Source organism: Saccopteryx bilineata, chromosome 6 (genome assembly GCF_036850765.1).
Source record: "Saccopteryx bilineata isolate mSacBil1 chromosome 6, mSacBil1_pri_phased_curated, whole genome shotgun sequence".
Classification (NCBI taxonomy): Eukaryota; Metazoa; Chordata; class Mammalia; order Chiroptera; family Emballonuridae; genus Saccopteryx; species Saccopteryx bilineata.
The window spans coordinates 38,631,326-38,753,846 of NC_089495.1; the positions used below are offsets into that span (position 1 = coordinate 38,631,326).

Genomic DNA, 122,521 nt, shown 5'->3' on the forward strand with positions numbered 1-122,521 from the left:
CATTTGGAAAATTCCTGCAGTTTGGACAATATTATATGACTGTTCCTTGGAAATAGCGACTTCTGCCTAAAATTAACTTTCTAAGTGGAAAAACTCAAGTGTGTAGTTTGTCGTTGGCGTGGATTTCTTTAGTCATGGTCTAATGCAGACCAAACTGGAAATACCCCAATAAGTCTATTTGTTCCCCCTCAAATGCTTGAGTTAATGAGGTCTTTTAGTGGTGTCACTGCCAATGTAGGTGACAGCGCACCCTGACCACAACTGGGTCCTCCTTGCTTCAGTAGAAGCCTCAGGAGAGACTTCAGTAACGGAGGAGGGAAGGACAACGGGCATCAGCCCTGGTAGTATGTGAGGTTGTGAGTGGAACTGAAGGTTTTTGGCTGCCGGTGCCACATGCTCACAGCCAGTCAGCCCCATCCCTGTCCTGCTTCTGCCCTGGGTCCCAGGGTCCATGCCAGGTCCTCACTGTTCCACATGGGGCAACCTTCCCGGATGCCACAGTCACCCGCCTCCCTGGATGAAGTTAGGCTCATGTGTAGAAGTGCACCGGCAGGCTTGTCTGTGCACCTGGTGGACACTTGCATTAGAATCTCAAAGAAGTCCACACCTCTGAAATGCTCAAAAAAAATAGGCATCCATTTATTTATTTTTGTTTTTTTAAAACAAGGACAGCAACAGAAAAAAAGTTATTCTCGATGCAAAATACGCTGCTCCTGCTGAATGAGGATGAAGTTACAGGAAGCGAACTGTAACCCTCTTTCAGCTGAAAGAAGGGAGCGGAGGGAAGGAGGAAGGCACGGGGGGGGGGGGGGGGCCGCATGCGCATGCGCGTCACACACACACACACACACACACACGCACACACACACGCACACACACACGCACACACGCACACACACACGCACTATCTCGCCTGGCTTTCTGGATGACCAAATGAGGCGGGGATCCCATTCCATGTTACAACGAAGGAACCAAGGCCCAGGGAGGTTTGGAAACCTGCTCAAGAAAGTGAGAGAACCAGGATTAGAGCCCAGGGACATCTGATTACAAAATGTCCCAAGATAGCATTGTAACTTTTTAGAAAGTGCTTTTGCTTGTAGGCAGAGAGGTAAAGAGCAAGAACTTCTAAAGCAAAGGCGGTCCAAAAGAGCCACCGAGAATGTGGAAAGGGAAAACCTACACAGAACTCTCCACCCACATCACCTGCAGTTTGGGCGCCGACATCATTTCCCAGGGAGGGTCAGTTTCTGGACTGTGAACCACAGGAACAGGACTGGCGCCCCTCTGTGGTCCTTTGTACCTTTAATGCGGCACTGAGTTCTAGGCTCAGGTCATGACAAACACATAGAAACCAGTCTTCACAGTGGTCCCGCTGGTCACCATGAAGTCGGGCAATTACAAGACCATTCTTTTCTTCTCTTTTCTTTTTTCTTTTCTTTTCTTTTTGTATTTTTCTGAAGTGAGCATGCACCTGACCAGGATCCAGCCAGCATGCCCACCAGGGGACGATGCTTGGCCCCTCTGGTGCATTACTCTGCTGCAATCGGAGCCTAGCACCTGAGGTGGAGGCCATGGAGCCATCCTCAGTGCCTGGGCCAACTTTGCTCCAGTGGAGCCTTGGCTGAGAGACGGAAAGAGATAGATAGAGAGGAAGGAGAGGGGGAAGGGTGGAGAAGCAAATGGGCGCTTCTCCTGTGTGCCCTGGCCGGGAATTGAACCTAGGACTTCCACACGCCGGGCCCACGATCTACTGCTGAGCCAACCGGCCAGGGCCAAGTCCATTCTTATTCTAAGAGGTTGCTCTGCACTTTAGGGAATCTTCACTGTCCCTAGCCCTTGCCCACTAATACCAGTAGTGCCAGCCAACACTGAGACTACCACAGATACCCAAAACATCCCCTAGAAAGCAGAAGCACCTGTGGTAAGAACCACAGAAATCAAGTATTAGTAACAGAGATAAAAAGAAAGAGGAGATTCAGAATGGGTTTTAGAGAAACTGCTTACAAGTTGTGTGAAGTTAAGAAAGTCATAATTTCTCCTTCTGAGCCTCAATTTATCTGCAAAATGAGGGTTCAGAATCATCTCTTTTCCTTACACACACACACACACACACACACACACACATATATATATGCAATAATTAAAAATACTAATGTTATCCTACAGGGGCACCTAACTACTGCATGTGCAGGTTATAATGATTTTGCTTCTCTATGGAAAGGAAGACTGTACAATTCCTTGCACGCCAATCATTTGTTGGTGTATATTTACAAGTTCTGCAGATGCAAATCCCAAGTCCCACTTCTGTCTATAGGACACCTGGCAGGTGAAGGTATTAACAAATGTTCCATTAAGGATGAATGATGATGTTACTATTTCAGTGTCCATACTGAAGGGGAAAGCCCATTTTAGAATGCACCTTAAAAACCCTGAGAAGCTTCCATTCTGAATCACACTGATGAAGTGGAAGAGGCTCGGGACCTGTTTTCAGTCCTGGCAAATCCCTTACTGCTTTTAAATCTTCTTCTCTCAGTTCCAGGTACCCTAAACAAAAAAACTAGGGATAACTATTACTTTGCTAATAAGACTTGCCTCTTATTAGAGGTAGAGGGAATGAAATGAAATAATGCATGCAAAAATTCACTTCGAAGTTCAATTAGATTTTAAATTCACAGCAGCAGTCTACAAACATTGTTGATCTCACATCCTTATAAGTGAAAACATTTGAGCAAACCGTCCTAATGCATCAATAATAATTAAAAGTTATATATAAATACTATTATGTAAACATATTACTTATGTTATAAAACATACACAACAATTAAAATGCTTAAAAATAAGTTAAAGATTAAACAAATCATGCTCTAAAGCAGGGGTCAGGAACCTACTATGGCTCACGAGCCAGATGCGGCCCTTTTGATGGCTGCATCTGGCTTGCAGACAAATCTTTAATAATCAAAAATAATAACATTAAAAATATAAAACATTCTCATGTATTACAATCCATTCATTTCCTACCGCTCATGTTCATAGTTGCGGGTGGCTGGAGCCAATCACAGCTATCCTCCAGGACAACACCAAATTTTTATTGGATAATGCATAACGTACATGGGTCGTTGTATGGCTCTCACGGAATTACATTTTAAAATATGTAGTGTTCATGGCTCTCTCAGCCAAAAAGTTTCCTGACCCCTGCTCTAAAGTAATTTTGTGTTATTTTATTTATTTATTATACAGAAACCTTTAGGAGCTCACAAAAAATAGTACTGTTATCTATAAGTATATATATTTTCAGTGGAGAGTGATATAATTGGACACACCTTCACTAGTTTTGATTTTCTTAGTTTAACATTTTCTGAGACAGCATTTGAAGGTCTGATTCTTAGTTGTTGACTTTGATACTTGCACTTAACAGTCATAACTTGTAAAAAGCACTCCTCAGAGAAGCACAAATCTAAATAGTAATGAGTAATTGACTTACTAAATCATGTCTCTCATTTTTCAATTTTATCCACCAATTATGCAAACATGTTTTGTAGAAACTCAGCTAGAAAATTTTTGTGTTCCTTGATGTCAATTAGTTGTTCTTGCAAATTAATCATAAAGCATTACCTGTTAATATTTTTTAGCAAACAAAATTATAACCCACCATTTTTGAGAAGATTGTTAAATAAGACAAAAATGATGTCTCTATTTTCAAAAATATGCAGACAGGAGTAATTTTGTCGATGACACATTATTTTGGGCAACAATAATAGTTTTAGCCCACCTGTTTTCAAAAGGTTCTCTCAAGTGTCTTTCAAAAAACTGTCACTTTCTTACTTACTATTTTAAAAATTACCTTTATCTTGAAGGTATAAATTAACAGTTTTTATTATTTTAAAAATATCTGCTGCCCTGGCCGGTTGGCTCGGTGGTAGAATGTCGGCCTGGTGTGCAGAAGACCCGGGTTCGATTCCCAGCCAGGGCACACAGGAGAAGCGCCCATCTGCTTCTCCACCCCTCCCGCTCTCCTTCCTCTCTGTCTCTCTCTTCCCCTCCCACAGCCAAGGCTCCATTGGAGTAAGGATGGCCTGGGCGCTGGGGATGGCTCCATGGCCTCTGCCTCAGGCGCTAGAGTGGCTCTGGTCACAACAGAGCGACGCCCCAGGATGGGCAGAGCATCGCCCCCTGGTGGACGGGCCGGGTGGATCCCGGTCGGGTGCATGTGGGAGTCTGTCTGACTGCCCCCCCCCCCCCCCCCGTTTCCAGCTTCAGAAAAATAAAAAATAAAAAATCTGCTAAGGAACACCTTTCTGACAATCATTTATTTTCCCAGTGATAGATAGATCACAGATTTTGAACAGCTAATTTTGGGGGGTTTTTTGTAAAAAAAAAAAATAGTATGGTATAACTCATCTTTAAGTTCAACACTCTTTTCATTACCTTGTTATGATTTAACCACAATAATTGTATGAAGTACAAAATATTCTCATGGTCACTTCTCACCTCATTAAAAAGTACTATAAATATTTTCCTATATTTTTATTTCTTCTTTTTTTTTTGGTGACAGAGTCACAGAGAGAAACAAAGAGAGGGACAGACAGGGACAGACAGACAAGAAGGGAGAGAGATGAGAAGCATCAATTTTTCATTGTGGCTCCTTAATCTCCTTAGTTGGTCATTGATTGCTTTCTCATATGTGCCTTGACGGGGGGGGGGGGGCTATAGCAGAGTGAATGACCCATAGATCAAGCCAGAGACCTTGAGCTCAAGCCAGCAACCTTGGGCTCAAATTGGTGAGCCTTGCTCCAACCAGATGAGCCTGCGCTCAACCGGCGACCTCTGGGTTTCAAACTTGAGTCGTCTGCATCCCAGTCTGATGCTCTATCCACTACGCCACTGCCTGGTCAGGCTCCTATATTTCTATTTCTAAATCAAATAACTGCATTGGTGACACCTGTAGCATCAGAACAACTTCAGACTATGAGAGCGTGACTGTATAACTCGCTGATTCAGATACAATGGTACAATGACTGAGTTTCATATGTGTTGTCATAACTCCAACCTCACCCCAGATCCCTTCCTTTCCTATTCCAGATTGGTTACAGTTTTTCCATTAAAAAGTTGTATTTTCATAAATAAGCCATTTACTGTTAAAAATATAGGTTCTATGGCACATCGTTTTTTAGATACACTGGGGAAAGTCAATCTTTTTTAAATTTAATTTTTGAAACAAAATACAGCACTTATCTAGAGTCAATACACATTGGGTACATATGCACCCTAATTAGAAACAAGATATTTGGTTCTGGCCGATCAGCCCAGTGTTTGGAAGCCCCAGGTTTGATTCCCGGCCAAGGCACACAGGAGAAGCACCCATCTGCTTCTCCACCCTTCCCCCTCTCCTTCCTCTCTATCTCTTTCTTCCCCTCCTGCAGCCAAGGCTCCATTGGAGCAAAGTTGGCCCAGGCACTGAGGATGACTCCATGGCCTCCACCTCAGGTGTTAGAATGGCTCCGGCTGCAACGGAGCTATGCCCCAGATGGGCAGAGCATCCCCCATGGTGGGCATGCCGGGTGAATCCCAGTCAGGCACATGTGAGACTCTGTCTCTCTGCCTCTGCACTTCTAACTTCGGAAAAACCAAACCCCCCCCCCCAAAAAAAAAGAAAGAAAGAAACAAGATATTTGCAGAGTCTCAGTGTCTCCCCACAAGATACTTTATAATGACAAAAGGAACAACAGTAATTTTATAGGAGAAACCTGGCTGACAAACCCTTAACCAGGAGATCAAGGTTAACATCAGCAGCAGTGAGACATACCAATCTCATGTGATCCTGAGATGAGGGGCGAGAAGGACCCAACATTGCTTGTGTGGCATTCCTGTCAAAGATGTACAACTTCAGTCCACTCCAGAGAAAATATTGGACAAACCCAAAGGGAGAGACGTCCTAAAATATAACTGGCCACTGGTCTTCGAAAGTGTCAGGTCATGAAAGACAAAGAAAGACTAAGGAACAGTCCCGAATTGGAGAAGTCTGAGGGGACACTACAACTATGCTGCGCACAAAAATTAGGGGATATTTTAAAATGAACATGAAGCTATAAAATAGTCCCTAAATTTTGTGAGTCTAATGGATTCTGACAGAATCCTTATAGGAAAAGGCCACCAGTGGGAAAACGAGGAATATGAATACGGTCTCAGACTGGTGATTAGTAGGTGTCAGCGTTAATTTCCAGGTTTCAATCATGGTATGGGGCTTGTGTACGTGTTAACATTAGGGGGAATTAGATGAAGGGTATACAGGAACTCTCTGCACTAGTTTTGCAATTTTTCTGTAAATCTAAAATTATTTTAAAATATAAAGCTTACAAAGAGACATCTATACTTTTATCCAACTGTGTAGCAAGTTTCCCACACTGTGTAATGTGTTCTAACCTATTTCCTTTCGTCTTTAGCAACGTTTTCCAACAGTATTTTATGACAAAGGAATGTATAGTTTGCCACCCTATTATTTTCTTTGAACCACAGTTGGAAGAGCTTCCTCAATAGTTTGACTAAAATTGCTGCTAAGTTCAAAAACTCAAAAGAGGTTTCTGGAAATGTATCAAACATTTAGTGAAATTTCATAATGTACTGTATTTAGAATCTTAAAAGTAGAAAAATTGTGTCTTCATTTTCAAGTGTCGAATTCTTAAGTATCTTGTTTGTCTCATCGATTCACACCCACTATAAGGAGCTAATATTTCAGAACAGGACAGACACTTAGAAGAGGGTTACTACCCTTACTGATTGTAAATGTAAATCCATGGTTGAAACAATCTTGATCGTTTTGAATTTTATGACCTTGTTAGACTTGAGTAGGCTGTTGATTTTCCTGTAGGCTGGCCAGGAGAAGCTTGTATTGTACGTAGAAGTGACCTCCGCCATCTTGTTGTTTGCTTCAGTTTGCTTCATCAACATGATTGTCAGTCTGCGCTTCTGTGCAGGATTCTTTTTAAGTCTGTTCCACTCTGCAAGGATTAGCTTTCCTTAAAATGAGGTAATTCAAAAATCCAGTAAAGCAGACACACCTAGGCTATTTATAAGCTTCTGAACAAATGCCACTTAGGTGTCATTGTCAACCCTCTGGGAACTTCTAGCCAAGACACCTTTACATTTATGTGACAGTGGTCACCCAAAAGCCTAACTAATCTAGGGCCCTAGTGACACTCTGAATATTAAATGCTGGTTAAAGTTTACTAATTTTTTTTTTAGATAAAAATAAATATCAACAGAAGTCTAGAATATTTTCTCCTCACTCTCCAAAGCTGCATTGTCTAATAGAGTAGTCTTAGTCATACATGGCTCTTTAAGTAAAACTGTAAATTAACTGAAACTAAATTAATTATTTGAAAGTAAATAAAATTAAATTTTTGTTATGCATTTCCATTAGCCACATGGCAAGTGCCCAATAGACAGGGGTTACCATATCGCACAGAGCAGACATAGAACATTTTCTTCCTCATGGCAAATTCCACTGGACAGTAGACTGTACCGTGGGCTGCCCTTTGAAGCTCTCTGCTTTAGAGTAGTGCTAAAGATCTACTGGGCATGAGCCCTGGCATGAACTAAAGGTCTTCTGGCAAGAGCCCCTGAGCTGTCAGTGCAAACTGTGTCTGTAGTCCAGAGTTGGGAAGGCACTCCCTCTCAACCACCCGTCCATTGGGAGTGTTCTCATCATTATTTGGCTCTCTCCCAGCAGCTGGAGAAATCGGGGAGACCCTGTGACGCCTCTGAGAACTCTGCCAAGTTCAAGGGTCTAAGCTTCCTCGTGATGCCAGCTGGGGATCAGCGTGCCCTTAGCAGCATCTGAAAAAAACCATCGTCTACCTGGGTCCAATTCCCTATAAATCAAAGGCAAAATAATCGCTCAACCTGTCAAAAGAGAGCAAGTATTATTATTTGTCCTGTGGTTTTTTTTTTATGGGACAGCTTATTAAGATGTCAAAGAAATCCAATTCTGGATCAAACTCTTTAGGCGGGGTAACTGAGTCCATGTGATGGAAGGAAGGCAGTGTGAGGCCAGCACAAGTTGAAGGTGGGGGTGAGGATGTGAAACGAGGGTGTATCTGAGAGAAGGGAAAGAGGGCTGCAAGGACGGAGAGCAAGAAGGGACAGACAAGGTGATGCACGGCCTTTACAACTTACTGGACTTTACAACTTAGCCAAGAGAAGGTTTTTCAGGTGATCAAAAGTACTAAGTTGGCATAAGGTAACCTATATTTCCAGCATAAATTAGTGCTTGCCTGGGTGATGAGGTAAATGCCACCATCCAAAGGTGGGAAAATTATATCAGTGGGAACTGAGGAAGCAATTAATCACCCAGCAGCCCAACCCTAAACTTAATGGGAAAAAAAGTACTTCTCTGAAGAAATGTCTCACTCTGAAGAGAGGACTCTTCGGAGGCAGTCATTATGTGTCCAGCTGCAATGGCGAGGAGAAGGGAAACATTAATGAAATATAGTTCAGTAGGAAAAAAATCTTTCCTGCCCATTTTTTCACAAGGCAATGCCAGAGAAGGTGATGAAGTTGGAATTCTTTTCATTTGATTTTGCCTTGTGGATCTGAGCCTGGAGGAGAAAGAAATACGGGAGGTTTGAGCTGCTGGTGAATGTTGGAAGATGGATAGCTGATTTCTGTAACAGGAAACAACATCTGTTTTTACTCAGGGACCACATAATATTTTTCAAAGTCTGGCTGAGCAATTGGGTTCTCTTTTACTGGCAAACCCAGCACGGTACCTTATAAATCTGAAGCTAACACCTTTCCCTTAACTTGTTCCTTCTGCTGACACATCGGAAAACAGAAAAGCTTATATTCTTCCCTCTGTGCGTGGTCCTATATTCCTTCACACGAGATGGGGTTTCCAGCAGCTCAGGGGAGGGGAGCCTGATGCTGCCTGCAGCCCATCCCCTGGTCTCCTCAGACTTTCCCAGACCCACCCCCTCCCTCACGGAGCTGGGGGTGCACCCTTCTGTCTTCCTGACGCACATTTCCCTTCCTTGGTCAACACCGTGATGCCCAAGCTGAAAGAGGTCTCTGTCCACCAGGAAAAGAAAACTAACTTACTCTTTTAATACAGAGGTCTGCAGGCATACAGCACAGTAAAAAAAAAAAAAAAGTGCACTAATCTTAAGTGTACAACTTGGTGATTTTCCTGTGTTTAAACACCAGGTCAAGATCCAGAACATTCTCAGAACCAGGAATATCTCTCACCCTCCGAATCCAATACCCACTCTACTCCAGGGCAACCATGATTCTAATTTCAATAAACATTGATTCTTCCCATGACCCAGGTACTCACTATGGGACAATTAAATCCTCAGGTGGAGCTCATAGTAACCAAATTCATAAGTCAGATATATAAAATAGTGATTCCAATTTATTAATTTGCAGCAATGTTTCCAGGTCCTCATTCCCAGCTGGCAAAGCCTCTCCCTTCCTAGCAGGATAAGACATATTCAGAGTCAAATTCATTGTTAACATTTGTTGCAATGATTCTTCTTGTTGTAAGTCCATATCAGCAATTCCTTAACAATACAATAAACCCAACACTAACATGAAAAAGACTAACAATATCAAGTGTTGACAAGGATGTGGAGCAATTGGAACTCTGGTGAAGTGTAAGTTAGTAAAATGTCTTTGGGAAGGTGCATTGCACTATCTATAAAACTAGACAAATATCTACCCTAGGACAAGCATATCTGTTTCTAGGTTTATACCTAACAGATAGGCATACATGTGTTCACCAAGACTTATGCTAGAATTTTCACAATAGCTTTGTAACAGCCAAAAATTGGACATTACCCAAAGACACTTCTATGGAGAATAAATCACTATAATGAAATACCATTCATCAATGAAGCAGAAAGATAATAGTGACACATCTAATAAATGGCAGAGGCAAGATTTGAACCAGGTGTGATGGGGCCAGAACCTTGTTCTTAAACTTTAGACTCTCTTACCTCTCAACACAATGTTATATATAGTCACAGTACTTTCATATATTGCTCATGGGAGTATAAATTTGAAGAGCCATTTGGGAAGTGAGTTTGCAGTCTGTAATAAAATGTAAGTGCATTTGTCATAAAGTCTAGCAATTAGTCCATTGAGATACACTCTAACAAACACTAACAGCTGACACAAAAAATGTGTCTAACCACGTTGTAATAGAAAAAAGAATAAACTGTCCCATATTCATTAGATGAAATGTTATTATATCCATTAAGACAATAAACTTTATCTTTATGCATTTATTCAAAATATAAATAGGTCTCATGTTCAATCTGCATGATCTACTCAAAAACATGAATAAATTCTAAAGATATGTGATTAACAGAGTAAAAATTCAACCCACAGAATGGGAGACAATATTTGCTAATCATATTTCTGACAAGGGATTAATATCCAGAATGCTTAGAAAACTCGGGAAAACATACAAATAAAATGACTAAAACTTGAGCAAAGGACTCGAATAGACACACTTCTCAAAGAAGATATACAATTAGCCAATAAGCAATAAAAAGATGCTCAATATCACTAATTAATTATGGAAATAGAAATTAGAGCTATAATGATATAGCACTTCACAAGCATAAGATGACTACCTTTTTATTTTCTGGCTTACAATCTATTTAAAAATTTGAAAACTATTTATTTGGAAATAATTTCAAATTTACAGAAAAGATACAAGAACAATAATATTACAAAGAGTCCTTATACTTTTTACCCAGATGTGCTTGTTTTTAACATTTTACCTCATTTGCTGGTACTGTCTCCCTGCTTTGAACCATTAATGAAAACGTGCATGCAACATCATGCTTTTATCTCAAATACTTCAATGTGCATTTCCTACGAATAAGACTCTTCCATTAGCAAACATAGTACAGTTATCAGCTTGAGTACATTTAACATCAATGAAGTGCTTTTATCAAAACTTGCATCCGCCTGACCTGTGGTGGCGCAGTGGATAAAGCGTCGACCTGGAAATGCTGAGGTCACCAGTTCGAAACCCTGGGCTTGCCTGGTCAAGGCACATATGGGAGTTGATGCTTCCAGCTCCTCCCCCCTTCTCTCTCTCTCTCTCTCCTCTCTCTCTCTCTCTCTCTCTCTCTCTGTCTCTCCCTCTCCTCTCTAAAATGAATAAATAAAAAAAATTAAAAAAAAAAACTTGCATCCACCTGACCAGGTGGCGGCGCAGTGGATAGAGCGTCGAACTGGGATGCAGAGGACCCAGGTTCGAGACCCTGAGGTCGCCAGCTTGAGTGCAGGCTCATCTGGTTTAAGCAAAAGCTCACCAGCTTGGACTCAAGGTCGCTGGCTCGAGCAAGGGGTTACTCGGTCTGCTGAAGGCTTGTGGTCAATGCACATATGAGAAAGCAATCAATGAACAACTAAGGTGTTGCAATGCGCAACGAAAAACTAATGATTGATGCTTCTCAACTCTCCGTTCCTGTCTGTCCCTATCTCTCTCTCTGACTCTCTCTCTCTAAAAAAAATTAAAAAACCCCAAAAAACTTGCATCCATATTTTAGTTTTTTCAATAAATTCAAAATGTTCTCTATAAAAAAAGTCGACTCCTTCAGTACAGAATCTACTATAAGGTCATATAGTTGTCATGATTCTTTAGTTTCCTTTCAACTGAAACATTTTTGCAGCCATCTTTTGTCTTTTATGACACTGACATGATATACAAAAAAAAAATGTTTTAATTGAGGGGAGGGGAGATAGTGAGACAGACTCCTGCATGTGTCCCAACTGGGATCCACCCGGCAACACTGTGTGGAGCAGACGCTCAGACCAGCCAAGCTATCCTCAGTGCCCAGGGCCTAGCTGGAATCATTCAAGCCACTGGCTACGAGAGGGGAAGAGCAAGAGAAGGGAGAGAAGGGAGAGAGGGAAGGGGAGAGAAGCAGTTGATCACTTCTCCTGTGTGCCCTGACCCCTGACCGGGAATTGGTTCTAAGACGTCCTCCACCGGGCCAACATTCTATCCATTGAGCCAACCAGCCAGGGCTTATATTTCTATTTTTAATTTATTGTGTTGACATGGTTTCAAGTGTCCTTCTAAATACAACATCCTCTACACCCTGCACTGTGCCCCCCCATATTCAATGCCAAGTTTCTTTCCATCCCTACTTCCCATCTTTGCCCCCCCCCCCCACTCACCCCTTTCCCTCTGGCTCTTGCCACCCTGATCCATATCTGTGTTTTATGTATATGTGATTTCGGTTAATCCTTTCACCTTTGATCCCATCTCTTCTTTCCCCTTCCCTCTGACAGCTGTCCATCTGTTCCCTGTGAACCTGACTCTGTTTCTATTTTGTTCCTCAGTTTATTGTGTTCATTAGATTCCACATATGAGTGAAATCATATAGTATTTGTCTTTCACTTGTTTGTATCTTCCTTGATTTCTTTTTCCAATGTCATATAATTTTCTGAGTACAAGTCTTTTACCTCCTTGGTTACCTGCTTGGTTACTCCTAAGTACCTTATTTTTTGTTGTTGTTGCAATAGTGAATGGGATTGTTTCCTTACTTTCTCTGACAGTGCATTATTGGTGTATGAAAATGCCACTGATTTTTAAGTACTAATTTTATATCCTGCCACCTTGCCAAATTCATTTATCAAGTCTAGTAGTTTATCAGCAAAGACTTTAGGGTTTTCTATCTACAGCAGCATGTCGTCAACAAATAATGACAGTTTTGCTTCTTTTTCCCCAATTTGGATATCTTTTATTTCTTCTTCTTGTCTGATTGCTGTCGCTAGGACTTCCAGACCTATGTTGAACAAGAGTGGTGAAAGGGGACACTCCTGTCTTGTTCCTGATCTTGAATGGACTGCATTTAATTTTTGCCCATTGAGTATGATGTTGGCTGTTGGTTTGTCATACGTGGCCTTTATTATGTTGAGGTATGTTTTCTGTATTCCTACTTTGCTGAGAGTTTTGATCATAAATGGGTGCTGGATTTTATCAAACGTTTTTTCTGCATCTCTTGATATAATCATATGATTTTTATCCTTCTTTTATGTGATGAATCACATTTCCTGATTTACAAATATTGTACCAGCCTTGCCTCCCCAGAATAAATCCCATTTAATCATGATGTATGATCTTTTTGATGTATTGCTAGATCCGGTTTGCTAATATTTTGTTGAGAATTTTAGCATGTATGTTCATCAGAGATACTGGCTTATAGTTTTCTTTCTTTGCAGTGTCTTTACCTGGTTTTGGAATGAGGATAATGCTTGCCTCTTAAAAGGAGCTTGGAAGTCTTTCTTTCTCTTGAATTTTTTGAAATAGCTGCTTGAGGAGGATAGATATTATTTCTTCTTTGAATGTTTGGTAAAATTAACCTGTAAAGCCATCCAGTTCAGCACTTCTGTTTGCTGGGAATTTTTTTATAACAGTTCCAATTTTATTTATTGTAATAGATCTCTTTAGGTTTTCTGGTTCTTCCAGATTGAGTTTTGGAAGATTGTATGTTTCTAGGAATTTATCCATTTCACCTAGAGGTTGTCCAATTTTTTGGCATATAGATCTTTATAGTATTTTCTTACAATCTTTTGTATTTCTGTGGTGTCAGTTGTTACTTTTTCACTTTTATTTCTAATTTTATTTATTTGAGTCCTCTCACTTTTTTTCTTGATAAATCTAGTTAAATGTTTGTCAATCTTGTTTACCTTTTCAAAGAACCAGCTCTTGGTTTCATTGATCTTTTGTATTATTTTTTTAGCCTCTATGTCATTTATTTCCACTCTGATTTTTATTATTTCCTTCCTTCTACTTCCTCTAGGCTTTATTTGTTATTCTTTTTCTAGTTCTTTTTTTTTTTAATTTCTCATCATTATTTGTGTATCTGCAACAGACTTTTGTATATTGACTTTGTATCCTGCAACTTCGCTGAATTTGTTAGTTCTAACAGTGTGTAGCTGGAGTCTTTAGAACTTACTATATATATTTTTTTATTATTCATTTTAGAGAGGAGAAGGAGAGACAGAGAGAGAGAGAAGAGAGACAGAGAGAGAGAGAAGGGGGGGAGGAGCTGGAAGCATCAACTCCCATATGTGCCTTGACCAGGCAAGCCCAGGGTTTCAAACCGGCGACCTCAGCATTTCCAGGTCGACGCTTTATCCACTGCGCCACCATGGGTCAGGCCTTTTTCTAGTTCTTTTAGGTACAGGGTTAAGTTGTTTATTTGAGCTTTTTCTTGCTTCTTAAGGTATGTCTGTAATTCTTTGAACTTCCCTCTCAGGACTGCTTTTGCTGTGGCCCATAGATTCTAAGTTGTTGTATGTTCATTTTCATTTGTTTCAAGGAAATTTTTTATGTCTTCCTTGATCTCATTGTTAACCCATTCATTATTTAATAACATGCTATTTAGCCTCCAAGTGTTTGAAAGTTTTTTTTAGTTTTTCTATTGTAATTGATTTCTAGTTTCAAGCCATTGTGGTTAAAGATGCTTGATATGATTTCAATCTTTTTAAATTTATTGAGACTTGTTTTGTGTCCTAATGTGTGGTCTATTCTAGAGAATGGACCATGTGCACTTGAAAAGAATGTATAGTCTGCTGCTTTGGAGTAAAAGGTCTGAAGATATCAATTAAATCCAGTTGATCTAGTGTGTCATTTAAGGTTGCTGTTTCTTTCTTGATTCTCTGCAGGCTTCCCCAAACTATGGCCCTGCGGGCCACATGCGGCCCCCTGAGGCCATTTATCCGCCCCCCACCACCACCACCACACTTCCAGAAGGGGCACCTCTTTCATTGGTGGTCAGTGAGAGGAGCACTGTATGTGGCGGCCCTCCAATGGTCTGAGGGACAGTGAACTGGTCCCCTGTGTAAAAAGTTTGGGGACCCCTGCTCTAGGGGATCTAGCTATTGTTGTCAGTGGGATGTTAAAATCCCTTACTGTTACTGTATTGCTGTCGATTTTTCCCTTTCTGTCCATCAAAATCTGCTTTATATATTTAGGTGCTCCTATTTGGGGTGAATAAATATTTACAATGGTTATATCCTCTTGTTAGATTACTATCATTATGTAGTGACCTTCTTTGTCCCTTATTATAGCCTTTTTTAAAAGACTATTTTGTCAGCCTGACCTGTGGTAGTACAGTGGATAAAGCATTGACTTGGAATGTTTGCGGTCACCAGTTCCAAAGCTGGGCTCGCCTGGTCAAGGCACATATGAGAAGCAACTACCATGAGTTGAGGCTTCCCACCCCTGCCATCTTCTCTCTCTCTCTCCCCTTCTCTCTAAAATCAATAAATTAAATCTTAAAAAATAAAGACTATTTTGTCAGATATAACTATTGGTATGCTACCTTTTTTTTTTTCATTTATCTTTGCATGGAATACTTTTTTTTAATCCCTTCACTTTCAGTCTATGTGTATCTTTTGTTGTGAGGTAGGTCTCCTGTAGACAAAATATATATGGGTTATGTATTCTTAGCCTTTCAGCTACCCTATGTCTTTTGATTGGAGCATTTAATCCATTTACATTTAAGGTTATTGATATGTACTTATAAATTGTCATTTTATTTTTTAAACTTATAATCTTCTTTCGCTTGATTTATTTTTTCCTTTGCTCTTCTGATAGCTGGCCCTCCATTTATTTTTTTAATTTTATTTATTTTTTAGTGAGAGAGACAGAGATAAAGACAGAAACAGACAGGGACAGACAGACAGGAGGGGAGAGAGATGAGAAGCACCGAGTCTCGGTTGCAGCACCTTAGTTGTTCACTGATTGCTTTCTCATATGTGCCTTGTGGGGCTGGGGGGCTCCAACTTGCTCAAGCCAGTGACCTGGGCTTAAGACAGCAATCTTGGACTTAAAGACAGCAACATTTTCGGCTTAAGCCAATGACTATGGGGTCATGAATATGATCTCACCTTGAGCCAGCAACCCCACGCTCAAGCTGGTAAGCCTGAGCTCAAGCCGGATGAGCCTGCACTCAAGCTGGTGATCTCAGGGTTCAAACCTGGGTCCTCCATGTCCCAGTCCAACGCTCTATCCACTGCACCACCGCCTGATCATACTAACAGATTTTTTTTTTAATTGTGGTGAAATACACATAACGCTTACCATCTTAACCATTTTAAGTGTACAGTTCAGTGGTATTAAATACATTCATAGTTTTATGCAACCATCACCATCATCCCATCTCCATTACTTTTATCTTGTAAAACTATAACTCTGATCTCATTAAACAGTAACTCCCAATTCTCTCCTCCCCAGCCCCCATCAAACATGGTTTTACTTTCTGTTTCTATGAATTTGACTACCATAAATACCTCATATGAGTGGAATCATGCTGTAGTTTCCTTTTTGAGACTGGCTTATTTCACTTAGGATAATGTCCTCAATATCCATTCATGTTGTAGCATGTGTCAGAAACTCTTTTTTTTCTGGGTGCATGAGAGACAGAGAGAGAGAGAGACAGAGACAGAGACAGAGACAGAGAGAGGGACAGACAGATAAGAAGTGAGAGAGATGAGAAGCATCAACTCATAGTTGGGGCTCCAGCTGAGCCAGTGGCTCCTTCCTCAAGTCAGCAACCTTGGGCGCAAGCCAGCAACCATGGGGTCATGTCTATGATCCCACACTCAAGCCGGTGACCCCATGCTCAAACTGGTGAGCCCACACTCAAGCTGGATGAGCCCACGCCAAGCTGGCAACCTCGGGGTTTCAAACCCGGGTCCTCTGAGTCCTAGGCTTATGCTCTATCCACTGTGCCACCACTTGGTCAGGTGAAACTCTTTCTTTTTAAAGGCTGAATAATATCCTATGGAATCCATTTATTTATAGTTGGACAGTTAGGTTGCTTCCACTTTTTAGCTATTGTGAATACTGTTGCTATAAACATGGGTGTACACATACCTCTTCAAGACCTGCTTTCAATTCTTTAGAGCATATAGGCATAAGTGGAATTGCTGGCTCATATGGTAATTCTATTTTTAATATTTTCAGGATCCACCATACTGTATTCCACAGGGGATGTACCATTTTACATTAGTACCAACAGTGCACAAGTACTTCAATTTCCACCAATACTTATTATTTATGTTTTTTTTAATAGTAGTAATTTTGTGCTTGCTTCAGTAGCACAAATACTAAAATTGGAACAATACAGAGAGGATTAGCATGGCCCTTGTGGAAAGATGACATGCAAATTCATGAAGTGTTCCATATATTTAAAGGGCTGGCTAGCCTAACCAGGAAGTAATGCAATAGATTGAGTGTTGGCCTGGGATGTGGAGGACCCAAAGTCACCAGCTTGAGCATGGGCTCATCTGGTTTGAGCAAGGCTCACCAGTTTGAGCCCAAGGTTTTGGCTTGAGCAAGGGGTTACTCGGTCTACTGTAGCCCCCAGTCAAGGCACCATGTGAGGAAGCAATCAATGAACAACTAAGGTGCCACAACAAAGAATTAATAATGCTTCTTCTCATCTCTCTCCCTTCCTGTCTGTCTGTCCCTACCTGTCCCTTTCTCTGTCTCTGTCACAAAAGAAAAAAAAAATCTGTTAAAAAAAGAAAATATAACAAAATGTTTTTATGACCAGAGGGTAAGGAAAGATAATTTGTCCATTTGTTAATCAAGTTGTTTGTCGTGGTGTTGAGAAATATAAGTTCTTTATATATTTTGGAAATTAACTCCCTACTAGAATTATCATTGGCAAACATGTTCTCCCATTCAGAGAGTTCCCTTTTTATTATGTTGATGGTTTCTTTGCTGTGCAAAAGCTTTTTAGTTTGATGAAGCCCCATTTGTTTATTTTTTTCTTTTGTTTTTATTGCCCAGGGAGATATATTGACAAAAACATTGTTACAAGAAATGTCTGAAATTTTACTGCCTATGTTTTCCCCTACAATTTTTATGATTTTACAACTTATGTTTAAATCTTTTTTTCCCCTGAGAGAGAGAGAGAGAGAGAGATGAGAAGAATCAACTCATAATTGTAGCACTTTAGTTGTTCATTGGTTGCTTCTCATATGTGCCTTGACCGGGAGCTCCAGCCAAACCAGTGACCCCTTGCTCAAGCCAGCAACTTTGGGCTTCAAGCCAGAAACCATAGGATCATGTCAATGATCCCACTCTCAAGCCAGGAACCCTGTGCTCAAGCTGGTGAGCCCGTGCTCAAGCCGGATAAACCCATGCTTAAGCTGGCAATCTCAGGGTTTTGAACTTGGAACCTCAGCATCCCAGGTCGATGCTCTATCTACTGTGCCACCACCTGGTCAGGCTTTACATTTAAATCTTTAATGCATTTTGAGTTTATTCTTGTGTATGGTGTAAGTTAGTGGTCTAGTTTCATCTTCTCGCATATATCTGTCTAATTTTCCCAACACCATTTATTGAAGTGACTATCTTTACCCATTGCATGTTCTGCCTCCTTTGTCAAATACTAATTTACCACAAAGGTGTGGGTTTATTTCTGTACTCTATTTTGTTCCATTGATCTGTATGCCTGTTCTTGTGCCAGTACCATGCTGTTTTGGTAACTATGGCTTTGTAGTATAGTTTGACATTAGGTAGTGATCCAACTTTGTCATATTTTCTCAAGATTGCTGAACCTATTCAGGGTCTTCTGTGGTTCCATATATATTTTTGAAATATTTCTTCTATAGCTGTGAGATATGCCATTGGTATTTTAATAAGAATTGGATTGAATCTATAGATTGCTTTGGGTAGTATGGACATTTTAATTATGTTAATTTTTCCTATCCATGAACACAGTATAGGCTTCCATATATTTGTAACTTTCTCAATTTTTTTTCCAGTATCTTATAATTTTTTGAGTACAGGTTGATGGTTGTACAACATTATAAATATATCTAATACCACTGAATTGTATACTTAAAATGATTAAGATAGTAAATGTTAGCCCTGGCCAGTTTGCTCAGTGGTAGAGCATCAGCTCGGTGTGTGGAAGTCTTGGGTTTGATTCCCAGTCAGGGCACATAGGAGAAGAGACCATCTGCTTCTTCACCCCTCCACCTTCTCACTCTCTCTCTCTTTTTTTTTTTTTTTTTATTATTTTTAATGGGGTGATATTGGTAAATCAGGGTACATATGTTCAGAGAAAACATCTCTAGGTTATTTTGACATTTGATTATGCTGCATTCCCATCGCCCAAAGTCCAATTGTCTTCTGTCACCTTCTAACTGATTTTCTTTGTGCCCCTCCCCTCCCCCAACCCACGCCCTCTCCCCCCCCACACCCTGTAACCTCCACACTCTTGTCCATGTCTCTGAGTCTCATTTTTATGTCCCACCTATGTATGGAATCATATAGTTCTTAGTTTTTTCTGATTTACTTATTTTGCTCAGTATAATATTATCAAGGTCCATCCATGTATTGTAAATTATCTGATGTTCTCTCTCTCTCTCTCTCTCTCTTTCCCCGACCCCTCCCACAGCCATGGTTTGAGAAATTTGGCCCCGGGCACTGAGGATGGTTCCATGGCCTCACCTCAGGTGCTGAAATGGCTCAGTTGCCAAGTAATGCAGCAGTAGTGCCAGATGGGCAGAGCATCGCCCTGTGGGGAGATTGCCAGGTGGATCCCGGTCACGCCCATGTGGGAATCTGTCTCTGCCTCTCACCTCTCCCTTGAAAAAATAAAAAGATGGTAAATGTTATATTATGTGTATTTTACAATAAAAGAACTATTAAAAAAAAAGAATCCTGGCCCAGTAGTTCAGCTGGTTAAAGCACTGTCCCCACATGCCAAGGTTGTGGGTTCGATTTCTGGTCAGAATACATACAAGAATCAACCAATGAATATGTAAGTAAATGGAACAAAAATCTGTATTTCTCTCTCTCTCTCTTAATAATTTTAAAATTAAAAATAAAGAAAAAATTTAAGAAAATACAGTAAAATGTCTTTATGACCAGAGAGTAGGAAAAGATACTTTAAGCAGGACACACACACACACAAAAAAAACACTATCATGAAAGAAGATGCATTTATTAAACTATATTTTAATTAAGAGCTTCTGTTCATAATAAGAAACCTATGAGAGCTAAAAGCCAAGCCACAGAGTGGGAGAAGATATTGAACTGACAAAGAAATTGAATTTTAATGATAGAAAGAACTCCCATAGAGAGGAATGTATCAGTGTTGTTTTCCTGGTAGTGACAAATGTATGACAACATGTTAACAATAGGAGAAATGAGTATGGGCTCTGTGGAAATTCTCTGAATAGTTTTCTTTGAAGCTTTTATATACGGTAGTCTCTCCCTTATCTGCAGTGGCTTTAGTTACCCACGGTCAACTGCAGTCCAAAAACATTAAATTTTCTAACCAGCGACATTGTCTGTTCCTGACATCCAACTGTGAACATCACTGCGGCTCAATGAGCCATCATCCTTCTGACATATTGTCAGAAGATCAGTGGTAACCTAGCACTATGTCACAATGCCTTCTTCATTGCCCTCACTTCATCTCATCATGTAGGCATTGGATCATCTCACATCATCACAGCAAGAAAGATGAGTCTAATACAATATTTTCAGAGTGAGACCATATTCATATAACTTTGAATACAGTTTGTTGTTATAGCTGTCCTAATTTATTTTAGTTATCGTTGTCAGTCTCTAACAGTGCCTACTTTATAAATTACATTTTTTTATAAGTATGTATGTGTAAGAAAAAACATAGTATATGTAGGATTTGGGAGGTCTTGGACTATACTAGATCAAGAGCTATTCAAAAATAAGAAGTTTATTTTTAAAATCAGTTAGTGAGAATCCACATGTATATAATTAGCTGTTATCTTTGGGTTTAAATTAAGGATGTATTTTCTCTATCCATCTTCTCCAGTGTTGTGTAGATCATGTGTTAAATGAAATTTCATGGAAATATATTCATCTTCTCACATTTAAGAATCATCATGAATGTATGAATTTAAAGAAGGGATTTTCGCCCTGGCCGGTTGGCTCAGCGGTAGAGCGTCGGCCTAGCGTGCGGAGGACCCGGGTTTGATTCCCGGCCAGGGCACACAGGAGAAGCACCCATTTGCTTCTCCACCCCTCTGCCGCGCTTTCCTCTCTGTCTCTCTCTTCCCCTCCCGCAGCCAAGGCTCCATTGGAGCAAAGATGGCCCGGGCGCTGGGGATGGCTCTGTGGCCTCTGCCTCAGGCGCTAGAGTGGCTCTGGTCGCAACATGGCGACGCCCAGGATGGGCAGAGCATCGCCCCCTGGTGGGCGTGCCGGGTGGATCCCGGTCGGGCGCATGCGGGAGTCTGTCAGACTGTCTCTCCCTGTTTCCAGCTTCAGAAAAATGAAAAAAAAAAAATAATAATAAAAATAAAAAAAAAATAAAGAAGGGATTTTCCACATGTTTATATAACGAGGCCATCTCTTTTGCTCTCACTCTAGTGAACTTTTATTTTGAAACTTGGGGGGTGGGGGAAAGAAACATTTATATCAGGATTATGGAGAATTTAACAGCAGAAGAAGGATTTCAAAAATTGAAAGGGATTCAAAAGTCTAGTTAATAAGAAAACATTCAAATTATGAGCATGGATTAAGAGAGATTTATAGCCAATTGAAGGCTTTACTCACTTAAATAATATTAATTTTTTCCCAAAGTGTGACTGTGAGAGAGAGCTCCATCTGCCAGAGTCTCTTTCTGTAAAACTCAGGCAAGGAATTCGGGTACGTTTTTCACATAGACCATCTTGTACAGATGCTCAAATTGTTGCAGCTCCCAATATTTTAATCCTTCAGAAGCCTATTTGGGTCTTCGGTCAGGAAAAAAAATATGAATAAGGCTTTATATAGGGTCTTAATTACCTTTATCACATGATAATTTCTTGATGGTATTGATCAGTCATAAAAACTCGGTCACAGTCCTCTGGGGATCATATGAAGACTGACCTGCCTTCTGTGTAAGAAGGACTTCCGTTTGTCCAGTGCTCAATGTTTGGGCTTAGTAAGTGTAGTCACTGACCCTGAGCAGCCTTTGAGAAAGGGGCACCCTCCCCAGCGGCTTTCAGAATGAAAAAACTGGACCGTAGTTTCCATATAGGGCTGAACACGGGAAAACGTAGCTAAGGTCAGAATATTCTTTTCGTTGTTACTTAATATTCCTCACCCAAGAAGGAAGACCTTAGTTAATTCATACTATGTGCAGTCAGATGAGTGAAGAAGCGAAAAATTTTGACTGACTTTTATTGCTATTGAAAAGTGTTTTACAAATGGACAAATCTTTTAGTAATAGAACAATGGGCGAGGAGCCTTCTTCGGGCTAATTTCATGTCTGTTCATTTCCCAAGGTGGTGGCTGCAAATTTGAACCTGAACTTGCTCCAGTGGTTCCCAAACTGTGCACTGAGGGACTCTGGGAGAATCACAATCCCCCAGTGCTCTTCAGGGTACTTTATATTTCCTACAATGCAGAGCAACGTTCCCAGGAATTACTAGCTTGAAAGAGTTCACAATTTCAACGTTAGCTTGCAGATGTGTGCCTTTTTAGATGACATCATGTCTTTGTGGAGCAGGGTTTTCTTCAGCTGCCCTGATAAAATGCAAGAACCAGTCAGGTGGGTACCAGACTTCTCAAGATGATCACTTCATGAGTTTTATAAATGGCTAAACATGATGTCGTACACCCAAAACTATATAATATTGTATGACAACTATAATTAAAGAATTAAAGCAATATTTTAATAAAATGAAAAATGAAAAGCAAGAACCAGGCAAAAATCAACATACAACAGGGTGCTGTTTCACCAACAGGAAACGAGGGTGCTGTATTCTATGACACTGCAGACTGAGAAGTTGCGCTGTGACCAACCACTAGGTGTGCTGATGCCTTAGCAAGAAACAGTGGTTATTTAAGGATGACCTGAAATATTATATTTTATTTCAATTTATGTGTATTATTTTTTCAAATGGCTTACCTAGTCGTGAGGCTACAAGTACTTATTAAGTTGTTTAGATGCTACTACTAAATAAACAGAGTTGTTAGGTATTTCTTTTGACCAAGAAGCTCCATGAAAAGTTTCCAGAACACTAAAAGGGTGCCCTGAATAAGAAAGTTTGGGAGCCTCTGGAGCAGACTAACATTGTCCTCAGATTAATAAAGTAGCTGGAAACAAAGCCAGAGAGTGCAAAATATTTGTTCATATATTTTTTAATTCTTCCTATTATTTTGCCCAAGTTGAATTGTTCATTAAGCTTTAGCTCTTTATTATCCCAAACCCAAATATGCACTTTAAAATCTTATTAAAGAAAAACATCTTTTAAAAATAGAGATCATTCTTCCAGTGAATAAAGCATAATACTTTGAATCAGATTTAAGATTTCTGTTCCCTAGTCGTCTCTTAACTAACTGGCAGCTTTAAGCAGTTACTTAACTGAAAATCCTTTTTGCTGCAGACTGAGTACATTTTAAAAAAATAAATAAAATTGCCTGACCAGGCGGTGGCGCAGTGAATAGAGCGTCCGACTGGGATGCAGAGGACCCAGGTTCGAGATCCCGAGGTCGCCAGCTTGAGTGCAAGCTCATCTGGTTTGAGCAAAAGCCCACCAGCTTGAGCCCAAGGTTGCTGGCTCCAGCAAGGGGTTACTCAGTCTGCTGAAGGCCTGCGGTCAAGGCACATATGAGAAAGCAATCAATAAACAACTAAGGTGTTGCAACGCACAATGAAAAACTAATGATTGATGCTTCTCATCTCTCTCCGTTCCTGTCTGTCTGTCCCTGTCTATCACTCTCTGTCTCTGTAATAAATAAATAAATAAATAAATAAATAAATAAAATTAAGAGCTCTCTGAGAAGTCAGAAGCAGCAGAAAGTTAACACTTATAAGAATGATTATAAAAGAAAAGCAAACAAAAACTGGAAAAAAAAACAATTAATGACACCTCAATTTAGTGACAACTCAATTAATGAATTTCCTGGGGAAAATCTATGTGTCAACATTGTCTCTGATTAAACTACAAGGACCAGAAAACACCTCATGAATCATGTCTGATGGTGGAGGTCTGTATTTCATTACAGTTCAAGGACACACAGTGATTGAATCAACCAAGCTCCCTCTCACATGCCCTCCAAGTGTTCGTGCACAGCCTCCTCTTCACAGGTCCCCCTCCCCCAGCCTGCCCCAAACTCAACATTACAACACTCAAGCCTCTGAATTCTTCTACTTTCTAGACTCCACCAGCACTTAGGATCCCTGACTGATCGCTTTTTTTCCACTCTCCGGCTGCTCTGTGGTTCCGGTTCCTCACTGGAAAATAGGGGTAATAATAATCTCTACCTCATAGCATTGCTGTAATATTAAATTCACAAATACACATAAAGCATTCACAATAGCACTTATGGCCCTCATTAAAGGTTGGTTATTATTATTATTAGAATAAATATCCATTATGGACCTTCAAGAAAGCAGAATATCCCCAAGGTCATGAGCTAAACCCATAGCAGAGAGATTCAGAGTCTGTTCCCATTGCCTTCTCTCAAAAATCTATTGGTCAAAGATACATGACGGCAGGCCTCTAACTATATGGACATAGATTAGAATGTCTGGAAGCATTACTTCGGTCTTATTCTGGATATCCAGACAGTTTTTGCCTTGGTTACTAGTTTCACTAATAGCTCACACAAATAGCTATAGATGTTATCGCAAACCACAACGTAAATTTTCCTCTCTCTGAATTATATATGCGAGGTCAACACTGTGATGACCATTGTAGGAAGGCCAAGTAAACACAGTGCAGCTCATGACTGGACAACTGAACAATTTAGAGGAAACAAACTGGGCAATTTGTTCTCTCCAAAATCCCCATAGGTAGGGATGTCTGCATGGAAACAAGGGACCCAAGATTGCCTGATCTTAAAGTGCAAAAGGGCACAAGCATCTGCAAATCCATCTCCCGTGAATCCTCCCGTGTGTCCACAACTAAGAGCACAGGGGAAATGAGCACCCTTATCAGTGGGCACCCACCCCCTTCCTAGCAGATTTGAGGCCAACATATCCACCATGAACACTTCTTATTTTCTACTACCTTGGAGTTAGGCAAACCATGTTTATGAATCTTCACAGGACTGCCTTTATCTAAACCTCTCCCTTCTCGCAAGGATCTCTCACTACTCAGCACAGCTTTCTGCTTAGCTCTACTACTGGCAATAAAGCTCAGAGAGTTACTTTACAACCAGAATACCAATATATTCTCCCAAAGGTCTCACCACTGAAGTCCCTAACTACTCCTCACACCTTTGTCCTTTATTGGCTATCATTAATTACCTACCTTTCTTGCTCTTATTCACAGCCCCTGAACCTCTTAAAACCCTCAAGTGCAAACTATGTTATCTAAGATTCCCAACTCCCTATGGTATGGGCTGCTTGTACCCCTGATCCAGGCCGACTCTGGGAATGCTCAAAGTAGAAATAGACCCTTCCATGCCACTGCCAAGATTTCTGCAATGTTCTCTTATAGGACTAGAAACTCCCCAAGGTCACAACCTATAATCCAAGGACTCCTCAACAAGGTGTGGTGAGCGATGCACTCAGGGATGGGAGAGCTAGCTAACTGGGCTTTGAGGGAGAGGCCAGCTGAGTGGTGCAGAAGACAGCCAACTTCGATGTGTGCGAGAGAATCACCCGGAGCGTAAACGAAAGAACAGAGTCAGGTGTGGATTGGAGAGCTGATTCAGGCCAGAGGGAGAGAGCCAGCCTGGTGTGGGTGGCTACGGTGGATAAAGGAGCCCATTCAGGAGTGGGCACAGAGCTGAGAGACTCAAGTCAAGTGTGGACAAGAGCCAACTCAGGTGAGGGTGAGTGAACGAACTACTATTTGTGTGAGGATCCGACCTGCGACAGCATGAGGTAGCCAACTCAGTGTGGGTGACAGCCCACTCCACTGTGGGGGAGAGAGCCCTCCCTTTCCCACTGTGTCCTAGAGAGACCGTTTCAGAGTGGCAGGGGAAGGCTGATACTGGGATTATGTAAAAAAAAAGGGACTAATTTTTAGTATCTCTTTTTCACCAGAAATGGGAACACAACTAGCTGGTGTTCGGATGTCTAGTTCCCTGTCACTCACTGGTTTGACTGCGGTGTTACGGGCACCGTGTGGGTGTTGACAAGGCCTCAGTGGCCAGTGGCTGGAATGAGCTGTGGTGTTCCAACCCAGGGCTTTCTCCCTGCCTCTCAGCTCTCATGTGAGAATATGAGAGCAGCAAAGAGGCCAACTGAGTAACCCCACTCTTCCTGAAGAGAGGGTTATTAATACATAAGCATCAAACATAACCGGGCCATTGTGCTAAGTCCAGCAGTCATGAAATTTTCCCGCGGAGCTGACCTTTGGAAAGTGTCAAGATATAACTATGCATGAAATGTCTGCCTCTGGTTTCCAGGGGTACATGACCATTCATTTTCCCGTCGTTGTGCTCATTATACTTGCTGGCACCAGGGGACCAGGCAGAGTGCTCCCGGTGACTGCTTTTCCATCTGGAAGTTTGGACAGCTGCTAACCTCAGACCTGATGGTCTTAACAGGAAAGGGCTTTGTTTCCAAATTCAAAACCATTGAGTTCCAATCCTGTCAAAGTCAAATGTTTCATTAAAATTTCTATTAACCTTCTCCCATAAGAGTAACTGTAAATTGATTCTTAACCCATTTTGAAAGGTTGAAACAATCAATATTCTATCCAAGGACTCGTGCATGTTACAGGCCTCCCACGCTGGAGAACGGGAGCAAGCCTGCCCTTCAGAAACAGCGAGATGGCGACTGGGGGTGGGGCGGGGGGCGTGGCCAGAGTTCTGGCCTATAAGAGTCAAAAAGACTTGATCTCTATCACTTCCAGGAAAGTCTCTCACTTACAAAATTTACTAAAGAAACTTGTTCAGATCTCTTCACCTCAAGGTTCCTACAGACTCACTGATGAACTTAACAAAAGATTCAGAAAATAAACACATAACATTGTTTCTCTCATTTATAAAAGCAACGTGCTATTATTTAGTAGGAAACTAAAAATAGAAAATGACAAAGTAGGTTTTTGCTTTTTAAACATACAATATAGTTGTTGTGTTTTTAAATTATTAAGAGGGAGAGAACCAGCAAATATACTTTTTAAAATACTCCTAACATCCACAACAGAAATAGCAACACACAAATGGAAATGAAAACTAATGACAACCCTATCTGCCAGTACGATGTCACAAAACTTCATGTAGAATTCTCTGAGAGCAATAACTGCGAAAATCTGAACAGCAGCTTGAAGTAAAATTACTTTTGGATAAAAATATGGCTACCTATCTTTGCATTATTTCAGAGACAAAATACACTAAAAGGCAAAAGCAGCTCAAACTGATGGACAAAGCTGATCTTAAAGGCTATGTATTCAAAATCACATTTGCTCACTGAGATAATCCTCAACTAGATTTATTCTGTTGAGGTTTTCTTTGTGGACTAATAAATAACATGATCAAATTTTGTGACTCTTCTGTAGACACTAGAAGAGGTGTATTTTGTTTCAAGGTGCAAAGTTTGACATATAAAGACTAGACTTCTTCATTAATTATGCTAATCAGGATTGCCACATCCTAATTCACTTTTCTGTCCATTTGTTCCCAATAATAAAATAAAAGATGCATTTAAAATTCCTGTTGTAGTGGCCCTGGCCGGTTGGCTCAGCGGTAGAGCGTTGGCCTGGCGTGTGGAGGACCCGGGTTCGATTCCCAGCCAGGGCACACAGGAGAAGCGCCCATTTGCTTCTCCACCCCTCCGCCGCGCTTTCCTCTCTGTCTCTCTCTTCCCCTCCCGCAGCCAAGGCTCCATTGGAGCAAAGATGGCCCGGGCGCTGGGGATGCCTCTGTGGCCTCTGCCTCAGGCGCTAGAGTGGCTCTGGTCGCAACATGGTGATGCCCAGGATGGGCAGAGCATCGCCCCCTGGTGGGCAGAGCCTCGCCCCATGGTGGGCGTGCCGGGTGGATCCCAGTCGGGCGCATGCAGAAGTCTGTCTGACTGTCTCTCCCTGTTTCCAGCTTCAGAAAAATGAAAAAAAAAAAAAAATAATGCAATAAATACATAAAATAATGTAGTATTGGATTAGGACCCAAACTATAAAACAAATGATTACATGTTGATATTGAGACTTGTAGTCTTTTCTCTGCACATAGGCATTGCCATTGCACACAGACATGCAAACACCACAGATTCATTTAAGTACATCAGGAATAGTACACAATGTATTACATGTGCTTTTTTTTTTCATTTAGGAATATATTTAGAGATCTTTCCTTGTCAGTAAACAAATATCTCCCACATTCTTTTTTGTTGTTGTGACTGTGTATTATTTCAGGGTATAGACACTTATGTTGCATTAAATCTTTTGCTATTGCAAATATGCTATTGGCATAGCCATTCAAAATGCCATTCAATTTGCCATTCAAAATGCAATTCAAATTCAAATAGCCATTACACAGTTATTGCCATGTGTATATCCATAGGATAAATCCCTGGAGGTAGAACTGCTGGGTCATATTTCATTTGAAAATTTGTGGTGACGATTTTTTTTATAGCTACTTGTCCCTATTTTAGCGTGAAAAATATCTTCTCAAATTTCCCTGAGAATGCTAATTAGAACTTGCACAGATTCTCTGCCATATTCATTCCCTTCACGGAGGCCATGAACTCCAATAATTCATCTCACACATTGAGTTGTTTTTCATTGTAGGATAACTTCTATATATGAAAGTTAAAATTTATTTTCATGTTTCTTCACTCATTTAAATAGGTCTTCAGGCGAACAGATAGACACATAAACTAAAAATTCCATCTTGGAATAAAAATGTTTACATATTGCTTTGTTGTTGTTTTTTTAGTTCTAGACTAGGTATACATCTTCATTTCATTAAGTGTTCTCCAGCCTGACCAGGCGGTGGCACAATGAATAGAGCGTCAGACTGGATATGGAGGACCCAGGTTCGAGACCCTGAGGTCACCGGCTTGAGAGTGGGTTCATCCGGTTTGAGCAAAGCTCACCAACTTGGACCCAAGGTCACTGGCTTGAGCAAGGGGTTACTCAGTCTGCTGTAGCCCCACGGACAAGGCACATATGAGAAAGCAATCAATGAACAACTAAGGTGTCGCAATGAAAAACTAATGATTGATGCTTTTCATCTCTCTTCGTGTCTGTCTGTCTGTCCCCATCTATCCCTCTCTCTGACTCTATCTCCGTAAAAACAAAACAAAAAAACATTAAGCATTCTCCAAATAGAAATTCTCAATGCCTATACAGTATTCCCATTATCCAACTAAGCATAAATTTTTAGTTTTTCTATAATTAAGTATTTAGCTTGTTTCTAATTTTTATTTAAAATATTCATAAATAGTAACATAAATTATAACTAAAACTGAATGTATGTCTTTATATGTAAATCTTTCCAGACATCTCTGATTATTTCCTTAAGAAAATTTTTGTGAGTGAGGTTATGGGACAATCAGTAAGTACACCTTCAAGGTTTGAAAGACAACCACGACTCTCACTCTCTACTAAATTATATTCACTTACCACTCCCCCATCAGGGCAGGGTGCTTTCAGGAAGTAATGGAAGTTTCTCTGAGCTTGTTAAAATAGCATTCTATCAAAGGATTTAGCTAACTAAATCCAAAATAGGATTCTAAATAAGGTTTAGCTAACTATGTATCTAATAGACCCTGAGCTGCTTGAAACCCAAAAGCTAAAGAAGCTAATGCGATGACATTTAAAAGCCAATGAAAGGTCATATCCTCTCCCCATATTCAAAGATATCTCTTCCCTGATTTAGAAATCCATTGCATTTAAATAAGCCTTTTGGGCAAAAAAAAAAAAAAAAAAAAAAATCAGAAAGGAAGACCATAAGGAAAAGATATCAAGAATGATAAGTTTTGCCTGACCTGGGGTGGCGCAGTGGATCAAGCAAGCATCGACCTGGAATGCTGAGGTCACCGGTTCAAAACCCTGGGCATGCTCAGTCAAGGCACATATGGGAGTTGATGCTTCCTGCTCCTCCCCCTTCTCTTTCTTTCTTTTTTTTTTTTTTTTTTCTTTTTTTGTACTTCTTCCGAAGCTGGAAACTGGGAGAGACAGACAGACTCCCGCATGCGCTCGACCGGGATCCACCCAGCACGCCCACCAGGGGCGACGCTCCGCCCACCAGGGGTGATGCTCCGCCCCTCCAGGGCGTCGCCCTGCCGCGACCAGAGCCACTCCAGCGCCTGGGGCAGAGGCCAAGGAGCCATCCCCAGTGCCCGGTCCATCTCCGCTCCAATGGAGCCCCGGCCACGGGAGGGGAAGAGAGAGACAGAGAGGAAAGAGGGTGGGGGTGGAGAAGCAAATGGGCGCTTCTCCTATGTGCCCTGGCTGGGAATCGAACCCGGGTCCCCCGCAGGCCAGGCGGACGCTCCACCACTGAGCCAACCGACCAGGGCCTCCCCCCTTCTCTTTCTCTCTCTCTCTCTCTCTCTTCTCTAAAATGAATGAATAAATAAAAAATAAAAGATACATTTAAAAAAAAAAAAGAATGATAAGTTTTTCTGAAGACAATGATTGCTGGGAGGACAGGGAGGGGCGGTGGGTGCACTGGTGCCATTCAGAGAGGGAAGATTTGGGTGGATGCCACCCCGGTGACTGTGAACATGTAATTCCCTGTTCTGGGAGCCTGGGAGACTTCAGAGAGAGTAAGAAAGTGGGAGCCTTTCATTAAACTGCCGAGGGCCAGGGGCCACCCAAGCAACCCAGCACTCGAATATGACAAAGAGGCTGGGGAAAGGAGTCTACTTTGACGCAGAACAACTTGAGATGATAAGTGTTATAACATACAGAGTGCCTTTGTTCACATTTTTTTCATTTGGTTTTCACAATAACCCATTCGATTAAGCATGACAGGAGGTATTATTCTTTTTCCCTGTCTTCAGATTGAACACCAAGTCTTCCGTAAGGAAACCAGCTAAAAAGTAGAGAAGATCCGTCTTTTTAGGTGATTTCAGACACCACATTGCAATTTTTTGCAGAAGGGTGCCTGCAGGAAAAACTCCTACCTAAGTGGCCTGATGGAGGCCTCACAGCCTGGCTAGTTATAGCGCCTGCTGAGCCAGCTGTTCCTGCCGCTGGAGCCCCACTGTCGGACGCCTCATTCGTGCCTAAGGGCTGCACGTCTGTGGTTAGGTCATGACAAACATTTACTGCAATTATTGAAAACTGCACCAGCTTCACTAAAGGAGGACCTAGCAAACTGGTAAGAGGAGAGGAGAGAGATTCCAAGGCATGCTGATCCCCCTGTAGATGTCTGCAAGAAGTAGGGGTGGAGCAGGGGACCCGTAGGGGTCACTTAGAGTTTGCCAAGTCTGTGTGGGGTGCCTTGGGTGGCCACATGTTCTTCGCAAATAAAACTTGGCAACATTCCAACTATGTTGGAAAGAACAAAAAACTTATTTAGGAATGACCTGTGTTAAAAAGGTGCCTGGACTACAGCGCTAAATTTTCTTATTTGACACAAATTTCAAACCATAAATTATCAAAGGCCCAAGATTCCAAGATGCCTTTTTCTATGACACAACAAGGTGAGGAGCTGAGCAGATGTCTTGGTTATAAGAATACTTAGCCTGAATAGGCGGTGGTGCAGTGGATAGAGCGTTGGACTGAGATGTACAGGACCCAGGTTCGAGACCCCGAGGTCGCCAGCTTGAGTGTAGGCTCATCTGGTTTGAGCAAGGCTCACCAGCTTGAATCCAAGGTCACTGACTTGAGCAAGGGATCACTCGGTCTGCTGTAGCCCCCTGGTCAAGGCACATATGAGATCAATGATCAACTAAGGTGTCACAACCAAAAAACTAATGATTGATGCTTCTCATCTCTCTCCATTCCTGTCTGTCTGTCCCTATCTATCCCTCTCTCTGACTCTCTCTCTCTATCTCTATAAAAAATAAATAAATAAAATAAACTTACCAAAAAAAACCCCCAAAACAAAAGGAGTTCTATTAACCCATTTCAGAACTTCAAAAGACACTTTATCATAACCACAATCACACTATAAATAAAATGAGAAACTTAGATTACAAACACTATAGTATATACTGGAAAGGGTCATAAAATTAATTTTGAATTATGGCATAAGTACGCATAATAAAGAAATCAAACTTAAAATTAAACTTATAAAATGCTGTAGTGCATTTCTCATTGAATTGGCAAAAAAGAATAAAACTGGGCTTTAAAATTGTTTAAATTTTGTTTTTTTGAAGTAGAGTGGCATTTTAAAACCTCTGGGTCCAAGAAACCATGGTGTAGGTATTTATTAGGATTTCACATGAGCAGGTGGTTAGGCAAATCAGAGGAAGGTCTCGCTTCTAAGGTCTGATAGTCGGGAAAGACCTTGGTTTCCACGGCCAGTTGGAGTCCACTTCCGTCTGCGCTTCTATAATATGATTTGAGGGAGGAGTTGCCAATTCACACTTTTCCTCAAAATATCTCCCTCACCACCCGCCAGGAACCTCCGGCTTCCCAAAGCATCTCAGAAGTTCTTGGCATTGGAAAACAAATCAGAAAGACAGCAAGACTCTTATCACTGAACAAAACATTAGCGAGATAAGACTGTGTTTATGATTCAGATTTTCTTCTCTTTAAGTCTTAAAAGTAAGCAGAACTAACAGCAGATTAAGAAATAGGGGCAGCTGTCCGGTAGAATATTCTTTAAAACCAGAAGCATTTTTGCTCAAGAAAAGCATGAAATAAACCAGTGTTCTCTGAACTGTCTCCATTGTTCATCCCATCAGCAAATGATGTTTGAACATGCGCCTCTAATCTGTGCATATTTATACATTACGCACATGAAATGGACTCATATATATTATAAAACATAAAAGTTAGTACTCTTAAAAGGAGAACACACAAATAAATTATAAGTAGTCTCATATTTTCTTTCTGCACCCTTAATGTATAATCTGAGGTAGTTTCTGGGGGTCACATTGCACTTTGGAGTCTACCGAAATACTAGAGGAGTTATGAAAAATATCTGCAGCCCGGATTCAATTCAGAATAAGAAATGCAAATTGAATAAAGAGGATGGATACATAAAAACAGAAGAAAGGAATATGTTCAGGATATTTTGGTTGTGTTTTCCCTTGGTTTGTATTGTTTTATCCCTCACATTTCTAAATAGAGACCATGGCACTTTGAGCTTGCATTTAGTTAAAATGTTAAATTGCAATTTAGTTCTCATAAGAAGAGATCTGCCGCAAGGAACAAATTAAAATCCTATAGAATATTTAAAAGAAAAGGAGGAAAGGGAATTGAGGCCAGTGGCACTTAAACATGTCTTAGTTATCGAGGATGAATAAGGAGAGGAAAAGGCACGGTCATCTGGTTAAGTGTCACCTTGGAAGGGTCAGGGTACATCGTCCTGAAGAATAGTCAAGAAAAATTGCGAGTCCTTGGTGGAGGCATTAAAATCTGAGCACACATGAGCAGTAAGAAGCCTTGTCCATGACAGGAGGGCAGCCTGGGACACTGAACGGGGAGGCTGGGCCAGATACTGCTTTCTGCCCCCCCACACACACACACACCCAGCCTCCATGGCCTGACACCCTTGATCTGCTAAAACCTACTCCCTTCCAGTCCCAACTCAGCAGCCTCTTCTCCGGTAAACCTTCCTGTCTGCTCTGAACTGCAATGGCTCGCTTTCTCCTCTGTGCTGCTGCTGTGCCCAAAATGTACTTCTATTGTTTATTTTTTACTGAATTCCAATTACTAACATTGGTCTCTAACTGGGACAACACTGAGGTAGGAATATGCCTTCTTTGTAATCGGTGTTTACCACAGTGTATATAATACTTCCTAAAAGCTGATTGAAGAGGTAACTGCTGAAATAGGAAGAAGTGGATCACTGAGATAATCTAATAATCATGGCGAATGTCAGTACCAATGAAGGAATGTGAAATATCATTGTAAAGTAGCAGAAATTGTAAATTTTTGTGTGTGAGAAAGAGAAACAGAAGAGAGAGAGGTGCAGATAGGGACAGACAGACAGGAAGGGAGAGAGATGAGAAGCATAAACTTATAGTTGCGGCACTTTAGCTGTTGATTGATTGCTTTCTCATATGTGCCTTGACTGGGGGGTACCAGCTGAGTCAGTGGCCCCTTGCTCAAGCCAGTGACTTCTGGCTCAAGCCAGCAGCCTTGGGCTCAAGCCAGTGATCTTGGGCTTCAAGCTAGTGACCTTTGGGCTCAAGCCAGTGACCATGAAGTCATGTCTAGGATTCTATGCTCAAGGCAGCGACTCTGAGGCCCTCGCTCAAGTCAGCAATCTTGGGGTTTCGAATCTCAGTACTCAGTGTACCAGGCCAACGCTCTAACCACTGCACCACCTCCTGGTCAGGCAGAAATAGCAAAATTTTTATGCTGAGAATATTTTTCCTAAATCTTTGCAATCTGAGTCCTATAATTGTGCAATTTGCCTACAACGCAAAATGCTGTCCTATTGGATTGAATCCCAAGTGATTCAAATTAAAGTAGAATCAGTCAACTTACCAATTAATTTGACTAAAACAGAAAGTTCGTGTGGATAACCAGCTTTACAAGGAACTCTCTAATCCATACTGTGATGTTTAATTATAGCCTTCAGAGTTTTCAGAAAGGAAATTGCCTTGGTCGTACCTAGATTTTCAAACCAATTACTTGAACTTGAAATGATTGTTTTTGGCATTCATTCAAATAATATTTCCTGTGCATACACTAATGTGTGCCAGGTCCCAGGATGTAAAAATAAATCAACTGTGGTACCTGGTGTCTAGGAACTCAATGTTTCATGGGCAGAAAGGAGTCGATAAAAGACATCTATTTCCAGTAATATGGCAGGCTAGATATCCTGAACCACCCTCAAATGAAAATGATTAATATGTTAAAAAAGTATTTTTTTAAATGCATTGCTGACATGGCATGAAGTTTAAAAAAAAAAAATCCACAGAGGCCAAAACCTAAGTGGAAACAGAAATTCTTGTTAGTACCAACAGTGTCTTTCTCCCCTTAAGCCAAACCCTGCAGCTTTGGACTTCTTCCTCGGGGTGCCGCGTGGGGCCCAAGGTGCAGAGTGGGTGGGGAGGAGTCAGAGCCCGGGCAGAGTTTCCCAGGCCTTCTCAGGCCACACAAAGACTGGGGAACACTGCGTGGAGGTTCTGGCCCAGAGCCTGCCCTAGTTGGAAAGTCCAACGTAGTCCATTCTCATAAAGCTAGAATGAAAAATAAATTTGCCATGCACAACAGGACAGCAAAGAAAACTATCTTTCTCACTCTTGGACCTGTACGAAGGAGGGGAATTTAAAAACATAGCCAGCTTTTGTGTGTGTTTGTGGTGTGAATTTATACTAGTTGTTGGGGTTTTGAAAAACCCCAAGGTAGGATTTTAATTTATCTTGTTTTCCAGGTTGTTAGTAAGTTTGGGGAAGAAGAATAAAATCCCCAGTGGAGGACCTGTCCTTCAGCAGAGGCACAGGAATTCCTATGGGCAAAATTCTAAAGGGGTTAGTTGTTTCACAGTAAAGAGAAGTAAACAAACAAACAAACAAAAGAAACAAGGTACTACAACTGAGAATGACAGCAACATAAAATCCTAGAAGACTTCAGGTATTAAAACTATCACACAAAGATTCTAGAATAAATATGTTCGAATAAAAAGCGTTATCTCAGAGACATAAAAATACTAAAATATTATCAAATCAAATATAGAAGTACACTAAGAGTATTGTGTCTATGAAGAGTTTGTTCCAACAATGCTAAGATTGTTGAAAATTAGAAAACTTGCTAAATTTTTAAAAAGAAGATCCACAGGTCTGACCTGGGGTGGTGCAGTGGATAAAACGTTGACCTGGAATGCCGAGGTTGCCGGTTCAAAACCCTGCACTTGTCTGGTCAGGCCACATGTGGGAGTTGATGTTTCCTACTCCCTTTCTCTCTCTTTCTCACTCTTTCTCTCTCTCTCTCTCTCTTTCTCTCTCTCTCTCTCCCCCTCCCTCTCTCCTCTCTAAAATGAATGAATGAATGAATAAATAAATAAATAAATAAAGGTGGCAATCAAGAAAAACAGTATTAAAAAAAAATTTTCTAAAAAAAAGATCCACATGTCCTGGCCAGGGCACATACCGAAACAGATATTCCTTCCCTCTCTCTCTCTCTCTCTCTTCCTCTCTCTATTCCCCTCCCCCCCAGAGACAGAGAGTCAGAGAGAGGGATAGACAGGGACGGAGAGATGAGAAGCATCAATCATTAGCTTTTCGTTGCACATTGCGACACCTTAGTTGTTCATTGATTGCTTTCTCATATGTGCCTTGACCACGGGCCTTCAGCAGACTGAGTAACCCCCTGCTTGAGCCAGCGACCTTGGGTCCAAGCTGGTGAGCTTTTGCTCAAACCAGATGAGCCCACGCTCAAGCTGGCAACCTCAGGGTCTCGAACCTGGGTCCTCGGCATCCCAGTCCGACGCTCTATCCACTGTGCCACCGCCTGGTCAGGCTCTTCCTCTTTCTAAAATCAATAAAATAAATAGGAAAAAAATGAGATCCACATGTAGCTGCTCCAACCCCCAATCTTCTTAGTCAGAAAAAACAGCTGACTAAATTCAACAATAACTTCTAGAAATACCAGAAATCGCAGGAGGAACTTTCCTATACCTGACAAACACTTACTGGAAATTTCTGTCAACATTAGAATAATGTAAAATACGTAAAGCATTTCCACAGAATCAGAACAAGACTCTAATGAGGAAAGGTACAGACAGGTCCTAAGTGGGAATGCCTACCATCGGCCATGGAAATGCTCTAGACACTGGTCATTCTATAGTGATGATACACTACTTCATAAATCTCAGTCAACTGACAAAGTTCTAGAAACAATGAGAAATTTCAGCAGGCAAGGTAGCCAGATTAAGAACTGACATACAACAATTAGGTGTTCTTTTACATGCAAATAATACCCAATAAAGCAAAATCATGATAAGATTGGTTCCTGTATGGTAGCAACTAAAATATAAAATATCAATAAGAAATATGAAGAAATCTATAAAACTTCACCAAAAGATATAATAGATACCATGAGTAAATGGAAACACATATACCATACACCTGCATGAGAAGATTCAAATAGCAAGTAGATAGGTATTCTTCAAATAGAGGAGTGTTTGGTATAGGACAAAATTATTTGCAGTAGTTAATTAATCTTAATGTTAAATAATCTTAATGTATTGACCTGGAAAGATCTCCAGGGCAACATGTTACACAAGAAAACAATGAACTAGTTTTCCTGTGATATAGTTATCCTATTAATATATCAATACATAGGATATAATCTCATTTATGTGAGAAGCAAGGCAAAATAGCGTTTCTGTATAGGTATTGTTCTGGTTATTTACTGCTATGTAACAAACCCCAATATTAATTTGCTAGGATTCTGTGACTTGGGTAGGCTGGGTGGGGACAGCTCGTCTCTTCTCACTTGGCAGTCACCAAGGGTTGGAATCATCTATAATCTCACTCACTCACACATATGGTGGTTGGCAGTGGCTACAAGTTGGGACTCAGCTGAAGACATAGCAGGAACACCTGCAAGGCCTTCACAAGTGGCTGTGTCCCAAGGGTGAACATCTGTGGAAAGGAGGGATCAGTCAGTCAGAAGCTGGGTTGCCTTACCCATTCTTTCCTTGGAAGTCACGGCGGCATGTCTGTTGCACACTCCTCGTGAGGGCAGGTGGGTAGACTCAACCGGAGGCCAGGAGAGGAGATATCAGGCCTTGTCTGATAGGAGGAGTGAAACTTCTGGTTTTAAAACCACCATAGGCGAGCTCTGGCCAGATAGCTCGGTTGGTGGAGCATCGTCACCATACACATAGTTTACCAGTTTGATCCCCAGTCAGGGTGCATACAGAAACAGAATTTTTTCTTTTTTTTATTTTAGTGAGGAGAGAGAGACAGAGAAGGGGAGAGGAGCAGGGAGCATCAACTCCCATATGTGCCCTGACCAGGTAAGCCCAGGGTTTTGAACCAGCGATCTCAGCATTCCAGGTTGATGCACCAGGTTATCCACTGCACCACCACAGGTCAGGCAGGAAACAATTTTTTTTAAAAGATCTGTAATACAGATATTCATCAACTGTTGCTAGCTGTTATCTTGGTGAAGTTAGCAGCATTGGGTAGTGGAGGTGATGGTTGATTTGGTCAGTATATAAACTCAAGTTGAACTAGTTTAAGAACAAAAGAATTTATCAACTCACTAATTGGTTGGTTCCAGGGGTTTATGTTGCTTCACGTATTCAGACAATATCATCAGGCAATTCTATTTCTCTCCATTTTTTATGTTGGACTTTCTCCACGCGGTAGATAAGGCAACCCCCATTAACCCAATCTTCAGATCCTCACTGGTTGGCAGCTCCAATGGAAAGAGGAAAAGTCTATAGAGATATTCACCTGAAACCTATGTACTCTTATTGATCAATGTCACCCCATTAAATTTAATTTCTAACAGAATAAGAAAAAAAAAAAAGAAAGAGAAAAATTGTGCTGGTAGCTTCAGAAAAGAAAGTTCCAGGAAAGACTCTGTAGTGATGGACTTAGGGTATCTGCCCATTCGTATACTCAGCTCTGTGGCCAGCAGCACACGCCTTTTGATTGGGCAACCTGAGTCACCTGCCTCCCTCTTCAGCACCTGCCAACTGTTCTTACTCTGATTTCCTTTGCTTCAGCATATGAGTAACTTCCTCTTAAGTATGTATTTAAAACTTTTAAAGTATTTAAAGTTTTAAATACTTTCCCCCTCCTACATATTTCATCCAGCATTTTTAGTGTTTGGGAGCTATCTCAATCCGCCACACTGATCAGAAGTTCTTCGTGGCTTTCACAGATTGGTATGTCCTTTCAGTGGTATCTTTTTTATTTTATTGTCCACATCTTTATTTCTAGGATTGGCCTAATGTTTTTTCTGCACTCAAGGAATGTTGGCCTGACGCCGTCAACTGTCTTTTGAGTCCAAGTTGCCCCATTACAGATGGGGGGAAACAATGCTCGTGGTGGAACGATCTTTTATCCAATGTACACTCCAGAGTTACAACTTTACCAGGAGGCCAGACATGGCATTCACTAGCTTCTTTCCTATACCAGATATTTAGAAATATATAAATCAAATTGTCATAAGAGCCATCCTACAATGTATTCTTATAGGAATAAGAGGAGGTAAAATTAATAAATTCCTCCATGTCCTTAGCTTCCTCAGTAATTACAGTGAATCTGCCACTTTGAGTCTTTGCTCATATGATCAAATTTGCTCTTCTACAGTATATTTAGTTGTCAAATATTTTTTAAAAATTAGTTTGCTCTGCAAACTCAGCGGTAGGATTATAACTTCATCTAAGATTTTCACCACCTGTTAGAACTTAATAAAAGATAATATTGTGCTTACTTTACATTGAACTTTCAGATCATTTTTTTTAAAATATAGAGTAATATGAATAAACCACACAGACTGTGTCCTGATTGTCCTCATACATTCTATTCTCCCCCTTCCCTTCGGCAACTCAATCCAGTTTTCACTTTTGTTAACATCTTCGGTCTAGAAATAAGGTTTCAAAGTTTGCAAAGTGAAATCCTGTTATTTGCTTTCCGCATTGAATGATGAGCTGTGAAAGTTCATCCTTATATATATATTAGTACCTTCAATTAACTGATATTTTATGGCAGAACTTTGTATCCAGAATGTATTTCTCTATATTAGTCAACTTTAAATTTATCGTGTTTATGGAGCAGATCAGTGATGCAAAAAATCAAAAATATTCTGAAAATTATGTATATTGACCATGAAATAATTAAAATCTTCACCACCACCTATTTTTTAGTTATCTTAAAATACCAAAGTTAATTTCCATTCCCTAAGCACATCCCAAGTGATGGGGAAAGAATGAAGCCAGATCTAATCTGGTTGCTGTGGTGGCAGTATAACTATCCATTTTAAACATGGCATCTATCAGGGCAAGGATTTTAAAAACAGAAAGATTTACGCTAAACATAGTACCTGACTGTCCAGACCAGACTTGTAGTAACTCAGTGTCTAGCATGCCATCTGCCCCCTTGGCTGCAGTTGATGCCAAGTGGGACTGTTTCCACCTGGGCCATACTGTTTCCCAAGTCACATCTGTGTGACAGAGAGGAAACCATGCTGTCTGTTCTCATTGCTGCTCTGGTTCTGGACTTTCTCTTATCTTTTCCATCTGTGCTTAAAGCATAGTCAGTTAATTACTGTTATTTGCAACCAAAATTGATGCTTAGATATAACAATAGAAGAAATGTAAATATTTATCAAGCAATTTCTCATGCAAAATAAGTTTGGGAGACAGCACACCATTCCTAAGCATCTCTGTAAATGGATAAATTGTTAATAAACCCTATGAACAATGATCTTTTATAAAATTTTATATTTTATAATAGAATACATTGAATATATTGATCAAAATCTAACCAAATTCTCAAATAGTAGTCATTTAAAAATACCATTTCTAAAGTCTTATGCATTTATCCTAAATATACAGTGTGTCTGTAAAGTCACGGTGCACTTTTGACCGGTCACAGGAAAGCAACAAAAGACGATAGAAATGTGAAATCTGCACCAAATAAAAGGAAAACTCTCCCAGTTTCATACCTATTCAGTGCAGTTTGATGTGGGCTCACGCACAGATTTTTTAGGGCTCCTTAGGTAGCTATCCTGTATAGCCTCTACAGACTCGTCACTGACTGATGGCCTACCAGAACTGGGTTTCTCCACCAAACTGCCGGTTTCCTTCAACTGCTTATCCCACTGAGTAATGTTATTCCTATGTGGTGGCGCTTCATTATAAATGCGCTGATTGGTCATGGATTCGAATTTAGAGAGCCACAGAACACACTTAACTTTCCTCTGTACCGTCCACATCTCCACTGGCATGGCTGTGGGCTGCTCCGCTGTATACACAGTGTTAACGTCATCATCTGCGCATGCGCACATGCTGCCACATCATCCTACAGAAACTGGGAGGGTTTTCCTTTTATTTGGTGCAGATTTAACATTTCTATGGTCTTTTGTTGCTTTCCTGTGATCGGTCAAAAGTGCACCATGACTACAGACACACTGTATTTTATTCACACAAATTAATTTGAAATTTAATTCTTAGGTATAATTACAGAACATTTAGAAGTCAGAAAACAGTCATATTTTTCTAGGTCAGTTCTTAGATTATTTTACTCAACACATTTATTGATGGCCTATGGCTTTCCATGAAGAGCGACTCTGCCTAACGCCTGCACAAGTGAGTCCGGACCACATGTAAAACTGCAGCGTGACAGGTGCGGCCCTGGAGCTATAGCACTTGAACGTGGGATAGGAGCCCTGCCAGTAACTGCGGAGTGACTTCATCATTCTGGCCTCAGCTTCCTTACCTCCACATGTAAGGGACTGAACTAATTTTCCTTCTACTTAAATTCAATCTAGGAGGTAAGTAAAAAATTTAATAGAGTTTGCTGCTGCAATCAAACCAACTTCTTACTTCTGTGTTCTACAAAGAGAAACAATCATTTATAGAAAAGCAACTGCAATTTACTCCTCATACAGGCAAAAGAGGAAGGGACCACTTTAAGTTTGGCCTTGACTCTAGCTGTAAAGAGCCTCAATTTCATTTTTCAGAATACACCTGTTAACAAGAATAATAAACAATTGACCAGAAATATTACTAACATCATTATTTGTTTGATGGCTAGCATTAATACAGCACTGTCACACATTAGCTAGATTGGTACCCCTGTGATACACGTTATCACTGGCCTCGGTACCACAGGTCTTTCATTCAGGTAAAAAGTCCAGCAATGAAGACAAAGCTGATCGCCCCAGGCTGCTACTCCAGGTCTACTCTCCACGTTTCTTTTACCTTCTTCAGTTTTTGTCATAAATTGAGGTAATTCCCTACCACACAGGGCGGTAAGGACATAGACACTTCGCTCTGTTCCTGGTGTCAATTAACATGGGACAACAGTGCCAGGTCCTGACCATTAAGCAGGTTTCCTGGTGTACGACGGTGGTAAGAAGGTACAAGGTTTGCCTGACCAGGTGGTGGCACAATGGATAGAGCATCAACCTGGAATGCAGGGGACCCAGATTTGAGACCCTGAGGTTGCCGGCTTGAGCGTGGGCTAATCTGGCTTGAGCACGGGGTCACATGCTTGAGCATGGGATCATAAACATGATCCCATGATCTCTGGCTTCAGACCAAGGTCACTGGCTTGAAGCCCAAGGCTGCTGGCTTGAGAAAGGGGTAACTGGCTTGGCTGGAGGACCCAGTCAAGGCACATACGGGAAAGCAATCAATGAACAACTAAGGTGACGCATAAAAGAATTGATGCTTCTCATCTCTCTCCCTTCCTGTCTGTCCCTCTGTCTCTCTCGCTAAAAAGAAAAGAGGATACAGGGTTTGCAGACAGTACGGGATGGGTATCCTTGTGTGAATCAGGTCCCTTCACCTGCATCTTAGCATCCTCACCAGAAACACTAATATCTTCATGGCAGGGTCGTTTTAAATAGTTAACCTAAAGTATACAAAGAACCTAGCACAGAAGTAGCACATGGCAGACAATTAATGATGGCTAACACTTCTCTATACTAGCAATGCTGAAAGACTTCAAGTTGACTTAAACAAAAGCATTTTCTTGTTTAATCAAAAATGTGTGGTTTCACAAAGCATTGAATGGTGCACATAAAGATTTAACCTGTTACTGTTTGCAGTAACTTCTTTTTAAAGCAGAAGTTTGAAATGAGAAAGTATCAACCCCATCTCTATGAAGAAAATCAGGTAAAAAAAAAGTTTTGAGGCAAGAGAAGTGACCTAATGTTTTTCTTTATTCCAGTTAAAGAAATTTGTTGTCATCCTTTTTGGGGAGAGGGGACACAGCACACTGATGTCTGGATTGTGGGGAAAACAAATGAATAGTTAACATAAATATTCTAAACCAAAGCCCCTCATAAAAAATCTCGAGAGGCTAACTTGATTCAGGACACACCTCTGGCTCAAGTCCTTTCTGGGCCCTCCATAAGAGCATGAGAGAGGGTGATGAGAATATGAGTGCCTAAAGTAGTAATTAACTAGCAATTTCTCCAGATAAAACAAACCTCATAAGTTTACCTCCCAGATCACCTAAAACCACCTGGACCCCCAAATTAAAGAGGAATGGATTTCAAGCTAAAACCTAGAGGGAGACAGACAATATCCTAAAATCCTGTTCTATACATGCCAGTTATTACAAAGATTCAATAAATTACTTTAGCTGAACTCCTGCAAAAGCAGTCCTTTTTTTTTTTTTTTTTTTTTTTGCAAAAGCAGTCTTTACAAGGGCATAGACAGCCTGACCTATGGTGGTGCAGTGAATAAAATGTCAACATGGAATGATGAGGTCGCCCTGGGCTTGCCCTGTCAAGGCACATACAGAAAGCAACTAATATGAATTGATGCTTCCCACTGTTCCTCACTCTTTCTCTCTCTCCCTCTCTTTGTCTCCTCCCTCTAAAAATCAGTCAATCAAAAAAAAAACCTAAAAAAAGAAGTGCATAAACAAAAAGTTAATAACTAATAAAAAGGTTTAAGATCTTAATACATTTTACCTGGAACACTCTATGATGACACAAGAGGATATTTCAAGTAAACTCCCAGTCTAAGATAAATATAGAAATAATAAAATGGTTTTTACATTGGTAAATGCCTTTTAGAACTTGTAACCACTCATAACTGAGGTCACAGAAGCTGCGTTTCTGTGCGTGGCTCGTGGGTCCTGCCACCGCAGTCAGTATTCCTTCTCAGGACCTGGAGTACAGTCTCCTCTGTCCCCTGCCCCACGAATGACAGTCATGGCTACTCAATACACACTAGTTACTTGAATGAACCAAATTTCCTCAGTCCAGTTTAAAATAAAGTATTTCATACTAATGGATTTTACATTCTATATGAACTGTAATAACTTGGCTATTAAATATAAGAAACTGATGGTTGCAAAATGGGTGAAGGTCACAAGGCAGGTACAAACTTCCAGTTATACAGGTCACGGGGGTGTAATGTACAGCATGGTGACTAATACTGTGCAGTATTGCATACCTGAAAGTTGCTAAGAGAGTAAATCTTTAAAGTCCTCCTTTCTATTGGATCTAATCATAAACTGAATCTTGAACACTAAGTATTTAGGTATGATTTTTTTTTTTTACTGCCCAAAGGAATTAAAAGTGATTTGAAAGACTGCCAAACCTAACAAAAATCTGCCTCTGTAATGTTCCACATTTTTCAAAGAAAAAAATGCCCTAACCATAGAAACTTCATTAAAGGGAGGGGGGAAATATCCAGCATTTAATTAACATCATCCCAATGTCATTCACTTAACCTCATCTATTTCTCAGAACCATCCAAAATGAAATAGGTGTTTTAAAAGTGAAAAACCGTGGATCAAAAGTTCAGCAAGCTTATTGAACGATCAAACCCATAAAGTACAAAGATGCATTCAAATACAGCAAGTTTTGGCCTCTGTGCTTCTCTCTCTACACTACAGCTGTCAACACCAAAACTGAGTAAATCCTGTATGAAGAAATCTGCTATTAGCAACTGTGTTCTATTTAATCTTCACTTCTACAACTTAATATTCATTGTTAGCTCTAATAAAAGCTAAAGACTAGTAAATAGAATCTTATATAAGCAGAGATTCTTTTAAACTAGTTTTAATGTCATTGAATTATTATCAAGTATTTCAGTTAAACTTATTCCACATAGTAAACTTTGTTACCCTGGCTAAGTAGCTCAGTTGGTTAGAGCACTGACCTGATAAATACTAAGGTTGTGGATTCCAACCTGTCAGGACACACACAAGAAACAACCAATGGCCAGACCAGGTGGTGGGACACAGGACCAGATTCAAAATCCTAAGGTCACCGGCTTGAGCATGGGCTTACCAGCTTGAGTTTGAGTGCAGGACCGCTGGCTTGAGGTGGGGTCACTGGCTTGAGCCCAAAGGTCGCTGGCTTGAACAAGGGGTCACTGGCTCAGCTGGAGCCCCTCCAGTCAAGGCACATATGAGAAAGCAATCAGTGAACATTTAAGGTGTTGCAACTGTGACGCTTCTCATCTCTCTCCCTTCCTATCTGTCCCTCCCTCTCTCTAAAAAAAAAAGAAAAAACCAATGAATTCATAAATAAGTGGATCAACAAAGTGATGTTTCTGTCTCGCTTGTTCTCATTTCTTCTAAATATCAATAAAAAGTTTTTAAAACTTTTTGTTTATTGTTTGTCTTGGTAAATCTTATCAAATTCTAACAGTCAAGATTCTTCAATGTTTTCGGAGGTTTGATGGAAAAGTAAATGTTTATTTGCAGGTGTTGATATGCAAATATTCACATTTTAATGTATGATCAAATAGAATTTACATTTCTCTACCAAATAGCCTCCTATAATGGAAATTCACTGTAAAACAGAGATTTAAGTTTGGCACAAATAAAGTTCTCAATTATTACTTATCAAATGAAGCAAACAATTGAAAAACAACTTACTGTTTTACTTACAATAAATGCCTCATACATACTTAGGTGCTACATACAGTGGGTAACTCAACTCTGTTTTACATCCTCTGTGAAGCTGCCACAAGAAAGAGAAACTCATTCTCTGCAATATATGGTTAAAGTAAACCATGTATCACTTAGAAATAGATATTCCTTTGAGTCTTTCAATATGCGGGCAGTTAAGGACACAGATTATCATGCAAGTAGTTAAGTCTAAATCAGGTCAGCAAACTTACGGCCAGAAAATAAATAATTTCAGCTTTGTGGGTCATATGGTCTCTCTGTCGCAAACACTCAACTCTGCCATTGTACAAGAACAGCCACAGACAATAAGTAAGTGAATGAGAATGGCTGTGTGCCAATACAACTTTATTTATGGACACTAAAGTTTGAATTTCATATAATTTTCATGTGTCACAAAATAGGATTCCTCTTTTAATTTTGTTTTTTTAACCATTTAACAATGCAAAGATTACTCTTGGCTTACAGGCCATACAAAAACAGGTGGAGGGCTAGATTTGGCCTTCGGCAATAATTTTCCAACTCCTGGTCTAAATATATATTGTTTTGACATTTATTTGTTGGCAATTCGGTAACTTCTACTTCATTAAGTGAGAACAATAATACAAAATTTTGCTTAAGGCTTTGTCTAAACTGCTGGTGTACAAATTTTTAAGACAAAAACTTTAAAATCACTTATGTCAAAATTAAATATACTGTTAGAGGAACTGGCTAAATTAATTTTTTTCTTTTATTTCTAGATGTCACCTCTATACAACTTTCATGCACACAGCAGGAAAACACACCTTGGTTTCACAATGGCATTTGGCTGCACTTCTGATTATAATACAGAAAGTGCAAGTTCACTTGGAAATGTACATTTATACCACCTTATATAAATTAAAATATACTACACTAGGATGTGTGACAGCAAAAGCATGATGTGAATCCATGATTAGACCACTTCTGTTTGATTCAATAAAAAACATACCCAATCATTTAAAAAATGGCCATTTGGGGAACAGGACAGTATATAAAATGTTTGTCATGTAAAATTTAACCATCTACCTTTTAAAAAAATTATCTTCAAACTTTAAACCTTTTTATTGAATTGTTATATGGATACACATTATTATAGTAAGATTTAGTAACTTGTCTAAATTTTAAAAATTTGTTCATGAAATATTACTATTATTAAAATAAAACAGTAGGCTAAATGAATCTTTTCTTTCCACATTTAATGTGTTAGGCTGCTTCCAAGTCAACTCCCCAGCCAAAACAATAATAATAATAATAATAATTAAAAAAATCAGTCTGAGACTCACTTGAGTGTTTAATTCAAACCTATATTTTTAGTTTCTAAAATGTTGATCCACAGACCACTTTCTTGTTACACATGTGTACCAATGAGAACAAAAGGCAAGAGAATCACTGCCATCCCTACAAAAGAAATGGCTTCTTTTCTAACATTCTTTAAAAATATACACTGTACAGTCCTTGTGCCTCACCAAAGGCGGTGACGTAATAAATACACTGGCTTAGTTCTTCGCGCGGTTCAGCAAGGTCCACCAACTACCTGTTATAAGCCCTTTCCTTTTTGGATTTCTCCAGGGCTTTGTCCATAGTTTTCTCGTTCTCCCCTCGACATTTGGGACAGTACCACTTGCCCTTTGGTTTATGATTCAGTCCTACACAGGAGAAGTGGAACCACTCAATGGGGCACTCGTCATTGTCACAGCCGATCATTTCTCCATAGGAGACCTGGTTGCACAGACAGTACGTGGGTTCGTTCGGGTCGATGGGCAGGTCTGCAGGGGATGCTTCCCTCTCTGCTTTGGCCTTGGAGCGTTTCTTCTTCTTGGAGGCCTTTGCTTTCTTCTCCTTAGGTGTTCCTGAGGTGATGTCATCATGGTCGTGATTATTAGCTGCATTCTCCCGATTCTCATTGTTGCGCTGTCGCCGAGATCTCTTGTTATTGGGCTTTTCTGCCTGTGTGATTGTCTCATTCTTGGACTTATCCTGGCCAGCTTTGCCACTGTGGCCAGTGGTGTCATTGACCTCTTGGTGTGCCTCAAAGAGTTCCACGTGACTGTCCACCTGCCTGGTCCGGTTCTCCACCAGCTCTACCATCTGACTGACAATCTGGATCTTCTCATCGCCCAGCTCCTGGCTCCGAATCAGGGCTCTCTGAATGCAATTCAACAGTCTCCTCTTCAGGGTGCTGTCCGTCTCCCGTTTAAACTTCTCATAATACTCATCTAGTTCCTTCAGGATTTCTACAAAGGAAAAAATAAGCATTACACCCATGTTACAAACACTACCAAGCCTTTTAATTAATTCTCTAGTGCATGAAAAAATAATCGCAAAGGACAAATGATCAACGCAAGACTTCCTGGTATGAAAAATATTATTACTTGTATGCCCTCCTACTACACTTTATCTTTTCTGTTGAAAATATCCCTGGCACTAAATACAAATGCCAACACAGTTCTCATTTAGCAAAGTGCCACTCAAAGCTCCCCAAGGGATTCTGTGTGCATTCAGAAGCATAAGTAACAAATACTCCTAGGATAGGCAGTAAGGGAAAAAGTTCAAATTTAGGTGAAGTGCTGGGGCCCAAACTTTCATTTTCAATAAAATGAATGATTATATCCTGTATTACCACTGTTTTTATTCACATATTTTTCTAATAATTTAAAGACTTTTATTCTTTCTGCCTTATTTATTTATTTTTAAGTGAGAGGAGGGGAGATAGTGAGATAGACTCCTGCATGTGCCCCGACCGAGATCCACCAGGCAACCTCTTGGACCAATGCTCTGATCAGCCAAGTATTTTTTAGCACCTAAGGCTGAAGCACTTGGACCAATCCAGCCACCCTCAGGGCCAGGACACACACTCAAACCAATGAGCCACTTGCTGCAGGAGGGAAAGAGGAAGAGAAGTAGATGGCCACTTCTGTGTGCCCTGACCAGAAATTGAACCCAGGACGTCCATTCACTGGCCTGACTCTATCCACTAAGCCAACTGGCCAGGGCCTATTCTTTTTATTTTAATGTGCTAATGTCTAGAACACCATATGAAATTATAGAATGTATATAAATATTACTTATGACCCAGAGCCTCAATTTATTAGTCACATCATTTTCACCTAAGCATGTTATTCTTCTGTATTACTGACAAGAAAGATTTGTTACAATAAGCCAGATAATCTAGTCTTGTTTTAAAACAAAGGTGGCAGATTTTGCTTTTGCATTTACTGCTTAAAACAACATATTTATATCTATAGATTGTGAAACATTATAAAAAGTAAATTAAAAAAACTCTCAATACTAAATTTAAGCCTTCTTACAGGTAGAAGACAGTGTATGTGAATTTAAAATATAATTAGGCAATTTCTCAAGAAATAAAAGCTGTTAAAAAATATGACTGAAATAAGGAAAGTTAACGCTCTTGCCAAAAGCCCAAATACACAGGTAGAAATTTCCAGTTATTTTCCCCAAATAGTGCTGCTAAATAGTATCAGACCTTTCTCCTGAAAACCTCTTGCATTCTCTCAAAATAAGGCAGTTCTACTTTCCAACTAGGCAGTATGTGGGGGGATATGGGGAGAAAAATGTATAAAACGTGGCTACCACCCATATTTTACCTCCAAATAGTTATAAGGCATAAACCTAAAACTAGAGTGAACATACGAACTTAGGCTAACAATGAAGCTTAGTCAAATGGTATTATTTTTCAGGCTATATTTTAGGGGAACAATGTAGACAGTCTCCCACCAAAAAGAACAAATACCATAGTCTTACAGTCTCCTAGAGTAATTAATTCAAAAAATAAACAGCTGTTCTCAACCCAAGTTCTATTTCATAGATGTTAAAATGAGTTTCTACCATTTATTTTTAAATGAATTGCACATTGCAAAACTATCATTTGGTTTAACAAGTAACCAAATTTCTAGAGTTTTAGTATTTCATAGAAAAGAGAACAATTCTACCATATGGCTAATTTAAAATTTAATAAATACAACTTCTTTTCTATTACAAGCAAGCTTATATATCCATGTGAATCCTCACTTGTGGGAAAGAAACAAACATCACAAAATTAGCAAGTAACAATTCTGTTACCTTCCCAACGGTATTTATTTCTTGGACGCCCAAGCCAAGTACTTTATTAACAAAACCAGGTAAATTCAAACATCTGTAAACAAACACCAGTGCTAACCAGGGAGGCATCTTGCCAGGACACCTGTTTCTTCAGTCAGCTGAAACTGCTGCTTACCCTTTCTTCTAAAAATGCTTGCTCCACAGCAACATTAAAGTAGGAAAGCAATGGTACGATGAAAAAATAAAGGATTAAATAAAGTTGCAGCAAAAATTTGATGTTTCCAATTATCAGAAATGTATTTTTGACTTGCAACATACGGCAGTTCTTTAAAAACAAAAGCTTAATTTTTCAGAACTGTGCTGCATGTATCAACATTTATAGCAAGCCCCAAACAAAGAAGTTATGACTATTATCATATGAATGATTGGGTTTTACAGCTCACTCAACATCACTGACTTCAGTATGTACCGAGTGGGGGTGGAATTCATTTTCCCCGCAAGAGCCAAATAACTACCGCGGCATGTATTAATTGAACAGCGAAAACAGGTTTCTTCACAATAATAAAAGAAAGTAATTACAAGGGCTATACTGATGGGGATGTTGGAAAATTTTAAAGATACACTTTTTTTTTGTCATGTAGGAAAGTGCCACGAATTCTACAAAGACTGTGCAACCTTCAAATACTCCGGAACTTCAAACATTCTACTGCCCAAGCCATCCCGGGTACCGACCAACGAGAAGAGCCTCCGGCCACGGGTCACTCACGTTTCCCCCACTCCTCGAGGCCACTGGACTGTCTCGCGGGTCACGGGGGCCAGAGCCGGACGCCTGAACCGAGTTCTCCGTAGAGCCAGCGATACAGCTAACAAGCCTCGCCCCCCCCCCTCCCTTTCCTGGGGCGCTGCCATTGCTCCACGGCCGGAAGTGGCCGGGCTCAAGGCCCTGAGGATTGGGGCGGAGCAGGTGGGCCGGCCAATGGGAGGGGGATGGACAGAGGCGAGGCGCCGCGCCCCGGGAACCGCCGCCTATGGGGGTCGCCGGGCGGGAGGGCGGAGGCCAGGCGGAGATCCAATCACAGAGCGGGGCAGGGGAACATGGTCCACCCTGCAGCATCAATAGCCAATCCAAGTCCGGAAGCCGGGCGACCCAAAGACATTCAAATCAACTCGACCTCCTCCCTCCTCCCCGCCCCTCTACGAAAGAGAAAAAAAGAAGGCCGCGGAAACACAGACCCGTGCCAGTCACAGCGCAAAGCCCGCCCTCATCCGGCCCAGCAGCCAATGGCTCAGCAGCGGACTGATAAGGACATTCCATGGGGACGCCACAGCCAATCAGAAGAAAGCCGAAGCGGGACTTTCGCAATATGCTAATAAGCCTCTTATAAATGTCGCTGCGAAACCGAGTCTCGGGTAGAGCGCGCAGGGGCGCCTCGCCGACTAGCGTTTTCTGTGTTTCGCGGCAAGCAGTGGCTTTCCGCCTCCCCCCACTCTTCCGTTTCCCTGCTGCGCAGCCTTGTAAACATTAGTAAACTCCAAGTGACGACCTACGTTCCAAAGAGAGCCCCCAAAGCTGTGCCTGACCTAACAAGAAAGTTTCCCCAACAGCCAACAATTCCCAGCGGACATGAACCCTCCGCCTCTCTCGCACTTTGGGCGGCCGGGACTGCAGACAACGACCCACAGGTCCTCTCCCCTGCCTGTTCCTCTCCAAGCCCATGGTCTCTGCACGCGCCCCCCGAGTATAGCACAGAAAGGCGACTTCCTCGCCTCATCCTCCCCTCCCCTTTCCACCGTACGCACGGAATAAAGCCCTGGCAATCCGCAAACTACACCCGGCCGCGTCGCCCCCTACTCGGTGTCTAGAGCCGCTGGAGGGCCGGGGCACTCAGCGGGGACGACCGGGGCTACACCACACATAGAACCGACCCTGCACTTTATATAACACTCTGATTCGGGACTGGGTGGAGGTGGCTCCAGGGATGGCGAGCAAGGCCGGGAGACCCCTCGTCCGCAACGCCCTCTCAGCAGCTCTGTCCCTGCACCCCTCAGCCCTAGCGAACGCGGCACATCCCTCCTTCCGCGCCGTAGCCTGAGCCCCTGAGCCCCCTCCCCCGCAGCACCCCGCCTCGTCACTTCACTACAAAGAGCGCTTTGCTCGCGCAGCCTGGCATTGAAACCTCTCGTTTCTCCTTCCTCCTCCGTGTCCCGGCTTCGCGCACAAGGACCTTGGCGAATCAAAGACACTCCAGACCTTTTGTTCCTGCTGGGCCAGGGTGGCCTCTGCGGGCCCACTGCTCCCCAGGAAGGGAACAGGACGGCCCGCGGCCCCACAGAGAGCCGTGACCCGCGGGGATGGAGTGGCCGCCCCCGCCCATCCATCCCGCTGTACCTTGGTATTTCGCGTCGATCTCCCGCATCAGCGAGACGTTTCTCTGCAGGTCGAAAGGCAGAGACTCGATGGAGTCCAGGTAGTCCTCCACATAGTTCACCAGGTGGATCTGCTCCCCGTTGGCAGGGCTCAACATGGTTCACCGAGGTCCCCGGCGACTCGGCGCGGCTTTCCGCTTCCTCCAGCCCCCGCCCCCTCGGAGCCCAGCCCTGCAAAATGCAAACCTCCCGCCCGCCGGCGTCCCCCCTCCTGCCGGCCCCGCGCCGCTACATCTGCGAGCCGCGCCGCCTGGGCCCGGGGACCCGGAGCGGGCGGGCCGGGCCAGCGCTCGGCGGCCTCGGGCGCGGGGCGGGCACGGGCAGGCGTGCGGGCGCGCACCCCGGCGCAGGGGCCGGGGCCGGGCCGAGCGAGCGCGGGAAGGGGCGCGCGCTGCCCGCCGCGCCGCACTTGTCCAACGTGGAAAACCCAAATACCAGTTTCAAACACTTGGGAAACATTCGGCCCCCCGTACAGCGCATGCGCTCCGCCACCCCCCACAACCCCCTCCCCGCGGGCCCCGCCCCCGCCGCATTCACGCCCCTCACCGGCCGGCCGCGGGGGGGTGTGGCTTTGTCTGTCACTTTTGCCGGGGCGGGGGTAACGGGGATGGCGGGGGTAGTGGGGACAGTGGGGGGGTAGTCTGAGGCCAGGCGCAAACTTTACTATGAGTTTCGTACTTGGAGGCAGAGCCTGTCCAACGCCGCTGCATGCCCGCCGGGGTACACGGGATGGCAGCAAGAAGACCTGGCCAAGACCCAGACGGAATGGACCCTGCCACGGTACCGCCGCCTCGAGATCATCGCACGGCCAGGTAGCCCAGCCCCTCTTCCCACGCAGCCCCTCAATCTCTAATGCCCACAGCGCAGCGGGAGTATAAGTACGCCTCGGAACTGACTGGCAACCTCTGGAGCCAGTCCACAGCAGCCTTCATGTCAGTGGCCCAATCAACATAAAGAGAGGGCGGGATAATGTCGGATAACTCCTTCAGGGCTCTTAACTACTTACAGTACTCGAAACCCGCGTCCTGCGGAGGGGTAGAAAACAGAGGGCGGGCGGAGCAGGGCGGAAGTGGTGGTTCATGCGCACTTGTATGGCCAGGGCGGTCGCCGGTTCGCGAGGGACACCTTCCATTCCGCGGCCGGACCACCACTCCCAGCAATCTCGGCGGCTCTCGCACTTGCGCGGTCCTCACCGCCCTCCCTTTGTGTCGCCGGCCGGAGCCCAGAGCCGAGTGGTTTAGACAAAGGGGCCTGCGCTTCCAGGCCGGACCCCCACAGAGGGCGGGCGACCCCGGCGACCCCGACCCCTTTCCGTTTGTGCTCTGGAATCTGCTCTCAAACTCCGTTCTCTTACTTCGAAAGATCACCTAAACCTGGGAGGGCCTGGCGTCCTGTCGCCGCAATCCTGGGGTGTCTCCCTGTACTATCTCGGCCCTTCCCCCACTAGCGGCTCCTGTTCCCAGCCCTAACTCCCAGATTTGGGGCTTTCTTTAAAACCCCAGCACAGACAATCCCGTTGCCTGGACAACGGGCCGGCGCGCAGGTCCGCCCTTTGCATCAGAGATCCCGCCTTGTGGGCGTGGCCACCCTCCACCTTTGTCCGCCGGCCTCCGGCCTGCGCTGCAGCGTGTCCTGCCTGGTGGCGATCGCCCAGCTCGGTTGCCTTCCATTCCCATCGGTTCTCCTGTGCTGTCTCCCTGTTTTGTCATCCCCAAGGTGGGCATGTTGTCTTGTCGTTGTCTCTCAAGCCTTGTAAATGAGCTTGACCCCCCCCCTCCCTCCGCCTCGTGACGTCTCTACCAATTCCGTTCCTGGACAGTGCATGGTTTTTCCTCCCCTTTTATTAATACGGTTTCACCCTTAACTCCGGGTCTGTTCTATTGCTCCACGCTGCACTATGTACACATAAATTAATTACATTGCAGTTAAAACGGGGGCACGTTCTAGCATTGAGATTTGGGGTGTTAGCGACCAAACAATGTTGTGACAAGACCTTTGGGAAATTTTTTTTTAATTACTATATGCAATCCAGTAATATTTCGGGCCAATACAATTTTAAAAAATAGATTACTATCCACAATGTTGCTCTTTCCAGCAATCCGTAAGACATCTTGTCATATGGATGTTGGTACAACAAATGAAACTAAATTGAGCTGTTTTGTCCTTCATAATGGATTGTTCACATCAGAACGTTACCACGGTGACAAACGACGAATAATATTTACACTTTGAACTAAATGGGTTTGTTCTTCACTTCTTCTTACGCTTCCATATCCAACCCCCACATCAGGAGGATGTTCACGGTGGTATTTGGGAAAAGGGTTATTTTACTCACAGATTCACACGTTTCCAGTCTTGGCCCAGTTAAAAGCACATCATGGTAAAAGTTTCATTTCATACAACAAAATTTATTGGCCACTGGTCTGCACAAAGGACTAATACGATGACATGTGGAAATGGAGATGTTACATGGAATAAGGAAAGAGTGCAAAAGTTGAATAAGAAAAACTATACATTTTTCTCTAAGAGCATATAAGCAGTTTTAAAGTACAATAGCAAGAAAGAGATAGGTTCTTTTAATGCTTGCGTACATTGGCTCTTGAATGAGTAGTGGTTATCTGAACTTAAGAATAAAGGTTAGCTTAAGCTGTGGTGGTGCAGTGGATAAAGCATCGACCTGGAATGCTGAGGTTGCAGATCCCAGGTTTGAAACCCTGGGCTTGGCCCCTCAAAGTCACATGAGAAACAACTACTCTGAGTTGATGCTTCCCTCTCCTCCTGTCCCTTTCTCTCTCTCTCAAATCAATAAATAAAATCTTTTAAAGAAAAAAAAAGCTTGGAAATCATTTACCGCCTGATCAGGCGGTGGCGCAGTGGAGATGCGGAGGACCCAGGTTTGAGACCCCGAGGTCCCCAGTTTGAGTGCGGGCTCATCTAATTTGAGCAAAGGCTCGCCAGCTTGTACCCAAGGTCGCTTTCTAGAGCAAGGGGTTACTCGGTCTGCTAAAGGCCCACGGTCAAGGCACATATGAAAAAGCAATCAATGAACTAAGGTGTCGCAATGAAAAACTGATGATTGATGCTTCTCATCTCTCTCTGTTCCTGTCTATCCCTCTAACCGACTCTCTCTCTGTGTAAAAGAAAAAAAAAAATCTTAAAAAAAAAAAAAAAAAGGAAATCATTTACCCCTTCCAATGATAGTCAAGGTGGTGTCTGGACAAGGTCATCTTTTCTAAAAATCACAATACTATCTGAAGAACAATTCCTCTAATGTTTCATGGATTTTACAGACACTTAAAACACAAAGACATCTTATTCATTCAACAAGAAATATTTAATGAGTGCCTGCCATGTTCTAGCTACTGTTCTATGCCCTGGGGGTCCAGTAGCAAATAAGGCGTTTACATTCTATAAGACATTTAATTTACCCCTTGGGGTAAGAAGTCAGAAAATATTTTACTTATTAGCTTTACAAAATTCTTAAAATATATACCAATGACTTCACAGTTTCCCAAACAAGGTTAGAAGACCAATAGCTAAAACAATGAACTGTGATCTTGCATTTGAAATATACCATTAAAGAAAAGGTTTAATTTTGAAGCTACATTGGCCCTGGCTGGTTGGCTCAGCGGTAGAGCGTCGGCCTAGCGTGCGGAGGACTCGGGTTCGATTCCCGGCCAGGGCACATAGGAGAAGCGCCCATTTGCTTCTCCACCCCTCCGCCGCGCCTTCCTCTCTGTCTCTCCCTTCCTCTCTGTCTCTCCCTTCCCCTCCCGCAGCCAAGGCTCCATTGGAGCAAGGATGGCCCGGGCGCTGGGGATGGCTCTGTGGCCTCTGCCCCAGGCGCTAGAGTGGCTCTGGTTGCAACATGGCGACGCCCAGGATGGGCAGAGCCTCGCCCCATGGTGGGCGTGCCGGGTGGATCCCGGTCGGGCGCATGCGGGAGTGTCTGTCTCTCCCTGTTTCCAGCTTCAGAAAAATGCAAATAAATAAATAAATAAAATAATTTTGAAGCTACATTAAGGAATCTTGGTAGTTTCAGTTTTGCTCTTTGAAGTGTGTTGCAAAAATGGATATTAAATCTTTTTTTTTCTAAAATTACATTTCTAGTTTAACTGGATGCTCAAACATAAGGGATTAAAAGAGATGAATATATTTTATACAACTGTTTGTTTTGAGCTTAAAAAAGAAAACATTAACTTCAAATTTGAAATGCCCTAATCAATGCCTTATCTCTTCTTTGGATTTACAAGATTTTGCCTGGAAAGAAAATGTAATACTGAGAACTACATGTTTTGTTGTTGTCATTAAGGACTAAGAAATGGCACTCATGATATATTTTTTATAATTTCTATTTATTGATTTTAGAGAGAGGAAAGGAGAGAAAGAGACAGGAACATCATGTAACCTGACCGGGGTTCAAACCAGCAACCTCTACACTTCAGGATGATGCTCTAACCAACGGAGCTAACTGTCTGGGATGCTCACGATATTTTGGAATCATTCATTTTAACACACTCCCTTGTTCTGACCTAGATGGGGGTGGGGTCACTTCAAATTAACAAGATTCTTTTTTTGGCATATAATCTTCCCAGTCACTTTTACTTACCTCAATATTCAACCTGCAAAAGGAATCATATTTTTAACAATTATTAAATAATGGGTTAATGTTTGTCATTGTTTTTATGATTCCCAAGACTTAAGAAAAGGTAGAATTGCTGCGAGTCACGGGCTGAATATATTACACGACCAGTTTTCTGAAGACAGAAGATACCATTGTTAATTTAAAAGTCATGATTTCTATAGTCAATTCAAACATGGCAGCTATCCTTGTTTGTGTGCAGAATCTGGTCTTCAATGTTATTAAATGTTTTCAAAACTTCTAGCTTTTTCTTTGAATTCTGTGTTCTCACAGACTGTAGTCAAGCCTTATTTTTCAGTCAAGCCTTTTGTTCATTTTCTTATTTTACTGGCACAGCTAATAATTCTATTAAAGCTTCCTCTATCAGCTATTTTACCACCTAAATTTCCTCCCACCTGCACAACAGGTGGATTTCATAAGAGATTAATTCAGCAGCTCTTTTTTGAATTTAGTGCTGGGTACAGCACGAGATTTAAAGGAATTTACAACCTAAAGTACTCCGGGAGAGAAATATGCACATTGTACTAGAAAGGAGACAATTATAAAATAACATCAAGATAAGTATGCAGGCAGTGAGGAAAGGATAATTAATACCTGTACTCCGGTAGAACTTTGAGTAGTGCGGAACAGGTTCTAACATTTTAGTTGTTATGCACAGAACAGAGTTTACGCCACAGTGCAGCTTGGAACGGCACTGCAGAGCTGGACAAGGATCTCAAAAATAAAAAATGTTTTAAGTGTTCTAGGAACAGACTGTTTTGTCTCTACTCATTTCCCTTTCTATAGACCAAAACAAACCGAAAAAAAAAACAAAACTGAGGAACATCTCTGCTCTTTTAAGGACCACAAAAGCAAAGTTTTTTTGTGGGTTTTTAAAAAACACTTCCAAGATAGCAATAGGAGCACGTTTGTCGAGATAATTTTAAAGTAACTTCCAAGTGAATCTGCTTTTATAAAGTACCACTGAAACCGCAATTCAGAATGCTTTTGGTCTTAAGAAACTAGATGTCTTTTAACCTTAAAATGAATACCAAACAGACATTTCCTACCGCGTGTACTTGATGAATGGGTGCTTTCCTAGCTTTGGCCTTTCGTCCGGAGACTGAGAAAGAGGGTGTGTGTTGGGATACAAACATGCTCTGGGTGCGTGCGTCTGCCGAGGTGCAAACGTGTGCGTGTTGGGGTGCAACGTGCTTCGCGAGCACGTGAGGAATCAGCGGCAGGTACTCGCCCGGTGAACTCCGGCGCCCAGAGATCTTCCGGCCCCGGCCGGGGTTCATACAACTTCACCACCCGGGAGGGAGAGAATACCTCTTTCCGCGACCTGGTGTTTCGACACCCTTCCCCTGCTAGGACTCAGGCCCTGCCCCTCCCCCCGCGTCGCGGCGGACGCCGACAGGCCAGAAGAAGGCGGAGCCGCCGTTACCTTACTGTTGTTTCAGGGTGGGCGGGACCGGACCAAGTCCTCTTCCGGGATGGGCGCGACTGTGACAGATCCTTTTCCGGAGTGGGCGGGAGCGGGGCGGGTTCTATTCCGGTGTGGGGGATGACGGTGTCCGAATCCTCTCGGGGTAGGCGGGGCCTGGCTGCAAGTTTTCCTGGTAGGGCGGGGGCCTTGCTAGGAGGTCCCTCCCGGTGTGGGCGGGGTTGGGCGGGGCCCCCTTTAAGTGGGCGTGGCGAGTTTCCCAGGGCACTTGGAGTTTACTGTACTTGCTCGCCAGGCTTGAAGGCCTGTCATGCAGCGGGCGTTCGGGGCCTCTCCGCTCCTCCCCGCCACACTGGGTCTAGGGACCCGGCGGGCGGTGTCGGGGGCGCGCGGGCAGGGCTGGCTGCAGCCTGCAGGCCATGATACGGGCGTCAAGGTGTATAACAGCCTCACACGGAGGAAGGACCCCTTAATAGTAGCTAGCGCGGACGCCGCTTCCTGGTAGCTCCTGGGGATTGTGGGGAGCGGGGTGCTGAGAGAGGTGGGATGGGAAGGATTGTGGACTGAGCGTTTTGTGTGAAAAGCGGGGTTGGGTTCTCAGGTGGAAGTCATTTAGTAATAAAATACATGGGAGGCATCAATGAGAAAGCACGGGTACATTCCCAGTGAATTGACAGGTTTCGTTGTGAATTTAGCGAACCAAGTAATAGATTCCTGGCTGTACATTCCCAAAAGTGATTACTTTAAAAAAAAGAGAGAGAGATATTTATATGATAATCTTAACTGAAAAAGTGGTTTCTTTTGTTGCAAATATGTTTCACATGATGGATTTTAACTTTGTTCCTAGGTATAGCTGTGGACCAACTGTCTATGATCATGCACACCTTGGCCATGCTTGGTGAGTGTCCTAGATGTTAATTTTCATTTATTTTGGAAGGAAAAGCCGTTTTCACGTGTTTTTTTTTCATTTCTCAAGTGCTACTTAAGAATACTGAATAATTACTATATTCCAGGTATTGTGGGAAGCACACACTGTAGTCTCATTTGGTTCTTGTAACAGTTCTAAACACACCAATTTCACAAGTGAGGCAACTTAGGAGGCAAAGAGGATAACAACTTTGAAAGTCTTGCTGGTGAGATAGAACCCATTCCTTAAGTATATTCATTCAATTCAAGATGTCCCTTGGAGGTAGAAAACCTAAGTACTACAAGATTTCTGAAAAAGTTGGGAGATCTTGGGGGCAGGGATGGTCAGGCCTGGCTCCACTGCTCTTAAGGTAAAGTTCAGAATCCTAAGGACATCTCTGTGATCCACAGGTCTGTCCCTACTTATTCTCCAGGCTCATGTCCCCCCACTTTCCTTCTGAGGTAACCACACCAGCCTCTATTTTTTTTTAATTTTATTTATTTATTTTTTACAGAGACAGAGAGTGAGTCAGAGAGAGGAATAGACAGGGACAGATAGACAAGAACGGAGAGAGATGAGAAGCATCAATCATTAGTTTTTCATTGCGTGTTGCAACACCTTAGTTGTTCATTGATTGCTTTCTCACATGTGCCCTTACCGCGGGCCTTCAGCAGACCGAGCAACCCCTTGCTGGAGCCAGGGGCCTTGGATCCAAGCTGGTGGGTCTTGCTCATACCAGATGAGCACCCGCACTCAAGCTGGAGACCTCGGGGTCTCGAACCTGGGTCCTTCCGCATCCCAGTCCGAGGCTTTATCCACTGCACCACCGCCTGGTTAGGCACCAGCCTCTATTTTTAAAAGGTATACTTAACAGGCACTTGCTCTCAGGTACTGTTCCAAATGCTTTACAAACACCAGCCAATGTAATTTTCCAAACAGCACCAGGTGGCAGTGCTATTATTTCTTTTTAATTTTATTGAATTTATTGGACTAACATCAGTTAATAAAATTATGTAGGTTTCAGGTGTACAGTTCTAGAATACATCATCTGTATATTGCATTGTGTGTTCACTCAAAGTCAAGCCTTCTTCTTCACCGTATATTTGAACCCCTTTACTCTTTCCTGTCTCCCCCCCACCCTCCCCCTCTGGTAACCACCTTACTGTTGTCTGTGTTTATGAGTTTTTCTTTGTCTTGTTTATTCATTTATTACTTTCAGTTTTCTATCCCACATATAAATGAAATTATATGGTTCTTGACTTTTTATTTGACTTATTTTGCTTAGCATGATATTTTCTTTCTGTTTATTTAATTATTTATTTTGAGAGAGAGAGAGAGAGAGAGAGAGAGAAACAGATAGGAAGGGAGAGAGATAAGCATCAACTTTTATTTTTGGCACATAATTGTTCATTGATTGCTTCTCATACATGCCTTGATCAGGGGGCTCCAGCCGAGTTAGTGACCCCTTGTTCAAGCCAGCAACCTTGGGCTTCAAGCCAGAAACTATAGGATCATGTCTATGATCCCATGCTCAAGCCAGCCACCCTGCACTCAAGCTGGTGACCCTGCACTCAAGCCAGATGAGCCTGCACTCAAGCTGGTGACCTCAGGGTTGTGAACCTGGGACCTCAGCATCCTAGATTGACACTCTATCCACTGTCACCATTGGTCAGGCTGTTTCATGTTTTGGTCACTGTGAATAATACTGCAGTGAATGTAGAGGTACATATATCTATATGAATAAATGTTCAAAAATTTCAGGTAAATACCCAGCAGAGGGATTGCTGGATCAAATCAGTAACTCTATTCTTAATATTTTTAAGAACTTCGATACTGTTTTCCAAAATGGCTATACCAAGTTATATTCCTGCTAGCAGTATATATGCAGATTTGTTTTTCTCCACAGCCTTTCCAACATTTATCAATACTTGCTTTGCTGATAATAGTTATTCTAACAGTTGTGAGGTGGTATTCCATTGTGATTTTGATTTGCATTTTCTAATAGCTAGTGAAGATGATCACTGTTCGCCATTTTTATGTCAGCTTGGGAGAAGTGTCTTTCCAGGTCCTCTGCCCATTTTTTGATTGGATTGTTTGTTTTTTGTTATTGAATTATATGAGTTCTTTATATATTTTGGATATTAATCCCTTATCTGAAATGTTGTTTGCAAATATCTTCTTCCATTTGGTTGGTTGCCTTTTTGTTTTGCTGATGGTTCCTTTGGCTGTGCAGAAGCTTTTTAGTTTGATATACTTCCATTAACTTCTTTTTGCTTTTGCTTCCTTTGCCTTTGAGGTTCAATTCATAAAAATCTTCTCTAAGTTCAAAGTTCATAAGTTTGGTACCAGCATTTTTATCTATACATTTTTTGTCTCAAGTCTTATATTTGGGTCTTTGATTCATTTTGAGTTAATTTTTATGTATGGTGACAAATGCCAGTCAAATTACATTCTTTTGCATATGGCTTTACAATTTTCCCAGCACCATTTATTGAAGAGGCTGTCTTTTCTCCATTGTATGTTTTCAGCTTCTTTGTCAAAAATTACTTGCTTGTATATGTGAGTTTATTTCTGAGCTCTGAATTCTGTTCCATTGGTCTGTGTGTCTATTCTTCGTGGCAGTGCTATTATTATTTCCAAATTACAAATAGGGGTATTGCAATGCATAGTGCTGAAAGAACCAGCCTCAGATCCCACAGTGAGGAAGTGATGAACTAGGCAGATGGGCTGAGTTCACATCTGTGGCCCCTCTACTGTGCAGTCTCATGCAGTTCATGTGGAATGGTCCCTGGTAGAGCAGCCCACCTGTAGTATCTTATAGCCCTTGAGCTCCTCTGGGCCAAGTATGTGACTTCCCATTTGTTTTCATTGTTTTAGGTGCCTGTTAACTTTTTCTCTTAAATCTCATGTCTTCTGAAGTCTTTTTCTACTCAAGATGAATGAAGAGTGTAGTGATGATAATGGTAATAATAGCTCATGTTTGTTGCTGTTCATGCTGCACTAAGATTATGTATAATATCCCTATGGGATAGTGGAATCTTGCCAAATTTATAATAAGCAGCCTGAGGCTTCAAAAGGTTAAATATCTTGGCAAGAGTTTCGGAGATAGTTTCGTCACTAGAATAGAGGGCTTTGGCCTCAGCTGTGTTTGGGCTGAGTGAATGAGGGAGGTTCAAAGGATATAATTATGAGATTTGTTTTCAAGGGAAAATGATTTTATGAACTCAAATTTAGAGAGGCCACATGGATGACAGACGTGTACATGAGATTAGCTGACCTTAAATTTTAATGTTGCTTTTATGGGAAACAAGATTTTTGAGATTTTAAATGGATCTTAATGGATTTTAAAACAGTTCTTCTCTTTTACAAGTCTGAGTTTTCCCAGTGTTGTCTACCAATGAACTGATGTTTTAATTTTTATAACACTGTACACATTTCTTAGGAGTAATCTTATACAGCTTTAAAAGGATTATATTTGTTTTTATCTGTAGCTGGTATTTCTATTTTGTCATAGTGAAACACTATAGTTATTAGAGAACATGAAGAAGGGTAAATGCTCAGTATTTTAACTACCTAGTGAATGTATTAGGAGTAAAGTTTTATACAATTAAATAGATATAAACTCAGTTGAGCAATAGCTCTAAAATTAAAAATACTGCCTTGCTGGATAGCTAAGTTGGTTGTAGTGTTGTTCCAATGTGCCAAGTTTGCGGGTTTGATGCAGGAATCAACCAATGAGTGCGGATGAATAGAACAACAAGTTGATGTTTCTCTCTCTCTCCCTCCTTCCCTCTGTCCCTCCCTCCCTCCTTTCCTTCCTCCCTTCCTTCCTTCCTCCATTCCCCCATTCCTCTCTTCCCCTCTCTCTAAAATCAATAAATATTTAAAATTTTTAAATTAAAAATGCTAACATGTATCCTGAAATTGAGGCAGTACCTGTGTTGATTTCTTGTGAAGACCAGTGTGGACCAGTGAGTAAAAGTCTGTTCCCTATTCTAGGTGCACTTGAACTATCTATTGATATCCCACACTTGAAGTTAGGCGGCAGCATATTAAAATGCACTGCACTCTTTTTTAAAGATCACAGTGATGACTCAATGTATTAAAGACAGCCTAACTTCTTTTTTTCTTTCAGCTCATATGTTAGATTTGATATAATTCGAAGGATCCTAACCAGGGTTTTTGGATGCAACATCATCATGGTGATGGGAATTACAGATGTGGATGATAAGATAATTAAAAGGGCCAATGAAGTAAGTGTTGAAGATTACATTGATTGATAACTTGATTGATGAGTGTTCTGACCTCTCTGTGACAGTTTTTCTTATTGTGTTTCACAAGTACTTTTCCCATCTTACTGTCACACGTGGTCCGGTGAGTGTGCTGTCAGGTAATCAGAGGGATCTTGTCCTGGTAAAGGAAGTTCAGGTCTATTTAATTTTGGTCCCTGAAGCCCTTAATGAACTGCCTCATTTTGTGGGGCCTCCTAACTTCAATCTGTAATCTGTCCCCTGGTCCCTCAGCCTCCAAGGTAAATCTCTTACGCTCTTCAGATGGAAGTCAAAAGGCTACTTTTAGGCTAGGAAAATTTTGTTCACATGAGGTTTAATTTTCCTCATTTGTTAAGTGAACAGGGCACTTCTCTTATACCTCACGTGACATTTAAAGGAAGTTTTAGCCTGACCTGTGGTGGCGCAGTGGATAAAGCATCAACCTGGAACACTGAGGTCGCTGGTTCCAAACCCTGGGCTTGCCTGGTCAAGGCACATACGGGAAGGAACTACTATGAGTTGATGCTTCCAGCTCTGCCCCCCTTCTCTTTCTCTCACCTATCTCTAAAAATCAATAAATAAAATATTTTTTTAAAAAAGGAAGTTTTAGGTGGGGGAATTCTAATGAAGGGTCAATTAATAGTTACATGAATAGTCATAATTTTGAAAGCCTACTTTCAAAGTTTCACCTTTTCTGCTTTTTATCATTAGCAACTTTAACAGTTATTTCTAAAAAGCTATAAATAATTGTGAAATTATCTAATTTGCAGAAAAAACTATGTTGAAGACGTCATTCCTGCAATTTTACAAAATGCATATATTATTTTTAGAAAACCAGTTTATGCTTTGTTTTGTTTTACAGTCTGTTTTTTTTATACTTAATAAGTTTTGAGTGTTCATGTTTATAAATATTCTTGAACATTTTAAAATAGCCTTATAACATTCTATCACATGGACATATGATAATTTACCATCTTTGTTTTGGACTCTCAGGTTACTTCCATATTCTGCTGTTTTCTGCCAAATTTATTTTGTAGATACCACGTCTTTCAGTTTTCTACTGATTGGCTTTTTCAGAAACTAGATAGCATTTTGCCATGGGTGGCTGTTCAGCTGTTCTCTTACGTCTCCTCTCATTGGTGATGTGTGGTGTTTCTAGCTGTTACAAAACAGTGCTGCAATGAATATATTTTTTGTTTCTTTAATTTTTTTTCAAGAGAGAGACAGATAGATAGGGACAGACAGACAGGAAGGGAGAGAGATGAGAAGCATCAACTCATAGTTGCAGCACCTTAGTTGTTCACTGATTGCTTTCTCATATGTGCCATGACTGGGAGGCTCCAGCCAAGCCAGTGACCTCTTGCTCAAGCCAGCGACCATGGGCTTTAAGCCAGCGACTTTTGGGCTCAAGCCAACGACCATGGGGTCATGTCTAGGATCCAACACTCAAGCCAGCAACCTTGGGGATTCAAACCTGGGTCCTCAGCATCCCACGTCGATGTTCTATTTACTGTGACACCTCCTGGTAAGGCCCTTAAATATTTTTTCCAAGTGGAATCACTAGATTAAAGGAGAAGGAGTTTATTTGATAAGTTTTGTCATTCTTCTAAAACTTGGATTATTATTCTGTTTTATAGTTAAAGCAGTAAAAACAGACTTTATTCAGGAACTATTGCATTAGGGATTGTAAATTAAATTAATTTTAGACTGTAATAAAGAATAAAAAAGCATTTAATTAAACAAAAAAGAGCTGTAGCCCAGGAAACACAGATTCAAATAGCAACCTAAATTGTGTTCTATTGAGACACAGGGGAGGCCATCTTTTATAGTGAAAGTTCCTACCTAAGTACTCAATTAGGTCCATTTTATGTAAACGAGGTACCGAAATTGTGCAGTTCTTATTGGATGGGGTAGGTGCCAATCTGTTGGTAGAAATATGAACTAGGGCTTGCCTGTATGCTGTAGTGCAGGAAGCTGAGAGTTCAGTCTGAGGTTCTTCCTGGTATACAGAGTATGTGTTTGGCCCTTGTCAGCAAATGGACATTAGACTTCTATCATTCATACAATATGGGTTCTTGGTTAACCATGGGGAGTCAATCTCAGCAGATAAAGTCCTTCTCAGAGTTCACATCAAGTGAATCTTTCTTCTAAGGGTCCACAGGGTAGAGTCCTCAGTGTAGTAATGAGTTCAATTCTTTTTTTTTTTTTACTATCTTAACCATTTTTTAATTGATTTTAATTTATTATGTTGCATCCCCCCTCCCCTGTATTCCCCTCAACATCTCCCTTGCCCCCTCCCCATAGTGCCCTCCCCCCTTCCCTTCAGGTTTATTCCATCCTCTCATCCCCTTTCCCTCTGTCCTGTTTTCCTCTGGTCCCTTTGATCTCTCCTCTGTCTCAATTTTATTCCTCAGTTCACATTGTTCATTGGATTCCTCAAATGAGTGAGGTCATATGATATTTTTCTTTCTCTGCCTGGCTTATTTCATTTAACATAATAGTTTCCAGGTCCATCCATGTTGTCGCAAAAGGTAAGATTTCCGTCTTTTCGTGGCCCCATAGTATTCCATAGTATATATGTACCACCGCTTTTTAATCCACTCGTCCACTGGTGGACACTTGGGCTGTTTCCAGATCTTCGCTATTGTAAACAATGCTGCCATAAACATGGGGGTGCATTTCTCCTTTTGAAACAGTGCTATGGTGTTCTTTTTTTTACAGAGACAGAGAGTGAGTCAGAGAGAGGGATAGACAGGGACAGACAGACAGGAATGGAGAGAGACAAGAAGCATCAGTCATTAGTTTTTCATTGCACGTTGCAGCACCTTAGTTGTTCATTGATTGCCTTCTCAAACGTACCTTGACCGCAGGCCTTCAGCAGACCAAGTAACCCCTTGCCGGAGCCAGCGATCTTGGGTTCAAGCTGGGGGGCTTTTTGCTCAAAGCAGATGAGCCCGTGCTCAAGCTGGTGACCTTGGGGTCTCGAATCCTGGGTCTTCTGCATCCCAGTCTGAAGCTCTATCCACTGCGCCATTGCCTGGTCAGGCTGCTATGGTGTTCTTGGGGTATATTCCTAAAAGTGGGATAGCTGGGTCAAAAGGCAATTTGATTTTTAATTTTTTGAGGAATCTCCATACTGTTTTCCACAGTGGCTGCACCAGTCTGCATTCCCACCAGCAGTGCAGGAGGGTTCTCTTTTCTCCACATCCTCGCCAGCACTTTTCTGTGTTATTTTGTTGATGAGCGCCATTCTGACTGGTGTGAGATGATATCTCATTGTGGTTTTAATTAGCATTACTCTAATGATTAGTGATGTTGAGCATTTTTTCATATGCCTGTTGGCCATCTGTATGTCCTCTTTGGAGAAGTGTCTATTCACTTCTTTTGCTCATTTTTGGATTAGATTGTTTATCTTCCTGGTGTTGAGTTTTACAAGTTCTTTGTAAATTTTGGTTACTAATCCCTTATCAGACGTGTTGTCAAATATGTTCTCCCATTGTGTGGTTTGTCTTTTTATTCTGTTCTTATTGTCTTTAGCTGTGCAAAACCTTTTTAGTTTGATATAGTCCCATTTGTTTATTCTGTCTTTTATTTCACTTGCCATAGAGATAAATCAGCAAATATATTGCATATTGCTGCAAGAGATGTCGGAGAGCTTACTGCTTATGTTTTCTTCTAAGATGCTTATGGTTTCACAGCTTACATTTAAGCCTTTTATCCATCTTGAGTTTTTTGTGTTTTTGTTGTTGTTTTTTTGTTTTGTTTTCTTTACAGAGACAGAGAGAGAGTCAGAGAGAGGGATAGACAGGGACAGACAGGAACAGAGAGATGAGAAGCATTAATTATTAGTTTTTCGTTTTGCATTGCAACACCTTAGTTGTTCATTGATTGCTTTCTCATATGTGCCTTGACTGCGGGCCTTCAGCAGACCAAGTAATCCCTTGCTCGAGCCAGCGACCTTGGGTCCAAACTGTTGAGCTTTTGCTTAAACCAGATGAGCCCGCGCTCAAGCTGGCAACCTCGGGCTCTTGAACCTGGGTCCTCGGCATCCCAGTGTGATGCTCTATTCACTGCGCCATCGCCTGGTCAGGCTTGTGTTTATTTTTGTGAATGGTATAAGTTGGTCTAATTTCATTTTTTTGCAGGTAGCTGTCCAATTTTTCAACACCATTTGTTGAAGAGGCTGTCTTTACTCCATTGTATGCTCTTACTTCCTTTGTCAAATATCAGTTGTCCATACAGGTGTGAGTTTATTTCTGGGTTCTTTGTTCTGTTTCATTGATCTATAGCCTGTTCTTATGCCAGTACCAAGCTGTTTTGAGTACAATGGCCCTGTAGTATAACTTGATATCAGGAAGTGTGATGCCTTCCACTTTATTCTTCCTTTTCAAGATTGCTGGGGCTATTCATGTTCTTTTTTGGTTCCATATAAATTTTTGGAATATGTGTTCTATATCTTTGAAGTATGTCATTGGTATTTTAATTGGTATTGCATTGAATTTATAAATTGCTTTGGGTGATATAGACATTTTAATGATGTTTATTCTTCCTAACCATGAGCACGGTATATGCTTCCACTTGTTTGTATCTTCTTTGATTTCTTTTATCAATGTTTTATAATTTTCCGAGTACGAGTCTTTAATATTCTTGGTTAAATTTACTCCTAGGTACTTTATTTTTTGGTGGCAATAGTGAAGGGGATTGTTTCCTTAATTTCTCTTTCTGACATTTTATTTTTGGTATATAAAAATGCCTTTTGATTTCTGAGTATTAATTTCATATCCTGCCACCTTGCTGAATTCATTTATCAGGTCCAGTAGTTTTTTGACTGAGACTTTAGGGTTTTCTATATACAATATCATATCATCTGCAAATAATGATAGTTTTACTTCTTCTTTTCCAATTTGGATGCCTTTTATTTCTTCTTGTCTGATTGCTGTGGCTAAGACTTCCAGGATTATGTTGAATAAGAGTTATGAAAGGGGGCCCTGGCCGGTTGGCTCAGTGGTAGAGCATCGGCCTGGTGTGCAGGAGTCCTGGGTTCGATTCCCGGCCAGGGCACACAGGAGAGGCACCCATTTGCTTCTCCACCCCTCCCCCTCTCCTTCCACTCTGTCTCTCTCTTCCCCTCCTGCAGCGAGGCTCCATTGGAGCAAAGATGGCCCGGTCGCTGGGGATGGCTCTGTGGCCTCTGCCTCAGGCGCTAGAATGGCTCTGGATGCAACAGAGCGACGCCCCAGAGGAGCAAAACATTGCCCCCTGGTGGGCATGCCGGGTGGTTCCTGCCCGGTCAGGCGCATGCGGGAGTCTGTCTGACTGCCTCCCCTTTCCAGCTTCGGAAAAATGAAAAAAAAAAAAAAAAAAGGAGTTATGAAAGGGGGCACCCCTGCCTTGTTCCTGATCTTAAGGGGATTGCTTTTAATTTTTGCCCATTGAGTATGATGTTGGCTGTGGGTTTGTCATAGATGGCCTTTATCATGTTGAGGTATGTTCCCTGTATTCCACTTTGCTGAGAGTTTTAATCATGAATGGGTGCTGGATTTTATCAAATGCTTTTTCTGCATCTATTGAAATTATCATGTGTTTTTTCTTCTTCCTTTTGTTTATGTGATGAATCACATTGATTGATTTGCGAATATTGTATCAGCCTTGCCTCCCCAGAATAAATCCCACTTGATCATGGTATATGATTTTTTTCATATATTGCTGGATCTGGTTTGCTAATATTTTGTTGAGGATTTTAGCATCTAAATTCATCAGGGGTATTGGCCTATAATTTTCTTTCTTTGTGTTGTCTTTGCTTGGTTTTGGAATCAGAATTATACTCACCTCATAAAAGGAGCTTGGAAGTCTTCCTTCCTCTTGAATTTTTTGAAATAGCTTGAGAAGGATGGGAGTTAGTTCTTCTTTGAATATTTGGTAGAATTCACTTGTAAAGCCATCTGGCCCTGGGCTTTTTTGTTTGTTGGGAGTTTTTTGATAACTGTTTCAATCTCATTTGTTGTAATTGGTCTGTTTAGGTTTTCTGATTCTTCCTGATTGATTTTTAAAAGATTATGTTTTAAGAAATTTGTCCATTTCATCTAGGTTGTCTAATTTTTTAGCATGCAGTTCTTCATAGTATTTTCTTACAATCTTTTGTATTTCTGTTGTGTCAGTTGTTATTTCTCCACTCTCATTTCTAATTTTAAATATTTGAGTCCTCTCTCTTATTTTTATTTTTATTTATTTATTTTTTGGTGAGTCTAGCTAAAAGTTCATCGATCTTGTTTACCTTGTCAAAGAACCAGTTCCTGGTTTTATTGCTCCTCTGTATTGTTTCTTTAGCCTCTATGTCATTTATTTCTGCTCTGATCTTATTATTTCCTTCCTTCTATTACCTCTGGGATTTACTTGCTGTTCTTTTTCTAGTTCTTTTAGATGCAGGGTTAAATTGTTTATGTGAGCTTTTTCTAGCTTCTTAAGGTATGCTTGTAATGCTATGAACTTCCCTCTCAGTACTGCTTTTGCTGTGTCCCATAAATTTTGAGTTGTATGCTTATTATCATTCGTTTCCAGGAATTTTTTTATTTCTTCTTTGATCTCATTGTTAACCCAATTGTTATTTAATAACATGCTATTTAGTTTCCAAGTGTTTGAGTATTTTTCAGTTTTTCTGTTGTGGTTGATTTCTAGTTTCATGGCACTGTGATCAGAGAAAATGCTTGATATGATTTCAATCTTCTTAAATTTGTTGAGACCCCTTTTGTGCCCTAACATGTGATCTATCCTAGAGAATGTACCATGAGCACTTGAAAAGAATGTATATTCTGCTGCTTTAGGGTGAAAGATTCTGAAGATATCTATTAAATCGAGTTGATCTAGTATGTCCTTTAAGTCTGCTGTTTCTTTGTTATTTTTCTTTCTTGAGGATCTATCTAGTGATGTTAGTGGGGTATTGAAATCTCCTACTATTATAGTATTGCTGTTGATCTTGCCCTTTATATCCATCAAAGTCTGCTTTATATATTTAGGTGCTCCTATATAGGTGCATAGATATTTATAATGGTTATATCTTCCTGTTGGATTGCTCCCTTTATCATTATGTAGTGACCTTCTTTATCTCTTACTATAGCCTTTGTTTTAAGGTCCATTTCGTCTGATATAAGTATTGCTACCCCAGCTTTTTTTTCATTTGCATTTGCATGAAATATTTTTTTCCATCCTTTTACCTTCAGTCTGTGTGCATCTTTTGTTTTGAGGTGTGTCTCTTGTAAACAGCATATGTATGGGTCCTGTTTTCTTATCCACGTAGCTACCCTATGTCTTTTGATTGGATCATTTATCCCATTTACATTTAAGGTTATTATTGATATGTAGTTTCTTTTTTTTTTTTTTTAAGATTTTATTTATTCATTATAGAGAGGGGAGAGAGAGAAAGAGAGAGAGAAGGGGGGAGGAGCAGGAAGCATCAACTCCCATATGTGCCTTGACCAGGCAAGCCCAGGGTTTTGAACCGGCAACCTCAGCATTTCCAGGTTGATGCTTTATTCACTGTGCCACCACAGGTCAGGCTGTAGTTGTTTCTTGGCATTTTATTCTTTAAAACTGTATTCCTCTTTTGCTATATTCTTTTTCCCCTTTAATCTGTTTATAACAGGCCCCTTAACATTTCATGCAGCATTGATTTGGTTGTAATGAATTCCTTGAGTTTTTTTTTTTTTTTTTTTTTGTCTGGAAAGCTTTTTATTTCTCCTTCAATTTTAAACGATAGCCTTGCTGGATAAAGTAGTCTTGGTTGTAGGCTCTTGTTCTGCATTACTTTGAATATTTCTTGCCATTCCCTTCTGGTCTCAAGTGTTTCTGTTGAGAAGTTGAATGTCATCCTTATGGGGGCTCCTTTGTAGGTGATAGCCTTTTTTTCTCTAGCAGCTTTTAACATTTTCTCTTTATCTCTTAGCTTTGGTATTTTAATTATGATGTGTCTTGATGTAGATTTCTTTGGGTTTCTCTTTAATGGAATTCTCTGTGCTTTTTGAACTTGTGTGACTTTTTTCTTTAATTTAGGGAAGTTTTCAGCTATGATTTGATTGAACAAAGTCTCTATCCCTTGTTCTTTTCTTCTTCAGGAACCCCTATGATGCGGATGTTATTTCTCTTCATGTTGTCACAGAGCTCTCTTAGAGTTTCCTCAGACTTTTTGAATCTGTTTTCTTTTTGCTGCTCTGCTTCCGTGCCTTCATTTTTCTTGTCCTCTAACCTGCTGATTCGATCCTCAGCTTCATCATCTTGCTTTTAATTTCTTCCATTATGGTCTTCATTTCTGATATTGTATTTGTCATTTCTGACTGATTCTTTTTTATTATTTCAATGTCCTTTTTTATACTTGTTATCTCTTTATTTAGGTATTCATTATATCCATCTATTGTTGTTCTAAGATCTTTGAGCATCCTAACAATCATTATTTTAAACTCTGCATCCTGTAATTTGATTATATCTGACTCATTCAAGTCCTTTTATTAGGGATTTCTGTTGATTCATTTGGGTTGCATTTCTCTGCCTTCCCATTCTGTCTGTGTATAAGAAGTGTGTGGCCACTGGAGTCTAATGGATATGGCCTCTGTGTTCTCTAGGTGTGGTCTGTCTGCAGGCCCACCACCCCCTCTGCCACTGCCTTGGGTGTTTGAGTATGGGCATTGCCAGCGCTGGCTGGCTGTGGCAGTCGCTGTGGTTTCCACCTGTCCTCCACGGGACAGGCTGAGTTCATGTGCTTGGTCTACAGTGTGTCCGTAAAGTCATGGTGCACTTTTGACGGATCACAGGAAAGCAACAAAAGACGATAGAAATGTGAAATCTGCACCAAATAAAAGGAAAACCCTCCCAGTTTCTGTAGGATGATGTGGCAGCATGTGCACATGCACAGATGATGACGTAACACCGTGTAGACAGCAGAGCAGCCCACGGCCATGCCAGTCGAGATGTGTACAGTACAGAGGAAAGTTCAGTGTGTTCTGTGGCTCGCTAAATTCGAATCCATGACCAAAGTGCAGCGTGAATATTGGCGTGTTTATAATGAAGCACCACCATGTAGGAATAACAATACTCGGTGGGATAAGCAGTTGAAGGAAACCAGCAGTTTGGTGGAGAAACCCGGTTCTGGTAGGCCATCAGTCAGTGACAAGTCTGTAGAGGCTATACGGGATAGCTACCTAAGGAGCCCTAAAAAATCTGTGCGTGAACCCACATCAAACTCTATTGAATAGGTATGAAACTGGGAGAGTTTTCCTTTTATTTGGTGCAGATTTCACATTTCTAACATCTTTTGTTGCTTTCCTGTGACCAGTCAAAAGTGCACCACGACTTTACGGACACACATTATAAACCTCGGCTGGCCTTGGCCTTTAACCTGTCCTCATGGGTGGGGCTGCATGCCACGCTGGGCCGCAAGCCTGGAAACCACAGGTGGGGCTGCACACCTATGCTCAGTCATGGGTCTCTGCTGGTTCCCTGGCTTTCGCTCTGCCCCTGTGGGCGGAGCTGCACTATCGCAGGTGGGGCTGCACACCTATGCTCAGTCATGGGTCTCCGCTGGTTCCCTGGCTTTCGCTCCGCCCCTATGGGCGGAGCTGCACTATCGCAGGCGGGGCTGCACACCTATGCTCAGTCATGTGTCTCCGCTCCTGTGGGCGGAGCTGCACTATGGCGCTGGCTGCACGCCCCAGCTCCGGGCTAGGTAGGGCTGGGTGCCCGTGCTCAGCCGCAGTTCTCTACATTTCCCTGGCTTTGGCCTTTCCCCTGTGGGCGGGATTGCAGGCAGGACCACTCTTGCTTACCCAACCTGCAGCTGGGTTGAACTACTTTCGTGTACCCCTTCCACGCAGGGGTCGTCAAAGTTTTTATAAAAACGGCCCACTTTTGCAGTGCTGGTCAACCTGGTCCCTACCGCCCACTAGTGGGCGGTCCTGCTTTCATGGTGGGCCAATCGCAGCGCTGTTTGGTTGCGCCGTAGGGACCAGGTTGACTAGTACTGCAAAAGTGGGCGGTTTTATAAAAAGTTTGAAGACCCCTGCTTCCGCTCCTGCTGGGCGAGACTGAGCTCGTGACTGAGCTCATGACTGAGCTCGTGACTGAGCTCATGCCACGCCTCAGTGGTGGCTAGCCTGACTTCCGCCCCTGCCGATGGGACGGCACTTCCGCATCCCGTGTCTGTCCACCCTACAGCGAGCCCTCGGCAGTGTGGGTGGGGACATTGCTGCTCAGACCTCAGCACTCCATACTCCTGAAGGCTCCCTCCTTCTGAGCGACTCTGCTCTGAGTGCTGCGGGAGAGCTTGTTTTGCAGGTGTCCTGCTTCCCTTTCCTGGTACTGCTGGTTCCAGGGGAAATAGTCACTTTATATTTGGGGGGGTGACTCAGCCCAAGGGTTAGGGTGGCTGACCCTCAAAGTGTTTCTCCCTGTGCCTCCTAGATTACACTCTCTTCCTGCCACTCCGGTCCTCTCATCTCTCCCAAGTCACCCAGAGTCCTGGGTTAGTGGTTGTGAAAGAGGTTTTCTGCATGGTCCCTTTAAGAAGAATCCTTGGTCTGAGAAACCTGTCTCTTTCTCACAAACAGTATCCTGACTTGTTTCAAGGGGAGTGTGTTTGTAGCTTCTGTGATATGAGAGAACTCAAAATTGGATTATTTTAGAAAGGTGGGGTTTCGCATTTCTGTTTCATTGGGATACTTTAGTCAGTTTTTCTTGCTCCCTTGCAGTAGACTCAGTTTCCGTTTCCAGAACTGGTCCTGAGCATGTACTGAATGTCTGGGGTCAGACCTGTGCCTGGCTTTGTGCAAAGAGAAGTGAGGAAGGCGGTTCCTGGTCTTTCAAAGCTTGTATCTGGTGAGGCAGATAGATGGTCCTACACACAGATGCTCTGTATGTGACATAGTTTTATTTTAGAAGCCGGTATATAGGGGTGCAAAGAAGATCACTCAGCTTCCCTGGAGTTCAGAAATGACTTACTGGAGAAAGCCCACACAGGAACTTAAGCATTAGGAAGGAATCAAACATGAAAAGCAAGAATGGTAAGACATTTTAGGCAGAGGGAAGGGCGTGGAGAGAGGCAGAGAAGCCACATGAGGTGATATTCTTTATGGGAACCAATCAATTCAGTGTTTGATGAACTTTGGAGGGGGCTTGCTGGTGATGCTGGAGAGCTAGTGGGGTGACCGGGGCCTAGATGGCCTATTGAAGACTTGGATGTCCTCCTGGAGGGTCTCAGCATATTCTAGCACACGATCTGTTTGGTCTAGCAGATAGGGATCACTCTGAGACTGGGGAGGACAGGACCAGAGGTGGGGCCACTGGGAGGGGTCAGTGGGAGCCATGCAGAGAGAGACCGTGTCTCAGCAGATTTGTGAGAGAGTGAGGGTGAGTTCTGATGTAGAATCAGAAGTTCAGTGAGCTCAGGAATATAATATAATAAAAATATACATTTAGTCTTTGTCCATGGTTCCTGGCACAGAGCTCCCAATTCTGTGGAATCTCTGGAGTGATGGAGTGTCTTCTGTATGCTAATGAGATGACTGAGGGCTGGGGCCCTTGGATGGCTTCAGGATGGAGTTGTTCTCAGAAAGTCTAAGCCATGAAGCCATAAATAGAGCTGGGAACTTGTACTCCCACCGTCATTCCTCTACCAGCCCCTCCTGGGGTCTATGACTTAACCCTCCCAAGTAATGAAGTTGCCATAAACCCCGCAGGGCAGGGAGGTCCGCCGCTCCCCGTACTTGCCTGTGCATCTCACCCTTCCCGTTATCCTGAGTGGTGTCCTTTATAGTAAACTGGGAGAGTAAACAGAGTGCTTTCCTGAGTTGTGAGATTCATTCTGCCAAACCCCAAATTTGTAGTTAGTGTGTAGAAATACAAGTGGCCTGGGGACCACCATTTCCAGCTGGTGTCTGAAGTGGGGGCAGTCTTCAGGGACTGATCCCCTAACTGTTGAGGTCTGTGCTAACTTCAGAGGTTGGTTTCAGAAGGGCACTGAAGTGTAGGACACCTGCTAGAGTCGGAGAATTGAGGTGGCTGATGTAGGACACCTGCTAGAGTTGGAGAATTGAGGTGGCTGGTGTAGGACACCTGCTAGAGTCGGAGAATTGAAGTGGCTGGTGTAGGATACCTGCTAGAGTCGGAGAATTGAAGTGGCTGGTGTAGGATACCTGCTAGAGTCGGAGAATTGAAGTGGCTGGTATAGGATACCTGCTAGAGTCGGAGAATTGAAGTGGCTAATGTAGGACACCTGCTAGAGTCGGAGAATTGAGGTGGCTGGTGTAGGACACCTGCTAGAGTCAGAGAATTGAAGTGGCTGGTGTAGGACACCTGCTAGAGTCGGAGAATTGAGGTGGCTAATGTAGGAAACCTGCTAGAGTCGGAGAATTGAGGTGGCTAATGTAGGACACCTGCTAGAGTCGGAGAATTGAAGTGGCTGGTGTAGGACAACTGCTAGAGTCGGAGAATTGAAGTGGCTGGTGTAGGATACCTGCTAGAGTCGGAGAATTGAGGTGGCTGGTGTAGGATACCTGCTAGAGTCGGAGAATTGAAGTGGCTAATGTAGGACACCTGCTAGAGTCGGAGAATTGAAGTGGCTAATGTAGGACACCTGCTAGAGTCGGAGAATTGAGGTGGCTGGTGTAGGATACCTGCTAGAGTCGGAGAATTGAGGTGGCTGGTGTAGGACACCTGCTAGAGTCGGAGAATTGAGGTGGCTGGTGTAGGATACCTGCTAGAGTCGGAGAATTGAGGTGGCTGGTGTAGGACACCTGCTAGAGTCGGAGAATTGAGGTGGCTGGTGTAGGACACCTGCTAGAGTCGGAGAATTGAGGTGGCTGGTGTAGGACACCTGCTAGAGTCGGAGAATTGAGGTGGCTGGTGTAGGACACCTGCTAGAGTCGGAGAATTGAGGTGGCTAATGTAGGACACCTGCTAGAGTCGGAGAATTGAGGTGGCTAATGTAGGAAACCTGCTAGAGTCGGAGAATTGAGGTGGCTGGTGTTGGGAAAGACACCACACGTTTGGCGTCAGGCAGCATTGCAGGGCTAGCGTTGAAGATTGGGCGGGGCTTCCATTTTGGGTTCATCACACCATCCCTGGTTCTCTGTGATGGTTTGGTTTAAGACTTTGTCAGCATTCCGTTCTGTTTCTGCTCATGTCCAAATCTCCCATGTATGGTCGGTGTCCCTGGGGTAGTGTGTACACCTGGTCCAGCCGGAAGGCCTTGGACGTGAGGTTGTGACATAGCAACGTGGTGAGAGGAGTGAGTGAGAGGCAGAGGAAGAGGAGGCAGTGGTGGGAGGCCAGATAGCCTGCTCTGCGTCTGCGTCTGCGTCTGCGACTGCTGACCTCACAGCACCCTGCCAGGTGTTGTCATTATCACCCTTCACACAGGAGGAGACAGGGTTTGAGATTGAAGTTGACCTCCCTGGTGGGATTTGGGATGGAAATGACAGAAGTAAGTGCCCTCTGAAACAGTGAGGGAGGGAGCAGTTTGAAGCAACGCCGCAGGCGAAGGTGTCACTTGGAAATGTGGATTTTTGTTAAGAAGGAAGGTGAACAGGTCAGCGTTTAACCTGTCATCACACTCAACTGGAACCTGAGATAGCACAGATGTGTCCCTGCCCTTGGTGAATGGGTGTCTGATGAGAATCTTCAAGATCAGAGGTGGAAATGTCAACCTGAAAGTCGTGGGAGCATGGCTGGTGGGAAGCTGGAGACTGGTCGAGCTTGGGGTGGGTCACTGTGGGAGACAGAGACAGGGCGGGGAGGATGTGCTGGAGCGGGCAGGCAGGACTGGGTGGTCAGCAGAGTGGTGAGAGCCAGGAGTCCTGCAAGGGCAGGTTTCAGGAAAGAGCAGGTCGCAGGCAGCAGGAAATGCAGGAAGAAGGGACATGATTGAAGATCTCACAAATACTACCAGGCAACATCGATTATCACTTTAACATTTATTATAATATTTAAAATATGAAAAGTTGGCCCTGGCCGGTTGGCTCAGCAGTAGAGCGTCAGCCTGGCGTGCAGGAGTCCCAGGTTCAATTCCCGGCCAGGGCACACAGGAGAAGCGCCCATCTGCTTCTCCACCCCTCCCCCTCTCCTTCCTCTCTGTCTCGCTCTTCCCCTCCGGCAGCCGAGGCTCCATTGGAGCAAAGATGGCCCGGGCACTGGGGATAGCTCTGTGGCCTCTGCCTCAGGCGCTAGAATGGCTTTGATTGCGGCAGAGCGAGGCCCCAAGATGGGCAGAGCATCGCCCCCTGGTGGGCGTGCCAGGTGGATCCCGGTTGGGCGCATGCGGGAGTCTGTCTGACTACCTCCCCGTTTCCAGCTTCGGAAAAATGAAAAAAAAAGAAAAGTTGGTGGAATTGGTTTAAAGATCATAAATATAAAACATGTTTAATTTTTGGCACCTAAAAATTTCCATATTTGTTACATGCCAAGATGCTAATGTAGCATTGAATAGTTTTTGGTTCTCAAAATAGTATCTTTAAGTTGGTAAACCACGTATCTGAAACACATAACTATGAAAACATCTGTTTGTTTTTTAGTATCCAGCAAAAAAGGGTATTCTTTTTATATAATGCAAGCTTTTTTGTTTTATTTTGTGTTTTTAATTTTATTTATTTATTTATTTTTTACAGAGACAGTGAGTCAGAGAGAGGGATAGACAGGGACAGACAGACAGGAACGGAGAGATGAGAAGCATTAATCATTAGTTTTTCATTGCGCGTTGTAACACCTTAGTTGTTCATTGATTGCTTTCTCATATGTGCCTTGACCACGGGCCTACAGCAGGCCAAGTAACCCCTTGCTGGAGCCAGTGACCTTGGGTTCAAGCTGGTGGGCTTTTCCTCAAACCAGAGAGCCCGCGCTCAAGCTGGCGACCTCGGGGTCTCAAACCTGTGTCCTCTGCATCCCAGTCCGATGCTCTATTCACTGCGCCACCGCCTGGTCAGGCTAATGCAAGCTTTTTTAATGATGGTGATATCTTTCGTTCCATCTGCTCTAACACTTGCTTTTAAAATACTTTAAGTTATAATATTATGCTTTTTTGAATCATTCCCTTGACTTTAATTTTTGGTACAGTTTTATGGTTTATCAGGAATAAAAACCGCCAGAGGATTTTGAGGGTAAGAATTAAGAGGCAGGGTATATTTGCACAGTCACATTTTGCATTGAGAAAAATAATAATAAATGTATCAGTGATTCAAGCCAAAGTTATTCTTTTTGTGCTTTGAAACACTGGCCTGCATTGCCCTTCTTTCCGGAAAGAAGACTGGACACTCAGTCTGCATGCTGAGGGCCCAACCAGCGGGGTCTCCTGCCAGGCAGAGAACTGGCTTGAAGTGATGTATGATAATAAGGGAGAGCCGGAAAACAATCTGAGTAACAAGGATGAGGACTCCATTTCAGCACCTGTTACCTCCTATAGTTTGTTTTCTGGAAAGTGAAAGAGAGCAGGTGTGATCAGCTGCTTAAAAATTAAATTTAAAGGTTTTACTTTTAGAATATGGTTCCCGCTCTCTCCTCCAAGGCCAGCAGTAGATGGTATTCCTTTTACAATTCATTGTCACTCATGACCATTTCTGAATCATGTCCTCTACGGTTGTGCCGTGTGAGCTAGAGAAGCCACATGTGTTACTTGTTCAGGCAATGTTATATTTGATAAGTTGTTTAAACAAGTGTGTGTGTGTGTGTGTGTGTGCATGTCCATATCCATCCCCATTTTAGAACTAGACAGACTGATGCTAAAGTTCATATGGGATAGCAAAAAAGCAAGAATAGCCAGGAAAAGTCTGTAAAAGATGAGTACCAAATATTAAATCATATTTTAAAAGCTCTAGGCCAGTGGTCTCCAGCCTTTTTTGGGCCACGGAGCGGTTTAATTTCAGAAAATATTTTCACGGATCAGCCTTTAGGGTGGGATGGATAAATGTATCCCATGACCGAGACAAGCGTCAAGAGTGAGTCTTAGACGGATGTAACAGAGGGAATCTGGTCATTTAAAAAAAATAAAACATCGTTCAGACTTAAATATAAATAAAACTGAAATAATGTAAGTTATTTATTCTTTCTCTGTGGACCGGTACCAAATGGCCCACGGACCAGTACCGGTCTGCAGCCCGGGGTTTGGGGACCACTGCTCTAGGCAATTTTTTGTTTTCAAATATTCTTTTTCTTTTTTTTTTTTTGGACAGCTTTATTGAGGTAGGACGGGCTCGTGAAAAATTGCATATAGTGCACACAAGACCTACAACATGATACAACTCGCACACCTGTGGGCCCATCACCAGTGTTGAGATGGTGAACATCTCCATCCATCACCCCAAGAGTTTCCTTCGTCCCTCGGTGTCCCTTGCTCCTGCCCCCCCACCCCTGTCCCCCTGTCCCTGAGCGTTTGCTCATCTGCTTTTCTTCTCTGCGCAGGTTATGAAATGAAATGTGTTATACAGATAGCTGCATGAATAGGCAGATAATGGAACACACAGAAAGTCCAGAAATAGATAAAATAAATAATGGAAATTTGTTTTATGATGAAGATGATATTTCAGATCACTGGGGAACAGATGAATTATGTAGAAAGTATTGACAGTTGGGTAACCATCTGGGAAAAAAATAAACCAATGTTGGCTATGTGCCTCACAGCCAAATTCGAGGCAGATCACAGATTTAATAGAAAAGAAATGAAACCACAAATTACTGAAAGAACCTCGGGGCAATTTTTATAGTCTCATATTGGAGAAGGCTTTTCTAAGTTAGTTTTCAAACCCAGAAGCCATTTGTGGGAAAAGATTGAAAAATATCAAAGATTGCTAAATACTCAAGTAAATTTTCCACATGCCATAAAATAACCATAAAGTTTAAAGACTGAAAAGAAATTGAAATTCATATCAGAGATAAAAGCTTAATTTCTTTTATAAAAAATACTTTCTGCAAATCAGTAAGAAAAGAAAGACCTACAACTTAATAGAAGCATGGTAGGTATGGGTAATTATAAATCATTTAATACAAATAGTTTGTAAGCATGTGAAATGTGCAAACTCACTCAAAATAAGAGAAGTGCAAATTAAAATTACAATGAGAAAGCATTGCTTAGCTGTTATGTTGACAAAATCTGAAAGTTTGCTAGCGCTGTGCAGTTAGGGTGTGGGAAACACACCTGTGGGCATTGCCAGGCAGGGTCACATTGGCACACCTTCTGTGGAAGGCAATTGGCATTAGCTAACATTTTCTGACTGGTGGTTTTACATCTAGGTCTGTAGCTTAGAAATGTATTTGACCCTGTGGGAAGTGACATGTGTGTAGTCGTGTGTGTCTCGTAAAAGATGGGAAAGTAATTAGAGAGGACTGGTGAGTAGTTCATGAAGTGTCTGGGATGGAACGCAGACAGCCTTTGAAAGGAAGGTGGTGGCTGATCGTGCTCTGCTTAGACAGTTCTAGAACATTGTTGTCGGAGAAGGAAGCCAGGTGCTGGCCAAGTGTGGAAGGTGCTACATTTCAAGAAGAGGATGCAAATATGTGTATGACCATAGTCATGCTCCTGAGACAACTGGTGGTGATGTTTGCCTGCTGGGAGGGGGGCCGGTCCTGGGCACCCTTTATGTCATTTGAATTTCCTGGAGAGTTTCCTATGCAGAAAACAAATTACAGATAAGTAAATACAAGCAATCCGCTGACTTTTAAGTCCAAAATTGCATAATATTTTAGGCTTTTAAAGTGAAAAATAATCCTGAATTTTTAACTTTTCTCTTTGGTCTTTTGCCTTTGGATATATATATATAAACTGATTTGTTTTTTAGGAGGTCAGCTTTGCCACAACACTGCACCACGGGAAAAGGGCTAATATGTACTGATCATTAGCTCTGTCTGGTACTAGGTGTGTTGTCTCTGTAACGGTGATATTAATGTAGGTTTTTCCATTCACAGCGTTGACTTTCCGATTGCACATTGAATCCTCATAGTAATCTAAGGACTATTAGCTGGGATTGTCTTCATGTTGCAAAGAAAGCCCAAGGCACAGAATTCTATTGCTTTGCTCAAGACCACACAGCTGAAAAGACACTTGGGCAGCAACACTTCATTCACCAGATTTCTTTCTTCAGTAAATGTTCACTGGTCACAGTTTCTAGGGTGATTTCTATTTTAGGGCCCTGGGCTGGGAAGAAGGTGGGTTCAAGGTGTTGTTTCACTTGAGAAAGTTCCTTAATATTCCAGAGCTGACATTTCTTTGCCATAAAGTGGAGCTCTATTTCTCAGTTTTGGGGGAGGATCAGGATTGGGGGACCCAGCATGGAGCAGATGCTACAGATGCAGGTTGAGCTCTGGTGGCTCACGGGTCACTTCACAGGCTCAACAATTATGAAGATAGGTTTAGTTTTATAATTTCACAGTGTGTCATGCTTCTGTCTTGGGAGTGTTTCTTTCCACTGAAAAGTAAGGAATTCTTTTGTGAGCCTAGTTTTGTGTGCCTTCTCTAGATCTGGGGTTGCAGGCACGAGCCCTCATATACCCTAGTTCAGAAGTCAGCGTCCATTAGTGGCGTGGTACTTCCTGTTCCCAGGAGCCCAGCCATGGCACTGGGGGACTGAACACCCACCACAGTCCCAATTTTCATGCTGTATTGCTTTCAAATTTCTTAAGAGATTTCCTCTGTAATTTTTTTTTTAAGCAAGAGAGACAGATAGAGGGACAGACAGGGACAGTCAGGCAGGAAAAGAGAGAGATGAGAAGCATCAATTCTTTGTTGCGGCTCCTTAGTTACTCATTGACTGCTTTCTCATATGGGCCTTGACCAGAGGGCTACAGCAGAGTGAGTGACCCCTTGCTGAAGCCAGTAACCTTGGGTCATGTCTATGATCCCACGCTCAAGCCAGTGACTCCACGCTCAAGCTGGTGAACCCATGCTCAAGCTGGATAAGCCCATGCTCAAGCCAGCAACCTCGGGGTTTCAAACCTGGGTCCTCTGCACCCCAGTCCAATGCTCTGTCCACTGCGCCACTCTCTGGTCAGGCTGTAATTATTATTATTTTTGTATTTTTCTGAAGTGAGAAGCGGGGAGGCAGAGATAGACTCCCGCATGCGCCTGACCGGGTTCCACCCAGCATGCCCACCAGGGGGCGATGCTCTGCCCTTCTGGGGCGTTGCTCCACTGCAACTGGAGCCATTCTAGTGCCTGAGGTGGAGGCCATGGAGCCATCCTCAGCGCCCAGGCCAACTTTGCTCCAATGGATCCTTGGCTGCTAGAGGGGGAAAGAGAGACAGAAAGTAGACAGGGAAGGGTGGAGAAGCAAATGGGTGCTTCTCCTGTGTGCCTAGGCCAGGAATTGAACCCAGGACTTCCACACACCGGGCCAACACTCCACCGCTGAGCTAGCTGGCCAGGGCTAATAGGCTGTAATGTATTTTTGACTTGTTTACTTTTGCCTCCTGAGGGGTAAGGTATAAAATAGGAACTCAAGTTTCTGTTTACATATGATAGACTGATCTGGTTTGCCCTTATTCTAGAAAAAGGGGCTTTTTTATGTTTTAGATTTAGTTTTGAATTATATAATAGAAATAATGACATTGTTTATTTATTTTTTTCTCTCTAACTAGAAAACAAGGTCGACAAAACTGTTTGACTAGCTAAGCTGCTAGAATAAATTTGATACCTGAAGTTAAATGCCCTTTTTGTGAGCAGGCATGCCAAACTGAGGCCGAGCCGTGACGCGGCCACGTGGCCCGGTCCTCCTGGCCAGGGAGCCGGGGGTGTCTCTGTGCAGTTCTGCTGTGAATACTGCAGGTTCCCTAACAGGCTCACCTGATCTTTTTGCAGATGAAGATATCACCCGCTTCTCTTGCCAATCTTTATGAAGAAGATTTTAAACAAGATATGGCAGCTCTGAAGGTAAAGTAGGGTGGTGTTGATTCTTGTTGCCACGAGGATGAGAAGCCTGGACAGTGGAAGCCAGCTGTGGCTGACTGAGACTCCGAAGCCTGGAAACAGTCACCTCTCCTTTGCTTTCTTCCAGGTTCTCCCGCCCACAGTGTACATGAGGGTAACTGAAAATATTCCTCAGATCGTTTCTTTCATTGAAGGAATAATTGCTAATGGGCATGCTTATGCAACAGCAAAAGGTGGGGGTTATGCTATAAAAACTGATTGTTGGATAAAATTGATAGGACTTTGAGAAACTGGACATATATAAATATTTATGAGTTGTTGGAATGTGATTTGTATAGTGAAAATATAAGGGTTGGTTTTTTTACAGTTCTTGTCTTTGCAAAAACATTTGCATCAATTCTTTTAAAAAACAGTTTTGACAGTCATGGGAGGGGATGACCATCTGGAGAGCTGGTCTAGATAAGGCAGTTATGGCAGAATGCTAGCAGTTGTTGGCGCTAGACGGCAGGTGTGCAGGTGTTCTTTGAGTCTTCTTTCAACTTTGTTTACAATTTTTCTATAACAAAAGGTTGATGACAGTGGCAGTACCTCTAGAGGTCCACTCCTTTGTTAAAGACTGGCCCTCAAGACATTCATCTCCTTGGATGGACATGTTATTTCTTGATGGACCAGTGAAAGAAAGCTTTGGACACCCTGACGCTTCAGACTCTGGACACTTCAACACGCATCTCTGAGCAAAAAGCTCACTCTGTGTCACCCCAGTGTCATCAGAAGTGCTGGACAGAGCCCTGCTAGCCTCCCACGTCCTCCGCATATTCACATTCACCCTGTGGTTCTCCACCTGCCCACATCCTAGTCTAGTTCAGGCTGCTCACTGCACGTGGTGTGTCCCTCTGTCTCTTTGAGACAGTGCCCTGTGTTCCCCTCGCTATGGACTTACTGGGGAGACTGGCCAGGCCAGTTGTTGCTGGAATACCCCATCTTCTGGATTTGCATGATCGCTTCTATCTGGAAGAGCCTCGTGGTTTTAGGAGCTGCTGCTTTTTGTTTGGTGGCCTCGGGACAGACTGGCATTTTGACGTCTGCTGCTTCAAGGATCCAGCTTTGTTCTCAGCCGTACTTCCCTCTCTCTAGTCATTCCTCCCAAGTCTAAATCCTGTTCTCTCTCCTGGGAAGTTTCTTTACTACCTGTAGCTGACAATGAACTCACCTTCTCAGCTTTGATATCTATACAGTACCATTTGGTAGCCAGCCATACGCTGCTTCAGCTTGCTGTTAATGCATTCAGATTTTGTCAATTGGATCAGAAAACCCTTCTGCTTTTAGCGAATACCCCATTCGAGTGCCTAGTCCAGGGTTGGGAGTGTTCAGGTGCTGCAATGCTTGTTGCAAGTCAGTAACAAACTACAGAACGTGATAATGAGACACTTTATAGGGATTATTGAACTATATGCACCTTTCCTTCAGGGCCCTATCTGAGCGCATAGATACATTTGAGGGGTCTCCTTGGTCCTGGAATCATATGCTGCCTTTCTCAACAGCATATGCAGAAGGACTTGCAATCTTTTACTTTATCTTATCTGCTATATTTAGATTTTGTTTCCAAGAAAATGTTTTAAAGGGCTTAGGTGACTGAACTGGAATTGGCTCTAGAAACCCAGAAATTATTTTGCTGCTGTCATGGAACTTGAAATAAGACACATAATCCAGATAAACTAGTTAATGTCCATGAGGTGCCTAGAGAGTCTTATCCAAACACACTTTAGGAATAAATGCTGTTTGTTTTTTTTTTACTATGCTTGATTGTGAATTCTTAATAATGATAACAAATAGAAATACGGAAATTTAAAATTCATTTACTGAAACTTCATTAATTTGGACTTCATGACAGTTTCACAGGGATTGATTGTAGTTTGACTTTTGAACTGTTTGTGAAGAAACAATTTGTTCAGCAAATTGACACCATAAACAAGACCTGGCCAAATAGCTCAGCTGGTTAGAGTGTCATGCTGGTACACCAGGGTCGCAAGGTCCAGTCTCCGGTGAGGGCACCAATGAATGCATAAATAAGTGGAGCAACAGATTAATATTTCTATCTATCTATCTCTAAAATCAATACTTTTTTAAAAACTTGATACCATAAGCAAAGGTATGGAGAAAGTGTTTCTTCCATTAAAAGGAGCAGTTTCTTTCTCTTTTAAAGCATTTTCGATTATTGTTTACATTCTCACTTATCCCATAGTACTTCTGCCATTTTCACCAGTTTGTCCCAGTCTGTAATTAGAGCTCAGTCATGAGCCCTGAGTGAAGGGGCCGGGCTCTGCGGGGGACGGGGCAGAACTGAGTCGCCTGGGGTCTCTGTTTCCCAGCAGCCCTGGGAGCTCAGGTCAGGACCGTCTTCCATCGAGAGCTCCAGCTCTGACACCGCCTCCCCTGTGCGGCCTCTTCGTGGTTGGAGGTGGCAAGGGCTGTCCTGGCTCTACAGTGACCTCACAGCAAAGGTCATCTTGCACCTCAGTCTCAAAACGTGTACCATATTCACCTCAGTGAAAGGACAGCCATAGGGGTGCTTGAGTGTGGCGATGTCTGTAACCTAAGTAACAAGACAGTGTTGGAGGATCTCTGTTAGGAAAGGGTTTCTGTGTTGATTGGTGTGTAACATGAAGCCCAGAGCTGAATGCAGGCCAGTGATAATGCTCACTTTTCCTTTTTCTTGTTAAAAAGAATTGCTCCAACATTTGACACAGACATGCAGACATGATGTGTCTGAATACATGCTTTTAAAAAGTAGTGCTGGTGGTGTTAATTCTGACTTTAAAATGTACTAAAGGGAACCAAGTGTGGGCCGTATTCCACGTTTAAATTCTAATGACTGGCTAGCTATTAAGCTTATGTAGATGCTGATATTTAAGACCAAGAAGTGATGGAATCCTAATTCCCTTTGTAAAACAGGCAATGTCTACTTTGATCTGCAGTCGAGAGGAGACAAGTACGGCAAGCTGGTCGGCATGGCCCCCGGTCCTGTCGCAGAGCCAGGTGGGTCTCCCCTCGGCCCCCATCTCGGGTCTGGGGGGACGAAGCACAGACTCGGTGTCTGATTTCCTGGTGCTCAGTCGGGACCCCGCTCTGTCAGCGGTCATGGTGCCAGGCAGTTGAGCACAGCCGTGTTTTAAATTTAATTGTTTTTTCAAATAGGGAAAACTTGTAGAGAACACAGGTCAGACAGCATGTGACACATCTCCTCCCCACTTCTGCCTGGTTCTCCAGCTCTTCTCCTTGGGGACAGCACATTCGCCCATTCTTGTGGCTCCTGTCAGAGATAGTCCCTGCGTATGAAACATGCATTTATGGTTTCTTCATGTCTTTTTATGGCTTGGTATCTCTATTACTTTTAGCTCTGAATATCCCATAGTCTGATGTACCACAGTGTATCCATTCGCCTACTTGAAGGAGATCTTGGCTGCTTCCAAGTTTTGGAATGGAGAGAGAGCCCAGTACTGTCTCATTATACAACCTAACCTTTCCTTCTGAGTCCCTTGACTCTTTGAATGTGATTAATATTCTGGTAATTTTCCTTTTCACTCTATATGATATTTTTTTGGATAGTTAAACTCAGTTACTGATAAGTACAGCTTTCTCACGAGATAGACTAAGGAAGAATGGGAATGCTCAGTTCAGCTCACCCCTCAGGAAGAAGCATCACTGTGTGTGAAATCTCAACTCATTCATTATTTAACTTACTGAAACTGGCCTCACCGCTGGTCGACCTCATGCTACTGGCATATTTTAGATAAAAGTATTTAGTAGTTGTTCTACCCATCATGTGGGGAAAGAGAAAAACATATGAATAAGAAGTGTGAGGCCCTGGCCGGTTGGCTCAGTGGTAGAGCGTCGGCCTGGCGTGCAGGAGTCCTGGGTTCGATTCCTGGCCAGGTCACACAGGAGAAGCGCCCATCTGCTTCTCAACCCCTCCCCCTCTCCTTCCTCTCTGTCTCTCTCTTCCCCTCCCGCAGCCAAGGCTCCATTGGAGCAAAGTTGGCCCGGGCACTGAAGATGGCTCTATGGCCTCTGCCTCAGGCGCTAGAATGGCTCTGATTGCGGCAGAGCAACGCCCCAGATGGGCAGAGCATCGCCCCCTGGTGGATGTGCTGGGTGGATCCCGGTCGGGCGCATGCGGGAGTCTGTCTGACTGCCTCCCTGTTTCCAACTTCGGAAAAATACAAAAAAAAAAAAAAAGAAAGAAAGAAAAGAAATGTGAGGTTACTTATAAGAAAGAATAGGGTCTTTGGGAAGTTCTTCAGTTTTGTAGTGATTTGGGGTTGGTTTGTCCATTCTAAGTTCTCCCCTATTTGTTATTGGCAGGTGATTCTGACAAGCGGCATGCCAACGATTTTGCCCTGTGGAAGGCAGCTAAACCACAGGAGGTGTTTTGGGCCTCCCCTTGGGGAAATGGAAGACCTGGCTGGCATATTGAATGTTCTACCATCTCAAGGTAAGGTTCTGGATTCATCCTGTGTTTGGGTTGTGAAAGCTCCAGCAATGCCTCACTTGGTCAGCAGAGGGCGCAGATGGGCAAATTTGGTCTCCAAAGCTTACAAAGGAAGTACCGTAGTTTGGAAATAGAGCTTAGCTCTCAGGACTGGCTGTAAGAAGGGAAATAAAACAAAATGTACACGTTTATCTTTCCATCAGTCCTTGCTCTTTTTGATAGGAAAGCCGTTTAATGACTCAGTTTTTTATTTCCTGTTACCTACAAACCAGTTCCAGGTTGCCTTCATCTCTGCTGAGGAGGGGTTAGGGGCCACTAACCCTACAGCTGAGGGCCTAGTTGAGGGCGCAGTCCCCTCAGGGACAGGGGACTGAACCACCTTCCTCTTACCCGCTCTCTCAGTCCGTAGACCGTCACCCCCAAGCTCGATCACTTCCCATCGAGAGTCACCCCAGTTCCCACGTGCCTGAGTCCCCAGTCTTCGTCTGCCCTGCCAGCAGCTCCTCGCCTCATGCAGCACCGAGCCGGCCTCGCTGCTGTCTGGCAAGCTCCGTACCCACGGGGCCTCCTCTGGTCCTGAGCCCCACCAGCAGCCCTCTTTTTTGTTTGCTTCTCTTGTCACCATCTACATGTGACCTGTTACTGCCTGGCTTTCATCCTAGGCGTCCCCACTGGTCTCCTGCGGTTGCAGGTGACCAGGTCAGTGACAGGCAGCCCTGTGCCCCTGCTTTTCTCTTGGCCTCTGTGAAACAGCTCTCTTCTGGTTTTGGCATCTCTGCTGGGGCCTCCTCCACCTTCTGCTTAATGTCTGGACTGATCCTTTGGCACTCCCCATGGTTCTGCCCGTGGCCAGGTGCCACTTTGTGTGTGTGTGTGCTCTTTTGTGTTACAGAAGGCAGCATACTGCATGTGCTGTCCGTCTCCTTTCACTCAGCAGTCTGTCCCGGGAATTCCCTCTTGTCTGTTCTCCCAGCTCTTCATCATTGGCCTCCTGGCTCTGGGCAGTATTGTGTGGCTTCCTCATTGTTCATTTAGCCAGTACCCTGTGGAGAGCATTTAGGTATTACCGGTACTTCGTTCTTACAGATACCTGCCTTGAATAACCATATGTATGTATTTCACGTTTGTGGAGGTGAGCGGTTTTCAGGTATCACAGTAACTCAAGATTTTGATATATTTGATGTGTTTCAGTTCATTGCAGATATTTATTATAATAAATTTATTTTTCCAGTGGTATAAGTGTTTTGGGGTTTTTTTAGATTTTATTTGTTCATTTTTAAAGAGAGAGGAGAGAGAGAGAGAAGGGGGGGAGAGCAGGAAGCATCAACTCCCATATGTGTCTTTTTTTTTTCTTTTTTTTTTCTTTTTTTTTTTGTATTTTTCTGAAGCTGGAAACGGGGAGAGACAGTCAGACAGACTCCCGCATGCGCCCGACCAGGGCCAAGGAGCCATCCCCAGCGCCCGGGCCATCTTTGCTCCAATGGAGCCTTGGCTGTGGGAGGGGAAGAGAGAGACAGAGAGGAAGGAGGGGGGGGTGGAGAAGCAAATGGGCACTTCTCCTATGTGCCCTGGCCGGGAATCGAACCCGGGTCCCCCGCACACCAGGCCGACGCTCTACCGCTGAGCCAACCGGCCAGGGCCCCCATATGTGTCTTGACCAGGCAAGCCCAGGGTTTCAAACTGGAGACCTCAGCGTTCCAGGTCGACGCTTTATCCACTGTGCCACCACAGGCCAGGCTGGGACCAAATTTTCATTGAAAGCAAACAACTACGTCCAGCTCTCAGTCATACATAAATAATAACCACATATATGTATTTATAAGTACTTATAGGTTTAACAGCAATGTGGGATATACAGTGGATTGTTTAAAAACATATTTTTAGATTAATTTAGTTACTTTAAAGCAGGTAGAAAACATTTTATACATTTCAGATCTGTTACCATTAAATATTTTGTTGAATTCCAAATAACGAAAATAGACTTTAATTCCTTCTCAGCTTTCTCTTATTTTAAAATAGGCCTAGCCCTGGCTGGTTGGCTCAGTGGTAGAATATTAGCCCAGCATTTGGATGTCCCAGGTTCAATACCTAGTCAGGGCACACAGGAGAGGTGACCATCTGCTTCTCCACCTCTCTCCCCCCTTTTCTCCCTCTCCCTTCCCCTCCCACAGCCATGGCTTGGTTGGTTCAAGCACATAGGCTCTGGGTGCTGAGATGGCTCCGCAGAGCCTCTGCCTCAGGTGCTCGATTGCAAGCATGGCCCCAAATGGGCAGAGCATTAGCCCCATATGGGGGTTGCTGGGTAGATTCCAGTTGGGGTGCATGTGGGAATCTATCTTCCTTCCTCTCACTTGGAAAAGAAGAAAAAAATAGGCCTAGTGTGCAAACAAGAATAGATACTAATATAATGAACACCATGGACCCACACTTCAGCTTTATTAAATCTTAACATTGTCATGTTTGCTTCAGATCTTTGTAAAAATGAATCACTCATTACAGATGAGGCCCCTTATGCTCTCCTACCCACCCAGTCCTGGTCCTTTCCACCTCACACTCTTTTTATTTTTATTTTTATTTTTTTTACAGGGACAGAGAGAGAGTCAGAGAGAAGGACAGACAGACAGGAACGAGAGAGATAAGAAGCATCAATCATTAGTTTTTCGTTGTGACACCTTAGTTGTTCATTGATTGCTTTCTCATACATGCCTTGACCGCAGGCCTTCAGCAGACCCAGTAACCCCTTGCTTGAGCCAGTGACCTTGGGTCCAAGCTGGTGAGCTTTGCTCAAACCAGATGAACCCACGCTCAAGCTGGCGACCTCGGGGTCTTGAACCTGGGTCTTCCGCATCCCAGTCCGACGCTTTATCCACTGCGCCTCTGCCTGGTCAGGCCCATCTCACACTCTTATTCATAACAATTGAATTTCAAGGACTATAAGAGATTCTCTCAAACCCATCACTTAGGATGTACAATAACAGAGAGTCTGCTCAGCCATGGCCTGTTTCTCTACCGCTAGTTAGCTAACATGTGATTGGTACATGTACAGGATTTTATGGAGCCATAGAGCCATGGAGCCAGGGGGTGAAAGGTCAACCTTCAGCAGGAAGGAACCTTGAGAGGCACCTTTGAAAAAGCCTATTTGAACCATTTTTATAAAATTAATGATAGGCCTGACCAGACGGTGGCACAGAGGATAGAGCATTGGACTGGGATGCGGAGGACCCAGTTTCAAAACCCCGAGGTCACCAGCTTGAGCAAGGCTTTTGAGCCCAAGGTCACTGGCTTGAGTAATGGGTTGCTCTGTCTGTTGTAGCCCCCCGGTCAGGGCACATGTGAAAAAGCAATCAATGAACAACTAAGGTGCCACAACAAAGAATTCATGCTTCTCATCTCTCTCCCTCCCTGTCTGTCTGTCCCTGTCTGTCCCTCTCTCTATCTCTCTCTGTCTCTGTCACACAGACAAAAAAGAAATTAATGAATAGGGCCCTGGCCGGTTGGCTCAGTGGTAGAGCGTCGGCCTGGCATGCAGAAGTCCTGGGTTCGATTCCTGTCCAGGGCACACAGGAGAAGCGCCCATCTGCTTCTCCACCCCTCCCCCTCTCCTTCCTCTCTGTCTCTCTCTTCCCCTCCCGCAGCGAGGCTCCATTGGAGCAAAGATGGCCCGGGCGCTGGGGATGGCTCCTTGGCCTCTGCCCCAGGCGCTGGAGTGGCTCTGGTCGCAACAGAGCGACGCCCCGGAGGGGCAGAGCATCGCCCCCTGGTGGGCGTGCCGGGTGGATCCCGGTCGGGCGCATGCGGGAGTCTGTCTGACTGTCTCTCCCCGTTTCCAGCTTCAGAAAAAAAAAAAGAAGAAAGAAATCAATGATGATCTACCCTCCAGCCTCACTGTCTGCTTGGGGAGGTGGCCTTATCACCCAGTCCCCACAAACCCACACTTCCACTGTGCTGATTTTTGCTTCTTTCTCCCTTCCTTCCTTCCTTCCTTCCTTCCTTCCTTCCTTCCTTCCTTCCTTCCTTCCTTCCTTCCTTCCTTCCTTCCTTCCTCCCTCCCTCCCTCCCTCCCTCCCTCCCTTTTCTTTCTTTCTTTCTTTCTTTCTTTCTTTCTTTCTTTCTTTCTTTCTTTCTTTCTCTTTCTTTCTTTCTTTGACAGAGACAAAGAGTCAGAGAGAGGGACAGATAAGGACAGACAGACAGGAAGGGAGAGAGATGAGAAGCATCAATTCTTCTTTGCGGCACTTCAGTTGTTCATTGATTGCTTTCTCATATGTGCCTTGATGGGGTGGGGGGCTACAACAGAGCAAGTGACCCCGTACGCAAGCAGCCTTGGGCTCAAACCAGCGACCTTGGGCTTTAAGCCAGCGACCTTGGGCTTTAAGCCAGCGACCTTTGGGCTCAACCCACATACCATGGGGTTATGGCTATGATCCCACACTCAAGCCAGTGACCCCATGCTCAGGCCAGATGAGCCTGCACTCAGCTGGCAACCTTGGAGTTTTGAACCTGGGTCCTCCATGTTCCAGTCCAACGCTCTATCCACTGTGCCACTGCCTGGTTAGGCTTATTATTGTTGTTATTACTAATTTATTGATTTTAGCAAGAGAGGAAGGGAAAGAGAAAGAGGCAGGAACATTGAACCGTTTATGTGCCCTACCAGGGATTGAACCAGCAACCTCTGCACTTTGGAACAGTGCTCTAACCAACGGAGCTATCTGGCCAGGGCGAGGTATTTGCATTTTTAATGTCTTCCAAAGCAGCCGCTAGTGAGCCTGGATTGTTTACACTGGTACAGGTTGTTTCTGCAGGTGCTCTGGTGAGAGCTACACAGGCTTTCAGTGGCCTGGCAGCTTCACTGTCCCCATCAGCCCTCTTAGCTACAGTGTGCAGCTTTGTAGGACATGAGGTTTTCTGGGATGTATAGTGTAGCACTGTAGCAGAAATGCTAATAGCTGCAGTGCATTGGTTTGAATTCTGTTACCTTGTTTTTCAAATATGATCACTAAATAGTTAAATTTTCAAAAGCCAAATTAAAAATTCTTTTGATTGTATAGTTCTGTCTCTCATGTTGAAGTTGTAAAACCACTAAACTTTACCTATTGAAAGTAAGAAAAGGTACTTTTTAAAGTTTTTAAAAACCATATATCTGGGCCCTGGCCGGTTGGCTCAGCGGTAGAGCGTCGGCCTGGCGTGCAGGAGTACTGGGTTCGATTCTTGGCCAGGGCACACAGGAGAAGCGCCCATCTGCTTCTCCACCCCTCCCCCTCTCCTTCCTCTCTGTCTCTCTCTTCCCCTCCTGCAGCCGCGGCTCCATTGGAGCAAAGATGGCCCGGGCGCTGGGGATGGCTCTGTGGCCTCTGCCTCAGGTGCTAGAATGGCTCTGGATGCAACAGAGCGACGCCCCAGAGGGGCAGAACATCGCCCCCTGGTGGGCATGCCGGGTGGATCCCGGTCGGGCGCATGCAGGAGTCTGTCTGACTGTCTCCTTGTTTCCAGCTTCAGAAAAATGAAAAAAAAAAAAGAAAGAAAAAACCATATATCTGGAGCAAAGAGAATTAAAATTTTTTACCAGGAGGAAAAGCTATGAATTGGGGATTTTATGAATTGAGTGTCTTTAGTAGGAGAAAAAGTTATGGATGAGGGATTTTTTATTTTATTTATTTTTAGCATGAGAGAGACAGAGACAGGGATAGACAGAGACAGGAAAAGAGAGAGATGAGAAGCATCAACTTGAAATTGCGGAACCTTAGTTGTTCACTGATTGCTTCTCATACATGCCTTAATTGGGGGGTGGGGACTCCAGCCTAGCCATTGACCTTTTACTCAAGCCATGACCTTGGGCTTCAAGCCAAGTGACCTTCTGGTTCAAGCCTTGAGGTCATGTCTATGATCCCAGCTCAAGCAGCAGCCCCACGCTCATGCTGGCGAGCCTGTGCTCCAGACAGTGACCTCAGGGTTTCAAACGTGGGCCCTCAGCGTCCCGGTCTACTCTCCAACCACTGTGCACCACCAGTCAGGCTGGATGAGGGATTTTATGAAGAAAAAACAATTTTAGTTTCCATTTGCATATGTTCCGTTTTCACACATGCTAATTTAAAATTGAAGTCCAGTTAATTTACTCTTTGCACAAAGGCTGTGGAAGGGTTAAATATAAGCTGTGGCTTGGAGAAAGGTGCTGTTTGGCTGGATTAATCCACGGCTCTGTGCTGTGTCTTGCAGTTTGGTGTTTGGAAGTCAGCTGGACATCCATTCAGGTGGGATAGATCTAGCATTTCCACATCATGAAAATGAAATTGCGCAGTGTGAGGTCTTCCATCAGTGTCAGCAATGGGGAAATTATTTCCTACATTCTGGTAAGTAATGACTTCAGATTGATTTGTTCTATTGCAGTTCTGTCAATTTCATCTTTTATGGGTGAAACGGCTACACTTGGAAATACATAGATCAGCTAAAATAGGTCGAAAACAGAGTTGTCTCCTAAGTTGGTTTTGAATTTCATTCAGTTAGACATGAACTTCCTTGGATGGGACTGAATCTGCCTTTTTGGAACTGAAATATGAATAGCAAGAATATGGAAAATGTTTTACAGTGCTGTTCTATATAAGTTTCCTTCTAAAAAACGTTAAGGAATTTCATATAGTATGAAGTCATCATCATTAGGAATATGCCAATTTTGAGCTAAAATATTGTCACCGTATATATTTATCATCCTCTAATACTACTGCCTCTCATTTTACTATTCAAAAAACAGAGTTAACACCAGCCATCTGTTCTCAGAAGTAGATTGTGAAACAAGCAGCACCCGTGCACATAGCAGTTTTGGAATTTCCTTTTTGGCAGAGATCATGGAGCAATGACAGACTAACTGGTTTTATTACCTTTTTGGAATGGACAGCAAAGGTGTTTGGGGCGAAGAAAGATAAAGGGTATTTGGGAGTGATTATTGGGAGATACAGGTAATCACCATCTGAAACACAGTGCTTTAACGAATTACATTTCTTTAGTCCTTGAATGAAAGAAATTAGGTTTTTCCAGTGAAGTAGTGTTAAAAGCAGAGACGCTCCGGTTTTGTAACATGCAGTTGGCTGCTTCAAGTCTGGAGTCAGGGGCCGCTTGGGTTTTCCTCGGGGCAGTAAACTGAGGAGGCTGCTGCCGGAAGCAGAAGCGCTCACCGGGTGTCTCCCCTGCTGCCCAGCTCGCCTGGGAATCATCCCCACCCTCACCGGGTGTCTCCCCTGCTGCCCAGCTCGCCTGGGAGTCATCCCCACCGTCACCGGGTGTCTCCCCTGCTGCCCAGCTCGCCTGGGAGTCATTCCCACCCTCACCGGGTGTCTCCCCTGCTGCCCAGCTCGCCTGGGAGTCATTCCCACCCTCACCGTGGGTGCCCTCGGGGCGCCCCAGGAGCTAGCGTCTCCATTCTGAGCAATGACCAGTTTCTCTACTGCCTTCAAGTAGTGGGAAGAGAAACAAAGCTGGCCAAATTGCTGCGCGTGGCCTGTGAGCTGTTTGTTCTCGAGCACTCCTGTTCATTTCCCTGGACAGAACTCAACAGGAGCCAAAATCCACTTTATTTCTGCCAACGATGTCCCTTGCTGGGCAAATTCCCTAAGTAAAATTGACAGAGCTTGATGATCCTGGTTCCATTTTTTACTTCCACCGTATTTACTGTCTGTAAATAGAGCTTGGTCTGGCACAGACACTGGTCAGTTAATGCTCTGGATGAGTTAGGGTCTGCTGAGAATGCCGGGAAATGCAGGGTGCCTTTCAGGGCTGAGGATCTCGGTGGTTCTAACACTCCCACTTCTTCAGCCTCCGCCAGTTCATAACAAGGTGTTTGGGGTCCATAAACCAGCAGGTCTTGTTTACCTTTAAATGTGGGAATGGGAAAGGGGTTTGTCTCTGTATTTCATTAGGACTTTTACTATCTGTTAAGGCACTAGACTCGTGATTCCACTTGCACCTTGTCCTGGAGAAATAGCAGTGTCTCCTAACACACAGGAAAATTATTTCTTTAAAAAATTAAATTTATTGGCGTTAACATTGGTTAATAACTATATGAATTTCAAGTGTACAGTTCTATAATACATTATCTATGTATTGTATTGTGTTCTCACCACCCAAAGTCTAGTCTCTGTCACCACATATTTGACCCCCCACCCCACTGCTTCCCCTCCAGTGACCACCATACTGTCGTCTGACTGTGAGACTGTTACTTTGTTTTATTTCCCACACATGAGTGAAATCATAGGATTCTTGTCCTTTTCCCTTTGACTTAGTTCACTTAGCATGATACTCTTAAGATCCATCCGTGTTGTTGCAAATGGCAGCATTTTATCCTTTTGTGTGTCTGAGTCGTATTCCATAGTATATACGGACCACTTCTTTGTCCAGTCATCCATCACAGGACACGTAGGTTGTTTCCATGTCTTGGCCACTGTGAACAATGCTGCAATGAACATTGGGGTGCACTTATATTTACATTACTACTTCTTGTCTGAAGTAAGTGGATAGAGGATAGAGTTAGTCAGATGTGTCATTTTCCAGGTATTGTCAACTTTAAAAAATTTTTAATTGTACTTGGTATATACGACACATTAATAGTATTACGGACTTCTTTTCAGAAGCCACATTTTAACCAGTTCTCAGAAAAATTGGCCTTGAAGCCAATTTTTGTGTTTAAAGTCATGGCAGAAAAAGGTGAAGAATCTTGTTAGGAAAGGAGAGGCCCTCCCTTTGAAGTGAACCTTGTAAAATACAGCTCAGGAAGAACTCGGCTCGGGCTGAGACGTTCCCGGCGTGGGTGTGGGTTTCCTCTGGCCTTTCACGTTCATGGGGTTGAAATAATGCCAAGGTCTTGGCAAGTCTGTGAAATCCAATCGTAACAGAAAAGCTAATTGGTCATTCTCAGAGACCCACAAGCCATCAGCTGCAGTTCTGAACATCTCTGCAAACAAGCTTGTATTGCCTGGTGCCTGGTTTATAAAATACGAGATTTGTCATTTCTTCGGGTGTTGAGTCAGTTAAGTCACTCTTTCTAAGGCACAGAGGGGGAAATGGTGGCTGTGTCTGGGACGGTCACGGCTCAGTCTGTTCTCGTCTGAGTCCAGTCAGCGGTGGTGGCTGTCCGTCACCCACCGTGGGGCTGGGTGTACGATGCCCTCGAGCAGGCACGGCTGGGGGTCCCATCTCCCTGGAGGGTCAGCTGTGGGTGAAGATTTGGGGGACATCTTTTACCCGCACATACCTGGGATTTGCATACTAGAGAAGGCAGCATTTATTGTTTCTTCCCTGTTCCGGGGCAGCTGGTCTCAGCCCTGCGGCACAGGCATCTGATGGAGAAGCGCCCACTTCACCTTCTTCCCCTCTCTTCCCGCCTAATTCAGGATGAACAACTTTGTTTTTGTTTCAGGGCATTTGCATGTGAAAGGCAAAGAAGAAAAAATGTCCAAATCACTGAAAAACTACATTACTATTAAGGTAATGTACTTCCCGCGGCGCCTGCACGTGCTAGCTTGCTGAGCCTGTGCAGAAGGCGGACATGTGACCCGTCCCTGATTCCCAGTTCCTCTGGCCCTCCTCCCCCCACGGCCCTGAAGGGCTTCTCCTGCTTCTGGGTTTAGATTACTCTTTTTTATTGTCTATTTCCTCTTCCCTTCCTGTGTGCTCCTCCACTATTTTCTGTCAGCTGTTTTGGGTGGACTTTTGCCTTTCCTTTTTTGCCTCCCAAGAGCCACATCTCTTTTCCTTTTCTGTTTATAGCTATAGCAAGTTTATCTTTTGCTGGATTCCTTCTCCTTCTTTCCCCTGTCCCACCACCAGCCTCCTCCTATCTAGTGTAGCTTTGGGTTTGTTTGCTGCTTGCTGGCTTCTTAACCTACCTGAGAGTCGTCACTGTGCTGTGAACATGAGTTGTCACTGTGCTGTGAACATGCAGACTGAAGCGTGAGTTTCCCTATGACTGGAAAACAGGTGCCCTGACAGAACACTTAAAAACAGTTTGCTTGTCCTTTGTCTTTGGGTCTCTAGTACCAGACTTAATTGACAGGGGTACTAATCAGACCTTCATCACATCAGTACCCACCACTGAGACTGTTCCCACCAGACTTAGGGTAAACCAAAAGGGAAGTGCTCCTCACAAAATAACCTTTATGTACTTTTCATAAATAGAAAAGTATCTAATATCATCTTATACAAAATTTCAATACAGGAAAGTCAAAAGAAATACTTATATACTCACCACATAGAGCCAAGAGTTGTTACTGTTATATTTTGCAATAATTGCGGCTTTTTCTGTATTTATCAGAGCGGTGACTGTATTTGTATATGTGTATGTGTGTGTACAATCCACACGCATTTTGTTATGGTTGTTGAACCATTAGAAAATACATATAGTCATCATGAGAATTCTCTTCTGCATGCAACTCCTATAATTAAGGATGCTTTCCTATGTAACCCAAACACTTAAAATGTTAGCAATAATGTCTCAACTTTATTGATTATCTAGCCCATATTTTGATTTCTCCATTTATCCCAATATATCTTTTACAGCAGGCGTCCCCAAACTATGGCCTGCGGGTCGCAATGCGGCCCCCTGAGGCCATTTATCCAGCCCCCACTGCACTTCTGGAAGGGGCACCTCTTTCATTGGTGGTCAGTGAGAGGACCACTGTATTTGGCAGCCCTCCAATGGTCTGAGGGACAGTGAACTGGCCCCCTGTGTAAAAAGTTTGGAGACCCCTGTTTTACAGCTTTACTCAAGATTCAATCAAGTTTTATGTGTTGTATTTGAATGTTGTGTCTCCTTAGGCTTTTTAAAAAATATATTTTTAATAATGGTAAGAAACAATTAAATTTACTGTTAACCATTTTTTAATGTATAATTCAGTAGTGTTAATCATGTTCACATTGTTATGTAACAGATCTCTAGAACTTTTTCAATTTGTAAAACTAAAATTTTATACCCACTGAACATGTCCCCATGTCCCCTCCCAGCCCTGCAGCCACCCTTCTACTCTCTGTCCCCATGGTTTTGAATACTCTAGGTACCTCCTATAAATGGGATTATACAGTATTTGTCATTTTGTGATGGCTTATTTCACGGAGCATAACATCCTCAATGTTCTCAGGGTTCTTCTGTTGTCGAGTGTGGCAGGATTGCCTTATTTCTTAGACTGAAGAGCATTCCCCTGCTCTGTTTAGGCTTCTACTCTACAACTGTCTCTCTACTTTTATTTTCCCTACGGCATTGACTTTTTGAAGGAACCAGGCCGTTTTTGGTGAATATCCCACATTTTGGAGTTGTCTGTTTCTTTGTGGTGTCGTTTAACTTGTTCTTCTGTCTCCCATATTTCCTGTCACTGGAAGTGAGATCTCAGGGCTGATTCAGTTCAGGTTAAACCTGCTCGACAGAAACACTTCTGCATTCCTCCGGGGCAGCAGTGGCAGGCTGTCCGACTTGGTGACGTCAGTTTGACTGCTTGGCAGGGGATGACCACAGCCTCTCTCTGCTGTAGGGATGTTTATTTCCTTTTTGTGGCTATTAAGAACCTGCTTGGTAGTGAATGTGTCATGTCAGTATTTTGCTCCTGACAATTTTAGCACCCTTTGCTGGGCTTCACCTTTGTGCTCCTTTCATTGATTTTTGCAAAGTTGTGCTTGTCTCATTCTGCTGCTTCCCTTACATTTACTAGTTAGCATTCCTCTTTAAGGAAAGGGTTTTTGTCTCTCTCTGTTTCTTTCTTTTTTTAAAAAATTTTATTTAGACAGTTAATTTTAACAGGGTGACATTGGTCAACTAGAGTACATAGATTTAGAGAAAACATCTCCAGGTCATTTTGACATTTGTCGATTATGTCTCTGTTTCTTTTCGGTATCACTACAGAGTTAAGGATTTGTATATACTTTGTGTGTTATCAATTCAGTCTTTATTCTTTATGAGCTGAAATTATCCCAGGTTTGGGCTGGGAGGGCTCCTGCATCCTGGGACCGTGTCTGGCCTGTGCCCCTGCTCTCAGCCCTGTTCACTGTTTCCTCCCTGTCTTTGTGGGGAAATGGGATTTTGAACCAAGGTCTGGCCACTCAGTATATTTACTGCTGCTGAGTGCCACTGTTGCTAGACCTCTTCAGGGGACAGAGGAAACAAATCTAGACTCATGAAGTCGATAGTGTGAGTTCATTTCGAAATGTCCAGATAAAATGTACTATTACAGGGCCTTTTTGTTTTGGCTCGCTTTTCCCTTTTTTTACTAAAAATATGACAATAACATCAATTTTATGCTTTATCTAAAATGGACACACAAGTTTAAAAATACAATACTAGAATTCCTATTAACGGTAAAACTATGAATAAAGTTTAAGATTTCTCTGTAATTCTTTTTAAATAACTTTATTGAGATATAATTCACATACAAGAGAATTCACCTTTTTAAATGATATTATTTGGTGGTTCTTAGTATATTTACAGAGTTGTTCAACCTTTACCACTACCTAATTAGAGAACATTTTCATTTCCCCCATTTCCACATCCTAACAGTCACTTCTCATTCCCTGTCCACCCCCAGCCCCTGGTGACCCCGAGTCCACTGTCTGTTTCTGCAGCTCTGCCTGCTCTGGGCCTGCATTGCCTTTCACTGGTAGACTCTCCCCCCGGGGTGTTACAGGGTCCGAATACACACATGCAGCCAGAGTTCAGTTATCTTCTCTGAAAGGGGCCCCCTTTCTACACAGTGGGCTCACTTGTTCAGTTTGTTTCCGGTTAGATAGTATCTTCTCTCCTTTTTGATTTACCTTTATTTATCTAATACAGGATTTCAGACGTGGTCAGGTTTCGGTAATTAACACTAGGAAGAGAAGCTTAGACGTTGATCCTTCCTTGCACCTATTACACCCATCACTATAATAACTGTTAGGTTTGTTAATAACTGGGTTATCTTTTCAGTGTTTCTTACATTTCTTTTAATATTTATTTTATTGATTTTAGAGAGAGAGGAAGGGAGAGAAAGAGACAGGAGTACCAATCTGTTCCTGTATGTGCCCCAACCGGGGATTGAATCAGCAACCTCCATGTTTTGGGACGATGCTCTAACCAACTGAGCTATCCGGCCAGGGCTTCGGTGTTTCTTTTTACAAAAATAAGTCATCCATATAGGAGTTTTCTTCTTACATTGATGCAGTATATGATATATCCTGTAATGAATGCCCCTGTCCTCTGCCACCCCTAACAATATAAGTAATGTTTGAATCTGATTGTAGAAGTAATGTATTTGGTTACAGAAAGTTTGAAAAGCACAGACAAGACAAAGAATTCGGCCCTGGCCGGTTGGCTCAGTGGTAGAGCGTTGGCCTGGCTTGCGGAAGTCCCGGGTTCGATTCCCGGCCAGGGCAACACAGGAGAAGTGCCCATCTGCTTCTCCACCCCTCCCCCTCTCCTTCCTCTCTGTCTCTCTCTTCCCCTCCCGCAGCTGAGGCTCCATTGGAGCAAAGATGGCCCGGGCACTGGGGATGGCTCCTTGACCTCTGCCCCAGGTGCTAGAGTGGCTCTGGTCCCAACGAGCGACACCCCGGAGGGGCAGAGCATCGCCCCCTGGTGGGCGTGCCGGGTGGATCCCGGTCAGGCGCATGCGAGAATCTGTCTGACTGTCTCTCCCCATTTCCAGCTTCAGGGGAAAAAAAAAAAAAGACAAAAGAATTCACAGGTACATATGTGGGAAGCACATTTCCTCCCCAAGCCAGTTCCCGCTGCCCAGTGTTCTCTTACAGCAGCTGTTCCCAGTCTCGTGCAGTCACAGTGTGTGTGTTTACACGTCTCTAGAAACATAGTTCTCATTTTTTTTTTCTTTCCACACAAGTGCTAGGAGTGTTTGCACTTGCTTTATTCCCTTAGTGAGTCTTTTGGGTTAGTGAGTTTTCTTTCATATGGGGTTAATTCTTTTGAATGGCTGTTTAATTCAGTTCTTTTGAATGCACGTTACTTTAAACAATACCCTATTGATGGTCACTTAATTTTCTACTAGGCTATGTGCATTTAAGATTTTAATAGACATTACAAGGTGTGCATTACTTTTCACGACCACTTAGTGGCTTGTGTGGGTGCTATCCGGGGACTGAGTCATTTCCCTGCAGTGGGACTTTTCAGGAGACCTGCACTCCCTGGTCTAGTTGACAGCACTGGCATGCATACCCGTTGGCACACCAGTGATTAGTAACACAGGGTAAATGCACATCAGAGGATGTGTGCACATGCAGAATGTTCTGGATACAACCTCTGAAAATGTGGCAGTTACTGTCATCTGCATTCCCACTCGCAGCGTGTGAAAGAGCTCATTCCTCTCATCCACGTCAGACTTAGAAGAATCCTGATCGGTTTAACAGTTTCCTTATCAGTTTGGAGAAAAATGACAAATGGATTTAAAATTTCCATTTTTTTTTATTATGATGTATTTGCTGTATATTTATTGGCTGTACTTCTTTTGTATTTTTGGCTATCCTGCAACCTCCCCTCTGCCTGTAGTTCCTAGAGGATGCTAGGCTGTTGCCTTATATGTTAAAAGTGTTTGTCCATTGAAGACACGGTCCTCCACCAGCAGAAAGGTTATTGTAAGGTATCCCCCCCCCCGAAAAAAGGAAGGGGCCAGAGCCACAAAGTGTGGGATAATAAAAGGCTTTATTGAGTACAGTACGCATCCCGCCCGATGAGGTTCCCTGGCCCCGGGGACAGAGGTGAGGCAAGTTGCAAGATGTGACCCGTGTGAGAGATATTTAAAGGTTCCCTAGGGTGGTCGAGTTAATATGTTGTGGTGAAATCTCACTGGCTGACGGAGGTGTCGCTCTTTTCCAGGGCTCCTGGAAAGTTTCTTTTGGCGCACTTCGTTGTGGGTGGTTCTAGCCAAAATTCCCAGGTTCCCCACATGACCTTCCCCCGTTATCCACCGACCTTACAGTCTGACCTTTTGTGTTAAATAGAATAGGGGTGCTGTTTATTCATCTGGCTACTTCCTGCTGATTAGGGGTGTCGTGGGGAGGGGGAGATTGGCCAGTGGTGGCTTTGAGGGGTGTCAGGATCGGAACATCTGTTTGGCCGTGACTGGAGAAACTTCACGGATGCGGTCCTGTAAGGATTAAAAAAAAAAAGAGGAGTAATAGGGGGATTTATAGGGTCCAGACTTTTGGTGAGCTGGAGATGGGTGGAGTCCAGTGGTTCCGACTGCCAGTGGTTCTGTATGGAGGCAAGCTTGAGGCAAAACTGCATGTCAGGAGTGGCGTAAAAAGGGGAAAGGAAGGGGTCCCATCCATTCCCATAACCGAGACCTGTGAGGGAACTAGAGGTCCAGAGTGTGATGGCAAAAAGAGAAGGTAGTCCCCGTGTCCACAAGAAATGAGATGGACTTACCCACTAGTTGCAGCATATTCTGGTTCTCCGAGTCCAGGCCATGTCCTAGGAGTTTGAGCAATGCACCCACCTGGCTGGATTGGCCTCCCATTCGAGCGGCTTGTCCTCCATGTAGAGGCGCTGAGGAGAAGCCTGTTGCCCAAAGGGGCAATCGCTCCACCAGTGACTGGACTGCTTGCAGTCAGGGCAGTGCTCAGTGGGCAGCCACGGGCAGGGGCCCTGCCGGGACCAGTGGTCCTGCTTGCCACATTTAAAGCAAGCTCCTGGTTGGGATCCTCTTTGCGGTCCAGACTTGGGTCGGGGCACCTCCTGTGTCTTGGCCCTGTTGCTGTGTCGGCCTCAGGGCTGCCACAAGAGTTTGGGTTTGGAGCGTTACCTTCTGCTGCATGGGGCCTGACGAACAGCCTTGGCCTGTTTCTACAGGGACCGTTAAAAACTTTAAATGCCATGTTTACAAGTTCCGGATAGGAGTTTGGAGGTTGAGAATAAGAGGAGGGGGGCTCGTGGGGAGCCCAGCACTCAGATCTGGCAGGAAGCGCTGGAGCCAAAGGCAGGACAGGGCCAGAACTTCCTGTAAGAAAATTAGGGTTGGGCCCTGGGGTCCTGCAAACCGGTGTAAGTGCGGACTTCAACTCCTCCCGGGTTTTCAGCACCAAAATGTAAGGAATTTTTCCCCTCCAAGAAAGAAGGAAGGGGGCCGGAGCCACAAAGTGTGGAACAATAAAAGGCTGTATTGAGTACAGAGCACTTCCCCCTGGAAGAGGTTCCCTAGCCCCAGGAACAGAGGCTAGACAAGTCACAAGATGTGACCCGTGTGAGAGATCCGTAGGGTGGTCGAGTTAATATGACGTGGTAAAGTCTCACTGGCTGACGGAGGTGTCGCTCTTTTCCAAAGGGCTTCTGGGAAGTTTCTTTTGGCACGCTTGGTTGTGGGCGGTCCGAGCCAAAATTCCCAGGTTCCCCACGTGACCTTCCCCCATTATCCACCGACCTTACAGTTCTGACTCTTTATTGTGGTCTTCACTTTATTGTGGTGGTTTGGAACTGCACTCACAGGCTCTCCAGGTTGCCTGCAGTCTGCATAAACGTCTGGTTTCTTTCTGGTTATCAGAGCCTGCGGTTAGTGTGGAAACAACTCGGCATTTGGAGTTAAAAAAATGGCTCAAAACCAGCCTTTTCAAAATAGTAGGTTATTATTTGGGACCAGTTACTTAACCTCCCAAAGCCTTAAATTCTTTTTATTCTTTAAACTGAGATGCCCCTGTTTTGTGGGGCTCCTGGGCATGTGAAATTATGTAAATTCCCAGTATGCACAGGCCTGGGCCGGGACAGGCAGCCACTCCTTCCCTCAGTCCGGCCCTTTCCCCAGTGGTATGGGGCAGATCTAACATTGCTCTGTAGGTAGTGCATCCGGCTTCCAGCTAGCCTGCACCCCCTTATCTGGTGAGCTGACAGCACCTCAAAGAGCTTTGTCCTGTTACCGCCTGAGGGCTGAGCTCCCAGGAGCTCCTTATCTCCCTGAGAGACTTCCAGCACAAATTGACACAGGCACTGTCTCGCCTCACCCACAGGGCTCCCTGCTCAGCGTGTGTGGTGGAACCAGAGTAGTCAAGAAACCGTGATATCAGCATGGAGGGCAGGAGCACACTAAAACATTCATGCCCATGAAAACCAGCAGTGTGCAGACCTTGTCACATAGGACAGAGCAGCAAGGAACAGAGTGAAATGCTTTCCCCTCTTCCTGTGCCATTTGTCCCTGCGTTTTGGAGATATAATTAACAACTAAAATTATATATATTTATGGTGTAGAATATGATGATTTGATATACATATATATTGTGAAATATTTAGCATCATCGAATGAACACATTCACTACCTTATATATGATAGTTACTTTGTGTGTGAACAGTGAGAATGCTTAAGACTTCTATTTCTTTTTTTTTAGCAAATTTTAAGTATATGTGACAGTATTATTAACTGTAGTTACCATGATGTACATTAGATACCCAGAACTTCTTATAACTAGAACTTTGTACCTTTGGCCAGCATTCCCCATCCCCCAAGCCCCAGTCCCTCTTAACCATCATTCTACTCGCTGTTTCTGTAAGCTCTGTGTTTTCAGATCCCACATATAGGCAGATCATATAGTGTTTGTCTTTGACTGAAGGTCGTCTAGAGTCACCCATGTTGTTGCAATGTCAGAATTTCCCTTTTTTTATGGCTGAATTGTATTCCATTGTATATAAATACCACATTTTCTTTATCCATTCATCCATTGATGGACAGTTAGGTGGTCTCCATGTCTTGACTATCTTGAATAACGTTCCATTGAACATGGGAGTGCACGTATCTCTTTGGGATACTGATTTTGTTTCTTTCAGATATATACCTAGAAGAGGAATTGCTGGATTATATGGTAGATCAAGTTTTTAATTTTTTGAGGACCCTCCATACTGTTTCTCATAGTAGCCACACAAATTTACATTCTTATCAATAGTGCATAAGGGTTCTCTTTTCTTCACATCCTCCCCAACACTTACTATTTCTTTTTTTCTTTTTGTTTTTTTTCTATTGATTTGAGGTGAGGAGGGAGAGAGATAGAGAAGCTTCAACTCTTTGTTCCATTTAGTTGTACACACTCATCAGTCGCTTCTCGTCAGTGCCATGACCGGGATCGAATCCATAATTGGCATGCTAGGACAGTTCTTTATTCACTGAGCCACCCGGCCAGAGCTATTTCTTGTTTTTTGATGATAGCCTTCTCACTAACATATGCGAGGTGGAATCTCGTTGTGGTTTTGATTTGCATTTCTTTGATGATTCTTGATGTAGAATGCCTTTTCATGTATCTGTTGGCCATGTTTGTGGAGAGAGAGACAGACAAACAGGAAGGGAGAGAGATGAGAAGCATCAACTTGCAGTTGTATCACTTTAGTTGTTCATTCATTGTTTCTCATATGCCTTGGACGGGGAGCTCAAGCCACGCCAGTGACCCCTTGCTTAAGCCAGTGACCTTGGGATCATGTTGATGATCCTATGCTCACGCTGGCGACCCTGTGCTCAAGCTGGCAAGCCGGGGCTCAAGCCTGATGAGCCCATGCTTAAGCTGGTGACCTCGGGGTTTCAAACCTGGGACCTCAGCATCCCAGGTCGACTCTTTATCCACTGCACTACCACCAGTCTGGCTCTGTTGGCCATTTGTATGTTTGGAAATATATCTGTTCAGGTCTTTTGCCCATATTTTTAATTGGATTATTTGGGGGTTTTTTTTTGTTTGTTTTGCCATTGAGTTAAATGAATTCTTCATATAGTTTAGATATTAACTCCTTATTAGATATATGATTTGCAAATATTTTCTACCATTCCGCAAGTTGCCTTTTTGTTGATTATTTCCTTTGCTCTGCAGGAGCTTTTTAGTTTGATGTAATCATACTTTCTTTCTACATTGTTATTATTAGCAAATAGTGCATAGAAACTGAATGCTATGAGAAGATTAGAATCCAGATTTCTGTTGGAACTTCATTTTTTTTTAGTGAGAGAAGAGGAGGCAAAGACATACTCCCACATACGCCCTGACCGGGACTCACCCAGCAAGCCCACTAGGGGGTGATGCTCTGCCCATCTGAGGCCCTTGCTCCATTGCAACAGGAACCATTTTTTAGCACCTGAGGCGGAGGTTATGGAGCCATCCTCAGTGCCTGGGGCCAACTTGCTCTAATCAAGCCATGGCTGCAGGAGGAGAGGAGAAGAGAGAGAGCATGAGAAAGAAAAGCAGATGGGCACTACTCCTGTGTGCCCTGACCAGGAATCGAACCCGGGACATCCACATACCAGGCCCACGCTCTACCACTGAGCCAACTGGCCAGGGCTGAACTTCTTTAACTCTATGGGAGTATCCCCAAAGTGGTAAAAATAAATATTCTGATATTGCTGAGTGTGAAGAATTATTAACTTGGATTTATGAATATACATTAAGATTAATCTGAATAAATCCACATTCTGAATGGGAGAAAAAAATCCTTTAAACGCCAAATAAATAAATAAAAATAAAGCCACCTGAAATCCTTTTTGAAGTGAAGTAGACTGTAGCTATCTAGAAAATATAAAATACAAAAATTGAAGAAAGATTTCTTTTAGAAAGACCATCATCAGACTTAAAATACCTGTAATAGAGTTTTTAAATTTTGTAACTAACTGTAGAAATCTGAGCAGAAAGTTAACATGGGAAGAAAAGGCATCAGATGCAAAGAAAGCGCAAGTGTAGGGACCTGATGCAGGGGTATATATTTCTCTGCTCAACGGTCAACTGAGCAGGAGGCCTTGGGGGGGAATTCTGACAGCAGCCACCTGAGGGGAAATGCACATCTGACAGTTTATAAAATGCAAAACAAACAGCAATTGCAACTTAAGGAAAAAAACAACAATGAATCCTCACCTAAAGTAGGCATGGCAGTTGGAGAGTAGGTCTCCTGAAACATGTCTGCCAGGCACAGGAAAGCAGCTGTAACAAGCTGTGAAGTAGTGGTCTGTGTTTTGGGGAAAGAAGTCTAAAGAAATCCAGTAGTTCCCCTTACCTGCCATTTCACTTTCCCAATTTTGTGGTCAACTGTAGTCTGAAGATACTGTGTGGGAAATTCCAGAAATAAACCGTTTATGTTTTAAATTGTGGCTCTGGCTAGTTGGTTCAGTGGTAGAGCATCAACTCAGCATGTTGATGTTCTGGGTTTGATTCCCAGTCAGGGCACACAGGGCACACTGATCTGCTTCTCCATCCTTCCACCTTCCCCTTTTCTCTTTCTCTCTCTTTTCTTGCAGCCACTGGTCGATTGGTTCGAGCGCATTGGCCCTGGGTGCTGAGGATGGCTCCATGAAGCCTCCACCTCAGGTGATAAAAATAGCTCAGTTGCGAGCATGGCCCCAGATGGGCAGAACATCAGGCCCAGATGGGGGTCACGGGGTAGATCCCAGTCGAGATGCATGTGGTAGTCTGTCTCTCTCCCTTCTTCTCACTTGGAGAAGAAAAAGAAAAGTTTTAAATTGTGCACTGTTTTGAGCAGCATGATAAAATCTTGTACTGTCCTGCTCCATCCCGCTTGGGATGTGAACATATCCTTTGTCCAGCATCTCCACGCTGTTCCTGCTTCCCACCCATCAGGTACTTAGTAGCGTCTCAGTTATCAGATCTACTGTCATAGTATTGCAGTGCTGTGTGCAAGTAAGCCTTATTTAGTAAACAATGCCGCATGCACATATCTTTTTTTTTTTTTTCCTTTCATTTTTCTGAAGCTGGAAACGGAGAGACAGTCAGACAGACTCCCGCATGCGCCCGACCGGGATCCACCCGGCACGCCCACCAGGGGCGATGCTTTGCCCACCAGGGGGCGATGCTCTGCCCATCCTGGGCGTCGCCATGTTGCGACCAGAGCCACTCTAGCGCCTGAGGCAGAGGCCACAGAGCCATCCCCAGCGCCCGGGCCATCTTTGCTCCAATGGAGCCTTGGCTGCGGGAGGGGAAGAGAGAGACAGAGAGGAAAGCGCGGCGGAGGGGTGGAGAAGCAAATGGGCGCTTCTCCTGTGTGCCCTGGCCGGGAATCAAACCCGGGTCCTCCGCACGCTAGGCCGACGCTCTACCGCTGAGCCAACCGGCCAGGGCTCTTTTATTACAGTATATTGTTACAATTGTTCTACTTTACTCTTATTGTCAATCTCCTACTGTGCCTAATTTGTAAATTACACTTTATCATAGGTATGTATATATAGGAAGAAAACATATAAGTAGGGTTTGGTCCTGTCCGTGATTTCAGGCATCTACTCTAGGTCTTGGAACATGTCCCCCACAGATAAGAGGGACTACTGTGATAAAAACAAGGCAGAAAAGTCGAAGAGGGTGGCCAGGAAGGCCCTCTGCGTGCCAGCGAGTGGTCGTGCGTGTGCCCTCTCTGCTCTTCAGGAGAAACCCAGATCAGCACTCTTAGGCTGCAGGTTGGCTAGGGTCCCCCGGGGCAGAGCCTTACTCCTCAGTTTCTCAGCAGAAACTGAGAAAAGTCGGTTACTGCTGCAACAGACAGTCCTGTGCAAGTAACTGTTCATAGAAGCATTATTCAAATAAGCTGGAACTGGAAAGTCCTCAGAAGTATCACAGTGGGGAAATGACCCAGCAAACAGGACATGAGAAGGATTGCTGTGGGAAAGAGAACAGGATCTGGAGCTGCAGTGTGGCCTCTGACACTGAGTAGTTCGGTTTTCAGTTCTCTAAGCCTCTTCCTTTTGTCACCATAATAGGATAGCTAATAATTACATTATGGCTAAGCATTTTGTAAATGATCAAGCTTTATATAGCAATGTTATTGATCTGGCTTTACCACGTGTGGTGTATTAACTACATTGCATTTAAAGTGGCATGTTTCCACACGGCTCCTTGGCGACTCAGGCAGGAAGTGACGTGCCGTGTGAACAGGCAGGACACGTGGCCGCACGGGCACATTCAGTTAGTAAGCAGAAGCACTGCTACACTGGACGGGCAGCTCAAATTAGTTGGCTAGTATTTTAGGAAATCAAGGAGACCAAGAAATAATTTTTAATTTTTTAATTTTTGCAATTTGGAAAGGAACACACAGAATATAGATGGAAATTGGAAACCCATCTCAGTACTGATAAATGTCAGGTTGATGGGACTGCTTCACTTTTCCCCCTGAAGAGCCCTTTGGTGGCCTGGTGAAGCCTATGGACTCTGTCTTAGGATTTAATGTTTTTAAATACATAAAATGAAATATATAGAGTTATAGAAGGTGTTGAAATAGGGAAATGCAGCAATATATGTGCTTCTTCAGTGAATTATTTAACAAAATCTAGCAGCAGGTCTGATTATCTCAAGTAAGTGGCGGGCACAGGGCACCTGGAGGTAACGCAGCAGCAGGAGGTGAGAAGCCCCCCGACCCTGTGCAGTGACACACCCCGTGGCTTGTTGCTCACACTGACCACTGGGGGGAATGTCACAATTGGAAGTAAATGTGTGGCCATTTCCTCATCTAAACTTACCTCTCTTTCCTCCTGAATTTTCTCCATGGGCCCGAGGAGGTCTAAGGACAGCCAGCTGAGAACCCCTAGATGAGAGCATTAGCTGAACAGTTTCCTAAAGAATACCACCCCTGGGTGACAATGACCTCCATTGCCTCAGGTGCAGCCATACATGGGGTGTCGATGCCATTGCTGGACCATGGTGGCAGTGGCTGTTCCCCGCTGGGAGAGGCAGGCAGGACCCCTCCATCCATCTGAAAGGGTCAGCCTCGGGAGGCGGAGCAAGCAGTCCCTCCCCCCTTCCCAGGAGGGCTGAGTGAGGCCCCGCTCCACAGGTGAGGTGCTGCGCACTGTCTCTGATGTGGGTCGCCATCAGCCCCCATGCGACATGTTACTGCCACATCAACCTGGCGATCTGAGGAGCTGGGCCAGAGTGAGGGCTGGATGTGGCCAGCCCTCATCCCTGCTCCTGGCTTTCGCACCTGCAGGCCCCCGTAGCGTCCAAAGAGAGAGGAAAGCCGGGAAGGCAGTGGAGAAGCATTTGGGATAAGCTGCCAGTTCTCTCTTCTGAGGTGTAGGCAGGAGATGAGCCTGGTGACAGCGAGGGTCCAGTGAGCTCAGAAGGACCTGACCAGAGAGACAGGCCTTTCTGTACCTGGAGGTGCGGGGCTGGCCTCAGCATGTAGGACGTTTGAGTGTGAAGGATCTTTGGGGTGGCATTTTGCTGATAGCTACCCTCCCTCCCTCAGCATGTAGAACTCACAGAAGAACTGGGAGCTGAGAGGCGCCCAGGCCACAGGGGCACGGAACATACAGGGTAGAGGGCATGGGAGAGGGTCAGCGCTTTAGGCCGGCGGCAGAAGGCTCGGTGCTGTCAGGGTGTGGGCCGGGCTGGGGCTCCCGGCAGAGTTCCAGGCCCCTGAAATTGGGAAAGGCGAGTTGCTTATTAGGATAGTAATTTATAAAGTCTGGTTGGCTAACAGACAGCTTTCTGTGAGGTCCCTGAGATCCCTTCCTTGCTACAGTGATGTTTACGTGTGAGGCTGGAGTCCACGCCTGTAGTCCAATTTGGCCTCAATAATCCTGGCATCGTGTAGGAACCAGCAAGACAGAGGCCGTGTCTGGGGTGGTCAGTGCAGGCTGGGGACCGGACTTGCAGGAGCAGGAGCCTGGCGTGTGGTCCAGGGGTGGTTAGTGGGGACGGCGCTGTGGCTGCGGCCACCGTGCTGCCAGCGCCTGGTTTCTAGCAGGCAGGACTCTAACCCTGCCTGGCATGCCCAGCATCCCCTAGTGCAAATCCTGCACAAAGCCAGCATGCACCAGAGCAGACGCTCCTCCTGCACAAAGCCAGCATGCACCAGAGCAGATGCTCCTCCTGCACGAAGCCAGCATGCACCAGAGCAGATGCTCCTCCTGCACGAAGCCAGCATGCACCAGAGCAGATGCTCCTCCTGCACGAAGCCAGCATGCACCAGAGCAGATGCTCCTCCTGCACAAAGCCAGCATGCACCAGAGCAGATGCTCCAGGCCGCTTTGTCTTCCAACAGCATCCCCAGCCCCCACCGAGGAGCCACTGGTCCCGACTTGGCGTGGTCCTGGCCAGTGTTTCCTCCGTGCTGTCTGTCGCATGCTGGCTCATTATTGCTGAGAGGCCAGAGGTACTGGTGGACAAGTAGGGTGGACAGATGTGCAGATGGCTGAAGTGCAGAACGACTCGTTTTACTCGCTGAGAACACCTGATGAAGGAGCAGGATGGTCTGGTTTTTACTCAGACCCCCTGCTGTCGAACAGTCTTTTCTCAGTGCCCAGTCGGTGACACAGTCACTGTGGGTCGTGTGTCCGTGGGTCCAGGCCCAAGGTGGCCTTGTGTCTGAGCGTGGCCCTGGCAGGGCTGAGCAGAGCCCCCGTGTCCTTCCTGGGGCCACACTGGAGTCCATCGTGAGGCTGCCCCCGCAGTCTTCCACCCTGTGTCTTATCCCTGTAGAGTCACACAGAACTTTCCCCTGGCCACCCCAGAGAGAGATTTTGTTGAGCATTGTGCTGTTTTAAGGATTTTTACGGTTTCCCCACGTTATCCTTTCTGATGTGGAATTTTTACTTCTTTATGTCGGTAGATATTGTGGAAATAATTGATAGGATAATACCAGTTGGGTTTTTATTTTATTTAAGTTTAATCAGAGGCAGGACGGTTTATTCATTGAGAAACATGAACATGGGGCTGGCCTCAGAACCATGTCATCGAAGAGTGGGCTGGGCCTGCTGCCCCTCAGTTCCGCTCTGAGGTTGATGTTGCTTGTTCTCTGTTACCATGGCCACTTTCTGGACAGTTCTCTCCCTGCTGCTAGTGCCCTGTCTCCCTCGTGCAGCTAGGAGCTGTGTGTCCCTCCTCCTCCCCACACCCCTGCCACTGCACAGTCCCTCTGTGGTTCCCAGGCTGCTTTGGTGGCCTTGAGTGTGTCCCTGTCCTCTCGTGACAAGGGTGAGGAAACCATGTCGTGGTAGAGCCCCCGAGGACAGCAGCAGGTTTCCGTGCGCCTGAGTGGGGCAGGGACTCCGGCAAATGGGCCTCTCCTCTCGCCCTTCTGCATGGACACTGGGGCTGCATGTGGACGATCCAGCAGGGAAACTGCAGGAAAAAGTGCTAAACGCGAGTTTGGCAACAAAACAAAGCCTTGCAGAAGCATGCCTGCTTCCTCCGCATGCGAGATAGTGCACAGAGTTGGAGTAGATAATATGCTCTCTGGGCGACACAAACGTGAAAGGAAAGCGCGTGCATCTCTCCCACGCTTCTCTCTCTCAGGACTTTTTGAAGACATTTTCCCCCGACGTCTTCCGGCTCTTCTGCCTGCGGAGCAACTACCGGTCAGGTGAGCTGACCAGGGAGGCCTCGGGGTGATGGCCACAGCACGTCCTTGTGTCGAGCTCAGCAAGGACTCTCCTGTCAGTACGTGGGGAATGCCCGAACACCCGCTGAGTAGTCAGCAGGCCTGGTGGTGTGGGTGCGGTCAGCCGTCAGGGTTGGGTTCTAAAGTAAGCCGGAGCATGCACTCGTCAGCACAACACCAGCACGTGGCCAGAGGGTTCCAGAAGGTTCCAGAGGGCTGTGACGGCTGTGGGTCTCCAGTCCGTCCTCCCCGACCACTCCCTCACGTCTCCGTCTTCATGGGGTCTGGACAAGTCTGAACCCCACAACGCCCTCCACTGCCTGCTTCATGAACAGAATGATGGGACTGGCCGTTCTCACACAGCGACTGACCGGGAACCCCCCAAGCAGGGTCCCACCAGGGTGGGCACTCCCTGCTGTGCTGCGCTGCTCTGTGCTGCTCAGGAAGGGGCTGTCCAGCGCCATGTCTCAGGGCCAGCCCGGGAAGGCCAGGTCTGGGGACACCCAGCACTGCCCTGTCTGACTTGACCGCTGTGACAGGAGCCCCTGCGTCAGGACAGACTGGGGGTGTGGGGGGCGGGCCTCAGGGAGGCACGGGATGGGAGCAGCTGTGTCTTCTCTCTGCCTCTGGGTTCTGGAGTAAATGCCAGCCTGGCCGGGAGACTCTGGGTCTGCTGGGGGTGGGCACGCTCCACGGGCACCCCCGGGTAACCACCGCCCCCGTCCCCAGCCGTGGACTACAGCGACAGCACCCTGCTGGAAGCAGAGCACCTCCTGCGGGCCGTCGCCGCGTTTGCCCAGGACGCCCGGGCCTACGTGAGGGGGCAGCTGGTGTGCGGCCCCGTCAGGGACGACGTGCTGTGGGAGAGGTAGGTGCTGTCCGGGCCCGGGCGCTGGACACGGGGCTGCCCAGAGGGAAGCGAGGACACTCACTGGGAGTGCTGGTGTGGAAGGCCCCGCAGGCGAGTCTGTGGTCCCGCTGGGTGAGAAACGAAGAGGCCCTGCCTGTGGGCTGGCTGTGAGGGTTGGACCTGGTGGCTTTCCCGCTGGCGTTTATCAGCGTGTAGAGAGCAGAGGCCCTGGCACTGCAGGCACCAGGCCAGAGGGAGAGGCGCTCTGGGGGCGCTGCCTCCGCGGTTCAGCGCTCTGGCCAGTGGGGGCGCTGCTTCTCACAGTGGCCAGACCTGGTCCCAGGGCCCCCGCAGCTGCAAGGGGCCCAGGCCCAAAGAGGGGGATTGCAAAGGAAGTGGGGCCAAGACCAATGAGGATGGGCTGCAGAAGTCCCATGTGGAGACAGAGCCTCGGAGGGGTCGGTGACAGGTGGTGGTGTGCAGGTGACAGTGTGCAGAGAGGCAGGCTGAGGGACCTGGCAGTGCCCCAGGGAACAGGCTTGGATGCGAGAGGAGGAGGGGGCCGAGGGGACCTGAGTTTCCCTGTGGCTGGGCAGGAACAGGAGGGGGGCGGACTGTCATGGAGACTGCTCCGGAGGACTCTCCCCGTAGAGGGAAGGAGAGGGAGGAGGCTGTCCCAGGGACAGCAGTGGGACGCAGCCTGCTGTGCCCGAGGGGAGGCCAGCTGCCGGCTGGTCCAGGGACTGAGTGACGTGTTTCCCCTCACCTTCACAAGGCTCAGCCACACCAGGGCTGCCGTGCCGGCTGCCTTGGCGGATGACTTTGACACGCCCAGGGCAGTGGGTGCCATCATGGACCTCATTCACCAGGGGAACAGACAGCTGAAGGTGGTCTCTAAGGTAACTCCAAGGACACGGCCACAAAGTAGGGTTTTTGTTTGCTTGGTTTTCCTCATAAGGAAGGAACAGATGCCACCTTCCCATCTCCCTCAAGTACTTCATCTCCACAGCTGGTGGCTCCCAGGCCTCTCCCAGCCACCCCTTAAGTTCCTGACACTGCTTCACCCGGATGGGGCCCGCCCTGTTGGCCCTGCAAGAGAGCCACTTCCCAGAGCCCAGAGAGTCACTGTCGGTGTAAGTGGGGCACAGGAGGTCCAGCACACTGAGTTGGCACTACACGCTTGCTGAGACAGGAGCATGTAACCCTCCTGTTCGCCCGGAGGAATCTGTTGCTAAAACACAAATTAGGGGCAGAAGCCCTATGTCGGGACCGTGACACTGTGCCTACCCAGCCTGGCCCTTCTCTGGGCCTTGGTGTCAATGCCATTCATGAAGCTCTGCCCTCCCGCCCCAGTGACATCCTAAGGGCCCCATCTCCTAGTACTAGCCTGCTGGGGGCAGGTTTCAGTGTATGAATCTGGGCGGACACAAGCCTCAGACTAACACATCCCCATATTCCAGATGGCTGAACTCAGATGCGGGACTAAGTTACCACCCCACAATCGTTTTCTTTGCTCCAGGATTTAGCCCAGTGTCTCCTGCCGGGGCTTGCGTCCTCATAGAGGAGCACCAGGCAGAAGTGACCCGGGAGGTCTTTGTCCTGTTACACTGAGTGTCCTCTGCTTTTAAAGAGCCTTCTTTGGGTGCTCTGTCATAGGAAGATGGTGGCCCTAGGAGTCCGGTTGTGTTTGGCTCCATCATCTCCTACATTGAGAAGTTCTTCGAGACTGTTGGAATTTCTCTGGCCGACCAACAGGTACACCCTTCTCTTCTCAGTCCTGTTGTGGGATATCTATGAGCTAATACCATAAGAACCATTTCCCCCCTTTTTAATGGGTAATTATAATGCCAACTTTATTTATGTGCTTAAAATATATTATGTCCCTTAAAAAGTTAACACTTAGAGCTAATATCTTCTGAACTGAAATTGCAACAGTTCTAAGCAGAACCAGCATATCCTAGCTGCACAGAGTGGCAACTCATCAGTCCTGTACACACTCGTTTTGGGGGGGGAGTTTGTTTTGTTTTGTTTTGTTTTTAGAATCTCAAAATGTACAGACAGGCATACAGTGAGAGGACATTTTTCCTGAGCCACCCGAGCATGGGCTGCCAGCCAAGCCCGGCGGTGTGTCTCCCACAGTGCCCATCCAGTGCCAGCCCTCTGGGCTCCCCCCGTGCTCCCAGTGAGCCCTTTGTGACAGAGGGTCCACTTCAGAACCTGTGGTGCTTTCCGCTGTTGGGCCTCGTCTGCTATTCTCCGTGAGGATTCAACCAGCAACCGGCCATTTCTCCGAGGGGTCCGGTCGCCTTAGTGGAGTGAGGTAGTAGGAGGCAGGGCCTGAGTCTGAATGTGCTCACTGTCTTGGGTTGCGGCTGCTCCGGTCGCCTTAGTGGAGTGAGGTAGCAGGAGGCAGGGTCTGGGTCTGGATGTGTTCACTGTCTTGGGTTGCGGCTGCTCAGGTCGCCCTTAGCGGAGTGAGGTAGTAGGAGGCAGGGTCTGGGTCTGGATGTGCTCACTGTCTTGGGTTGCGGCTGCTCCGGTCGCCTTAGTGGAGTGAGGTGGTAGGAGGCAGGGTCTGGGTCTGGATGTGCTCACTGTCTTGGGTCGCGGCTGCTCCGGTCGCCCTTAGTGGAGTGAGGTAGTAGGAGGCAGGGCCTGGGTCTGGATGTGCTCACTGTCTTGGGTCGCGGCTGCTCAGGACACCTTAGTGGAGTGAGGTAGCAGGAGGCAGGGTCTGGGTCTGGATGTGCTCACTGTCTTGGGTCGCGGCTGCTCAGGACACCTTAGTGGAGTGAGGTAGTAGGAGGCAGGGTCTGGGTCTGGATGTGTTCACTGTCTTGGGTCGCGGCTGCTCAGGACACCTTAGTGGAGTGAGGTAGTAGGAGGCAGGGTCTGGGTCTGGATGTGCTCACTGTCTTGGGTTGCGGCTGCTCCGGTTGCCTTAGTGGAGTGAGGTAGTAGGAGGCAGGGCCTGGGTCTGGATGTGCTCACTGTCTTGGGTCGCGGCTGCTCAGGACACCTTAGTGGAGTGAGGTGGTAGGAGGCAGGGCCTGGGTCTGGATGTGCTCACTGTCTTGGGTTGCAGCTGCTCAGGTCGCCCTTAGTGGAGTGAGGTGGTAGGAGGCAGGGTCTGGGTCTGGATGTGCTCACTGTCTTGGGTTGCAGCTGCTCAGGTCGCCCTTAGTGGAGTGAGGTAGTAGGAGGCAGGGCCTGAGTCTGGATGTGCTCACTGTCTTGGGTCGCGGCTGCTCAGGACACCTTAGTGGAGTGAGGTAGTAGGAGGCAGGGTCTGGGTCTGGATGTGCTCACTGTCTTGGGTTGCGGCTGCTCCGGTCGCCCTTAGTGGAGTGAGGTAGTAGGAGGCAGGGTCTGGGTCTGGATGTGCTCACTGTCTTGGGTCGCGGCTGCTCCGGTCGCCTTAGTGGAGTGAGGTAGCAGGAGGCAGGGTCTGGGTCTGGATGTGCTCACTGTCTTGGGTTGCGGCTGCTCCGGTCGCCCTTAGTGGAGTGAGGTAGTAGGAGGCAGGGCCTGGGTCTGGATGTGCTCACTGTCTTGGGTCGCGGCTGCTCAGGACACCTTAGTGGAGTGAGGTAGCAGGAGGCAGGGTCTGGGTCTGGATGTGCTCACTGTCTTGGGTCGCGGCTGCTCAGGACACCTTAGTGGAGTGAGGTAGTAGGAGGCAGGGTCTGGGTCTGGATGTGCTCACTGTCTTGGGTCGCGGCTGCTCAGGACACCTTAGTGGAGTGAGGTAGTAGGAGGCAGGGTCTGGGTCTGGATGTGCTCACTGTCTTGGGTTGCGGCTGCTCCGGTCGCCTTAGTGGAGTGAGGTAGCAGGAGGCAGGGTCTGGGTCTGGATGTGCTCACTGTCTTGGGTTGCGGCTGCTCCGGTTGCCTTAGTGGAGTGAGGTAGTAGGAGGCAGGGCCTGGGTCTGGATGTGCTCACTGTCTTGGGTCGCGGCTGCTCCGGTCGCCCTTAGTGGAGTGAGGTGGTAGGAGACAGAGTCTGGGTCTGGATGTGCTCACTGTCTTGGGTTGCAGCTGCTCAGGTCGCCCTTAGTGGAGTGAGGTGGTAGGAGGCAGGGTCTGGGTCTGGATGTGCTCACTGTCTTGGGTCGCGGCTGCTCAGGACACCTTAGTGGAGTGAGGTAGCAGGAGGCAGGGTCTGGGTCTGGATGTGCTCACTGTCTTGGGTCGCGGCTGCTCAGGACACCTTAGTGGAGTGAGGTAGCAGGAGGCAGGGTCTGGGTCTGGATGTGCTCACTGTCTTGGGTTGCGGCTGCTCAGGTCGCCCTTAGCGGAGTGAGGTAGTAGGAGGCAGGGTCTGGGTCTGGATGTGCTCACTGTCTTGGGTCGCGGCTGCTCAGGACACCTTAGTGGAGTGAGGTAGTAGGAGGCAGGGTCTGAGTCTGGATGTGCTCACTGTCTTGGGTCGCGGCTGCTCCGGTCGCCCTTAGTGGAGTGAGGTGGTAGGAGGCAGGGTCTGGGTCTGGATGTGCTCACTGTCTTGGGTCACGGCTGCTCCGGTCGCCTTAGTGGAGTGAGGTGGTAGGAGGCAGGGTCTGGGTCTGGATGTGTTCACTGTCTTGGGTCGCGGCTGCTTAGGACGCCTTAGTGGAGTGAGGTAGTAGGAGGCAGGGTCTGAGTCTGGATGTGTTCACTGTCTTGGGTCGCGGCTGCTTAGGACGCCTTAGTGGAGTGAGGTAGTAGGAGGCAGGGTCTGGGTCTGGATGTGCTGTCTTGGGTTGCAGCTGCTCCGGGCCTGTGGTAGACAGAGCTGGGACATGTGTGGGCATTCCGTGCACACGGTCCAAGCAGTGACTGCAGCCCAGGGGTTAAACACTTCAATTTCAGTCCCCCAACGAAGGTTCGTTCTGCTTTCCTCCCTTTTCATACATTAACTCCCTCTCTGATAGAGAGAAGCCTGCTTCCAGTATCCTGTATGTATTTCCTTAGGAACTGTTCTCCCAATAGAGTCTCCAACTATGGGCACGCCCTCCTCACTCTCGACTCTCCATCTTCGCCAGGACAACCTTTTCACCCCTCAGGCATGGACACACCATGGGGCTCTGTGGGGCTCCTCCTCTCCATGGCTCCCACCCTGCTCTTTAGGACTGCTGAGGATGGAGAAAGGAAAGGGCTAAAATAGCCATTCTAGCCAACACTCATGTGGACAGATAGTTAGCATGGAAAGGTCTGGACTGCAGATAAGAGTGATCATCACAGGGGTGCTGGAGTCACTCTCTCCCAAGGTCCCTCGACAGCACTGCTGGGGTCTGCAGATGCCACTGGGCTTGGGCATGGAAGAGCTGCCCTGTTTTGAAGGGGGACGGGGGTGCTGCCATGTTAGCTCAGCTGCCTGGCACCTGGGGGAAACCTGGCACTTGGGTGACTTGGCTGAGGGGGAGTCATAGAGGCCTGGCTCCTAGCTGTCCCGGTGCCGTAATCTGAGAACGTCCCCTGTGAGCTGGGCACATTTCTTACAACCTTTAAATACAGTGCATTTCTCTGACCTTTAACACAACTTGCAGTATCTTTGTGATAATTTCCAAGTTTGTTTTACTTATAGACATCAATTATTTAAAGTCATTTCCTGGGCAGTCCTGGGATTGTCAGCCAGTCCATACAGAACGGCTGCTCTGCGGTGACCAAGTTTTTAGGGTCTGTGTGAATTTTCACAGGAGCCTTAGGAATCTTATCGAGGAAGAGAAGCACACGGGGCCAAGCTTTGCCTGGCCCATGTCAGAAACAGCTCATCCACCTCCCCCGCCTCGGGGGTTGGCCCCAGAGTCCACTTGGGTCTCACGTTTTCATAACAAGAATGATCTTTATCAGGCTCCTCAGAGAAATGGCCTGTTCGTGGCTCAGTGCAGAGCAGTAATGAGGGCCATATGAGGTGTAAGAAGTTTGACCCAAAAGTAAAATGTGGGTTGTTTCTCCTTTTATACACATGAACACAAATGGCCACTAGGGCCCCTTCTTCATTATGGGAGGAAGAACTTGTGTAGAGGGGAAGGACTTCTGCCAGTTTGGAGCGGCTTAAATCTCACTCGGCCTGTTGAGATCTCTCTAGCTGGGCACTGAGACTGTTGGTCTCCAACTATCCAGTGAAAACTGTGTGTCATGTGGTATGTCTACATTGTTTTAAATGTTTGGCAGAATGAATAGATTTGGTTGCATTGGTCAATAAGGGTTAGACTCCTAGGTCCTTCCTAGTGAACTGGATGAAAATGAAACATCCCTCGATGTTAGCACATCTGTGGAGCAGCTGCTCCTGCCTGTCCGCGTGACCCAGGGTGGGCGGGGGAGAGCCAGCTCGAGGCCCTGCGCTGAGCTCACTCCGAGCCTGCACTGGGAGCCCTGCGTGGCAGCAGGGAGCTCTGCCCGTACAGTAGACAGTCAGGAGAGGAGAGTGGAGACCTGCCAACAGTCCGAGCCTCACAGCCTCTCTTCCCAGGCCGGTGAGGACCACTGGCTGAGGTCACTCCGAGCCTGCACTGGGAGCCCCGAGTGGCAGCAGGGAGCTCTGCCCGCACAGTAGACAGTCAGGAGAGGAGAGTGGAGACCTGCCAACAGTCCGAGCCTCACAGCCTCTCTTCCCAGGCTGGCACTGGCTGAGTTCCCCAGTGACCGAGGGGAGGATGCATGCTGGGTGGGCTTAGCACGGCACTCACAGGCCCCCCAGCCAGGCCCGGCCGTGCCGTCTGGGCCGCTGCCAGGATCCTGCTGGTCACGCCGCCCCCCCCCCGGGCGCAGTCTGTTTCAGGGGACCGCAGCTCAGCCACTCTGCACAGCGTGGTGGAGGAACTGGTCCGGTTCCGGCTCAAGGTCCGGCAGTTTGCGCTGGCCACAGGAGAGACCAGGGAGGCCCGGCGGCAGCAGCTCCTGGAGAGGCAGCCCCTGCTGGAGGCCTGTGACGCCCTGCGCCAGGACCTTGCCACCCACGGCATCAGTATTAAGGTGAGGCACTGCCACTGAGGCCCAGTGACAATGGGGATGACCACCCGGAGATGCTGTGTACCCCAGGGGGCATCACGCAGACAGGAAGGTCAAGTCTCACACACGCTGTGCTGATGCTGCTTGTGAGCACAGAGACCCAGCCTGTGACGAACAGGAGGGGATGGCGTCACAGCCAGGAGGGACACTGGGGGGGGGGGGGCTGGGAGAACGTCAGAGTCAGAAACTGGAGGGACACCAGGCCCAGGGGCATGTGCACTCCAGGACTCGGTGGACACAGCAGCAGACCTGTGCTGCGGCTCAGGCCCCTTTCTGGCCCCCAGTGGCCCTGCTCCAGCCTGCCAGTGGAAGGCAGCAGTGCCACTGTAAGTGACCAGCTGCTTCCTGCGGCGCGGCCCAGGCCAGTGGACGCACCGGCCGTGCCTCCTGCCCGAGCCCTGCCTTCTCGCCCCTTGACTCCCGGAGCCGAGCGGGCCTGCTGAGCTAGATCCTTCTCCTCCCCCAGGACAGGAGCAGCACGTCCACATGGGAACTGCTGGGTCCGAGGTCAGAAGACCACAGACCTGGGAGCTGAGGATGCATGAAGCGGGACCCACGGGCTCACGGCGGTGCTGTGCTTTCTTATGTCACTGTAGAAGCTTTACATTAAAGTTTCCCACTGTGGCGATTTAGTCAGCATTAAATCAAACTGGTACCATCCCACTGGTGTGTTAGTAACTTATGCCTAAAAAATGGATTTATAGTACCAACAGCCACAGACTCCAGTGCAGTTCAGTTAAACCAGCCCAGGTTATACCTGTGATGTGTATAACCTGGCAGGTCCATGTCTGTGTGCCCAGAGCCCAGGATTTAATACTAAGTAGGGGTCGCAGACATCATAGGAAGGCAGGTGGGACCTGTGAACGGGCCAGTAGGGAAGCAGCTTCCAGGACACCCCTTATCCTGAGGGAATCTTGGGGGACCTGGCCATCTTGCTTGTTGCAAAGCAGGAAACAGCCTGTACCTCAAGTGCTGGGCAGTGACGGAATGGGGGTGCTCATTCTGGAGGAGTCAGGATGGCAGGGTGTGAGCAAGACACAGGTATGACCGAGGCGCCAGTGCACGGAGGCACGTGGCTGACAACGGGGACCGAGCTTCCCGGCCTTGCTCGTGGTCCCCTCCCCGCTCTGCCGCAGGGGGGAGCTGCCGCTGTTCAGGGAGCCAGAAGGAGACGGAGACCCTCTTGCCAGGGGATCCTCTTGCCCATTCCCCCCTCTCTTACGTCCTGGCGGTGCAGCCTCAGGCAGCTGGCAAGCACATGCTGGCACAGCTGCAGATCACGGGGCAGCAGCTTTTGTGTCAGTGACCTTCGTGACCCTAAGAGGCAGTGGTGTTCCTAGTCTGCAGATGAGGAAACCTTTTCAGAAGCTGACTTGCTAAGTGACCCAATTAGTGCACCGTGAGTGAAGGCCCCAGCTGGCGGGCAGGCTCCTTACAGCCAATAGGGTCGTCAGCACTGGGGGCGCAGACTGCCCCCTGTGCTGCCTCACGGGGCTCAGGCAGCTCCAGTAGGAAGGTGTCCTTGGCCAGACTCATGAGTACATGGGTTTACACAAGGACAGAAGCAATTACTAACTCCCGTTCAAAGTGTCGGTGCCTGGCTACTTGGGTATACTCACTATCTCCCTTTTAAGCAAAGGGATTTTATACTT

General features: G+C 44.6%; 2 protein-coding genes and 1 non-coding gene across 5 annotated transcripts; 2 read left to right on the forward strand and 1 right to left on the reverse strand.

Moving 5' to 3' along the window:
- Positions 1–17,112: 17,112 nt before the first annotated feature.
- Positions 17,113–17,219, forward strand: LOC136309740 (U6 spliceosomal RNA). Its single transcript, XR_010726390.1, has one exon. It is a non-coding gene; the product is annotated as a U6 spliceosomal RNA (small nuclear RNA).
- A 28,709-nt stretch (positions 17,220–45,928) lies between these two features.
- On the reverse strand, positions 45,929–52,589 carry ING1 (inhibitor of growth family member 1). Of its 2 annotated transcripts, none has more exons than XM_066234786.1 (2): positions 52,081–52,589; positions 45,929–47,866 (listed from the first exon to the last, which is right to left on the reverse strand). In XM_066234786.1, the coding sequence occupies exons 1-2, from the start codon at positions 52,214–52,216 to the stop codon at positions 47,163–47,165; spliced, it is 840 nt and encodes a 279-aa protein (XP_066090883.1). In that variant the 5' UTR covers positions 52,217–52,589; the 3' UTR covers positions 45,929–47,162. The 2 variants fall into 2 exon arrangements, with proteins under 2 accessions (XP_066090883.1, XP_066090882.1); XM_066234785.1 differs by lacking the exon at positions 52,081–52,589 and adding an exon at positions 50,424–50,822.
- A 5,852-nt stretch (positions 52,590–58,441) lies between these two features.
- CARS2 (cysteinyl-tRNA synthetase 2, mitochondrial) lies at positions 58,442–121,529 on the forward strand. 2 transcript variants are annotated; one of them, XM_066234784.1, is made up of 15 exons: positions 58,442–58,687; positions 59,034–59,084; positions 63,229–63,346; positions 83,184–83,255; positions 83,380–83,485; positions 86,205–86,288; positions 87,615–87,744; positions 93,955–94,088; positions 97,145–97,212; positions 112,942–113,008; positions 113,756–113,894; positions 114,652–114,775; positions 115,533–115,631; positions 120,630–120,833; positions 121,336–121,529. In XM_066234784.1, exons 1-15 carry the CDS (start codon positions 58,497–58,499, stop codon positions 121,402–121,404), a joined length of 1,656 nt encoding a protein of 551 aa, XP_066090881.1. In that variant the 5' UTR covers positions 58,442–58,496; the 3' UTR covers positions 121,405–121,529. The 2 variants fall into 2 exon arrangements, with proteins under 2 accessions (XP_066090881.1, XP_066090880.1); XM_066234783.1 differs by having other exon boundaries at positions 121,341–121,529.
- Positions 121,530–122,521: the final 992 nt, after the last annotated feature.

Bases quoted from the DNA above. Each gene is read 5' to 3' on its own strand.
- CARS2 (XM_066234783.1), top strand. From the start codon at position 58,497: ATGCAGCGGGCGTTCGGGGCCTCTCCGCTCCTCCCCGCCACACTGGGT. The intron at 86,289-87,614 runs GTGGGTCTCCCC...TGTTATTGGCAG, and splicing joins CGGTCCTGTCGCAGAGCCAG to GTGATTCTGACAAGCGGCAT. The intron at 114,776-115,532 runs GTAACTCCAAGG...GCTCTGTCATAG, and splicing joins AGCTGAAGGTGGTCTCTAAG to GAAGATGGTGGCCCTAGGAG.
- ING1 (XM_066234785.1), bottom strand. From the start codon at position 50,805: ATGCTGCAGGGTGGACCATGTTCCCCTGCCCCGCTCTGTGATTGGATC. The intron at 47,867-50,423 runs GTCGGTACCCGG...TTTCCTTTGTAG, and splicing joins GCCGGAGGCTCTTCTCGTTG to AAATCCTGAAGGAACTAGAT.